This window comes from Loxodonta africana, chromosome 9, assembly GCF_030014295.1.
Source record: "Loxodonta africana isolate mLoxAfr1 chromosome 9, mLoxAfr1.hap2, whole genome shotgun sequence".
NCBI classification, from domain to species: Eukaryota; Metazoa; Chordata; class Mammalia; order Proboscidea; family Elephantidae; genus Loxodonta; species Loxodonta africana.
The window spans coordinates 52,685,732-52,829,910 of NC_087350.1; the positions used below are offsets into that span (position 1 = coordinate 52,685,732).

The 144,179-nt window shown below is 38.5% G+C and overlaps 4 protein-coding genes and 1 pseudogene across 4 annotated transcripts; all 5 read right to left on the bottom strand.

Moving 5' to 3' along the window:
* Positions 1-6,740: 6,740 nt before the first annotated feature.
* On the bottom strand, positions 6,741-7,967 carry LOC100661526 (olfactory receptor 1L6-like). Its single transcript, XM_003407459.3, has one exon. The coding sequence runs from the start codon at positions 7,831-7,833 to the stop codon at positions 6,904-6,906; it is 930 nt and encodes a 309-aa protein (XP_003407507.1). The 5' UTR covers positions 7,834-7,967; the 3' UTR covers positions 6,741-6,903.
* Positions 7,968-23,553: 15,586 nt separating this feature from the next.
* On the bottom strand, positions 23,554-25,674 carry LOC100661809 (olfactory receptor 1L6-like). Its single transcript, XM_010587655.3, has one exon. The coding sequence runs from the start codon at positions 24,606-24,608 to the stop codon at positions 23,673-23,675; it is 936 nt and encodes a 311-aa protein (XP_010585957.1). The 5' UTR covers positions 24,609-25,674; the 3' UTR covers positions 23,554-23,672.
* Positions 25,675-50,069: 24,395 nt separating this feature from the next.
* On the bottom strand, positions 50,070-51,267 carry LOC100662092 (olfactory receptor 1L4-like). Its single transcript, XM_010587656.3, has one exon. It carries the CDS (start codon positions 51,250-51,252, stop codon positions 50,317-50,319), a length of 936 nt encoding a protein of 311 aa, XP_010585958.1. The 5' UTR covers positions 51,253-51,267; the 3' UTR covers positions 50,070-50,316.
* Positions 51,268-106,935: 55,668 nt separating this feature from the next.
* Positions 106,936-108,245, bottom strand: LOC100662371 (olfactory receptor 1L4-like; annotated as a pseudogene).
* Positions 108,246-134,855: 26,610 nt separating this feature from the next.
* Positions 134,856-137,026, bottom strand: LOC100662654 (olfactory receptor 1L4). The gene has a single exon (XM_010587657.3). The coding sequence runs from the start codon at positions 136,988-136,990 to the stop codon at positions 136,055-136,057; it is 936 nt and encodes a 311-aa protein (XP_010585959.2). The 5' UTR covers positions 136,991-137,026; the 3' UTR covers positions 134,856-136,054.
* Positions 137,027-144,179: the final 7,153 nt, after the last annotated feature.

Here is a 144,179-nt window from a genome sequence, read left to right on the forward strand (position 1 = left end):
TGCCTGAATATCTTCTTTAGTGAAATGTGTGTTCATATCCTTTGCGCACTTCTTGATTGGGTTGTTTGTCTTTTTGTGGTTGAGTTTTGACAGAATCATGTAGATTTTAGAGATCAGGCGCTGGTCGGAGATGTCATAGCTGAAAATTCTTTCCCAGTCTGTAGGTGGTCTTTTTACTCTTTTGGTGAAGTCTTTAGATGAGCATAGCTGTTTGATTTTTAGGAGCTCCCAGTTATCGGGTTTCTCTTCATCATTTTTGATAATGTTTTGTATTCTGTTTATGCCTTGTATTAGGGCTCCTAGGGTTGTCCCTGTTTTTTCTTCCATGATCTTTATTGTTTTAGTCTTTATGTTTAGGTCTTTGATCCACTTGGAGTTAGTTTTTGTGCATGGTGTGAGGTATGGGGCCTGTTTCATTTTTTTGCAAATGGATATACATTTATGCCAGCACCATTTGTTAAAAAGACTATCTTTTCTCCAATTAACTGACACTGGGCCTTTGTCAAATATCAGCTGCTCATATGTGGATGGATTTATGTCTGGGTTCTCAATTCTGTTCCATTGGTCTATGTGCCTGTTGTTGTACAAGTACCAGGCTGTTTTGACTACTGTGGCTGTATAATAGCTTCTGAAATCAGGTAGAGTGAGGCCTCCTACTTTCTTCTTTTTCAGTAATGATTTGCTTATCTGGGGCTTCTTTCCCTTCCATATGAAATTGGTGATTTGTTTCTCTATCCCCTTAAAATATGACATTGGAATTTGGATCGGAAGTGCGTTATATGTATAGATGGCTTTTGGTAGAACAGACGTTTTTACTATGTTAAGTCTTCCTATCCATGAGCAATGTATGTTTTTCCACTTAAGTATGTCCTTTTGAATTTCTTGTAGTAGAGCTTTGTAGTTTTCTTTGTATACGTCTTTTACATCCTTGGTAAGATTTATTCCTAAGTATTTTATCTTCTTGGGGGCTACTGTGAATGGTATTGATTTGGTTATTTCCTCTTCGGTGTTCTTTTTGTTGATGTAGAGGAATCCAAGTGATTTTTGTATGTTTATTTTATAACCTGAGACTCTGCCAAACTCTTCTATTAGATTCAGTAGTTTTCTGGAGGATTCCTTAGGGTTTTCTGTGTATAAGATTATGTCATCTGCAAATAGTGATAACATTACTTCCTCCTTGCCAATCCGGATACCTTTTATTTCTTTGTCTAGCCTAATTGCCCTGGCTAGGACTTCGAGCACGATGTTGAATAAGAGCGGTGATAAAGGGCATCCATGTCTGGTTCCCGTTCTCAAGGGAAATGCTTTCAGGTTCGCTCCATTTAGAGTGATATTGGCTGTTGGCTTTGCATAGATGCCCTTTATTATGTTGAGGAATTTTCCTTCAATTCCTATTTTGGTGAGAGTTTTTATCATAAATGGGTGTTGGACTTTGTCAAATGCCTTTTCTGCATCAATTGATAAGATCATGTGGTTTTTGTCTTTTGTTTTATTTATGTGATGGATTACATTAATGGTTTTTCTGATATTAAACCAGCCTTGCATACCTGGTATAAATCCCACTTGATCATGGTGAATTATTTTTTTGATGTGTTGTTGGATTCTATTGGCTAGAATTTTGTTGAGGATTTTTCCATCTATGTTCATGAGGGATATAGGTCTATAATTTTCTTATTTTGTAATGTCTTTACCTGGTTTTGGTATCAGGGAGATGGTGGCTTCATAGAATGAGTTGGGTAGTATTCCGTCATTTTCTATGCTTTGAAATACCTTCAGTAGTAGTGTGTTAACTCTTCTCTGAAAGTTTGGTAGAACTCTGCAGTGAAGCCATCTGGGCCAGGGCTTTTTTTTGTTGGGAGTTTTTTGATTACCGTTTCAATCTCTTTTTTTGTTATGGGTCCATTTAGTTGTTCTACTTCTGAATGTGTTAGCTTAGGTAGGTAGTGTTTTTCCAGGAATTCATCCATTTCTTCTAGGTTTGCAAATTTGTTAGAGCACAATTTTTCGTAGTAAGCTGAAATGATTCTTTTAATTTCATTTGGTTCTGTTGTGATGTGGTCCTTCTCGTTTCTTATTCGGGTTATTTGTTTCCTTTCCTGTATTTCTTTAGTCAGTCTAGCTAATGGTTTATCAATTTTGTTAATATTTTCAAAGAACCAGCTTCTGTCTCTGTTAATTCTTTCAATTGTTTTTCTGTTCTCTAATTCATTTAGTTCAGCTCTAATTTTTATTATTTGTTTTCTTCTGGTGCCTGATGGATTCTTCTGTTGCTCACTTTCTATTTGTTCAAGTTGTAGGGACAGTTCTCTGATTTTGGCTTTCTTCTTTTTGTATGTGTGCATTTATCGATATAAATTGGCCTCTGAGCACTGCTTTTGCTGTGTCCCAGAGGCTTTGATAGGAAGTATTTTCATTCTCGTTGCTTTCTATGAATTTCCTTATTCCCTCCTTGATGTCTTCTATAACCCAGTCTTTTTTCAGGAGGGTATTGTTCATTTTCCAAGTATTTGATTTCTTTTCCCTAGTTTTTCTGTTATTGATTTCTAGTTTTATTGCCTTGTGGTCTGAGAAGATGCTTTGTAATATTTCGATGTTTTGGACTCTGCAAAGGTTTGTTTTATGACCTAATATGTGGTCTATTCTAGAGAATGTTCCATGTGCACTAGAAAAAAGGTATACTTTGAAGCAGTTGGGTGGAGAGTTCTGTATAAGTCAATGAGGTCAAGTGGGTTGATTGTTGTAAGTAGGTCTTGCCTGTCTCTATTGAGCTTCTTACTGGATGTCCTGTCCTTCTCCGAAAGTGGTGTGTTGAAGTCTCCTACTATAATTGTGGAGGTGTCTAGCTCACTTTTCAATTCTGTTAAAATTTGATTTATGTATCTTGCAGCCCTGTCATTGGGGGCATAAATATTTAATATGGTTATGTCTTCCTGATCAATTGTCCCTTTTATCATTACATAGTGTCCTTCTTTATCCTTCGTGGTGTATTTAAGTCTAAAGTCTATTTTGTCAGAAATTAATATTGCTACTCCTCTTCTTTTTTGCTTATTGTTTGCTTGATATATTTTTTTCCATCCTTTGAGTTTTAGTTTGTTTGTGTCTCTAAGTCTAAGGTGTGTCTCTTGTAGGCAGCATATAGATGGATCGTGTTTCTTTATCCAGTCTGTGACTCTCTGTCTCTTTATTGGTGCATTTAGTCCATTTACATTCAGGGTAATTATAGATAAATAAGTTTTTAGAGCTGTCATTTTGATGCCTTTTTATGTGTGTTGTTGACAATTTCATTTTTCCACATACTTTTTTGTGCTGAGATGTTTTTCTTAGTAAATTGTGAGATTCTCGTTTTCATAGTGTTTGGCTTTATGTTAGTAGAGTCGTTACGTTTTTCTTGGCTTTTATCTTGAGTTATGGAGTTGTTATACCTTTTTGTGGTTACCTTATTATTTACCCCTATTTTTCTAAGTAAAAACCTAACTTGTTTTGTTCTATATCGCCTTGTATCACTCTCCATATGGCAGTTCAATGCCTCCTGTATTTAGTCCCTCTTTTTGATTATTGTGATCTTTTACCTATTGACTTCCATGATTCCCTGTTATGTGTATTTTTTTTTAATTAATCTTAATTTGTTTGTTTTTGTGATTTCCCTATTTGAGTTGATATCAGGACGTTCTGTTTTGTGACCTTGTGTTGTGCTGATATCTGATATTATTGGTTTTCTGACCAAACAATATCCTTTAGTATTTCTTGTAGCTTTGGTTTGGTTTTTGCAAATTCTCTAAACTTGTGTTTATCTGTAAATATCTTAATTTTGCCTTCATATTTCAGAGAGAGTTTTGCTGGATATATGATACTTGGCTGGCAGTTTTTCTCCTTCAGTGTTCTGTATATTTCGTCCCATTCCCTTCTTGCCTGCATGGTTTCTGCTGAGTAGTCTGAACTTATTCTTATTGATTCTCCCTTGAAGGAAACCTTTCTTTTCTCCCTGGCTGCTTTTAAAAATTTTCTGTTTATCTTTGGTTTTGGCGATTTTGATGATAATATGTCTTGGTGTTTTTCTTTTTGGATCAATCTTAAATGGGGTTCGATGAGCATCTTGGATAGACATCCTTTCGTCTTTCATGATGTCAGGGAAGTTTTCTGTCAGGAGTTCTTCAACTATTTTCTCTGTGTTTTCTGTCCCCCCTCCCTGTTCTGGGACTCCAATCACCCGCAGGTTATCCTTCTTGATAGAGTCCCACATGATTCTTAGGGTTTCTTCATTTTTTTTAATTCTTTTATCTGATTTTTTTTCAGCTATGTTGGTGTTGATTCCCTGGTCCTCCAGATGTCCCAGTCTGCATTCTAATTGCTCGAGTCTGCTCCTCTGACTTCCTATTGCGTTGTCTAATTCTGTAATTTTATTGTTAATCTTTTGGATTTCTACATGCTGTCTCTCTATGGATTCTTGCAACGTATTAATTTTTCCACTGTGTTCTTGAATAATCTTTTTGAGTTCTTCAACAGTTTTATCAGTGTGTTCCTTGGCTTTTTCTGCAGTTTGCCTTATTTCGTTTGTGATGTCTTGAAGCATTCTGTAAATTAGTTTTTTATATTCTGTATCTGATAATTCCAGGATTGTATCTTCATTTGGGAAAGGTTTTGATTCTTTTGTTTGGGGGGTTGGAGAAGCTGTCATGGTCTGCTTCTTTATGTGGTTTGATATGGACTGCTGTCTCCGAGCCATCACTGGGAAACTAGTTTTTCCAGAAAATCCGCTAAAAAAAAATGCAGTCAGATCCCTATCAGAGTTCTCCCTCTGGCTCAGGCAATTCGGATGTTAATGAAGCCGCCTGACTGGTGCGCTGGCTCCAGGCTCTGAAAACATTCGCTGCTTCCCTGTATTTGTTCGTTCTCTGTCTTTAAATCTGTGTTTGTTGTTCAGGGTTCGTAGATTGTTATGTATGTGATCGATTCACTTGTTTTTCCGAGTCTTTGTTGCAAGAGGGATCTGAGGTAGCGTCTACCTAGTCCGCCATCTTGGCCCCGCCTCGGAAATAAATTTTTATGACAGTGTTAATACATATTCCTGTATCTCATTTTCTTTAGAAATGGTCGCTAGTTTTGATAGTGTTTTTCTGTGATAATGAATACCTTCATCAGATTAAAAATATTTTTAAACTTTGAAACAATCTCAAGTTTACAAAAAAATTGTACTTATGATGCAAAGAACTTTTCCTGAACCATTTAAGATTAAGTTAACAGCCTGATATCCTGTCTCCCACAAATACTTTAGTATGTATTTTTTACAAACAAGGACATTCTCCAGAATAACCAGTTTGGGGTCTGACTCCCCTTTCTGGGCTGCCCCTCACATAGATGCCCACCTCAGCTGTATGGGCTCCAACACCTCATGCTGGGTTTCTCTCATACATGGACAGCCTATTTGATCTCTGATTCCCTATACTTGGTTGCTTCTCCACAGTAATGGCTGTTTCACCCCACTTCCGTCTTGACTGTCCACACTGGGCTTCACCCCTGCATGGAAGCTGTCTTTCTTATCCCGCCTGGACTTCAACATCCCATGGCAAACTGTCCACGTGGTAGATATTCTCCTCCCCTTCCTGAAGCTTAGATAGCCTACACCTGGCTGTTCCCATGCATGTATGTTGTCTTCCTCCTGCTCGGGCTATCACTACCTACACCAAACTGACTCTCCACACCTTCCTTGGACTCTGACTCTGTGCATAGGGCTACCCCTTGTGTTATACCCTCTTCTGATAGTCATATAAAGATGTCCTTTGTGCGAACATGTTCTGCATCATCAACGGGCTCTGATACTCTATAATAGGCTGTCACCGCTTATGAACTCCTGAAACCCAGGTGAGTGACCTTATCACCTGACTGACTGGACCGACTCTTCACAAGGACATCCTTCTCACCCTGCCTTGGCATTGGCACCATGCTATCCCCATGTGGAGATGACCACCATACTCTGCTTGAATTTTTACTCCTCATTACAGCCTGCTTCCTGTTATGGACACTCTTCTCCCCCTCTGGGACTCTGACACCTCATGCCAGGTTGCTCCTCCTATGTAGATGCCCTTGTCACCCTTTTCCATCCTGCCACTCCATGCCAGGTTTCCTTTAAATAGGGAGACTTTTCTCACCTTGGTTGAGCCCTGACTTGCTATTAATAATTAAATTGTGTCTCCCCAAAATATATGTTAACTTGGCTAAGCCATGATTCCCAGTATTGTGTGATTGTCGGCCATTTTGTCTTCTAATATGATTTTCCTATGTGTTGTAAATCCTACCTCTGTGATGTTAATTGGGCAGGGTTAGAGGCAGTTGAGTTAATAAGGTAGGACTCAATCTACAAGATTAGGTTTATCTTGAGTCAATCTCTTTTGACATATAAAGGAAAGAATCAAGCAAAGACAGGGGTGACAGGGAGGACTCTTACCACCAAGAATGAAGATCTGAGTATGAAATTAATAACTAATTTGGTGGAAACTTTAAGTCATATGACTAAAGCATAAAACATATAAATTCAGAAACATTTTTTCCATATTTTTATGGTGAAATATTGGTCTACATTGGTAATTTACATAAGATGTGTGGACTAAACATTGCAAAAGAGACTGAGGAAGAGAGAGAAGTTCCAAAATTATTTATAATTTATTAAGATATTTATAACCTTTATTCATTAATTTTTATGAAAAAGTAAGACAAATTATTGTTATAGAAAGCTATTGCCAGTCTTCTCCTTTCTGCTTGATAGACTGTAAGTACTTTTGAGGATAGAACTATGATTTATTTGGCCTTTCTCACAGAATTAAGCATAGTGCCTGCAGACAGTAGGTGCTTACCATATGATTGTATTATCAATGATTAAACTTCTAAAGGTAGCAAAATATGTGTATTTTATTCTGTTATCCTAGTCAGCTTTCTCAAGGCCTGTTTCATGTCCCTGTTCCTAAGACTATAGATAAAAGGATTCAGCATGGGGATCACCACAGTATAGATGACAGTGACCACACGATCCTTTGTCACTGAGTAGGTGGATGAGGGGCGAATGTACACTGAGATGGCAGTTCCATAGTAGAGTGCCACAACTGTGAGGTGGGATCCACAGGTAGAGAAGACCTTGTACCTGCCTCCTCCTGAAGGGACCTTCAAAACAGCACGAGTAATGTAGACATAAGACACAATAATGAAGATAAAGGGACTCATGATCACCAAGGAGCCCTCTGTGAAGGCCAAAAGCTCATTGACAGAGGTGTCAGAGCAGGAGAGCATTAGCAGCGGCTGGACATCACAGAAGAAATGTTGGATGATATTGGAACCACAGAAGGAAAGGCGGGCCATGAGAATTGTGTGGGTTAGTGAGTGGAGGTGGGACACCACCCATGATACCATCACCAACAGGAGACAGCGCCTGGGGCTCATGGCTGTGGTGTAATGTAGAGGGTTACAGATGGCCACATAGCGGTCAACAGCCATAGCAGCCAGAAGGAAGCTGTCAGTGATTGCACAGGCCACAAAGAAATACATCTGGGTGAGGCACTGGGCAAAGGGGACCTTCTTGCTCTTGCTCAGCATGTTTGCCAGCATCCTTGGCACAATGACATTTGTAAAGCAGATATCCATGAAAGACAGGTTGGACAGGAAGAAGTACATGGGGGTGTGGAGGTGAGCATCCCTTCGGATGGCTGCAATGATGACTGAGTTGCCAACCACATTGACCAGGTACATGGCTAGGAAGCTGGAAAAGAGCCATATCTGCTGTATGGGGTCAGTGGTCAGTCCCATGAGGAGGAATTCAGTGATGTGACTCTGGTTTCCCCTTGGCATTGCTGTCCTATAAGTATAAAATATGCAAGAATGTTAGGTGTGTGTCCTGTTTTGTCTCTCTGGTTGTTATAACTTGTATGAATGACTGGTACAGTTGACAAGAGTATGCATTTTGTGTCATGCAGGTCTGACTTTCCATTCCAATTCCATCACTGATTTACACTCTGAGCACGAATGAATCACCTTAACTCTTGAGCTTTGATGTTTCTAATACATAAAGAAATTATGAAGTTTACCTTCTCAGACTATTCTGTTTTGGCCAGGATTTCTCTCTTTCTTGTTTTCCTAGATATGGATGTATAGATATCTTAACGTCTCCCTCAAGAAAACATATATAAAAAGAAAAGAAAACATATATAATTCTAGAGATGGTTTTCTTAGCTCCATCCTCTTTAGGTAAAATTTGTTGAATGGGTTTCAGACTTTGAGTGAGTAACGGCTAGGCTAGGAGTGCCATGGATCTGGAAAGCCTACAATCCCCCAGAATATGGAATTGTGCAGTGTGGGTGTAGAACACCCTTTTGGAACCACGTGGGAAGGGGAAAGTACCACTTTCAGCTAGAGAGAGGCATCTGTCTGCTTTGGTTGAAGCCTTTGTCTCAGGCATCTCCAGGAAGTCCAGGCAGTAGATTAGAGTGCAGTTGAGGGCTGGGATGGTCGCCTGAGCACAAGAACTATATAAAGGTGCTGGTATGCTGGCAAACAACACTAGAGGACGGATTCTGGCTTCATGAACTGGACTTTTGTCCTAGAAATGGGTCCAGTGGAGCAAGATCCAGAGAGAACAAAGCAGAGCCCTAGCCAGGATGGAATTGTGCTTTGCATATCAGTCTGTCAAGGCAGGGACTCAGTTACAATGGACTAAGGTCAGAAATCAATGACCTGTCCTCGAACCCAGGATCAGACCCTGGCTCTTAGAAAGACTTGATGCCAGCCCACTATGTTCCCAGATATAGGCTTCTAATATCCATTGCGCCCAGGATAGGACTTGTTCCAGTGTAGAGGGCAGAGAGTCACCTGCAGATGTCTGTCAAGTGACTCAGATAAAGGGTGAAGAAGAGGTATAAGGAAGGTGACTGAGAAGAAGTCCACATCCAAGAACATCTGAGTACCAATGCAATTTTTTGATATCCAAAGTTACTTTAATGAAATTCTTTGCATTTCGGGGGAGAATCTATACTGTCTATATTTCTGTAAGCACTTTCCTAAGCTGCACCATCATACGTTCCTGAAACATCTGTTTTCTCCCTAATGTGCCTGGAGGTTTGGACCAAAGTGGTTTCTCATACTAGGAAGGACATATGAGACATGATTGCCATGGAAGAGGCTCAGGATGTTAGTTTTGCAAGGGCGGGGACCTGTCTGGCTAGTCAACACTGAATACTCAGTTCACCATTTTATTCTTGTAGCAGGTGCCCAACAAAAATATCAAACAGGAATATTTACCATGTACTAGACACTGTATAATGATATAATCCTCATAATAACTCTGTCACTATACAGATGAGGAAACTAGTTACAAAGTTATTACAGAGATGGTCAGGAATCTGGTTATATAAGTGGTAAATGGGTATGATTCCAGTGCAAGCAGTCTGGTTTCATAGTCCTGCTCTTAATCGTTAAACTATATTGCCTTTCTGCCTGTTAAATATTTGCTAAAGAATAAACCCAGAAAGACAACTTCTACAACATCTTTAAGGATTGGGAGTGTTGCATAGTGACGAGAACAGGATTCTTACAATCGGAATTAGTGGAAAGTTGGTCTTGGGTTCTAGTCCTGCCTTAGTTTAGTTACGTACCAGCTGTTCCTTTTGGAAAGTCTTTTTACCTCTTATTTTTCTGAAGGAAAAAATGGCATGGACATCAAATGATTGAGCATGTCTGAAAAGTGCTTTGTAAGTGAGCAGGTAATATCTAAATACTATTTGTATAAATGATACATAACATAAAAAATACAAGAATATAAAAACAGTAGTGCTTATAATATGTAGTGACTGGTTCAGCTGGTTAAGGCAGGATTACAAATGAGCTCTGGAGAAAATGAGGAAGAGTATATGAAAGTGTGTGTGTGTGTGTGTATCTATGTGAAATAGTTGTGATGGCCTCTGGATAGAGAACAAAGCCTAAGGTGAGGAGGATGGAAGGGCAAATTGGTGCTGAACAAGAGAAGAGGTATTAGATTTTCCTGGGAGGAGCAAGAATGGAACAGAGACCTCCAGTGGATTTCTTGCTTTGTAGTCCAGGGCAGGATTTTTCTTTTTTTTTTTTTTTTAGTCCAGGGCAGGAAACCTATAGTAGGTCTGATAATAGTCATCCTGCTTGAATATTTTAGTGACAGGAAACTCGCTCACTGTCTTCTAAATTGTACCCATGAAACCACAACAAGATATGTCTATGTTTTTGGCATTAAAACCAACAGTCAAGAATTCTAAACCCAGCGTTTCCAATATCCTTTCTTTGCTGATCTCAGTCATAGCAAGTGACTGCAATTTTGCTTCTCTTTTTTTGTGTGGAATTATTGATTTTTTTAAACATCCAATAATCATCTCCTGAGTGCCAGCGGTCATTTTAGGTACAGGGGGAAGAGAGGCGATGAGATACAAAAATACCCTTCAAGTGTTTGAAAACAGTGACCCTGTGCCCCTGAAACTTATTTTTCCCTGTGAACTATGCCCCACCTCCTCTGGCCCTTTCCCAGGACACGGCTTCAAGTCCTCTCCCATCTCTGCTCACCCTCTTCCTCTATTTCCAGCATGGCTGACGTTCTCCGTGTAGCAGACATGTATGCCCATCAAGATTGTAAACTCTTGGGGGACAACCCAAATCCATAGGATTCTGGATTGTTAGAAGTGGAAGGGATCTTAGAAACCATCTAATTCAGAAGTTTCCCAGTTGTGATCCAGAGAACCCCAGGATTTCCTGGAAAAGCCTCAGGAGGACCTTAGATGAAGTATAGTGTAGATAGGGCAACTTAGGAGTCCTAGGACCTTTGTCTTTTCATGGAGAAATTCTGCTTTCATGTTTTATAGATTAAAAAATAGGGTAATTTTGAAGACAAGCTTCCAGTGCTAAAATAAGTTTCAAATCCTAAATCCTAATCTGCACGATCAACTTGCTGAGGGCCAACTGACGCCTAAAGAATGAAGCTGGTCATTTACTATTACACTGTGGCTTAAAGGCAGACCTGGTATGGCAACCAACGTCTTATGAATTTTCTCCTCCCTCTGACTTCTCATGTTTATCCTCTCCCACAGCGTAGGTCCATGAAGTTGGCATGAAGCCATTAAGGCAGACTCTCTTTAGCAGGACTGCTCTGGGGACATTGTAAATGATGTAAGCTGGACTTTTACCTCTCAGCGTCAGAGCAGCTAAACTGTTCCTCCAAAAGAGTCATTCCCTTTGCTTAGAATCTCACCTCTGAATAGCAAATTCTATTGTGAATGGAGAAGAAAAACAAAGGAGCATGGAGGAGTTAGAGGCACTCAACAACAATGTAAAAGAGGGTGGTAAGGTCAGATGACGTGGCTTATAGTCTCAATCGTGAAACTAACTTGCTGTGTATTATTCAGAAACTCATTTTCATTCTCCATAAACTGAGTGTTTTAGAGATCATGATTTCTAAGTTTCTGATTTTCCAGGTTAGAAACACTTTAGATAGTGGATGGTGGAGGATACAAGCTACTTACTCAGGTAAAGGATGGTGACATCCAGGATGGTCTTTGGAGCACCCTTCTCCTTAGTCTTATTTGCCCTGATGTCTAGAGGATGAATGGAAGTCTTGAGGCAGAGAAAGAATGTTCATATTAGGCCAGGAAAAGTAAAGGGCCCCAGATTCTGATGGGAGGTTCTCAGAACCTGCAATCCTGGGTATGTGGGGCCTGTGTGATTGTTGCCTCAGCTTAAAGATGTGGTTGTCAGTTCCTGAAGTGACAACTCTTTTTCCTCCTCCAGAGAGGTGACCCCTCAATGTAGCCCCAGGCACTGAAATCATGAGCCTTTTTTCCATCCCCAACTATATACCACCTGACCCCTTCAAGTTCCATTAGATGATAAGGGATAGGATAGGAACTTGGAAGTAACTGATTGTCCTGCACGTGACCTCTCCCCAAGGAGGTATGCATTCTCCCCAGATACCAACCCCAGGGAGCTCATTAAACACTTTGGCTGGGAGGCAAGTAGTCACCTCTCAGTAGAGACCATGGAAATGCAGGGCATCAGAGAATTATTTTTCTTAGAGCCCCAGATAATTAGTCACTTGATATTATAGTGATTTATAAAGTGATGGAGGCAGATACATAGAGTATGCCTGGGACTTTCATGAGCTGTGGGAGAGAATGTATAGAATCAAGAAAACAGGCCAGCATTCTATGAAGCAAACATAACCCTGATACCCAAAGAAGACAAAGACACGACAAGGAAATAATCCTATATGCCAATATCTCTTATGAGTATAGATGCAAAAATCCTCAACAAAATACTACTTAAAAAAATTCAACAGCACATTAAAAGAGTCATACATTGTGACCAAGTGGGTTTTATTCCAGGAATACAGGGATGGTTTAACATTAGAAAATCAATTAATGTGATAGACCACATGAATAAAACTAAGGAAAATAATCACATGATCATCTCTATGGATGCAGAAAAACCATTTGTTAAAATACAACACCCTTTTTTTAAAAAAAATTTTATTGGGCTTTATGTGAAAGTTTACAAGTCAAGTCAGTCTCTCATACAAAAATTTATATGCACCTTGCTATATACTTCTAATTGCTCTCCCTCTAATGAGACAGCACACTCCCTCCCTCTACCCTCTCTTTTCATATCCATTAGGCCAGCTTCTGACCCCCTCTGCCCTCTCATCTCCCCTCCAGACAGGAGACGCCAACATAGTCTCATGACAACACCCTTTCTTGATGAATACCCTAAAAAAGATTGGAATAGTAGGGAAATTCCTCGGTACGATTCAGGGCATATATGAAACACCAACAGCCAACATTACACTTAATACAGAAAGACAGAAAGACTGAGAGTTTTCCCACTGAAATCGGAAGCAAGACAAGGGCACTTGCTCTCACCACGTCTGTTCAATGTTGTGTTAGAAGTCCTAGCCAGAGCAATAAGAAAAGGAAAAAAAAAAAAGTTACCCAGATTGGAAAATAAGTAAAATTATCTCTATTCATGGATGATATGATCCTATGTATAGAAAATCCCGGAGTCCACAAAAAAAAAAACTGCTAGAGCTAAAGAGGAACTTAACAAGGTTGCAGGGTACAAGTCAACAAACAAAAATCAGTTGTATTTCTATATACCATCAATGAGAAACTTGTAAAGGAAATTGGGGAAACAATTCCATTTATAATACCATCTAAGAGAATAAAATACCTAGGAATAAATCTAACAAGGGGCGTGAAGGACTTATTCAATGAAAACTGTAAAACAATGCTGAAAGATATTAAAGGAGAGTTAAATAAATGGAAAGATGTTCCATGTTCATGGATTGGAAGACTTAATATTGTTAGTATGTCAATACTACCCAAAGAGATCTATAGATTCAAAGCAATCCCAATCAATATTCTAACAGCTCTCTCTACAGAAATAAATAAATAAATAAATATCCTCAGCTTTATATGGAATGGCAAGAGGCCCTGAATAGTTTTAAAGGAAGAACAAAGTAGGGCAACTCATACTTCCTGGTTTTAAAATATACTGTACAGGTACAATAACAAAAACACCCTTGTATTGGTGTAACAATAGACACATAGACCAAAGGAATAGAATTGAAAGTCCGGAAATAAATTCACACATTTATGGTCAACTGATATTTTGAAAATGGTGCTAAGTCCATTCAATGGGGGAAACAAGAGTCCCTTCAATAAATGGTGCTGGAAAAATTGGATTTCCACATGCAGAAAAATGAAACAGGATCCATGCCTCACACTATACACACATAAAAAAAAATTGAAAATGTATTAAGGACTTAAATGTGCAAACTAAAATCATAAAATTCTTAGAAGAACAAGTAGGGACAACAATGTCAGATGTGACTTTCAACAACGGATTATCTAATATAATAACAAAAGCATGAACAGCAAAAGACAGAACAAATAAATAGTACCTCATAAAAATTAAAAAAAAAATTGTTCATCAAGACTTTACCAGAAAGCGAAAAAGAGAATCCACCGATTGGGAGAATGTCTTTGGAAACTATATACCCGACAAGAATCTAATAATCAATATACATATAAAACTTCAACAACTTAGTAACAAAAAGACAAATAACTCAATCATAAAATGGGCAAAGGACATGAATAGACTTTTTAAAAATAATTTTTATTGTGCTTTTTTAGTGAAAGTTTACAAATCAAGTCAGTCTCTCACACAAAAACTCATATACATCTTGCTACACACTCCCAATTACTCTCCCCCTAATGAGACAGCCCGCTCTCTCCCTCCACTCTCTCTTTTCATGTCCATTTTGCCAGCTTCTAACCCCCTCCACCCTCTCATCCCCCTCCAGGCAGGAGATGCCAACATAGTCTCAAGTGTCCACCTGATCCAAGAAGCTCACTCCTCACCAGCATCCCTCTCCAATCCATTGTCCAGTCCAATCCATGTCTGAAGAGTTGGCTTCGGGCATGGTTCATGTCCTGGGCCAACAGAAAGTCTGGGGGCCATGACCACCGGGGTCCTTCTAGTCTCAGTCAGACCATTAAGTCTGGTCTTATGAGAATTTGGGCTCTGCATCCCACTGGTCTCCTGCTCCCTCAGGGGTTCTCTATTGTGTTCCCTGTCAGGGCAGTCATCGGTTGTAGCCAGGCACCATCTAGTTCTTGTGCTCTCAGGATGATGTAGTCTCTAGTTCATGTGGCCCTTTCTGTCCCTTGGGCTCGTAATCGCCTTGTGTTCATGGTGTTGAATAGACTTTTCATCAAGGAAGACATTTAAATGGCCACTAAATACCAGAAAAGATGCTCACTATCATTAGCCATTAGAGAGATGCAGATCAAAACCACATTGATTCACTCCCACTAGGATGGCTAAGATTTAAACAGACACACACACACACACACACACACACACACAGAAAATAACAAATGTTTGTGAGGATGTGGGGAAATTGCTAAACTTATCCATTTTTGGTGGGAATCCAAAATGGTGCAGCCATTGTGGAAGATAGTGTGGTGGTGCCTCAAAAAACTAAAAATAGAACAACCATATTTCCCAGCAATTCCACTGTTAGGTATATACCCACATGACTTGAAAGCAGAGATTCAAAAAGAGACTTGTACATCGTTGTTCATTGGAGCACTATTCCCAATAACCAAAAGGTGGAAACAGCCTAAATGCCCATTATGAGATGAATATATAAACAAAGTGTGTTATATACCTACAATGGAATACTACTCAGCCAGTAGAAGAAATGAAGTCTTGATACATGACACAGTATGGATGGAGCTGGAAGACATTATGCTGCATAAAATAAGCCAGTCATGAAAGGACAAATATTGTATGATCTCACTTAAATAAAAAAAGAAGAAAAAGCAAATGACTATAGACCAAAGTTTATTAGTGGTTACCAGGGGTAGAAGGGAGGGGGACAAGGAGGGTTAACAGTGATGTAAAAATCACATTGAGGAAGGTAGTGTTGCACAGCTGATTATTGTAATTGCTGTCGGTATGCTGTACACCTGTAAAAAGTTGAATTGGCAAAAGTTGTGTGATGGATATGTTTACAATAACAACAGTGAAACAACAACAATGACAACAAAAGAGTAGCTGTACAACCAAACACCCCATGGGATTTGGTTCTTTGGTTTGGAGGTTTAGGATCATGGTTCCATGGAGCATCCCAGTTAATTGGCCTAATAACATGTTTAGTGCTTCTGTTCTACCTCTTAGTTTGTTGTGTGGTGCCTGGGGTCTTAAAAGCTTGTAAGCGGCTATCCAAGGCACAGCAGTTTGTCTCTATTCACCTTCCTCAACAGGGGAAGAAGAGTAGGAATAGGAGAAGGATATGGAATATGTGGCTAATTACCTCCGTGAACAACTGTCTCCTTTGACATGAGACTGGAAGAACTGATGATGCCTGGCTGTCATTACTGAACTTTTTTTTTTTTTGAACATTTTGATCAAAGATTCCATAGAAGACTACCAATCAAAAGGGGGAAAATTAAAAATAAAATTTCAAATTCTCATGGACTCTAGACTTCCTGGAACCATGAAGGGTGGATGAACCCCTGAAACTATTACCCTGAGGTAATATTTAAACCTTGAACCAAATTATCCCCTGAAGTCTTCTTAACATCAAACAATAGTTTAGGGTAACTAGTAAAAAAAATCTGCCTTGAGCACTATGCTCTTTTAAGAACTCTCTGCCTGGCATCAAAATGACAATAGCAACTCGAAAAATTAGATAGGAAGCTTAGGGGGCAGTGAGTTTTTGTTAATAAGAGAGGAACAACTCTGAAGTGGAGGGTAAGAATGGTTGAACAGCTCAAAGAATGTAATCAATGGCACTAAATCATACATGTAGAAACTGTTGAACTGGTATATGTTTTGCTGCTTATATTCTCAAGAACAGCAACTAAATAAATACAATTAAAAAAAAAAAAGGAAAAGAAAATAGGTCAGATCTGGGAGTTGAGATTCTTGAGTTCTAGTCAGCCAGTAAGTACAATAACAATATTGCCTACTACAAGAAGTTACTGAGATCAGATAAAATGTTAGATAGGAACTCATTCCAGAAACAGCTATTATTCTTCGAGCGCTTATGAGCCAGAGACATTATGTGAAGGCAGTGTAGGTTAAGTAGCCTCAAATTTATAGATGTGGTATTTGGGGCTCAGCTATCTTAAGTGACTTCTTTGTTGTTGTTGTTGTTAGGTGCCTTCAGGTCGATTCCGACTCATAGCGACACTATGTACAACAGAACGAAACACTGCCCAGTCCTGCGCCATCCTCACAATCATTGTTATGCTTAAGCCCATTGTTGCAGCCACTGTGTCAAACCATCTCATTGAGGGTCTTCCTCTTTTTCGCTGACCCTCTACCCTTCTTCAGGGACTGATCCCTCCCGACAACATGTCCAAATTACATGAGACGTATCCTCTCCTTCCTTGCTTCTAAGTAGTATTCTGGTTGTACTTCTTTCAAGACAGATTTGTTCATTCTTTTGGCATTCAATATTCTTCTCCAACACCACAATTAGAAGGTGCCAGTTCTTCTTAGGTCTTCCTTAGTCTTCGAGGTGCTTTTTGACACTTCAAAGAGGTCTTTTGCAGCAGATTTGCCCAATGCAATGTGTCTTTTGATTTCTTGACTGCTGCCTCCATGGGTGTTGATTGTGGATCCAAGTAAAATGAAATCCTTGGCAACTTCAATATTTTCCCTGTTTATCATGATGTTGTTTATTGGTACAGGTGTAAGAATTTTTGTTTATTTTATGTTGAGGTGCAATTCATACTGAAGGCTGTCTGTGGTCTTTGATCTTCTTTAGTAAGTGCTTCAAGTCCTCTTCACTTGTTGAATATTACATAAATAAGAATTTGTGGAGCCAGGATTCAAATCCAGGGTTATATTGATCCAAATGTCACATTATTCCATGTCACTGGAAAAGGTCTTTTGTTCACTTTTCATAGCCCTGGTATCACTATGATATTTCTGTCATTTTTCTTCCATGCTACTCTGTAGGCTTTATGAGGCAGGGACCACATTTGTTTTCCTCTGTAACTCCAGCACCTAGCCCAGTATGTGATACTTGGCTGCATGCAAAGAAATTTGTTAAGTCAATAAATGAAAGCACAAAGCACATAACCCTTTTTTATGAACATATATGTGGAGATGTGTTTTTAATGAAACAAAACTATATCAAGTAGAATAAGCTCATATCATTTTGATATCAAAACAGGATGATACAATGCAAAGAGCAACATAAGACACAAGATAAACTAACCATTATATTCAAGGCATGTAAGCACAGCACCTCTAATACAGAAATAATATATTTGCTATTTATTTTTTATTTAATGAGCTTTCCTGCTCTGTTATGTTAAAATCCTTTGGTCTATTTGCATTTGAATGGATCTTTTACCCAAATGTTGACACATTTCTTGATGGAATATAAAAAAAAAATTATTTTTGTAAAATTAACAGTGATCTTACCATGAAAGTCTTCAAGTACTGGGAAACTCACCATGGTGGATATGGATTTTCCAAAATTCCAGTTTTTCTTGAGTGATCAAATTTTATCATTAGCAACAAATCCTGCCAATTATTTTCCTTGAAGTGACAGGCTGACTTTGATAACTTTTGAGAAAATGTTTGCCAAATATCCAAGTCTTTTAGTTTGTTCTTTGAAAAAAAAGACAAACTCAGCTCCCAACTCAAATAATTACACATTTTCTTTGCCTCCAGACAATCATTATACTTTGGTATGCAGCAGAAGTACATTATAGTCTTCACACAAAATATCAAAATGATGTATACTCAAGGGTTGAGATTTAATACAAGTAATACTTTTTGTTTTTTTTTTTATCAAAGACATTCTTAAATGAAACTGGATTTTTTTTCTCAAACTGCAAGTGCATGGCAGTGAAAAAGAAATGACCATTAATACAGTTTAGTGCCACTGTCTTGACTTGTTCTATGGCATCACCAGCTTTACCCGCCGTTGCTTTTATACCATCAGTGCAAATGTCCGCACAGTTTTTCCAAGGTAAAGTGTGAACTTTAAAAAATGTTATTCAATACTTTTGAATATTTTAACATCACTCGTCACTGCTGTTGAGCCTTCACATTAAAACTCTTCACTGATTAGTTGGTGCTGATAATAGCCACATTTACCAATTAATTCATTTGTAAGGCAAAAGTGCAGTTCTGCAGCCTATATATTAACTGTCTTAATGTGTGCCTCTAAATCTTTAATCTAATGAATTACTGTATCAGAAAATGGCAGTGCTATGATTTATTTTCACTAACTTTTCATCCAGCAGGCATTCGGCAATGTCAACTTAAACCCCATTCCTATCAAGGAGATTCCTACTCATGGTGACCACATGTATTCCAGAATACACTGCTCCATACAATTTTCTTGGTTATAATCTTGATGTAAGCAGATCACCAGGCCTTTCTTCCACAGTACTATTTGGTGGGTTCGAACCTTCAAAACTTTAGGTTAGTAGTTGAACACAAACTCTTTGTTCCACCCAGCAACCTCACCAGGCTTTGTTAGTACTGCAGTTATTGTGTGCACCTCTCCAGCCACTGCAATATGATTACTAGCATGTAAAATATTTTAGTGACTTTTTAATTTTCAGTTTGATGAAAAGTGAACCATCACAACTTTATCTACCTTTCATCCGGGAAGCATTTTTTCTATGTGAAGCTTCCCTAGATTGCTCTTGAGGAAAGCTCTTGCTCAGAGGGACCACAGATTAAGTGCCTACTGGTTATGTAAGAATCAGAAACCCTGGTGGTATGGTGGTTAAGAGCTGTGGCTGCTGACCAAAAGGTCACAGTTCTAATCCACCAGGAGCTCCTTGGAAACTCTATGGGGCAGTTGTACTCTTCTTTAGGCTTGCTATGTGTCAGAATCTACTCGAACACAATGGGTTGTGTAAGAATGCTAAGTCATTGATACCCAGATGGGATTTGGGATTGTTCCTTTGTTGGTTTTGAGGAACACAGAGTTGTTTCTCAGTCTCCCTCTTGAAATTATTTCCCCCACTCTCCCGTATTTCTCCCACTTCTCTTTACCTCTTTGGCACACTTAAATGCTCTTACACTGTTTTATTAGGTGCCATGAGGTGGGTGCCATAGGATTTTCTAGGCTGTAATCTTTTTATAAGAGCAGATCACAAGGTTGTTACAGAATCCGGGAAGGTGGGTCCTTGTCAGAAGCGCTCAGAATAGCCAATTATCTGGACTCGGATCTTCGAGGAAGAGAAAGCAATTTTATTGTAATGCGTAGAGCAAGGGGCCAGAAGGAAGTTCTTCAGATCCGGCTCCCTGAGCTATGGGGAAGTAGGACTTATATGTGATTTGGGCACCAAGATGGTGGTTAAGCAGGAGGGAAAATTCTTGAAGGCAGCCAGGAAACAGGAGGTAATGTGCTTCTTTTTGGACCTCTCACTTTGGAATATGGCCTGAGTGATGATTTTCCTACTGATTTATTCCACCTGTTGCTGTGTCCTCTGTTGAGGTCAATTAGCAGTCGCAGCTGGCCCTTCTGCATATGCGGGGTGGGCCAAATCTGACCTGGACTAGTTTAAGAGCTAATGGAAATTTACTGGCATTCGTAGGGTTAGGTTACAAGCTCTTTCTCCCTTGGAGCCACTGGGTAGTTCAAACCACCTTCCTTTCTGTGAGCAGCCGAGTTCTTAACTGTTGCAACACTAGGGTTCCTTCCTTTTATGCTACCTCCCTGTATAAAACTTGGTCATCCATTCCAACCAAGTGTAATGATTTCTAATTTGGCCAGTGACCCCTCTTCCTGGGTCTCATGCCTTAATGGAGATTGAAGACGTTAGTGAATTCTCCAGTGTTGGAGTTTCAGTTAGAGGATTTGAGAAGCTTCAGGGTCTTCCAGGACCTTATAAGTATGGATGAGTTTGCAATCAATGTCTTCCCTAAATCTGGAGATGATAACAGGAAGAAGAACACTAGACCAGGAACCATGTGATTTGTGGCCTGATCTTTGATGTGCTACTAATAGACTCATTGATTTATTATTTCAAACATACACAAAGTAGAGAAAGGGGTATAATTGAATCCTAATGACATATCACCCAGCCTAATAAGTGTTCAAATTTGGCCAATTTCGTCTCATGTATATTTCCCCCACCCCCTGACATTTGTTTATTTGGTGGTGAGTATTTTAAAGCAAATCCCAAACATTACACAATTTTATCCACATACCTGTGGATGCATCTGTAAGAAATAAGGATTTAAAAAAAACACCATTATCATTATCATCTCTAAAGAATTTGACAATAATTCATTAAAATCATCTAATATTTAAGCCCCCCGCCCCCACACTGTGGTGGCTCATGTGTTGATGAGGCTGGAAGCTGTGCCACCAGCATTTCAAAGACCTGTCGGTCTACTTCTAAAAAAATTAGCCAGTGAAAACCTTATAAATTACAGCAGAACATTGTCTGATACAGTGCCGAAAGACGAACCTCTTAGGTTGGAAGGCACTCAACAGATGATGGGGAAGAGCTACCTCCTCAAAGTAGAGTTGAACTTAATGACATGGATGAAGTAAAGCTTTTGGGACTTTTATTTGCTGATGTGGCACAGCTCAAAATGAGAAGAAACAGCTGCAAACATCCATTAAAAATAAAGAAACTGGAATGTAAGAAGTATGAATCTAGGAAAATTGGAAATTGTCAAAAATAAAATGAAATGCATAAACATCAGTATCCTAGGCATTAGTTAGCTGAAATGGACTGGTATTGGCCATTTTGAATTGGACAACCATGGGATCTATTATGCTGAGAACGACAAATTGAAGAGAAACAGCCTTGCATGCATCCTTAAAAGAACATTTCAAAATGTATCCTGAAGTACAACGTGGTTGGTGATAGGATAATATCCATACACATACAAGGAAGACCAGTTAATATGACTGGTATTCAAATTTACACATCAATCACTAAGGCCAAAGATAAAGAAATTGAAGATTTTTACCAACTTCTGCTGTCTGAAATTGATCAAATATACGGTCAAGATGCATTGATAATCACTTGTGATTGGAATGCAAAAGTTAAAAACAAAGAAGAAGGATTGGTAGTCGGAAAATACGGCCTTGGTGATAGAAATGACACTAGAAATTGCACGATAAAATTTTGCAAGACCAATGATTTCTTCATTGCAAATACTTTTTTTCAACAACATAAATGGTGACTATACAGTGGACCTAGCCAGATATAATACACAGGAATCAAACTGACTACATCTGTGGAAGGAGATGTTGGAAATGCTCAATATTATCAGTTGGAACAAGGCCAGGGGCCAACTACAGAAGAGATCATCAATTGATCATATGCAAGTTCAAGTTGAAGTTGAAGAAAATTAGAAAAAGCCCATGAAAACCAAAGTACAACCTTGAGTATATCCCACCTGAATTTGGAGACCAACTCAAGAATAGATTTGCTGCACTGAACACTACTGACTGAAGATCAGAGGAGTTGTGGAATGACGTCAAGGACATCATATATGAAGAAAGCAAGAGGTCGTTAAAAAGATAGGAAAGAAATAGAGGCCAAAATGGATATCAGAAGAGACTCTGAAACTTGCCCTTGAATGTAGAGTAGCTAAAGTGAAAGGAAGAATTGATAAAGTAAATGAGCTGATCCGAAGATTTCAAAGGGCAGCTCAAGAAGACAAAATCAAGTATTATAATGACATGTGTAAAGACCTGGAGTTAGAACACCAAAAGGGAAGAACCCACTCAGCATTTCTCAAGCTGAAAGAACTGAAAAAAAAAAAAAAATCATGCCTCAAGTTGCAATATTTAAGGATTCTATGGGGAAACTATTAAATGATGCTGGAAGAATCAAAAGAAGATGGAAGGAATACACAACGTCAGTGTACCAAAAAGAATTGGTCGACATTCAACTATTTCAGGAGGTAGCATATGATCAAGAACTGATACTACTGAAGGAAGGATTCTAAGTTGCATTGAAAGCAATGGTGAAAAACAAGGCTCCAAGATTTGACAGAATGCCAATCGAGATGTTTCAACAACACACATGTTTGGACTGTGCTTTCTGGCCCCCCTGTAGTCGGGTGGGGTCATGAGATTTGTTGTGTACAATAAGTTGTGGGCACAAGTGGTGTGGGGCACTCTGAACCAGAATTGTCAGTATAAAATCTCCAAGAGTCTTCCTCAACTTCTGACATAGTTATTAGTAATGTTTAGTATGGGGGCTACTCAGTAAATTTAGGCCCCTGAATGTCTAAAATAAGCAACACACTTATGCTTTTTGGTGAAGAACAAGCAATGAGAAGTAAACCTTTGGTGTTAAGATCCTAAGATTCTGAGGCTGGTTGTTTCCACAGCATCATCTAGCTCATCTTGACTGATACATTGCTCTTTCCAAGATATAAAGGGCAGGTCAGTGAGTGCACTGGTCATCTGGAGAAAGGATGAATTAAGGGAGAGGGGAAAAGGAGACAGGTACTAAGATTTGCACACTAGCATCACACTGTGGTGGGAAAGTAGAAGGGAGGGCAGGTCAGCTTTGGAGATTCTTTAATCTTGCCAGCCTTATTCTCCCTGTTATCAAATTGTTCAGAAGACTGTAGCCTCACAAGGCTTTTCAAAGTACCTCAAATATTTTCCAACATTCAATGCCTCTACCTCCTCAGGTGGTTTCTGCTATTTGAAATATTCTGCCCACTTCGTCATTTCTTGTCCCTCGTCTCTGAAAATTTAGCCTATCTTTCAGGATGATGATCTTAGGTATCTTGCTCCAAGAAGTTTTTCCCAGTTCTCTAAATGCCACACAGTTTATTCTGCTTTAGTACTGGCCAAGGTCGATTTTACGGAAGAGTTATTTGAGGGATAGCCTTATTCTACTACCTGGTGTTAATCGATTATTTTCCTGAAATCTGGATTCCTAGCAGTACCAAGTCTCTGACTGAACATATATTTGGTCAAAGTTACAGATAAAAGCCAAGTGTTCTGACTCCAGGTCAATGTTCTTACTGCTATCCAATACCACTTCTCATGACATCCTTGGATGCTATGTGGATAATAGCTAAAGAGGGAAGGATAACCTGACAGTCTCTTAGGTCATCTCCCAAATTTGACATTCCATCATCTTGTTGTTCTATGAGTGAATTCTGTCCCTTAACTTTCCCAAACCTCTCTTCATATCCTTGTTCCTCAGGCTATAGATGAAAGGGTTCAACATGGGTGTCACCACAGTGTATGTAACTGTGGCTACTCGGTCCTTCACTACTGAGTACATGGACAGGGGCCTAAAATAAACATAGATGATACTCCCATAGAACAGAGCTACTACGGTGAGGTGGGAGCCACAGGTAGAGAAGGCCTTCCACCTCCCGGCTGCGGAGGGTATTCTGAGCACAGTGATGATAATCCGTATGTAGGAGAAGAGGACGCACAAGAAAGGGGTCACGATGACAGCCAGAGTCTCAGTCATGACCACAATCTGGCTGGAGGAGGTGTCAGAGCAAGACAGCTTTAGCACAGGCTGAGTGTCACAAAAAAAGTGCTTAATGACATGAGAGGCACAGAAAGAGAGGCGAGATATGAGCAGCACCCGGAGCAAGGCGTGCAGGTAGGATATGGTGCAAGAACCCAGTAACATAAGAAGACAACGCCGTGGGTTCATGACCACATCATAATGAAAGGGGTTGCAGATGGCCACCAGCCGGTCTATGGCCATTGATGCCAGCAGATAGCTGTCAGTATTCCCAAAGGCCATGAAGAAGTACATCTGGACTAGGCAGCCCAGGTAGGAGATAGTCTTTGTCTCTGATTGTAAGTTCACCAGCATCTTGGGCACAATGACCATTGTGAAGCAGATATCCATGAAGGACAAGTTGCTGAGGAAAAAGTACATAGGTGTGTGGAGCCTGGAGTCAGAACGTATGGCTAGGATGATGAGCATGTTCCCCATCATGGTGACCAGGTACATCGTGAAGAAGATGGCAAAGAGAGGCTTCTGCAGCTGAGGGTTGGAGGAGAGGCCCAGAAGAATGAAGCCTGAAGTACTGCTACTGTAGTTCTTTATCTCCATGTCTCTGGACTTCCAGGATGGTGTTTAGCGGAGCAGTGGGAGGGATGCAAAAGATAATTTGATCAACAAACCTTCTTTCCTAACTTCCAACCTATAAAAAAAACCTACTTCTCTTTGTTAGAGTTTTTAAAAATGCTTACTTCAAGCAACTACGGTGAAATGAATAGGGAATCTAATTCAACAAAGGGAGAGTTAAAAAAAAAATTACAAACTACTTTCTACATTGGAAATAAATGTGTCCCATGTATTCACAGGAACTTCTATGTGCCCTAGTTTGTCTGAGTTCTTCTCAATTCTCTTTTTAAAGAGTCTTTTTAGATTGTGTCTTGACCAACACCTTAGCCTCTTTTTTTTTTATCCCATGAAAAGAGCCTACTGGGTCCTACTTTGAATCGGGATGTTTTCATTCCGTATGTCCCTATGAATTCTCTTCTGCTCATAGCTGGGGGTGGTATAGGGACCTACAAAATAAGATGGTACAAAATGAGCATGAGATCTAATGAATATTCCTTGATGCCTGGGACAGATTACCCAATAAGCAAAGTAAGCACATGGTTAGGGCATCGACAAAGCAGGGGCACCAGTTGTCTGAAGCAAAGACCCATAGATGCCAAGCAGACAGGACACAAGGAAAAGGGAGTGCCACAGTGGAAGAGAATTGGCAGAGCACTAAATGAACTTGGTATCATTTTATAAATTTATGATAACAATTATATTTTCCTTTTTATTTTGGACTAATCGGGTATAACTTCACATTCAGGTCTCTCCTATACACTGCATAAAAATGCACTATAATCACGTGACTTGTATCTGGTGCTGAGCAAAGCATCTTCAGATTGAGCATGCCCTAGTATTTGTATCATGCTGTTTTTGATTGCTCTGACCCCTGTTGGATATCAGCAGTAGTTCAATGAACTGCGAACAGTCAGTATCATCAAAGCATGGAAAATGAGTGTGCAAGTTTTTAAGTATTATTTCAAGATGAACTACACTCATGGAGATCTGGGAGTGGCCCACCAACAAACATCACACGACAAATTAATGAAATTATTTCCGACTGCCTTGTCAGTACCATTTCTTTTTACTACCTAAGATCTGAAGAACAGAGTTACATGCTTCAAATCAATTTTTTTAACCTACTAATTTTAATTGCTAATTAACAGATATACAGGTCTTGCTTTGTGGAATAACTTTTAACATTAACACCCAAATTCGGATGTAAATTTTATTTTATAAATTTTACTTATTTAATAAATTTTGTTTTCAATTATTCAAATTTATTTGGTATGGTAGGACCAAATTTAAAAAGTGACATAATTTTATATCCAAGTAAAATGACACAAAAATAACTAAGTGGAGCACAAAAATGAAAGCTCACAGAAGATAATGAGAAAAGGATTTGTGAATTCCTGAAGACAATTCCAAAATTAACTTCTTTTTAAAAATGTGATAAATCAGAAGAGACTTCTTCCTTTGAATGCTGCAGTTTAATGGATGCAAATCGTTGTACTTGCACTGCTAATGCTGAAATTACTAACAGCAATACAAATAGAATTTGTTCCAAAGTCTGCATCCGTTCCTTGCTTTAGTGAAAAAAATCAATAATGGTGCAGAAGGTGAAACTATTTTATAATCTGGAATTGTCACTTCAGCAGACCCCATAAATAAGAGAAATACAGATCCCGCTATGTGGAATAATTTTTCTTCCAATTGATGTAAATTATTGGATCAAAAGAGGGCCAAGTGATCGTCAACATCACAGTGGACCATTTGAAAACTCATTTTGAAAATTTCCGAATGGTAAACGAACAAGGTTCTGTAGCCAGAATATATTTCTAGGGTGCAAAGCTAATGGTGAAAATTATAAAGGGAGTGGCTACTGTATTCTCTATCCATTGGTCCTGTATATTATTTTGTTTGCAAACTGTACAGTCCTAAATTATTTAATTCTCTATTTGCTATTCGGATTAGTGGCTGGCACAACTCAAATATGATTGATAAACATAAAAATAGTTCAATTCACAGAGATTGTCATATTTAAACCAAAGACATGGCTTTGACTTAGCTCACGAACTGGAAAGCCAAAATAATGAAGAGTATCAGTGTTAAGAAGCTATTTTGCAATTAGTTGTTGCTGTCATTATAACAATCACTGATGTGGACTATCTTTTCAAGGAAAGAATGAAGCTTCTGTGTCCCACAAAATGCAGATTTTTGGGGTTTACTTGAACTTGTTGCTCAAGTTTGATCAGTTTTTAGCAGGTCACATGTCAAAATACGGTAACACAGGAAAGGGAAACCGATCGTACGTGTCTAAAACAATGTGTGAAGAATTAATAAACTTAATAAATAATAAAGTTTGATCAACTCTCTTCAGTGAAATCAGTATAGCTCGATATTTTAGCTTGTCTGTAGTTTCCTCTCTGGATCTTTCTCATACAGATCAGCTAAGTATTGTTTTAAGATATGTTACTTCAACAGATGGAAAACCTGTTGAGCTATTTATCACACTTACTAGCTTAAAAAGCCATTCTGGGAGGAAATTACAGATCAAGTACATCACTGCTTTTGTGAAGTTTGCAAAACCGATTTTTCTAAGTGCAAAGGCCAGTCCTATGACAATGCTGCCAATACATCGGCGCATTATGAAGACATGCAACAAAAAATTTTAGGACATAACGAATATGCCGTTTTTGTACCACGTGCTGCACATTCACTTTTTCCTGTAGGACGTAGTGCAGGAGGTTGTTGTCTACAAGCATTTGATTTTTTTTCATACTGTTCAATTACTCTACACATTTTTTACTACCTATACTCATCAATGGGCAATTCTTAAAACATATTTAGGCAATGTTCGAGTATTAAAATATCTTTCTAATACACTTGGGGAAGCGCATGCTGTAGCCATGTGTGAAATCCTAGAACTGTGCACTTAGATTCTAGATGTCTTACAAAATATTGCTGAAGACCAGAAACAAAAAGGAGATATCAAAATAGAAGGTGAAAACATCACCAACAAAATGCTAACATTAGAGTATGTATTTATGCTGGTTATGTGGAATAACATATTACAGCATTTTCATTGAATGGGTCAAGCTCTCCAATTTTCAGAAGTAAATTTAAAGATGTGCACAGGTCTGTGTCAGTCAGTAACAGAGTGTTTATATAATTTAAGAGAAGATTTTGAAAACACAACAAAACAAATACTGCCAAGTACTTACTACCAAGCAGTTCACGTTGCAGAAGCATTAGAAAGAAACAAGTTAATGACGGGAGTGCTCCAGAGTATTACTGAGTGCCAGAGTCCAATTTCACACAATCAGTACTACACCATCATTGACACACTTGAATCCTGCATGAAAAGAAGGACAAAAGTGTAGGAAGTTCTTCCAAATAGATTTTTCTTCTTAAAAAATGTGGATATTACTGATGAAGATTGCACAAAAGCATCCAAAAAATTAGCGCAGTTAAACCAGATGACTTAGTTACAAACTTTTATGGGAAAGTATGACACTTTCCCTCTTACATGAGAGCTAAGTTAATAGATTCAGGAAAGATAAATTTTACTCATGTTGACATGTATGATTCCATAATAGAAGATAAAATACGATTCGTATTTCCCAATATTAAAACTGCTTCATGCGTATTCCTAACTTTAATGATCACAAACAGCACAACAGAACAGTTTTTTTCATCCCTAAAGAGACTCAAAAACCCTCAGTGTACAACAATGATTTGAAAAAGACTAGACTTATTATCCTTATTACATATGGAACTAGATCTTGTTTGGCAGGTTAATTGTGATGAAATCATTGAAAAATTTGTAAGAGAAAGAAATGTTTTTAATTGTAACATATTATAGATGAAAGAGCTATCTAAAAGTGAAATATACTAATTTGTTTTCTGATCATTAAATTTTCTTTTATGGCACCTTTCCGCTTGCTCATTCATAATTATAGCATTTATTACAAAACAAGCATCAAAATTGAAGGGTGAACCATATAAGGCAAAATTGGTGAAAGTCAATTTTTCGTTGTGGGAGAGCAACAGAATTTTACATTCGTTGTCGAAACGAACTAACTTCACTGACTCATTTTCTTTGTGTAGAATATGAGGAATATTCTTTTTTTTTTTTTTTTAGAAAATGTGTTATATAGTAAAAATCTTAGTACCCTGTATCCACTAAAAATTTTATAATCCAGTTCATCTCATTCTGCTAAAATGGTGTATGCCACTTTTGCGTTCAATTGGTAATATTATAGTTACATTTGAAAAGAAGTTACATCATGGATAGCCAACACACACACACACACACACACATATGTATATATATAACTTACATATTCTGTTCGAATGCCTGAGTAAGCAGAGGAGAGGACACCACAGATTATCAGTGTTTAGGGCCTTCACATGCCTTAGTCTGGCCCTGTTTGGTACTCATAAAATTGAGCCGAGACTTCCAGAATCTTCAGAGCAAAGCTTCCTCAATGTTTACTTAAGCATTTTTGTTTTGCAAACAATGGTGACTTGTGGCTAATATGATCTGGCTACTTTAATTATAAGCTCCTGATCCAGGGATGACACACAGTAGGTATACTACCAGAGATAGCCTGTATTGCTGAGCTTTATTCCTTAAATATATTATTATTTTTCCAGTTAAAAAATACTAGTCTCTCATTCTAAGCATTCAAATATTACAAAAATACGTAACTTAGAATGTAAGAGTTCCATTTCCCCAGTATCATGAAAAAGACAAGGCAAGGATGACCCATTACCATTATTAAGCTATGTTGTTCAGATGGCGATCTTAGCTTGTGAAATAAGGCAAAACTAAAAATATAGGAAGCTTGAATATTAGAAGAGACAAAAGTATCATTACTTTAGGTGGCATGCTTTTCTACTTAGAAAATCTGATAGAATCATCTGAAAAACCATTAAAACCTAAGCAGATTTTATCAAGGTTGGTAGATACAAGATAAATATATAAATATAAACACCTTTTTTGTATTAGGAAAATGTAATGGGAAAAAAAATTCAGTTGATAAAAAAAAATGGCCAAGAAAATCTAAAAAGTACATAGGAATAAATTTATCTGGTGAATCTATGACAGAACACAAAGAAAGATATGAATAAATGAAGATCCTACACTCCTTAAAAGGAAGACTCAATGTTTAAAACACCAATCCTTCTCAAGCTAATAAGAAAATTCAATGCAACTCAAATAAAAACCTCAATGGACTTTTTAATGGAACTTGAGAAGGTCCTTCTAAAATTTATCTAGAGTAGTTAATGTCTAAGGATAGACAAGATAATTTTCAAAAAATTAGAATCATGAAATGGAACTTTTTCAAACTCCAGTTAAAGCATAAAATAATGAAAAACAATATGATACTAGACACAGAGAGACAAAAAATCAATTAAAAGTTCATTTCATAGCACAGGAGAAAGGATGGATTATTCAAAGATATTTATGGCAATTGACTGAACATTTGGTGAAAATAAACCTAGGTATTTATCTAACCTCATAGATAAAGATAAAATCCATATGGATTAGTAATCTAAAAGTAAAATATAAAACAAAACAAGACAAAAAATATAAAATAAGTACCAGCCAAAAATAAAGGAGAATATTCTTTTTTTTGTGTGACGAGTGGGAATGCCATTCCAACAAGAAAAGTAGAAGACAGAACGACAAAATATTCTTCTCAAAAATGTAAAAATCACACCAAAAGGAATCATAAGGAAAGCTAAAATAGAAACTCTAGACTCAAATAAAATATCTCAATACATTTACCAAAGAAAACATACGGCAAAATGTTCAACATTACTGGTAATCAAAAAAAAAAAACCGAACCTAATTAGATACAATTTTCACCCATCAGATTGGCATTAATTTTTTTTTTTTTTATAATGTACAAAGAGAAATAGACCCTCACAGACAGTAAATCCATTGTAGACTTTTTGGTAATCTCCATCAGAAATGAAAATCTGCCATGATTTTATTCAATGAGTCTACTTCTAGAAAACTGTTCTATAGAAGTAACCATATATATGTAACACAAAGATATATGTACAGATATTTTACTGTAGCATTGTTTACAATACCAAACCAAACTAACCAAAGAAACCAAAAAAACACATCGGGAAACAAACTAAATATGCACAAAGAGATGAATTATTAAACAATTTATAGTGCATTTTTCAGTCCCTGGAGAAGGACATCATACTTGGTAACGTAGAGGGTCAGTGAAAAAGAGAAAGACCCTCTACACCGTGGCAGCAACATTGGGCTCAAACAGAGCAACGATTATGAGGATGGCGCAGTACCAAGCAGTGTTTCGTTCTGTTGTACATAGGGTTGCTATGAGTCAGAATAGAATCGAAAAGCACCTAACAACAGCAGTGCATTTTTATAACAATATCATGCAGTCTTTAAATGTTGGCTAATATTAGCCAACATTTACTGAGCACTCAGTATATGTCACACACTGAGCTAAGGGCTTTGCATGTCTTCTGTCAGTTAATTCTCTCCAAATCCTGAGAGATAGGCATTATTATTATCCCCATTTTACAAATGAAAAAAATAGATATTAGCAAAGTTAAGTAATTTACCAGATCCCACAGTAGAAATTTTAGTAGTATGACTTTAGATCAGGAGCTATTCATTGCTAAGCTATACTATCATTGTTCCTCTATTGTCTGATAGCCTGTTAAGTGACGGAACAAATTACAGAATAGTGTATGTAGCATGATCTCATTTTTGTAAAGAAAAAATATACACTTTATACTTTGTGTTTTTATGTGGCGCATGTGCAGTTGCCTTCAGAAGTGAGGTTGGAGGGATGCAGTAATGAGTAACTTCCATATTTAATTTATATTGTTCGCATGTAGAAAATAATGGACGTGTGTTATCTTGTATTCATTTTATAATTAGGAAGGTGAAAGTTCCCTGTAATTCCACTTCCCCTAGAGTTAGAGTTGTGTTTATATTTTCAAGTTGTTATTATTACTATTTTTTGGTCTGTACGAAGATCTATATACACAGTGAAACCTGTGAGAGCTGGGACTTGGCAGAACTGCCTTGTTTTTCCAGGTCTCGAAGGGTGCAGTCTTAGCGCTTTTCTACAGCTTGTTTTAGTGGAAAATATTTGAAATTTCTTTCTCTGTCAGGTTTCTGCCTTACACAGGTTCCAGTTTTCTCAGGTTTTCTTGTACTATATACAGAATTGGGGTCCTACTGTCCATAATGCATTTCCACCCCCATAGTCAGTGTTGTCAATAGTTGCTGTTGAGTCCATTCTGACACACGATGACCCTGTGTGTGCAGAGTAAAACTGCTCCATAGGAGTTTTAAGGCTGTCATCTTTCAGAAACAGATCATCAGGCCTATCTTCCGAGGAACCTCTGGCTGAGTTTGAACTGTCAACCATTCAACTGGTAGTTGAGTGCTTATCCCTTTGCACCACCCAGGGACTCTACAGGCAGGGTTACAATGGGAATTTTTGTATATATTGTTTGCAATTACAGGAGAATTTCAATGGTATAGTACAGATTCCAAAATATGGAATGCCGAGTTGGAGTTTGTTGTTGAAATGTATGAACATTTAAATTTTTAATTGATATTGCCAATCTGAAATGACTATTCTTCATCCAAACTCTGGGAAATGTGTTCGCTTGACTCTCCGGACTCTGTTCCCATTTCCTTCACTGTGTCTTTCAGCCTCACTCCTGGGACGTGATTTTCCCTGGTGGTAAAGGACTACCCGATCCTCTTTGGGTTGAACCTTGGATTCTACAGATGCAAGTGATGTTTCTCCAGGTCGGTAGCTTAACCCCTTCCATTTAGCTGGACCTGATAACATTGGGTATTTTCTCATGCCTTGGGCAAGTCATTTCACCTCCGTATACTTATCTATAGGATGGAAGTGCTATTTTCTGCCCTGCCTACCCACTCAGTTGTTTGGAGACTCAAATGAAAGTTGAGTGAAAGGTGTTTGGTGAAGTCCTCTACAGGTAGTTAGTGTTAATAAGCTAGAGAAATGACATCTTAATGATGGGGCTTGTCATCCTTTAGTGTTAAAGGAGGACCACGAGGGACTAGGATCTTCTCCAAAACTTTGAAATCACACTATTATACTTTAAGGTATTTACTCCCTTCCTTAATAGACTGGAAATATAGACTATTTCTATACTTTTCAGCTTTTTCCATTGGAATTTTCTACTTTGTGGACATTTGTCATCTCAGGTTGGTTTTCTTTTCTTTTCCCTACCACTTGTGCACGGATCTTCTCCCACCACAAATTTGGGAGAAATTAGGGAGTACAAATTTGGAGCACAGAATGTGTTTTCTAAATTGGATAGAAATGCGTAGTAGGTAAGACACTCTTGGAAAGGTATGCATCGTCTATGCACCTGCTCTCTTGCATGAGCAAGTACTAACAAGAAAATGACTAAATTGGAAAAAAAAGTCAGCTAATGTTTTTTGGACAGGTTCTGTGTTTAACATTTGCTGCATTTAATCCTTGCAACCACATTAGGGTGTAAATAGCATTATTATTCCCCTTGTGTAGATAACGATACTGAAGCTCATAGAGTAACACTGATGGCAGGTGGTGGATCTAAGACTTGAGCTCAGGTACATCAGACTCCAAATTGCATGCTTTAAATTACTGTATCATATCACTTCCAAAAGTCATACACATGCAGTAGAGATCTAAGCTGGTATGTCCTGTGCAAGCAGAATTCCTCATACTGCCAAGTGCTTTGAGCCTCTGTGCTAACCCACTCCTTTCCTTGCCTCTTTTGCTTCCACACATTGGGATTCTTTTGATTTTCTTCCTTTATATTGCTATTTCCGCTTCCCATCTCCACAAAGCCGTATGCTTTCCTCTCTTCCTTGCCTTCAAAGAGGAAAGATTGTAGGGCATTTTGGACCTCAGTTCTGTCAAATCCTGAGCATACAACACCTCTCAGCTTTCACAGCACTAGTATCTGAACTTAGGATCTTTCCTGATACCATTGTTAGGGAACCTATCTTCACCCTACCTCCCCTCTTCCACTGCCAGTGGCAAGACAAACATGTCACCAGCATTGGGCACATAGTGCCCTTGAGAAGATATGTCCTGATTAGGAATCTTTTCAGGCTTGTCCTTCTTTTTCCAGCTCTTTGAAATCTCTCCTTTCTGCCTAGCTCTTACTCTGATATCAGATTAGAGCTTTACCTCATGTCTGTTGGCCCCAGAGAAGGAGGACCCTCTGCCTAATTTCTCACTTCCTACTCAGTGAAGGTTAAATGTTCTTATGGGCATCTTTAGGTCCTCAGACTCCTGACTGAACCCAATCTATCCAACTCCAGGTTGTTCTCAACCAACGTTTGTCTTACTTCTTGTTTCTGCCTTTTTTCTCCTTTGACTCACTGATTTTCAGGATGCCTGACTCTGCCTCTCTCCCTTTTAATAATTCAATAAATTAGGCTACGTCCTAGTTTGTTGCATAATGCCTGAGATCTTAAAAGCTTGCAAGCAGCCATCCAAAGCATGACAATTGGTCTCTATTTGCCTACAGCAAATGAGGAAGAAGGAGAGTCAGGACTAGGAGGAGGAGGTGGAACGTATGGCTAATTGCCCCCATGAACAACTGCCTCCTTTGCCATGAGACCAGAAGTGGATGGTGCCTGACTACCATTACCGAACAGTTTGATCAAAGATTCTATAGAAGAAATCTTGGTTAAAAGAGGGAAGAAGCAAAACAGAATTTCAAATTCTTATGCACTAGAGTCTTTTTAGAGCAATGGAGACTGGATGAACCCCGGAAACTCTTGCTCTGAGATAATCTTTAAACCTTAAACCAAAGATACCCCTTGAAATCTTCTTAAAACCAAAAAATGGTCTAGCTTAACTAGTAAAAAACGTCTGTCTTGAGCATTATGCTCTTTTAAGAACTATATGGAATCAAAGTGACAACAGTAACTTGAAAGATTAGATAGGAACCTTAGGGGGCAGTGAGTTTGTGTTAATGTGGGGAGGAACAACTCAGAAAAGAAGGGTGAGAATGGTTGCACAGCTCAAAGAATGGAATCAATGTCTCTGAATGGTACATGTAGAAATGGTTGAATAAGTTTATGTTTTGCTGTGTATATTTACAACAACAAAACAAACAAAAAGAATAGTAAAAAAACATAATTCAGTGAATTAGATTTTCAAGTTGTCGGTTCCTCCTGATGTCTCCCTTACCTGTGACCAACCAGCATTTGTAGGTGCAGCATTTGACAGAGAAAGTACAGACCATGCATTCTGGATTGGAAGAAAGGGTGCTTTCTTGTGTTCACTTGTTCCCTTGCTGACTTGGTTTCCTGGAGGGGATCATTCTGTGGACCTCAGTTGCAGGATGTAGGCTGTGCCCTTTAAAGGTAGGGGCCAGTGTCCAGAACAGTGCCTTGTGCAGTAGATGCTTCAAAAGTGTTTCATAGACAATCAAAAGAAGAGAGAGGGAAAAATGGGAGAGATGAAGTTTTCTGAATTTTGAGATGGAGAAAAGGAAAAGATAGAATCAGGAAAAGGAAGGAAGATTAATGAAGATGTTGCCCCCAGAGTCCTTGTTCCCAAAGACTCCTCAACCTGCCTACCCGTGACCTTGATAAAGGAGATTCAGGGTCCTGAAAGGGTTTGGAGGTCTGCCAGGGAGTTAAAATCAGGCTTTCATCTTCTGAGGAAGGAGGTCAGCTGGAGGTATGGACACAGCCTCAGAAATGTGCTGGTTCCTATCTACCTCCAGTGGGAATTGGTGAAAGGAAGGGAGACCCAGGAGTCTTGCACTCCTACATGGTAGAGCTCTGGGGAGATTGGTCTCATGGTCTTCCCAGGAGGGCACAACATTATTGATGTTGTCACTGAGTCTGTGTCCAGGAGCCTGTGGAGACCTGGGCTTCAAAGGTGTAAACTGTTACACCCAGGAAGGGGATTAGAGCCATCTAATGACAGGAGTGGAGGTGTGTTCACATACATGTATGTGCTCTATATGTGTGTGCTCTGTGTGCATCTGTATGTAGGCTTATGTGGGCCTGCCTGGTGGGAAAGGGAATGGCCTCTGACATCCCTGCAGGTGTATATCTGTGTGTGTGACTGTGTCTAGGTGCAGGTGTGATATCACGGTGAAGGGGTTAAGGTACAGCTTCTGAAGCCAGCCCGACTGGTTTTAGATGCTGAGTCTACATCTTCCAAGCTGTGTGAACCTGTGCGATATTTTACCTTTCTAAGGTTTACTCTTTTTTTCCTGTTTGTATTATTGTACTTTAGATGAAGGTTTACAGAACAAACTAGTTTCTTATTAAATAATTAATACACATATTATTTTGTGACATTGACTACCAGCCCTATGACATGTCAACATCCTCCCTTTTCCACTTGGGTTCCCTATTATCAGCATTCTTGTCCCCTCCTGCCTTCTCTTCCTTGCCCCGGGGCTGGTGTGCCCCTTTAGTCTTGTTTTATGGGCCTATCTTAACCTTTGGCTTAAGGGTGAACCTCAGGAGTGACATCATGACTGAGCTGAAAGGGTGTGTGGGGACCATACTCTTGAGGTTTCTCCAGTCTCTGACATGCCAGTAAGTCTGGTCCTTTTTTGTGAGTTAGAATTTTGTTCTAAAATTTTCTTTGTCCTGGACCCTCTGTCCCAGACCCTCTATTGTGACCCCTGTCAGATCAGTCAGTCGTGGAAGCCAGACACCATCTAGTTGTGCTGGACTCAGTCTGGTGGAGGCTGCAGTAGTTGTGGTCCATAGTCCTTTGAACTAATCTTTCCCTTGTTGTCTTTGGTTTTCTTCATTCGACCTTGCTCCAGATAGGTTGAGACTATTGGAGTATCTTAGATGGCTGCTCAGAAGCTTTTAAGACCCTAGACGCTACTCACCGAAGTAGAATGTAGGAAATTTTCTTTGTAAATTATGTTATGCCAATTGAGTTAGATGTTCCCCCAAACCATGGTCTCCATAGCCCTCAGCCCAGTAATTTGGTCCATCAAGGAGTTTAAATTTGTCTATGGAGCTTCTATGGCCTTGCCTTCGTCAAGTTGTGCTGGGTTCCCCAGTATTGTGTACTGTCTTACCCTTCACCAGAGTTATCGCTTATCTATTGCCTATTTAGTGTTTTTCCATCCCCACGCCTCCCGTCCCTCATAACCATTAAAGATTGTTTCTTTTTGTGTGCAAACCTTTTCATGAATTTTTATAGCAGTGATCTCATACAGCATTTGTCCTTTTGTGATTGACTCATTTCACTCAGCATAATGCCCTCCAGATTCATCCATGTTATGAGATGCTTTGCAGATTCATCATTGTTCTTTATCGTTGTGTAATACTCCATTGTGTGTATGTACCACAGTTTGTTTACCCATTCATCTGTTGATAGGCATCTACGTTGTTTCCATGGTGCTATTGTGAACAATGCTGCAATGATCATGGGTGTGCGTATGTCTATATGTGTGACACTTCATATTTCTCTAGGGTATATTCCTAGGAGTGGGATTGCTGGATCATATGGTATTTCTACTCTAGCTCTCTAAGGAAGTGCCTATCGTTTTTCAAAGTGGTTGTACTACTTTGCATTCCCACCAGCAGTGCGCAAGAGTTCCAGTCTCCCCACAGGCTCTCTAACGTCTGTTATTTTTTGTGTTTTTGATTCTTGCCAGTAACACCGGGGTGACATGCTATCTCATTGTGGTTTTGAGTTGCATTTCTCTAATGGCTAGTGATCACAAGTATTTCTTCATGTGTGTTTGCTGCTTGAACGTCTTTGGTGAGGTGTCTGTTCATTTCCTTTGCTGATTTTTAAATTGGATTATTTGTCTTTTTGTTTTAGAAATGTTGGATTTTCCTGTAGATTAGAGATTAGACCTTTGTCGAATTTGTAATAGCCAAAATTTTTTCCCCAATCTGTAGGTTCTTTTGAAACCCTGGTGGCATAGTGGTTAAGTGCTATGGCTGCTAACCAAGAGGTCAACAGTTCAAATCCGCCAGGCACTCCTTGGAAACCGTATGGGGCAGTTCTACTCTGTCCTATAGGGTCTCTATGAGTCGAAATCAACTCGACGGCAACAGGTTTTTTAGGGGTTATTAGTGTCCCCACTCCCTGCACTTCTGGCATTGAGAACTTGGCCTTGATAATTAATTTAGGACGATCTTGCTGGACTCCCAAATCCTTCTTGTTTTACCTGGGTCAGAATCACCTGGGATGCTTATGTCAGATGCATATTCCACTCACACCTCCAAAATTTCAGAATCAGTAGGTCTGGGGTGAGGGTGAGGGCTAGACTTTCGGGCATTATGAACAAGCATCCTAGGTGATTTTGATGCAGGTAGTCTGCAGGCCACACTTAGAGAATCTCGGACCTAAGTCGTCTTTTAAAAAGCCAGACAACTCGAGATTGCCAAGAGGGAAATATTATCCTTCCCTTTGGAAAGTCTGTGCCAGCTGGGAAGTCTTCAGAGGAACACAACTGCTGTAAGAAAGGTGACTCTGGAAAAGACAAATACCAAAAGCCTAACATGAACACTGGGAAGAAGTTTCCATGATTCTTACTGTCTTTGAGATATATTTGAGATGTCATATTTCTTTCTTCCCTCTTAATTTTATAAAAATTACTAGCAACCAGTTTTGTGTTTTCTCCTTTAGCCCAGAATCCTCAAGGGGCTACAGCCTGAGTCCCTAACAGCTCCCTGAGTCCCCCCAGCCCCCGCCTCCTGTAGGTCCCTCTGCAACGGCATTCAGGACTGCTATTTTTTTTTTGTCTCTTCCTCTCTCCCCCTCCTCCCTACACCACACACAACACTAAGAATTCCTTCAGGGCGGAGGATATCTGATTTCTCCCAAACACCAAGCACAGGGCATGGCCCAGGGGGGACAGTTAGGAAATGTTTGTTGGAATTAGGAAATGAGCTAAGGGAGGAAGAGCTGGGTGGGCTGGAGATGCTTCCAGGAGAACAGAGAATCATTTGGAGTAACAAGATGGTAACAGAAACCTGAGGCCTTTGAGGGTAGAGGGAGAGCTACATGGGAAACAAGAATAAGCATAATTTCATGACCACCAAACCATGGGTAGGAGTACATGGAAGAAGTACAGCCTGAACGATTCTTAGAAGCAAGGATGGCGAGACTTCATCTCACACACTTTGGACATGTTATCAGCAGGGATCAGCTCCTAGAAGAGGACATCATGCTTGGTAGAGGGTCAGCAAAAAAGAGGAAGATCTTAAACGAGGCTGCAGCAATGGGCTCAAACACAGCAATGATTGTGGATGGTGCAGAACCGTGCAGTGTTTCATTCTGTTGTACACAGGGTCGCTGTGAGTCAGAACCGACATGACAGCATCTAACAACAACAACCATGGGACAGGCACCCCTTGTCTCTTTCCAAAGCCCTCTTGAGTAACTATTATTATCCCCTGTTCATAGATGAAACTGTCAAGGCAGTATTAAGAATCTGAGTTCTGAGCTCCTAGTTCCTGGGTTTAAGTCTTGACTATACTACTTACTAGCTGATTGACCTTGGGTAAGTTGCTTAACTATAAAATAAGAGTAATGATATCTCTCTGGGGTTGTTGTAAGAATTGTTTAAGAAAACACACATGAAGTGCTTAGAACAATGGTCTGGCACATAGTAAGTCTCAATACATTTTGGTTACACGTAGGGGAAACAAAGTCATCATCAGGGATAAATGAGAAAATTGGGGTTTGAGCATCAAATATGTGCTCTTAACCACTTAGCTCCAACTCCCTCAGTTACCCCAATGCACAGCATCTTGTCCCTGGTGGACACCCACTGCCTTCCTCTTTTCCTCAGCCAGCTTTTCTCTGACCCTTAATTAACGTAATACGAAAGTTAAGTGTACATATGTTAAATTTATCAAATAACATTTTGTTTTGCTACTCATTATCTAAAGTGTGTGAATTTAGCACTTTCTAGTTCTCTTTACCAAAAACAAATGCTCTAATATTACTTGTACGTGGTGCTAGATATCACCCTTCAGCCCCAAATCAGGGGTCTATGGACCAGCTTCCTTTAAAAAAACTTTTAATTCCTTCTCTTCTCCTGCCTCCCTGTGGCCAGATCACGTTACAGCCAGCATTTCCACTTGCTTTGGCAGGGCTGCAGAAACCCTGGTGACCTAGTGGTTAAGTGCTAAGGCTGCTAACCAAAAGGTAGGCAGTTGGAATCCGCCAGGCGCTCCTTGGAAACTCTATGGGGCAGTTCTACTCTGTCCTATAGGGTCGCTATGAGTCGGAATCGACTTGACAGCAGTGGGTTTGTTTTTTTTTTTTTGGTAGGTTCTTTTGTTACTCTTCTGGTGAAGCCTTTTGATGAGCATAAGTGTTTAATTTTTAGAAGATCCCAGTTTTCTAGCTTAATTTCTGGTGTTTGTGTGTTGTTAGTTTATGGTTTGTATCCTGTTAATGCCATGTGTTAGGGCCTCTAGTGTTGATCCTATTTTTTCTTCTCTGAACTTTATAGTTTTTGGTTTTATATTTAGGTCTTTGATCCATTTTGAATTAGTTTTGTGTACGGTGTGAGGTATGGGTCTTGTTTCATTTTTTTGCATATGGATATCCAGTTTTGCCAGCACCATTTGTTAAAAAGACTGTCTTTTCCCCATTTAATGAACTTTGGGCCCTTGTCAAAGATCAGGCGACCCTAGCTGGATGAATTTACATCTGGATTCTCAGTTATGTTCCATTGGTCAATGTATCTGTTATTGTTCCAGTACCAGGCTCTTTTGACTACCGTAGGTGTATAATAGGTTCTGGGGTCAAGTATTGTGAGTCCTCCTACTTTATTCTTTTTCTTCAATAGTACTTTACTTATCTGGGTCCTTGTCCCTTTTCATATAAAGTTAATGATTAGTTTTCCCATCTCTTTAAAGAATGCTGTTGGTATTTGGATTGGGATTGCATTGTATTTGTAGATTGGTGTGGGTAAAATTGACATTTTTACAATGTTGAGTCTACTGATTCATGAGCATGGTAAGTTTTTCCATTTATGTAGGTTTCTTTTAGCAGTGTTTTGTAGATTTTTTTGTATGGGTCTTTTACATCGTTGGTTAGATTTATTCCCGAGTATTTTATTTTTTTTGGGGGCTATTATAAATAGTATTGTTTTCCTGATTTCCTTTTCATCATTCTTTATTGGTGTATAGGCATTCAATTGATTTTTATGTTGATCTTGTATCCTGCTAGTTTGCTGAGCCTTTCTGTTAGTAGCCTTCTCATGGAGTCTTTTGGTTTTCTATATATAGTACCATATCATCTGCAAATACAGACAGTTTAACTTCTTCCTTACCAATTTGGATGTCCTTTATTTTTTTTTTCTTGCCTTATTGCTCTACCTAGAACTCCCAGCACAATGTTAAATAGGAGTGGTGATAAAGGGCATCCTTATCTTGCTCCTGCTCTCAAGGGAAATATTTTCACTCTCTCTCCAGTAAGAATAATGTTGGGTGTTGGTTTTGCAGAAATGCCCTTTATTATATTGAAGAGTTTCCCTTCTATACCTATTTTACTGAGAGTTTTTATCAGGAATGGGCATTGGACTTTGTCAAATGGCTTTTTCTGTGTCTTTTGAGATGATAATGTGATTCTTTTCTTTCCTTTTATTTATGTGGTGGATTACAGTGACTGATTTTCTAATGTTGAACCATCCTTGCATACCTGGTATGAATCCTACTTGGTTGTGGTGTGTTGTTTTTTTGATATGATGCTGAATTCTACTGGCTAGAATTTTGTTCAGAATTTTTGCATCTATATTCATGAGAGATATTGGTCTGTAATTTTCTTTTTTGTTGTGTCTTTGCCTGGTTTTGGTATCAGGGTTATGCTGGCTTCATGGAATGAATTTGAATGTATTGCTTCCTTTTCTATTTTCTGAAATATTTTGAGTGGTACTGGTGTAAGCTCTTCTCTGAATGTTTTGTAGAATTTTCCAGTGAAGCCATCTGGGCCAGGGCTTTTTTGTTGTTGGGAGTTTTATTATTTTTTTTAATGTACCTTTTTAATCTCTTCTTTTGTTATGGGTTTGTTCAGATTTTCAACATCATTTTGCATTAGTTTGGGTAGGTAGTGTGTTTCTAGAAAGTTGTCCATTTCTTCTAGAGTTTCAAATTTGTTGGAGTATAGTTTTTCATAATATTCTACTATGATCCTTTTTTATTTCAGTTGAGTCTGTTGTAATGTCACCCATTTCATTTCTTATTTGGGTTTTTTGCATCGTCTCCTGGTTTTCTTTTGGCCAGTGGTTTGTTGATTTTGTTAATCCTTTCAAAGAATCAGCTTTTGGTTTTGTTGATTCTTTCTGTTGCTTTTCTATTCCCTCTTTTGTTTCTGCTCTGATCTTTATTATTTCCTTTCTTCTGGTGGCTGTGGGCTTTTTTTGCTGTTCTCTTTCTATTTGTTCTAGTTGTATAGCTAATGCTTTGAATTTGTTCCTTTCTTCTTTTTGGATGTGTGCATCTATTGCTATAAATTGACCTCTGAGGACTGCCTGTGCTGTGTCCCAAAGGTTTTGATATGATGTGTTTTCATTCTCACCTGATTCTAGAAATTTTTTGATTCCATCTCTGATTTCTTCTATTACCTAGTGGTTTTCAAGCAGGGTGTTATTCAATTTCCATGTAATTGATTTTTTTTCCTTGCTCTTCTTTGTGTTAATTTTTACTTTGATGGGATTGTGGTAAGAGAAGATACTTTGCATTTTCTCAACGTTTTGGATTTTTTTGAGTGTTTATCTGTGACGTAAGATATTCTCTGTGACATAAAATATTATGGCGAACATTTCATGTGCGTTGGCAAAGAATGTGTACTTTGCAGCTGTTGGATGTAGTGCTCTGTATATACCTCGGAGGTCAAGATGGCTGATTGTGCTTTTTAGCTCTTCTGTATCTTTGTTGAGCTTCTTTCTAGATGTTCAGTCCTTTACCAAGAGTGGTGTGTTGAAGTCTGCTGCTATTATTGTGAAACTGTCAATTTCTCTTTTCGGTGCTGTTAGAATTTGTTTTATATACTTTGGAGTCCTGTCATTGGGTGCATAGATGTTTATTCTAGTTATGTCTTCATGATGGATCATCCTTTAATCATTATATAGTGCTCTTCTTTGCCTTTTATGGTGGATTTTGTTTTAAAGTCTGTTTTTTCTGAGGTTAGTATTGCTGTTCCTGCTCCTTTTTGGTAGCTGCTTGCTTGATATGTTTTTTCCATCCTTTGATTTTTAGTAAATTTACATCTTTGTTTTTAAGGTGGGTCTCTTGTAGACAGAGTTTTTTTTTCTTTTTATCCATTCTGTCACTCTCTGTCTCTTGATGGGTGCATTAGGCCATTTACATTCAATGTCATTATTGATAGGTGTGAGTTTATTGCTGTCATTTTGTAGTGCTTTTTTTTGTTGTGCTGACACTTTCTTTGTTCCTCATACTCTTCTGTGCTGAATTACTTTTGTTTATGGATTTTTTTTTTCATCTCTTTTGTTTTTTTCCCCGAGGCTTTATGTTTTTCTTCTTCATTTTTATGAGTAGATTTGTTAACTTTCTTTTGGTTACCTTGGTGTTTACCCTTATCTTCCTAGGTTTGAACCAGTGTATTATTCCTTTGTATCACCTTGCCTTCCTCTCCATTAGAAAGTTCTATACCTACACAATTTGTTCCCTCTTTTGTTGATCTGACGTTGTTGTCATTTACGGATTAACCCCCCTGGTTCCCTGTTGTAATTCTTTTGGTTTTGGATAGTCCTTGAGAGTTCATTTCCTAGATTGGTGTCTGGCTGATATGAGCTTGTGTCCTAGATTCAGGCTGTGGTCTGATATTGCTTGTTCTCAAAATGAAGGACTTCCTTTAATAATTCTTGTAAGTTTGGTTTGGTTTCTACATACTCCCTTAATTTCTATTTATCTGGAAATGTCCCAATCTCACAACAATATCTGAATGAGAGTTTTGCAGGATATACTATTCTTGGTTGGCAATTTTTTTCTTTCAAGTTTTTGTATGTTTCATTCCATTCCCTTCTTGTCTGCAGGGTTTCTGCTGAATAATGAGAGCTTAGTCTTATTGTTTCTCCTCTGTATGTGTCTTTTCGTTTTTCTCAAGCTGTTCTCAGGATTCTTTCTTTGTCTTTGGTTTTAGTGAGTGTGATTATGATATGCCTTGGTGTCTTTCTTTTGAAGTCTGTCCTTTATGGGATTCAGTGAGCTTCTTGGGTGGTCAGCTTTTCATCTTTCATAATATTAGGGAAATTTTCTGTCAGCAGTTCTTCAGTGATCCTATGTTTTCCGTTTTCTCACCCTGTTCTGGAACTCCAATCACTTGCAAGTTTTTCTTTTGATTGTATCTCACATAATTCTCAGGGTTTCTTCATTTTTCTTCAAATAAATTTGTACCCAAGTGTTTGTCTTCAATTTCACTCATCCTGTCTTCCATTGTTTCAAACCTGCTCCTCAGCCCTTCTATGACACTGTCCATTTCTATAATCTTGTTGTTTATCTTTTGGGTTTCTAATTATTGTTTTTGCATGATTTCTGGTTTTGAATTTATTTTGACTTCTTTTTCTCTGTCTTTGAGACATTTAGTAGTTATTTTCTTTGTTTCTTGTTTGTAGATTTGTTTGTTTCATCCTGCTTTTTTTGTTTTATTTGGTTATGTCTAAGCAGGCAGGTTGTGCATTCTTTGTTGTTTATTCATCTGTGGACATAATACTTTTCACCTCCGTGTCCAATGGGTAGGGCTAGTTGCTCAGCTGTGGTGCAGCAGGGCAGGTGCAGCTGAAGGGTAGGGGCTGGACTGGGTTGTTTCTGGTACATACTAGGGGTGACAGGGCAGGCCAGGAATCACTGCAGGGCAGGTTCTGGTAGGCCACACCTGTGCTGCTTGGAAGTGTGATGTTCAGCACACAGTGAAGATAGGCAGAAAAGAGGGGGGAGGCTGTGATGTATGGAGCTAAGATGGGTATGGAAAAGAAGAGAGAAACAGGAGCCAAAAACAAACAAACAAAAAAGGCACACACACACACACACACATACACACACACGCAAGTGTGCTAAGGGATCTTTTCATTGGATTGGAGAGATAAGAAACCGAGACATGTAGAAAAGAAAAAGAAAAGCAAAAAAAAAAGTAAAGAAAACAAACCTCCAGGGCTCCCACTTGTGTGAATGCAAAGACTAGGGAAGTGGATCCCATGCCATGCAGCACAGTCTGGGTAGAAGGCCCTCCCAACTGAGAAAAACAAAACAAAATGAACAAAACAAAACAACAGCAAATAAGAAAATGGCCCCAGGGATCCCACCGACATGGCTGTGCAGAGTGAGGAAGTGGCTCCCAAGCCAGACTGTACAACCCAGCTAGAAGGGGCTCCCAAACCACGAAAAGAAAAAGAAAACAAACAAAACAAATAACCAAAGCCCTGGGGATCCCAGCTGAGTGGTGTTTCACAGCCTTTCAAGAAGAAGCAAGCTGGCATACGGAGCCAGGTGTTTGAGAGAAAGGAGGGGGAGTTGGTGAGAGGCAGGGAGAAAACCAAAAGAAGCCAAAAAAAGTAACAGCAGCAACAAACAAATGGCACTGATGGAGCTGGCCATTGTGAGCAGGTGAATCCAAGATGCATGAGGCTAGGCCCGGTGCTTCCTGGCCAAGAGTCTGTGGCTGGTGGGAAGCTGTGGGGACCCAGAGAGAGGAAGAAGGGCGGGGGTTGGCAAAGAGTATACAGCTGGTTACTAGGTGCTCTGTCTCCTGCTAGGAGCTCCATGAAGCTACTTTTCTACACCCGTCTGCTGATCTCCGACAGGAGTCCAAGATGGTGAATCTGTACTGTGTTAGCTGACTGGGGGACCTCGGCATCTCTCCTCACTGTTTCCTGTCGGTTTCTTATTCCATTTGGTTGATTTCTTTATATCTTCCTTTGATGCTTAAGGTTCCAGGATTGATGGTTATGTTTGTTTCACTTAGTTTTCTGTGTCTTTGCTGTGGCGTGATGGCTTGGCACTTCTGTCTATAGCACCATTTTGCCCAAATTTCTTGACATAGACAAGTGAGCTCTTCCAGCTCTGCATCCATTTGTTGAAACATCTGAATTGGTGTTCTGTCAATTCCTGGAGCCTTGATTTTTGCCAGTGCCTTCAGTGCAGCTTGGACTGCTTTCTTCAGTATCATCAGTTCCTGATCATATGCTACCTCCTGAAACTGTTGAACGTTGACCAATTCTTTTTGGTATAGTGACTCTGTGTATTCCTTCCACCTGCTTTTGATGTTTCCTGAGTTGTTTAATATTTTCACCATAGAATTCTTCAATATTGTAACTCAAGACTTGGATTTTTTCTTCAGTACTTTCAGCTTAAGAAATGCCGAGCATGGCACCCTTTGAAATCTTTTGTTCAGCTCTTTGACTTTATCATCTCCTCCTTTTGTTTTAGCTACTTGACGTTTAAGAGCAAGTTTCAGTCTCCCCTGACATCCATTTTGGTCTTTTCTTTCTTTCCTGTCTTTGTAATGACTTCTTGCTTTCTTCATGTATGATGTCCTTGATGTCATTCCACAGCTCCTCTGGTCTTCAGTTGTTAGTGTTCAATATGTCAAATCTGTTCTTGAGATGATCTCTAAATTCAGGTGGAATATACTCAAGGTCATACTTTGGCTGTCATTGACTTGTTCTAATTTTCTTCAGTTTCAACTTGAACTTGGATAGGAGTAATTGATGGTCTGTTCCTTAGTTGGTCCTGGGCCTTGTTCTGACTGATGATATTGAGCTTTTCTATTATCTCTTTCCACAGAGGGGTAGTTGATTTGATTCCTGTGTATTCAATCTGGCTAGGTCCATGTATATAGTCACTGTTTATGTTGGTGAAAAAAGGTATTTGCAATGAAGAAGTCACTGGTCTTGAAAAATTCTATCATGAGATCTCCAGCATGATTTCTATCACCAAGACTACTTTTTCCAACTACCGATCCTTCTTTTTTTCCAGGTTAGGCATTCCAATCAGTAGTCATTATCAGTGCATCCTGATTGCATGTTTGATCAATTTCAGACTGCAGAATTTGGTAAAAATCTTAATTTCTTCCTCTTTGGCCTTACTGGTTGGTGCATAAATTTGATTTATAGTCATATTAACTGGTCTTCCTTGTAGTCGTATGGATATTATCCTATCACTGACAGTGTTGTACTTCAGGATAGATCTTGAAATGTTCTTTTTGATGATGAATGCAATGCCATTCCTCTTCAAGTTGTCATTCCTGGCATAGTAGACCACATAATTGCCCAATTCAATACTAAATTACTAGACCCTGTAATTAACAAATTTATTTATTTAATATCTGTCTGGACATTCATCACATTATTTATTGTACTTGATTAAGTGTGAGAAATCTATGGCACATAAATAGAAAAAGGAAGGGTACGAATATTCTAGGCCAGTACCCTGAAAACCAAATTATTGGTTGGAAATAGTGGTGAATGCCATGTGTGCCCATACCAACATGAAGGTTACTACAAATTAGGTTTGTTTCTTGGCTTGGAGGAGATAGTGACAACAAAGGCAGGGACCTTGATGTTGGATCTTAGGTGTCCCTGTGTTCCATTAGACCACTATACACCTTTTGGTATATATTAAGGCCAAAAGACTTAGATTCAACTTCGGGTCCTGCCACTAACAAGATTGCAACCCAGAAAGCCTGGTAGTTGTGAGAAAATGATGAAATAATTGAGACAAAATAAATCTAGAGAAAGTATAAGTCTTGCAGTACTGTTGATATTGACAGTACATAATCCTTGAAGCACTGATGAAGCAACTGATGTATTTGTGTCTCAATCAAATTGTGTAATAGTCATTAGTGGTGTTCACACAGTATTTCTGGCTCTCGAGATTTTATGCACATGTTTGGATGGTGCTTCCTGGCTTCCTTGTGATTGGGTGGGGTCATGAGATTAGTTGTGAACAATAAGTTGTGGGCACAAGTGGTGTGGGGCACTCTGAACCAGAATATTTGTTGTCAGTATAAAATCTTCAAGAGTCTTCCTCAGCTTCTGACAAAGTTATGAGTAACGTTTCGATTGGTGGCTGCTCTATCAGCTTGGGACTCTGAATGTCTAAAATGAGCAGCACCCTTACACCATTACACACGTATACCTTTTTCTGTTATGAACATACAATGAGAAGTAAAACTTTGGTTTTAAGATCCTAAGATTTTGAGGTTGTTTGTTTCCGCAGCATTATCTAGCTCATCTTAGCTGATACATTGCTCTTTCCAGGATATAAAGGGCAGGTCAGTGAGTGGACTGGCTGTCTGGAGAAAGGAAGAATTAAGGGTCAGGGAAAAGGAGACAGGTACTGAGAATGCACACTGTCATCACATTGTGGTGGGGAAGTGGCAGGAAGGGCAAGTCTGCTTTGTAGATGCTTTCATCTTGCCAGCCTTGTTCTTCCTGTTAACAAATTGTTCAGAAGACTCTAGCCTCACTGGGCTTTTCAAATTCCTTAAATATTCCAACATTTATTACCTCTACCTGCTTAGGTGTTTACCACTATTTGAAATGTTCGGCCCCATTTCTTCATTCCTTGTACCTTTATCTCTCAAAATTTAGTCTATCCTTCAGAATGATGTTCTTAGGTATCTTGCTCCAAGGAGTTTTTCCTAGTTCTCTAAAACCAAGCAATTTATTCTTCTGTAGTACTAGCCATTGTTGTTGTGGTTGTCAGGTGCCATCGAGTCAGTTCCGACTCATAGTGACCCTATGCACAACAGAACGAAACACTGCCTGGTCCTGCGCCATCCTTACAATCGTTGTTATGCTTGAGCTCATTGTGGCAGCCACTGTGTCAATCCACCTTGTTGAGGGTCTTCCTCTTTTCCACTGATGCTGTACTCTGCCAAAGATGATGTCCTTCTCCAGGGACTGATCCCTCCTGACAACATGTCCAAAGTATGTAAGACACAGTCTCACCCTCCTTGCCTCTAAGGAGCATTCTGGCTGCACTTCTTCCAAGACAGATTTGTTTGTTCTTTTGGCAGTCCATGGTATAGTCAATATTCTTCACCAACACCACAATTCAAAAGCGTCAACTCTTCTTCAGTCTTTTTTATTCATTGTTCAGCTTTCAAATGCATATGATGTGATTGAAAATACCATGGCTTGGGTTAGGCGCACCTTAGTCTTCAGGGTGACATCTTTGCTCTTCGACACTTTGAATAGGTCCTTTGCAGCAGATTTACCCAATGCAATGTGTCTTTTGATTTCCTGACTGCTGCTTCCATGGCTGTTGATTGTGGATCCAAGTAAAATGAAATCCTTGACAACTTCAATCTCTTCTCCGTTTATCATGATGTTGCTTATTGGTCCAGTTGTGGATTTTTGTTTTCTTTATGTTGAGGTGTAATCCATACTGCAGGCTGTGGTCTTTGATCTTCATTAGTAAGTGCTTCAGGTCCTCTTGACTTTCAGCAAGCACAGTTGTGTCATCTGCATAATGCAGGTTGTTAATGAGTCTTCCTCCAATCCTGATGCCCCATTCTTCTTCATATAGTCCAGCTTCTCGGATTATTTGTTCAGCATACAGATTAAATAGGTATGGTGAAAGAATACAACCCTGACACACACCTTTCCTGACTTTAAACCAATTAGTATCCCCTTGTTCTGTCTGGACAACTGCCTCTTGATCTATGTAAAGGTTCCTCATGAGCACAATTAAGTGTTCTGGAATTCCCATTCTTCACAGTGTTATCCATAGTTTCTTATGATCCACACAGTCAAATGCCTTTGCATAGTCACAGGTAAACATCCTTCTGGTATTCTCTGCTTTCAGTCAGGATCCATCTGACATCAGCAATGATAACCCTGGTTCCATGTTCTCTTCTGAAACTGGCCTGAATTTCTGGCGGTTCCCTGTCGATATACTGCTGCAGCCGTTTTTGAATGATCTTCAGCAAAATTTTGCTTGCGTGTGATATTAATGATATTGTTCTATAATTTCCACATTTGGTTGGATCACCTTTCTTGGGAATAGGCATAAATATGGATCTTTTCCAGTCAGCTGGCCAGGAAGCTGTCTTTCACATTTCTTGGCATAGACGAGTGAGCACCTCCAGCACTGCATCTGTTTGTTGAAACATCTCAGTTGATATTCCATTAATTCCTGGAGCCTTGTTTTTTTGCCAATGCCTTCAGAGCAGCTTGGACTTCTTCCTTCAGTACCGTCGGTTCTTGATCATATACCACCTCTTGAAATGGTTGAATATCGACTAATTCTTTTTAGTATAATGACTCTGTATTCCTTCCATCTTCTTTTGATGCTTTCTGCATTGTTTAATATTTTCCCCATGGAATCCTTCACTATTACAACTTGAGGCTTCTCTAAAACCAAGCAATTTATTCTTCTTTAGTACTAGCCATAGTCAGTTTTATAGAAGAGTTACTTGAGGGATAGCCTTATTTTACCAGATGGTATCAATCAATTGTTTTGCTGAAATCTGGATTCCTAGCAGTACCAAGTCTGGGACTAAACATATATTTTATCAAGGTCATGGATAGAAACTAAGTGTTCTGTCTCCCAAGCCAATACTCTTACTGCTATCCAACGCCACTTGTCATAACATTTTTGGATGCCATGTGGAAAATGGCTAAGGGGGAAGGATAACCTGACAATCTCTTATGTCATCTCCGAATTTTGACTTTTCATCATTTTATTTTTCTATGAGTGAATTCTGTCCCTTAACTTCCCCATACCTCTCTTCATATCCTTGTTTCTCAGACTGTAGATGAAAGGGTTCAACATGGGTGTCACCACGGTGTACATAACCGTGACTACTCGGTCCTTTACTGCTGAGTACATGGACAGGGGCCTAAAATAAACATAGATGACACTCCCATAAAACAGGGCTACTACAGTGAGGTGAGAGCCACAGGTAGAGAAGGCCTTCCACTTCCCGGCTGTGGAGGGGATTCTGAGCACAGTGATGATAATCTGCATGTAGGAGAGGAGGATGCACAGGAAAGGGGTCGCAACAACAGCCAGGGTCTCAGTCATGACCACAATCTGGCTGGAGGAGGTGTCAGTGCATGACAGCTTTAGCACAGGCTGGATATCACAAAAAAAGTGCTGAATGACGTGGGAGGCACAGAAAGATAAGTGGGACAGAAAGAGTACCCAGAACAAGGAGTGCAGGTGGGATATGGTGCAAGAACCCAGTAACATGAGAACACAACGCTGTGGGTTCATGACCACATCATAATGGAAGGGGTTGCTGATGGCCACCAGTCGGTCTATGGCCATTGATGCCAGCAGATAGCTGTCAGTATTCCCAAAGGCCATGAAGAAGTACATCTGGACCAGGCAGCCCACATAGGAGATAGTCTTTGTCTCTGATTGTAAGTTCACCAGCATCTTGGGCACAATGACCATTGTGAAGCAGATATCCATGAAGGACAGGTTGCTGAGGAAAAAGTACATAGGTGTTTGGAGCCTGGAGTCAGAATGTATGGCTAGAATGATGAGCACATTCCCCACCGTGGTGACCAGGTACATGGTGAGGAAGATGGCAAAGAGAGGCTTCTCCAGCTGAGGGTTGGAGGAGAGGCCCAGAAAGATGAAACCTGAAGTGCTGCTGCTGTAGTTCTTTATCTCCATGTCTCTGGGCTTCCAGGATGGTGTTTAGAGGAGCAGTGGGAGGGACACAAAAGACAATGTGATCAATTCAGCTTTTATCCTAACTTCCAATCTATAAAAAAACCTCACTTCTATTTGTTAGGAATTTTAAGAATGCTTACTTCAAGAAACTACAGAGAATCAAATAGGGAATCTAATTCAACAAAGAAGAGTTAACAATGCAAATTACTTCGGAAATTAGAAACTAAACGTTTCTCCGTGTATTCCTAGGGACTCTATGTGCCCTAATTTGTCTCAGTTCTTCTCCATTCTCTTTCTAAAGATTGTTTTTAGGTTGCGTCTTGTTCAACTCCTTAGCCTCTTTTTTTGTCCCATGGGAACAGGCTTCTTGGTCCTACTTTGAATCAGGATGTTTTCATTCCCTATGTCCCTATGAATCCTCTCCAGTTCATAGTTGGGGAGGGGTGTAGAGGAGGGATGGGACAAAATGAGCATCAGAACTAATGAATATTCCTTGATACCTGGGACAGATTACACAATAAACAAGGTAAGCTTGTGCTTAGGGCATCAATAAAGCAGGGGCACCAGTTGTCCAAAGCAAAGACCTATAGATTCCAAGCAGACAGGACACAAGGAAAAGTGAGCACTGCAGTGGATGGAAAATGTCAGGGCACTAAATGAAATTGTTACCATTTTATAAATTTTATATACAATAGCAATTATATTTTCCTTTTCATTTCGGACTGATCAGGTGTAACCTCACATTCAGTTCTCTCTAATCAACCACATAAGAATGCGCCAGCAGCACTATAATCATGTGACTCCTGGTGTATGTGGTGCTGTGCTAAGCGTCTTCAAATTGAACATACCTTTGTATTTATGTCACATTCTTTGCTATCACTCTCACCCCCATCGGATATCAGCAGTATTTCAATGAACTGTGAAGATGCAGCATCATCAAAGCACAGAAAGTGAGTACACGAGTTTTAAGTATTATTTCAATACAAAACCACTTGTGGAGATCTGGAAAGGGCCCACCAACAAATATCATATGAGAAATTAGTGAAATTATTTCCTACTGCTTTGTAAGTATTATTTCTTTTGACTATCCCAGATCCAAAGAACGAAATTACATGTTCCAAATTAATTTTTTTAATCTCCTAATTTTAATTACTAATTAACAGAAGTACAGATCCTGCTCTGTGGAATAATTTTTAACTTTAACATCTGAATTCAAATGTAAATTTTATTTTATAAATTTTTCTTGTAATAAATTCTATTTATTTTCAATTGTTCAAATTTATTTGCCACCTTAGAACCAAATTTAAAAAGTGACATAATTTTATATCCAAATAAAATGACATGAAAACAATGAAGTGGAGCACAAAAATGAAAGCTCACAAGAGATAACAAGGATTCGTGAATCCCTAAAGATAATTCCAAAATTAACTTCTTTTTAAAATGTCATGGTTCAGAAGAGACTTGTTCCATTAAACACTTCAGTTTAATGGGTGCAAATCATTGCACTAGTACTGCTAGTGCTGAAATTACTAATAACAATACAAATATAACAGAATTTGTTCAAAAGTCTGCATCCATTCCTTGTTGTAGTAACAAAAATTAATAATGGTGTAGAAACTATTTTATAATCTGAAATTTTCACTTTGGCAGACCCCATAAATAACAGAAATATAGATCCTGCTATGTGGAATAAATTTTCTTCTAATGATGGAAATTACTGGATCAAAAGAGGGCCAAGAGATTGTTAACATCACAGTGAGCCATTTGAAAATTCATGTCGAAAATTTCCAAAGGGTAAACAAACAAGGTTCTATAGCTAGACTATATATCTAGGGTGCAAAGCTAATGGTGAGAATTATAGAGGGAGTAGCTACTGTATATTATCAATTGGTTCTGTGTATTATTTTGTTTGCAACTCTACAGTCCTAAATCATTTAATTCTCTGTTTGCCATTCAGATGTAGTGGCTGGCACAACTCAAATATGACTGATAAACATGAAAACAGTTCATTTCACAGAGATTGTATGTTGTCATATTTAAACTGAAGACATGGTTATGGCTTAGCTCATGAACTGGAAACACAAATTGATGAACGTCGGTATTGGAAAGCTATTTTGCAATGCATTATTGCTGTCCTTATTGCTGAAAGTAGGCAATCTTTTTGAGGGAGAAATGAAGTCTTTGTGTTCCCACAAAATGCAAATTTTGGGGGTTTACCTGAATTGGTTTTCAGTTTGATCCATTTTTAGCAGGTCACATCTCAAAACATGGTAACACAGGAAAGGGCAAACCATCGTATATGTCTAACAATGTGTGAAAGATTAATAAACTTAATAAGTGATAAAGTTTGATCAGCTATTTTCAGAGAATAAGTGTAGCTCCATATTTCAGTTTGTCTATAGATCCCTCTCCTGATCTTTCTCATATAGATCAGCTAAGTATTGTTTTAAGATATGTAACTCAGACAGATGGAAAATCTGTCAATTAGTTTATCACATTTAGTAGCTTAAAAATTATCCAGTGAAGAAATTGCAGATCGAGTACTTCACTATTTATGTAAAGTTTGCAAAATTGATTTTTCTAAGTGTAGAGGCAAGTCCTTTGACAATTCTGTCAATATGTCAGGGTGTTATGAAGACATGTAACAGAAAATTTTAGAATATAATGAATATGCCATTTTTGTACCATGTGCTGCACATTCATTTTTCTTGTAGGACATAGTGCAGTAGATTGTTGTCTGGAAGAGTACATTTTTTTCTACCACCCAGTTACTCTACACACTTTTTTGCCCCCTCTACCCACTGATAGTCAATTGTTAAAACATATTTAAGCAATGATCAAGTATTAAAATGTCATTCTAATACACGTTGGGAAGCTCATACTGTAGCAACAAGTCCAATCTTGGAATTGTGCACTCAGATTCTAGATGCCTTAGAAAATATTGCTGAACACAAGACAAAAAGGAGATAGCGAAAGAGAAAACATCAGCAATGAAGTGCAAACACTAGAGGATGTATTTATATTGATTATGTGGAATAATATATTGCAGCATATTCATCAGATGAGTCAAGGTCTCCAAGATTTGGAAGTAAATTTAAAGACATGCACAGATCTTTACCAGTCAGTAACAGGGTATTCACACAATTTAAGAGAAGATTTTTAAAACACCACAAAACAAATGCTGCCAAATACAGATTATCAAGCAGTTCTGGTTTCAGAAGCATTAGAAAAAAACAAATATGTGATGGAGGTGCTACAGAAGTATCATTGACTGCCAGAGATGAATTTTGTATAAAAAAAAAAATTTTTTTTTTTTTATATACTAGACAATCATTGACACATACGAATCTTGCATGAAAAGAATGTCAACAGTGTAGGAAGTTCTTTCAAATAGATTTTTTTCTTAAATAATGTGAATATTACTGATGAAGAATGCATGAAGGCATCCAAAAATTAGTGCAGATTTATCCTGATTTAAATACAAACCTTCACAGAGAAGTGTAACATTTTCACCCTTACATGAGAACTAAGTTAATAGATTCAGGAAAGACAAATTTTACTTATGTTGGCATGTATGATTCCATAATAGAAGATAAAATACAATTAATATTTCCCAATGTTAAAACTACTTCATGCATATTCCTAACTTTAATGATCACAAACAGCATGACAGAATGCTCATTTTCATCCCTAAAGAGACTCAAAAACCCTTAGTGTGCAGCAATGATTCAAGAAAAACTCAACTTATTCTTATTTATCCTATTACATATGGAAATAGATCTTGTCTGGTAGCTAAATTGTGATAAAATAATTGAAGAATTTGTAAGAGAAAGAATAGAAAGAAATGCTTTTTAATTATAACATGTTAGATATGAAAGATCTAAAAATATAGTAATTTGTTTAAATATTAGTTTTCTGATCATTAAATTTTCTTCTATGGCATCTTTTCATTTGTTCATTTCTAATTATAGCATTTATTACAAAACAAGAATCAGAATTGAAGTGTGAGACATTTAAAGCAAAATTGGTGAAAGTTTTTCGTTGTAGGAGAGAAACAGAATTTTACATTGATTATTGAAACAAACTAAGTTCACTGACTCATTTTCTATGTGTAGAATATGTAGAATATTTTTTTTTTTGTAGAAAATGTGGTATAGAGTAAAAATCTTAGTACCCTGCATCCACTATAAATTTTATAATTGAGGTCATCTCATTCTGCTAAAATGGCATATGCCAGCTTTGTGTTCAATTGCTAATAGTATAGTCACATTTAAAAAGAAGCTACATCCTAGATAGCTAGGACACACACACACATGTATATATGTATGTATGTTATTTGCATATTCTATTCAAATGCGTGAGTCAGCAGAGGAAGGGACACCACAGATTATCAGTGTTTAGGGCCCTCACATACCTTAATCCAGCCCTGCTTGGCACCCATAAAATTTAGCTGAGACTTCCAGAATATTCATAGGAAAGACTCAATGTTTATTTAAGCATTTTTGTTTTGCAAACAGTGATAACCTTCAGCTAACATAATTTGGCTACTTTAATTATAAGGTTCTGATCCAAGGATGACACACAATAGGAATATTACCAGGGATAGCCTGTATTGCTGAGCTTTATTGTTTAAATATGTTATTTTTTTCCAGTTAAAAAATGATGAGGTTCTCATTCTAAACTTCAAATATTACAAAAATATGTAACTTAGAATATAAGAGTTCCATTTCCCCAATATCATGAAAAAGACAAGGCAAGGATGACTCGTTATCACTATTAAGCTACATTGTTCAGATGGAGATCTTAGGCAGTGAAATAAGGAAAAACTAAAAGTATAGGAGGCTTGGTGGGTATAGGAGGCTTAAATATTAGAAGAGACAAAATTATCGTTATTTTAGGAGGCATGTTTTTCTACTTAGAAAATCTAAGAGAATCATCTGAAAAACCATTAAAACCTAAGCAGATTTCATCAAGGTGGATAGATACAATGTAAATATATAAATATAAACGCCTTTCCTGTATTAAGCAAATGTAACCAGGAAAAAAAAAGATTCAGTTACCGAATGGCAAGGAAATCTAAAAAGTACATAGGGATGAATTTATCTGATGGATCTATGACAGAGCACAAAGGAAGATATGAATAAATGAAGATCCTATACTTCTAAGGAAACCCTGGTGGTGTAGTACTTAAGTGCTACAACTGCTAACAAAGAGGCTGGCAGTTCAAATCCACCAGGTGCTCCCTGGAGACTCTATGGGGAGTTCTACTCTGCCCTATAGGGTCTCTAGAGTTGGGATTGACTTGATAGCAATGGGTTTTTTTTTTTTTTGGTATATTCGTAAAAAGGAAGACTCAATGTTTAAAAACTTCAATCCTTCTCGAACGAATAAGAAAAGTCGATGCAACTCGAATAAAAACCCCAATGGAATTTTCAATAGAACTTTAGAAGGTCATTCTAAAATTCATCTAGAGGAGTTAATGCCTAAGAATAGAGAAGATAATTTTCAAAAAATTGGAATAATGAAAGGGAACTTTTTCAACCTCTAATCAAAACACATAACAAAAAACAATATGATACTTGCACACAAAGAGAAAAACAAAACAATGAGCCAATGCAGAGAATCTTATATTTCTGTATTTATACATGTATAAAGATCTTGATTTATCTATGTAGAAATTTAATATATAATAAAGGTTCATTTCATAGCAGAGAGGAAGAGATGGATTATTCAACAATATTTATGGCAATTGGCTGAACATTTGGTGAAAATAAACCTAGATATCTAACCTCATATATAGAAATAAAATCCATGTGGATGAATAATCTAAAAGTAAAAATACAAAACAAAACAAAAAACTATAAAATAAGAACTAGCCAAAAATAAAGGAACATATATTTTTTTTTGGTTTTAGGGTGGGAATGTCATTTCAACAAGAAATGAAATGTAGAAGAAAGAGTGACAAAATACTTTTTTCAAAAATTTAAAATTACACCGAAAGGAACCAAAAGTAAAGCTAAAATATAAACTACTGACTCAAATAAAATATCTCAATATATTTACTGAAGGAAACATATGGCAGAGTGTTCAAACATCGGTAATAAATAAAAACAAACAAAAAAACTAATTAGTCACAACACTGAATACAATTCTCACCTGTCAGATAGGCACTAATTTTGTTTTGATAACATACAAAAAGAAATAGACCCTCACATAAACTGGTAGTGAGAGGGTAAATCAGTATAGGCTTTTTGGTAATCTCTATCAGAATTAAAAATCTGCATATCTTTATTCAATAATTCTACTTCTGGAAATACATTCTGTAGAAATAGCCATATATGATAAACAAAGATATACATACAGATATTTTACTGTAGCATTGTTTAAAATATCAAACCAAACCAACCAATCAAACGAAAACAACCCATTGGGAAACAATCTATTCACAGAGATGAATTACTAAACAATTTATAGCACATTTTTCATTCCCTGGAGAAGGACATCATGCTTGGTGAGGTAGACGGTTAGTGAAAATGAGGAAGACCCCCAACAAGATGGATTAACGCAGTGGCCACAACAATGGGCTCCAACAGAGCAAATATTGTGAGGATGGCGCATGACCAGGCAGTGTTTCGATCTGTTGTACATAAGGTCACTATGAATCGGAATGAAATCGATGACACCTAATAACAGTGCATTTTTATAAATCAATATCATGCAGTTTTTAAAGAAATAAGATGGCTAATGTTAGCCAACCCTTATTGAGCGCTCGGTATGCTGAGGGCTTTGCATGCCTTTTATCAGTTTATTCTCTCCAAATCCTGAGAGACAGGCATTATTGTTATCCTTATTTTAAAAATGAAAAAACTAATTGGAACTTAGGAAAGTTAAGTAATATACCAGATCCCACAGTATAAATTTTATTAGTATGACTGCAGATCAGGAGCTATTCATTGCTAAGCTATACTATCATTGTTCCTCTATTGTCTGATAGTGTGTTAAGTGACAGAGCAAATTACAGAATAGTGCATATAACATGATCTCATTTTTGTAAAGAAAAAAGTATATACTTTATACATTGTGTTTGTGTGTGGCGTGTGTTTATGTGTGTACGGTTGCCTTCAGAAGTGAAATTGGAGGGATGGAGTGAAGAGTAACTTTCATATTTAACTTTATATTGTTTGCATTTACAAAATAATGAACATGTGTTCCTTTGTATTAATTTTATAATTAGAAAGGTGAAAGTTCCCTGTAATTTCACTTCCCAGAGGACTAGAGTTGTGTTTATATTTTAAAGTTGTGATTTTTTTTTTTCTTCTGTATAGAGATCTGTATAAAGTGAAACCTGTGAGAGCTGGAACTCAGCAGGACTGCCTTATTTTTCCAGGTCTTGAAAATTTTCTGCCTTGGACGGGGTGTAGTCTTACCACTTTTCTATCACTCACTTTAGTGGAAAATATTTGAAATTTCCTTTTCTGGCAGATTTCTGCCTTACACAGATTCCAGCTTTTTACAGGTTTTAATGGGGTCATACTATCCATAATGCATTTTTCACCCACAGTCAGTGTTGTTACTTGCTGTTGAGTCGATTCTGATTCATGGTGACCCTGTGTGTGCAGGGTAAAACTGCTCCATAGGGGTTTCAGGGCTGTCATCTTTTGGAAACAGGTCATCAGGTCTATCTTCCGAGGAGCCTCTGGGTGGGTTCGAACTGTCAACCATTCTAATAACAGTCAAGTGCTTAACTGTTTGTACCACCCAAAGACTCCACAGTGTGACAGTGGAAATTTTTGTATATACTGTTTGCACTTACAAGAGAATTTCTGTGGTATAGAATAGATTCTGAAATATGGAATGCTGAATTGGAGTTTATGAGCATTTAAGTTTTTGCCTGATATTGCCAACCTGAGACAACTACTCTTCATGCCACTTCTGGGAAATGGGTATACTTGACTCTCTGAACTCTGTTCCCATTTCCTTCACTGTGTTTTTCAGCCTCATGCCTGGGACATTACTTTCCCTGGTAGTAAAGGGCTAACTGATCCCTTTTTTGTTGATCCTTGTATATCCCAGATCTATGTGATGTTTCCACAGGTCAGTAGCTTAACCCCTTCCCATTTAGCTGGACCTGATAACATTGTGTATTTCCTCATGCCTTGGGCAATTAATTTCACCTCAGTACACCCACATGTAAGACAGAGGTGCCATTTTCTGCCCTGCCTACCTGCTCAGTTGTTTGGAGATTCAAATGAAAGTTGAGTGAAAAGTGTTTGGCAAAACCCTGTACAGGTAGTTAGTGTTATTGCCCGCACAATAAGCTAGAGAAATGACATTTTAATGATGGGGCTTGTCATCTGTTAGTGTTTGGGGAGGGCCGGGAGGGACTGGGAGCCTTTCCAAAAAAAAGCCATTTAGATCACACTATTATACCTTAAGATTTTTACTTAAGATATTTTCTCCCTTCCTTAGTAGACTAGAAATACAGACTATTTCTATACTTTTCAACTTTTTCAGTTGGGACTTTCCACTTTGTGGGCATTCGTCATCTCAAGTTGGTTTTCCTTTCTTTTCTCTACCCCAAGCCCCCATGAAATTAGGAGTACAAACTTGGAGCACAGAATGCATTTCCTACATTGGATAGAAATATACCACAGGCAGCATATGGTGGAAAGCTCTCCATCATCCATGCACCTGCCATCGTGTATGAGCAAGGAAAGTCAGGAAAGTAAGTAAATTGAAAAAAAAAAGTTAGCTAACATTTTGGTCAGGTTCTGTGCTTAGCATTTGTCTCATTTAATCCTCACCACCACACTAGGATGTAAATAACATTATTAATCCCCTTTTATAGATAAGGAGACTGACGTTCAAAGAGTAACACAGCTGTTAAGTGGTGGATCTAAGTCTCAAGCCCAGGTAATCTGACTCAAAATTGCGTGTTTTAAATTACTGTATCATATCTCTTCCCAAAATCAAACACATGTGGTAGAGAGCTAAGCTGCTATATCCCCTGCAAGCAGAATTCCTTGTACTGCCAAGCGCCTTGAGCCTCCTTGTTAACACACTCCTTCTCTTGCCTCTTTTGCTTTCACACATTGGGATCTTTTTGATTTCCTTCCTTTCTACGCCTATTTCTGCTTCCCATCTCCACAAAGCCATAGGCTTTCTTCTCTTCCTTGCCTTCAAAGAGGAAAAGTTGTAGGGTACTTTGGACCTCAGCTCTGTCAAATCCTGAGCATACAACAGCTCTCAGCTTTCACAGCACAAGTATCTGATCTTAGGATCTTTCCTGATACCATTGTTAGGCAACCCATCTTCCCCCTACCTCCACACTTCCCACTGCTGTCAGAAAGACAAATATCTCATCAAGGTTGTGCACATAGTGCCTGTGAGGAGATATGTCCTGCTTAGGAATCTTTTCTGACTGGTCCTTCTCTTTCCAGCTGTCTGAAATCTCTCCTTTCTGCCTAGATCTTACTAAGATCAGATTAAAGTTTTACCTCATGTCTCTTGGCTCCAGAGGAGGAATCTCTCCCTAATTTCTCATTTCTTACTCAGTGTGGGTTGAATGTTCTTCTGGGAACTTTAGGTCCACAGACCTGTGAATGGAGCCAACCTATCCAACTCTAGGCTGTTCTCAGCCGACTTCTGCTTTATTTCTTTTTTCTCTCTTTCTTTTTCTGGGAAATACTGATTTTCAGGATGCTTGACTCTGTCTCTCTCCCTTTTAAAAATTCAATAATTTAGGCTACCTCCTAGTTTATTACATAGTGCCTGAGAATTTAAAGGCTTGCAAGCAGCCATCCAAGGCACAGCAATTTGTCTCTTTTTGCCTAGAGCAAATGAAGCAGAAGGAGAGTCAGGACTAGGAGGAGAAGATGGAATGTGGGGCTAGTTGCTCCCATGAACAACTGCGTCCTTTGCCACGAGACCGGAAGTGGCTGGTGCCTGGCTACCATTACTGAACATTTTCATCATAGATTCTATAGAAGAATATTGATCAAAAAGGGGAAGATGCGAAACAGAATTTTGAATTCTTACGGACTCCAGATTTTTTAGAGCCATGAAGACTGGATGAATCCCTGAAACTATTGCTCTGAGATAGTCTTTAAACCTTAAAACAAAAATATCCCCTGAAGTCTTATTAAAACCAAAAAATAGTTTAGCTTAAATAGTAAAAAATATCTGCCTCAAACATTATACTCTTTGAGAACTATCTATATGGGATCAAAATGACAACAGAAACTTGAAAGATTAGATAGGAACCTTAGGGGGCAGTGAGTTTATGTTAATGACGGGAGGAATAACTTAGAAATGAGGGTGAGAATGTTGTACAGCTCAAAGAACGCAAGCAATGTCACTGAATTGTACATGTAAAAATGGTTGAATTGGTGTATACTTTGCTGTGTATATTCACAACAACAAACCAAACAGACAAAATGAAGAGTAAAAAAAAGTAATTCAGTGAATTAGATTTTCATGTTGTTGGTTCCTCCTGGTGTCTTCCTTACCCGTGACCAACCTACATCCATAAGTGCAGCTGTTAACACAGAGTGTACAGAGTATGTGTGCATCCTGGATCATAGAAGGGGTGCTTTCTTTTTTACTTGTTCCCCCGCTGACCTAGTTTCTTGGAGGGGATCATTCTGTGGACCTCAGGTTGTAGGATGTAGACTGTGCCTTTTAAGGGCAAGGGCCAGTGCCCAGAACAGTGCCTTGTGGGGCAGGAGGAGCTTCAAAAATATTTCATAGAAATCAAAGGAAGAGGGGGGAAAAATAGAAGGGGACAGATGTTTCCTGAATGTTGAGATGGAGAAGAGGAAAAGACAGAGTCATGAAAAGGAAGGAATATCACATGCAGATGTTGCCCTCAAAGTCCTCATTCCCAAATGCTCCTCAATCTGCCTACCTGTGGCCTTGACAAAGGAGATTCAGGGTCCTGTATGGGCTTACAGGTCTGCCAGGGAGTTAAAATCAGGCTTTCAACTTCTAAGGAATGAGGCCAACTTGAAGTGTGGACACAGTCTTAGAAATGTGCTGGTTCCTATCTACCTCTAATGGAATTGGTGATTCCCAGGGGAGAATCAGGGAAACCCAGGAGCCTCGTACTTTCTACGTGACAGGGCCCTGGGGAGATGGACCTTGTATTCTTCCCAGGCGGGGATAACATTATTGTTGCCCTCACTCAGCTCTGTACCCAGGAGCTAGTGGGGCCCTGGGCTCCAAAGGTGTAAACTCTTATGCTCAGGAAGGGAATTAGAGCCATATAATGATAGGAGTGGAGGTGTGTTCATGCACATGTGTGTGCTGTATATGCATGCGTGTGCTCTGTGTGCATGTCTGTGCGTAGGCTTATGTGGACCTGACTGGTAGGAAAGGGATGGCCCCTGACATCCCTGCAGGTCTGTGTCTGTGTGTGTGACTGTGTCTAGGTGCACTTGTGATATCATGGTGAAGCGGTCAAGGTACAGGTTCTGAAGCCAGACCTACTAGATTTAGATGCTGAAAATCTACATTTTACAAGCTGTATGAAAATGTGCAATATTTTACCTTTCTAAGCCTCACTTTTTACTTCTGTAAAAAGAGATTGAAAGTGATGGTTTATTCAAGGTAAGGTAATTGGTAAGTCAGTATCTGAACCATGGCAGCCAGGGTATGGTGTAGGGATTAAGAGGCAAGGTTTGGAGACACATCATTGACATTCGTATCCCAGCTCAACCACTGGAGTGTGACCTCGATCAAGTTGCTTATCCTCTTAAGGAATGGTCTTGAGGTTGGTGGGACAATCGTTCAAGTTGTGGAAATTTGGGTTGGTTACAAAGTCAGGGAATGGGGATGAAGTAGTGGAAACAGACATTGGGTAAAGAGTTTGGACTTTGGAGTCAGTACCAGAGATCAAATTCCTGTCTTATCACTTGCCAACTGGGTGATTTTGGGCAAATTACTAGACATCCCTGTGCCCCAGTTTCCCCATTTATAAAAGAAATAATAGTAATATTGACATCATTATTTTATTAAATACAATTTTAGTTTTGCAGTTGTTAAATTGCATGGCACCAAGGTTAGCTTCGTGAGCATGTGACCTGTGCTCTGAAGAGTCTCATGTGTGGTTTAATGCTCTGCTGCCACCATCTTAAAATTCTTAATAACTTTGAACAAAGGGCCTTGCATTGTCATTTTTTTTTTTTTTTTTACTGTGGTTAATATATATAACAAACATTTGTCATTTAAACATTCTTCACATGTACAACTCAGTGACATTAATCGTGTTCATTATGTGGTGAAACCATCACCATAAATTATGTAGATATTCCTGCCTGGCACATAGTTATCACTCAGCAAGTATTAGTGATAATGATGGTGATGCAAATGTCTGATGCTCATTCAATACCCACCCTCTTGCCTATTTCTATTCCCCACCCTACCCATTGAATTACTTGATTGAGCTCTTCTATATCTTGAGAGCTCGGTGTATGGAGATAAGCACTGTAAGTTACCAGGATAGGAGCTGTTTCCTGAATTCTAGGCTAGTGCATCCATCTCTAAGCCAAACCCATTGCTGTTGAGTCAATTCCAGCTCATAGTGATCCCATGTGTTACAGAGTAGAACTTTTCTTTAGGGTTTTCTTGGCTGTAATCTGTATGGAAGCAGTACGTCAGACTTTTCTTCCATGGTGCAACTGGGTGGTTTCAAACCACAAACCTTTAGGGTAGTAGTTCAGTGCAACCATTGCACCACTCAGAGACCTAGTCCCTAAGAATGTGTCATGGATGCCTCAAACTGACACACTCCAAATGGAATGTACTTTGTGAAACTACCACTTTCTATTTCGAAAATTTCCAGTTCTCACATATCACTTCTTTTAGTAGACTTTTCTGTACTCCTTATATAAAATTAAGAAGCCCTAGTAGCTTGATGTTTAAGAGCTCAGCTACTATCCCAAAGGCTGGCAATTTGAACCCACCCTGCTGCTTCACAGGAGAAAGACCAGGCAATCTGTTTCCCTAACAATTGCAGACTAGAAAACCCAATGGGGCAGTTCTACTCTGTAACATGGGGTCACTATGAATCGACTTAATGGCACCCAACACACACTCACACACATAGACAGGTTGGAGGGGGAGAAGTACATGGGGATGTGGAGGCGGGCATTCCCTCAGATGGTTGTAATGATGACTGAGTTGCCAACCACGTTGACCAGGTACATGGCCAGGAAGCTGGTAAACAGCCACATCTGCTGTTTGGGGTCAGTGATCAGTTCCTTGAGGAGGAATTCAGCGATGTGACTCTGGTTTACCCTTAGCATTGCCGTCCTATACATAGAAAATATACAAGAATGTTAGGTGTGTGTCCTGTTTTGGAGTCTCTTGTTATAATTTGTATGAATGACTGGTATAGTTGACAAAAGTAAGGATTTTGTGTTGTGCACATCTGACTTCTCATTCTGGCTCCATCACTGATTTACAGTGTGAGCATGAATGAGTCACCTTATCTCTTGAGCGTTGATATTCCTAATGCATAAAGAAATTATAAAATTCACCTTCTCACACTATTCTGTTTTGGCCAGGATTTCTGTCTTTCTTGGTTTCCTAGATGTGGATAATAACTTATCCCTTAAGAAAATATACATAAAAAGAAAAAAATAATAATTCTAGAGATGGTTTTCTTAGCTTCATTCTCTTTAGGTAAAATTTGTTGAATGGGTTTCAGACTTTGAGTAATGGTTAAATTAGAAGTGCCATGGATCTGGAAAGCCTACAATCCCCCAAAACATGGAATTTTGCATTGTTGGTATAGAACATCCTTCTCGAACCACATGGGAAGGGGGAAGAACCACCTTAAGGCAAAGAGAGGCATCTGTCTGCTTTGGTTGAATCTTTTGTTTCAGGCATCTCCAGAAAGTCCCACCAGAATTAACAGATGCATGTCCTGACAGTAGATTAGAGCCCAGTCTGGTGCCTGGATGGTTGTCTGAGCTTAAGAACCAAATAATGATGCAGGTATGCTAGCAAATAACACTGAGAGGACTGGTTCTGGTTGCATGAATTGGACTTTTGTCTTAGAAATGGGTCCAGTGAAGCAAGATCCAAAGAGAACAAAGCAAGGCCCTAGCCAGGATGGAACTGTGCTTTCCATGTCAGTCTATCAAGGCAGGGACTCAGTTACAATGGATTAAGATCAGAAATCAATGACCTGTGCCTGAACCCAGGATCAGATCTTGGCCATTAGAGTGACCTGATGCCAGCCCACTATGTTCCCAGATATAGGCTTCTAACACCATGTTGCCCGGGGACGGGATTAGTTCCAGAATAGAGAGCAGGGAGTCACCTGTAGATGTCTGTCAAGTGACTCAGATAAAGGGTGAAGAAGAGGTATAAGGAAGGTGACTGAGAAGTCCACATCCAAGGACATCTGAGTCCCAGTGCAATTTTTTGATATTCAAAGTTACTTTAATGAAATTCTTTGCATTTCTGTGGAGAATCTATACTGTCTGTATCTCTCTAAGCAACTTTCCTAAGATGCAGCAGCAAAGGTTCCTGAAGCATTTCTTTTCTCCCCATAGTGCCTTGAGCTTTGGACCAAAGTGGTTTGTCATACTAGGGAGGATGTATGAGGCATGATTCCCATAGAAGAGGCTCAGGATGTTAGTTTTGCCAGGGCGGGGACCTGTCTGGCTAGTCAACACTGAATACTCAGTTCACCATTTTATTCTTGTAGCAGGTGCCCCACAAAAATATCAAACAGGAGCATTCACCATGTACTAAAAAAAAAAAAGACTGTAAAATGATATAATCCTCATAATAACTCTGTCACTATACAGATGAGGAAACTAGTTACAAAGTTATTACAGAGATGGTCAGGAATCTGTCTATACCACTGGTAAATGGCTATGATTCCAGTGCAAGCAGTTTGGTTTCATAGTCCTGCTCTTAACCATTAAACTATATTGCCTTTCTGCCTGTTAAATATTTGCTAAAGAATAAACCCAGAAAGACAACTTTTACAACATCTATAAGGACTGGGGATGTTGCATAGTGATGAGAAAACAATACTTAGGATCAGGAGATTAGTGGAAAGTTGGTTTTGAGTTCTAGTCCTGGCTTAGTTTAGTTACTTACCAGCTGTTCCTTTTGGAAAGTCTTTTTACCTCTTTTATTTTTCTGAAGGAAAAAATGTCATGGACATCAAATGATTGAACATGTCTGAAAAGTGCTTTGTAAGTGAACAGGTAGTATCTAAATACTATTCATATAAATGGTACATAATATAAACAATATAATAATATAAAAACAATGGTGCTCATAATATGTATGTAGTACCTGGTTCAGCTGGTTGAGGCAGGATTACAAATGAGCTCTTGAGAAAATGAGGAAAAGTGTATGAAAGTGTGTGTGTGTGTGTGTATCTATGTGAAATAGTTGTGATGGCCTCTGGATAGAGAACAAAGCCTAAGGTGGAGAGGATGGAAGGGCAAAATGGTGCAGAAAAAGAGAAGAGGTATTAGATTTTCCTGGGAGGAGCAAGAATGGAACAGAGACCTCCAGTGGATTTCTTGCTTTGTAGTCCAGGGCAGGAAACCTATAGTAGGCCTGATAGTAGTCAGCCCACTTGAATATTTTAGTGACAGGAAACTCACTCACTGCCTTCTAATTTGTGCCCATGGAACCACAACAAGATACGTATACGTTTTTGGCATTAAAACCAACAGTCAAGAATTCTAAACCCAGCGTTTCCAATATCCTTTCTTTGCTGATCTCAGTCATAGCAAGTGACTTCAATTTTGCTTCTCTTTTTTTTGTGTGGAATTATTGATTTTTTTAAACATTCAACAATCATCTCCTGAGTGCCAGCGGTCATTCTAGGTACAGGGCGAAGAGAGGCGATGAGATACAAAAATACCCTCCAAGTGTTTGAAGACAGCGACCCTGTGCCCCTGAAACTTATTTTTCCCTGTGAACTATGCCCCACCTTCTCTGGCCCTTTCCCAGGACACAGCTTCAAGTCCTCTCCCATCTCTGCTCACCCTCTTCCTCTATTTCCAGCATGACTGACGTTCTCCATGTAGCAGACATGTATGCCCATCAAGATTGTAAACTCTTGGGGGACAACCCAAATCCATAGGATTCTGGATTGTTAGAAGTGGAAGGGATCTTAGAAACCATCTAATTCAGAAGTTTCCCAGTTGTGATCCAGAGAACCCCAGGATTTCCTGGAAAAGCCTCAGGAGGACCTTAGATGAAGCATAGTGTAGATAGGGCAACTTAGGAGTCCTAGGACCTTTGTCTTTTCATGGAGAAATTCTGCTTTCATGTTTTATAGATAAAAAAAAATAGGATAATTTTGAAGACAAGCTTCCAGTGTTAAAATAAGTTTCAAATCCTAAATTCTAATCTAATCCTAAAATCTAATTTGCCGAGTGCCAATGTAGGCCTAAAGAATGAAGTTGGTCATTTAATATCACACTGTGAATTAATGACAGAACTGGTATAACAATCCAGGTCATATGAATTTTTTCCTCCCTCTGACTTCTCATGTTCAGCCTTTCCCACAGCCTAGGTCCCATGCTGCTCTGAAGTTGGCACGAAGCCATTAAGGTAGACCCTCTTTAGCATTACTGCTCTGGGGACACTCTAAAGTCAGGTTGGGCTGATATAAGCTGGACTTTTACCCATCAGCATTAGCACAGCTAAATTGTTCCTCCCAAAGAGTCATTCCCTTTGCTTAGAGTCTCACCTCTGAATAGTATATCCTATTGTGAATGGAGAAGGAAAACAAAGGAGTGTGGAGGAGTTAGAGGCACTCAAACAATGACAAAAAAGAGTTAAGGTGGTAAGGTCAGAAGATGTGGATTATAGTCTCAACTGACACTAACTGGCTGTGTATTATTGGGAAACTCATTTTGGTTCTCCATAAACTGAGTGTATTAGAGAGGATGATTTCTAAGTTTCTGACATTCCAGGTTAGAAACACTTTAGTTTGGGTATGTTTGAGGATACCAGCTGCTTACTCAGGTAAAAGATGGTGACCTCTAAGGTTGTCTTTGGAGGACCCAGTGTCAGGACCTGCAATGCTGGGTACATGGGACATGTGTGATTGGTGCCTCAGCCTAGAGATGGGGTTGTCAGTACTTGAGGTGATCACTTTTCTTCCTTTTCCAGAGAGGTGACCCCTCAATGTAGACCCAGGCACTGGAATCATAAGCCTTTCTACCAACCCCAACTATACACCATCTGAGCCTCCAGATTCCTTTAGATGATAAGGGATAGGGTGGGAAATTGGAAGTAACTGACTGGCCTGCATGTGACCTCTCCCAAGGAGGTATGCAGTCTCCCCAGGCACCAACCCCGAGGAGATCATTAAACACTATGGCTGGGAGGCAAGTAGACACCTCTCAGTAGAGACCATGGAAGTGCAGGGTACCAGAGCAATATTTTTCTTAGAGCCCCAGAAAATTATTCACTGATATTATAGTGATTTATAAAGTGATGGAGACAGATACATAGAGTATGCCTCAGACTTTTCATGAGCTGTGGGAGAGAATGTATAGAATCAAGAAAACCGGCCAGCATTCTGTGAAGCAGACATAACCCTGATACCCAAACCAGACAAAGACACCACAAGAAAATAATCCTATAGGCCAGTATCTCTTATGTGTATAGGTGCAAAAATCCTCAGCAAAATACTAGTTTAAAAAATCCAACAGCATATTAAAAGAGTCATACATTGTGACCAAGTGGGTTTTATTCCAGGAATACAGGGATGGTTCAACATTAGGTTATCAATTAACATAATAGACCACATGAAATAAAACTAAAGAAAATAATCACGTGATCTCTATGGATACAGAAAAAGCATTTGTTAAAATACAACACAGTTTCTTGATGGAAACCCTAAAGAAGATTGGCATAATAGGGAAATTCCTCAGTATGATTCAGGGCATATATAAACACCAACAGTCAACAATATACTTAATACTGAAAGACTGAGAGCTTTCCCATTGAAATTGTGAACAAGGCAAGGGCACCTGCTCTCACCACTTGTATTCAATATTATATTAGAGGCCCTAGCCAGAGCAATAAGACAAGCAGAAAAAAAATAAATAAAAGTTCCTGGATGATATGATCCTATGTGTAGAAAATCCCAAACAGTCCACAAGAAAACTTCTATAGCTAAAGAGGAATTTAGCAAGGTTGCAGCATACAAGTCAACAAACAAAAATCAGCTGAATTTCGATACACCGTCAAGGAGAAATCTGGAAAGGAAATCAGGGAAACAATTCCATTTAAAATATCATTTAAGAGAATAAAATACCTTGGAATAAATCTAATGGGGGATGTGAAGGGCTTATTCAATGAAAACTATAAAATGATACTGAAAGATATTAAAGAAGAGTTAAATAAGTGTAAAGATATTCCATGTTCATGGATTGGAAGACTTAATATTGTTAATATGTCAGTACTACCCAGAGACATCTATAGATTCAACGCAATCCCAATCAATATTCCAACAGCTCTCTCTATGGACAAAAAAAAAAAAAAAAAAAGATCCTCAACTTTATATGGAATGGCAAGAGGCCCTGAACAGTTTTAAAAGAAGAACAAAGTAGGACAACTCATAGTTCCTGATTTTAAAACATACTATACAGCTACTATAATCAAAACAGCCTGGTACTGCTGTAACAATACACATGTAAACCAATGGAACAGAATTGAAAGTCCAGAAATAAACTCCCACATTTATGGTTAACTGATATTTTGAAAAGGGTGCTAAGTCCATTCGATGGGGAAAGAATAGTCTCTTCAATAAATGATGCTGGAAATATTGGATTTCCACATGCAGAAAAGTGAAACAGGGTCCATGTCTCACATTATACACACACACGAAAAATTCAAAATGTATTAAGGACTTAAATGTGCAAGCTAACATCATAAAATTCTTAGAAGAACAAGTGGGGGCAACACTGTCAGACGTAGATTTCGACAGTGGATTATCTAGTGTAAAAACAAAAGCACAAACAGCAAAAGACAAAATAAATAAGTAAGACCTCATAAAAATTAAAAAAATTTTGTTCATCAAGACTTTACCAGGAAGTGAAAAGAGAATCTACCGACTGGAAGACTATCTTTGGAAGGTATAAATCCAACAAGAATCTAATAACCAAAATATATATAAAACTTCAACAACTTATTAACAAAAAGACAACTCAGTCATAAAATGGGCATAAGACTGGAATAGACTTTTCATCAAGGAAGACATTTAAATGGCCACTAAATACCAGAAAAGATGCTCACCATCATTAGCCATCAGAGAGATGCAGATCAAAACCACTTTGAGATGCTATTTCACTCCCACCAGGATGGCTAAGATTTACGAAAAACAAAACACACACACACACACACACATACACAGAATATAACAAATGTTTGGGAGGATGTTGGGAAATTGGTAGCCTTATCCATTTCTGTTGGGAATGAAAAATGGTACATCCATGGTGGAAGATAGTGTGGCAGTGCTTAAAAAAACTAAAAAGAGAACTACCATATGTCCCAGCAATTCCACTCCTAGGTATATACCCAAAAGCCTTGAAAGCAGAGATTCTAAAAAGTTGAATTGGCAAAAACTGTGTGATAGATATGTTTGCAACAACAACAGCAAAAACAACAAATGAGTAGCTGCTGAGGTTGTTTATGTACAACCAAACACCTCATGGGATTTGGTTCTTTGGTTTGGAGGTTTAGGACCATGGTTTCATGGAGCATCCCAGTTAACTGGCCTAATAACATGTTCAGTGCTTCTGTTCTGCCTCCTAGCTTGTTGTGTAGTGCCTGGGGTCTTAAAAGCTTGTAAGTGGCTATCCAAGGCACAGCAGATGGTCTCTATTCACCTTCCTCAACAGAGCAAGAAGAAGAGTTAAGAACAGGAGGAAGGTATGGAATACGTGGCTAATTACCTCCATGAATAACTGTCTCCTTTGCTTTGAGACCAGAAGAACTGGATGGTGCCCAGCTGTCATTACTGAACTTTTTTTTTTTTAAATCATTGAACAATAAAAATTACAAAAAAAAAATATTGAACATTTTGATCCAAGTTTCCATAGAAGAATCCTGATCAAAAAGGGGAAAATGCAAAGCAGAATTTCAAATTTTCATGAGCTCTAGACTTTCTGGAGCCATGGAAGGTAGATGAACCCCTGGAAATATTGCCTTGAGATAATATTTAAACCTTAAACCAAAAATATCCCCTGAAGTCTTCTTAAAACCAAACAGTAGCTTAGGGTAACTAGTAAAAAATCTGCCTTGAGCACTATGCTCTTTTTTTTTTTTTTAAATAATTTTTATTGTGCTTTAAGTGAAAGTTTACAAATCAAGTCAGTCTGTCACATATAAGCTTATATACACCTTACTACATACTCCCATTTACTCTACCCCTAATGAGTCAACCCTTCCAGTCTCTCCTTTCGTGACTGTTTTGTCAGTGTCTAACCCTCTCTACCCTCCCATCTCCCCTCCAGACAGGAGATGGCAACACATTCTCAAGTGTCCACCTGATACAAGTAGCTCACGCTTCATCAGCATCTCTCTCCAACCCATTGTCCAGTCCCTTCCATGTCTGATGAGTTGCCTTTGGGAATGGTTCCTGTCCTGGGCCAACAGAAGGTTTGGGGACCATGACCACTGGGGTTCTTCTAGTCTTAGTCAGACCATTAACTCTGGTCTTTTTATGAGAATTCGGGGTCTGCATCCAACTGTTCTCCTACTCCCTCAGGGGTTCTCTGTTGTGCTCCCTGTCAGGGCAGTCATCGGTTGTGGCCAGGCACCATCTAGTTCTTCTGGTCTCAGGATGATGTAAATCTCTAGTTGATGTGGCCCTTTCTGTCTCTTGGGCTCATAGTTATCGTTTGACCTTGGTGTTCTTCATTCTCCTTTGATCCAGGTGGGTTGAAACCAATTGATGCACCTTAGATGGCCGCTTGTTAGCATTTAAGACCCCAGACGCCACACTTCAAAGTGGGATGCAGAATGTTTTCTTAATAGAATTTATTTTGTCAATTGACTTAGAAGTCCCCTTAAGCCATAGTCCCCAAACTCCCGCTCTTGCTCCGCTGACCTTCGAAGCATTCAGTTTATTCCGGAAAATTCTTTGCTTTTGGTCCAGTCCAATTGAGCCAACCATCCATGTATTGAGTATTGTCCTTCCCTTCACCTAAAGTAGTTCTTATCTCCTAATTAATCAGTAAATGACCCTCTCCCACCCGCCCTCCCTCCCCCCTCTCGTAACCACAAAAGAATGTGTTCTTCTCAGTTTATACTATTTCTCAAGATCTTATAATAGTGGTCTTATACAATATTTGTCCTTTTGCATCTAATTTCACTCAGTGTAATGCCTTCCAGGTTCCTCCATGTTATGAAATGTTTCACAGAATCGTCACTGTTCTTTATCGATGCGTAGTATTCCATTGTGTGAATATACCATAATTGATTTATCCATTCATCCATTGATGGACACCTTGGTTGCTTCCAGCTTTTTGCTATTGTAAACAGTGCAGCAATAAACATGGATGTGCATATATCTGTTCGTGTAAAGGCTCTTATTTCTCTAGGGTGTATTCCGAAAAGTGGGATTTCTGGGTGTATGGTAGTTCTATTTCTAACTTTTTAAGAAAATGCCAGATAGATTTCCAAAGAGGTTGTACCATTTTACATTCCCACCAGCAGCGTATAAGAGTTCCAATCTCTCTGCAGCCTCTCCAACATTTATTATTTCGTGTTTTTTGGATTAATGCCAGCCTTGTTGGAGTGAGATGGAATCTCATGGTAGTTTTAATGGCTAATGATCGAGAGCATTTTCTCATGTGTCTGTTAGCTGCCTGAATATCTTCTTTAGTGAAGTGCGTGTTCATATCCTTTGCCCACTTCTTGACTGGGTTGTTTGTCTTTTTGTGGTTGAGTTTTAACAGAATCATATAGATTTTAGAGATCAGGCGCTGGTCGGAGATGTCATAGCTGAAAATTCTTTCCCAATCTGTAGGTGGTCTTTTTACTCCTTTGGTGAAGTCTTTAGATGAGCATAGGTGTTTGATTTTTAGGAGCTCCCAGTTATCTGGTTTCTCTTCATCATTTTTGGTAATGTTTTGTATTCTGTTTATGCCTTGTATTAGGGCTCCTAACGTTGTCCCTATTTTTTCTTCCATGATCTTTATCGTTTTAGTCTTTATGTTTAGGTCTTTGATCCACTTGGAGTTAGTTTTTGTGCATGGTGTGAGGTATGGGTCCTGTTTCATTTTTTTGCAAATGGATATCCAGTTATGCCAGCACCATTTGTTAAAAAGACTATCATTTCCCCAATTAACTGGCACTGGGCCTTTGTCAAATATCAGCTGCTCATACGTGGGTGGATTTATGTCTGGTTTCTCAATTCTGTTCCATTGGTCTATGTACTTGTTGTTGTACCAGTACCAGGCTGTTTTGACTACTGTGGCTGTATAATATGTTCTGAAATCAGGTAGAGTGAGGCCTCCCACTTTCTTCTTCTTTTTCAGTAAAGCTTTACTTATCGGGGGCTTCTTTCTCTTCCATATGAAGTTGGTGATTTGTTTCGCCATCAATTTAAAAAATGTCATTGGAATTTGGATCGGAAGTGCATTGTATGTATAGATGGCTTTTGGTAGAATAGGCATTTTTACTATGTTAAGTCTTCCTATCCATGAGCAAGGTATGTTTTTCCACTTATGTATGTCCCTTTTAGTTTCTTGCACTAGTACTTTGTAGTTTTCTTTGTATAGGTCTTTTACATCTTTGGTAAGATTTATTCCTAAGTATTTTATCTTCTTGGGGACTACAGTGAATGGTATTTATTTGGTGATTTCCTCTTCGATGTTCTCTTTGTTGATATGGAGGAATCCAAGTGATTTTTGTATGTTTATCTTATAAACCTGAGACTCTGCCAAACTCTTCTATTAGTTTCAGTAGTTTTCTGGAGGATTCCTTAGGGTTTTCTGTGTATAAGATCATGTCATCTGCAAATAGAGATTATTTTACTTCCTCCTTGTGAATCCGGATGCCCTTTATTTCTTTATTTAGCCTAATTTCTCTGGCTAGGACCTCTAGCACAATGCTGAATAAGAGCTGTGATAAAGGGCCTCCTTGTCTGGTTCCCGTTCTCAAGGGAAATGCTTTCAGGCTCTCTCCATTTAGAATGATGTTGGCTGTTGGCTTTGTATAAAAATGCCCTTTATTATGTTGAGGAATTTTCCTTCAATTCTTATTTTGCTGAGAGGTTTTATCATGAATGGGTATTGGACCTTGTCAAATGCCTTTTCTGCATCAATTGATAAGATCATGTGGTTTTTGTCTTTTGTGTTATTTATATGGTGGATTACATTAATGTTTTTTCTAATATTAAGCCAACCTTGCATACCTGGTATAAATCCCACTTGGTCGTGGTGGATTATTTTTTTGATATGTTGTTGAGTTCTATTGGCTAGAATTTTGTTGAGGATTTTTGCATCTATGTTCATGAAGGATATAGGTCTGTAATTTTCTTTTTTTGTGGTGTCTTTACCTGGTTTTGGTATCAGGGATATGGTGGCTTCATAGAATGAGTTAGGTAGTATTCCGTCATTTTCCATGCTTTGAAATACCTTTAGTAGTAGTGGTGTTAACTCTTCTCTGAAAGTTTGGTAGAACTCTGCAGTGCAGCTGTCCGGGCCAGGGCTTTTTTTTTTGTTGGGAGTTTTTTTTGATTACCTTTTCAATCTCTTTTTTTGTTTTGGGTCTATTTAGTTGTTCTACTTCTGATTGTGTTAGTTTCGGTAGGTAGTGTTTTTGTAGGAATTCATGCATTTCTTCTAGGTTTGGAAATTTGTTAGAGTACAATTTTTCGTAATAATCTGATATAAAAAAATACTCTGATATGATTCTTTTAATTTCAGTTGGGTCTGTTGTGATATGGCCCATCTCGTTTCTTATTTGGGTTATTTGTTTCCTTTCCTGTATTTCTTTAGTCAGTCTGGCCAATGGTTTATCAATTTTGTTATTTTTTTTAAAGAACCAGCTTTTGACTTTGTTAATTCTTTCAATGTTTTTCTGTTCTCTAGTTCATTTAGTTCAGCTCTAATTTTTATTATTTGTTTTCTTCTGATGCCTGATGGATTCTTTTGTTGCTCGCTTTCTATTTGTTCAAGTTGTAGGGACAGTTCTCTGATTTTGGCTCTTTCTTCTTTATGTATGTGTGCATTTATCGATATAAATTGACCTCTGAGCACTGCTTTTGCTGTGTCCCAGAGGTTTTGATAGGAAGTGTTTTCATTCTCGTTGCATTCTATGAATTTCTTTATTCCCTCCTTAATGTCTTCTATAACCTAGTCTTTTTTGAGCAGGGTATTGTTCAGTTTCCAAGTATTTGATTTCTTTTCCCTCATTTTTCTGTTATTGGTTTCCACTTTTATGGCCTTGTGGTCTGAGGAGATGCTTTGTAATATTTCGATGTTTTAGATTCTGCAATGTTTTGCTTTATGACCTAATATGTGGTCTATTCTAGAGAATGTTTCATGTGCACTAGAAAAAAAAGTATACTTTGCAGCAATTGGGTGGAGTGTTCTGTATAAGTCTATGAGGTTGGTTGATTGCAGCAATTAGGTTTTCCATGTCACTATTGAGTTTCTTACTGGCAGCCCTATCCTTCTCCAAAAGTGGTGTGTTGAAGTCTCCTACTATAATTGTGGAGGTGTCTATCTGACTTTTCAGTTCTGTTAAAGTTTGTTTTATGTATCTTGCAGCCCTGTCATTGGGTGCATAAATATTGAATATGGTTATATCTTCCTGGTCAATTGTCCCTTTTATCATTATGTAGTGTCCTTCTTTATCCTCTGTGGTGGATTTAACTTTAAAGTCTATTTTGTCAGAAATTAATATTGCTACTCCTGTTCTTTTTTTGCTTATTTTTTGCTTGATGTATTTTTTTCCATCCTTTGAGTTTCAGTTTGTTTGTGTCTCTGAGTCTAAGGTGTGTCTCTTGTGGGCAGCATATAGACGGATCATGTTTCTTTATCTAGTCTGAGACTCTCTGTCTCTTTATTGGTGCATTTAGTCCATTTACATTCAGCGTAATTACAGATAAGTATGTGTTTAGTCCTATCATTTTGATGCCTTTTTGTGTGTATTGTTGACAATTTCATTTTTCCACTTACTTTTTTGTGCTGAGCCTTTTTCTTTGTAAATTGTGTGTTCCTCATTTTCATAGTAGTTGAATTTATGTTCGCTGAGTCGTTATGTTTTTCTTGGTTTTTATTTTGAGTTATGGAGTTGTTACACCTCTTTGTGGTTACCTTAATATTTACCCCTATTTTTCTAAGTAAAAACCTAACTTGTATTGTCCTATATCGCTTTGTTTCCCTCTCCATATGGCAGTTCTATGCCTCCTGTATTTAGTCCCTCTTTTTGATTATTGTGATGTTTTACATGTTGACTTCCAAGATTCCCTGTTTTGAGCATTTTTTTCTTTTTAAAATTAATCTTAATTTGTTTTGGGGATTTCCTTATTTGAGTTGATATCAGGATGTTCTGTTTTGTGACCTTGTGTTGTGCTGGTATCTGATATTGATTTTCTGACCAATTTTCTTTAGTATTTCTTGTAGCTTTGGTTTGGTTTTTGAAAATTCTCTAAGCTTGTGTTTATCTGTAAATGTTTTAATTTCATGTTCATATTTGAGAGAGAGTTTTGCTGGATATATGATCCTTGGCTGGCAGTTTTTCTCCTTCAGTGCTCTATATATGTCATCCCATTGCCTTCTTAACTGCATGGTTTCTGATGAGTAGTTTGAACTCATTCTTAATGATTCTCCTTTGTAGGAGACCTTTCTTTTACCCCTGGCTGGTTTTAAAATTTTCTCTTTATTTTTGGTTTTGGCAAGTTTGATGATAATATGTCACGGTAATTTTCTTTTTGGATTGATCTTAAATGGGGTTCGATGAGCATCTTGGATAGATATTCTTTCGTTTTTCATGATGTCAGGGAAGTTTTCTGCCAACAGATCTTCAACTATTCTCTCTGTATTTTCTGTTATCCCTCCCTGTCTAGAACTCCAATCACACGCAAGTTATTCTTCTTGATAGAGTCCTACATGATTCTTATGGTTTCTTCATTTTTTTTTAATTCTTTTATCTGATTTTTCTTCAACTATATTGGTGTCAATTGCCTTATCCTCCAGCTCCCCCACTGTGCATTTCAATTGTTCAAGTCTGCTCCTCTGACTTCCTATTGAGTTGTCTAATTCTGTAATTTTACTGTTAATCTTTTGGATTTCTGAATGCTGTCTCTCTATGGATTCTTGCAGGTTATTAATTTTTCCACTATGTTCTTGAACAATATTTTTGTGTTCTTCAACTTCTTTATCAGTGTGTTCCTTGGCTTTTTCTGCAGATTGCCTTATTTCATTTCTGAGGTCATCCCTGATGTCTTGAAGCATTCTGTAAATGAGTTTTTTGTATTCTGCATCTGGCAATTCCATGATTGTATCTTCTTTTGGGAAAGATTTTGATTCTTTAATTCAGGGAGTTGTAGAAGCAATCATGGTTTGCTTCTTTATGTGGTTTGATATCGACTGCTGTCTCTGAGCCATCTATAAGATATTATAATGTTTCATTTTATATTTGCTCACTGAGTCTTATCTTGTTTTGTTTTCTTTCAATATACGTAGATGGGCTATTAGATTTCACTGTCTTGATTGTTGTAGCCTTTGAATCACTTATGTCCTGTTACCGGGTGGTTTGGGCTGTTACCAAATATATAAGCCTGAGAGTCCATTTACTTTTCTTAAGTAGAATCTGATTTTGGGTCACCAAGTGTGTGGTGTAGACTGTCACCTATTAACTTAGAGGAGTAGTGGTGATAGTTGTGTGCACCAGATTCTAGTAGCAGCAGGGGGCCACACTCCGGGGGGGGGGCAGGATGCTGACAGGCTTCCCCCAAGTGCCAGTGAGGTAGGTGTGTCTCTATTCCTAAAGCACTTTGGTGGGTGGGCTCTGCAGCTGTACCTTAGTTACCCAGTGCATGTACCTGTACAGATTGGTAGGTGTCACTATCCTCAGACCTGTATGGCAGGAGGCTAGGTGGTTTGGATGGAGCTTCAGCCCTCAGTTCCCCGTTGTGGGTCAGTGAGGGCTCTGTTTAATAGGTAGAGATATCAGACGTGGGAAATTTGTCTTTGCAGTAATCCGCTAAAACAATTACAGTCAGATCACTATCCGAATTGCTGTTGCATTATAATAGCCACCTTGTTCCCTCTAAGGATGAAAGCCCAAGACTGTGGATCTCATATGCTTGGCTGGAGTTGGTTTTGTATTTGTAGTCCAATTTCGGGAAGTCAGGGGAATATTTTTGGTCCCTGGGTTTTTTGTAGCTGCTTTTTTTCCTCTCAGGCCAGGAGGATGGGTTAGGAAAAGACAAAAACAAAAAAAACAAAAACAAATAAAACCGCAGGGCACTTTACTCTCTTGCCCAGGAAATTCCAATGTTAATGAAGCCGCCTGGGAAGGGAGGGGAGGGATAAGATAGATAGGAGAGAGTAGCACCCAGGAATATAGACAAAGTTACTTATCTTGCTTGGTGATGACTGTTTTATCTGAGATTCCTGAGGGGTGTGTAGCCTGTGTGTGTTGGCTGGGTCAAGATTGCCCCCGAAGGTCAGGCCCACTTCCTGTGCTTGTGCTGTCTCAGAAGCTGTGGTCAGTTCCTCCGTTCCCAGTCCAAAGCCCAGCACTAAGGCTTCCCGGCTGGGAGAGCACACTCCAGGCTCCAAAACCAGTTGCTGCCTCCCGGTGACTTCTCCTCCTGTCAGCCGCGTTACTGTGCTGCCCGCGTGCACTGGCTGGGCTTCCCCCAATGTCACTTCTGGTGGCTAGCGGTGCGTCCCGTGTTTGCGCTGTCTCAGGATGCCGTGCCCAGCTCCCCTGCGCCCAGTCCAAAGCCCAGCGCCAAGGTTTTCTGACTGGGACGCTGGCTCTAGCCTCCAAAAACAGTTGCTGCTTCCCCGTGGTTGCTCATTCTCTCCTTAACCCCGTCAGTGTGCAGCCTGCTTGTGCTGGCTGAGTCTATGTCACTCAGGTCAACTCTTTAGATCTGTTTTTGATGGTCAAGGTTCGTAGATTGCCATGTATGTTATCGATTCACTTGTTTTTCCAAGTCTTTGTTGCAAGAGGGATCCGAGGTAGCTTCTACCTAGTCAGCCATCTTGGCCCCACCTCCTTTTTCTATGCTCTTTTAAGAACCATCTACATAGCATCAAATTGAAAACAGCAACTCGAAAAATTAGATAGGAAGCTTAGGGGGCAGTGAGTTTATGTTAACGAGGAAGGAACAACTCAGAAGGGGAGGGTAAGAATCATTGCACAACTCAAAGAACATAATCAATGCCACTAAATTGTACATGTAGAAGCTGTTGAATTGGTGTATGTTTTGCTATGTTTATTCTCAACAACAACAACTAAATAAATAAAATTAAAAAAAAGAAAAAATAGGTCAGATCTGGGAGTTGTGATTGTTGAGTTCTAATCAGCCAGTAAGTCTGACAATAATATTGCCTACTACAAGAAGACACTGAGATCAGATAAAATATTAGATAGGAACTCATTCCAGAAATAACGATTATTCTTTGAGTGCTTATGAGCCTGAGACATTATGTGAAGGCAGTGTAAGTGAAGTAGCCTCAAATTTATAGGTGTGGTATTTGGGGCTAAGCTATCTTAAGTGACTTTGTTCCTGTTGTTGTTAAGTGCCATCGAATCAATTCTGACTCATAGCGACCCTATGTACAGCAGAACGAAACACTGCTCAGTCCTGTGCCATCCTCACAATCATTGTTATGTTTAAGCCCATTTTTGCAGCCACTGTGTCAATCCACTTCTTTGAGGGTCTTCCTCTTTTCCACTCACCCTGTACCTTGCCAAGCATGATGTCCTTCTCCAGGGACCGATCCTTCCTTGCAACATGTCCAAAGTAGGTGAGATGTAGTTTTGCCCTCCCTGCTTCTAAGGACCATTTTTGTTTTTCTTTGAAGACAGATTTGTTTGTTCTATTGGCAGTCCATGGTATATTCAATATTCTTCTCCAACACCACAATTTAAAAAAAAAATTTTTATTGTGCTTTAAGTGAAAGTTCACAAATCAAGTCAGTCTCTCACACAAAAACCCATATATACCTTGTTACACACTCCCAATTTCTCTCCCCCTAATGAGACAGTCTGCTCCTTCCCTCCACTGTCTCTTTTCGTGTCCATTTAGTCAGCTTCTAACCCCCTCTACCCTCTCATCTCCCCTCCAGGGAGGAGATGCCAACATAGTCTCATGTGTCCACCTGATCCAAGAAGCTCAGTCCTCACCAGCATCCCTCTCCAACCCAATGTGCAGTCCAATCCCTGTCCAAAGAATTGGCTTTGGGAACGGTTCCTGTCCTGGGACAACAGGAGGTCTGGGGGCCATGACCACCGGGGTCCTTCTAGTCTCAGTTAGACCATTAAGTCTGGTCTTTTTATGAGAGTTTGGGGTCTGCATCCCACTGCTTTCCTGCTCCTTCAGGGGTTCTCTGTTGCCAACACCACAATTTTAAGGCCTCAATTCTTCTTCACTGACTCATTCACTGCCGTCGAGTCAATTCCGACACATAGCGACCCTATAGGACAGAGTAGAACTGCCCCATAGAGTTTCCAAGGAGCACCTGGCAGATTGGAACTGCCGACCTTTTGGTTAGCAGCCGTAGCACTTAACCACTACACCACCAGGGTTTCCTTACTAAAAGGTTTCCTGACTAAAAGGTTGGCAGTTCTAATCTACCAGGGGCTCCTTGGAAACTCTATGGGGAAGTTCTACCCTGTCCTATAGACTTGCTGTGAGTCAGAATCGACTTGACGGCAATGGGTTGTGTAAGAATGCTGAGTCATTGATACCCAGATGGAATTTGGGATTGTTCCTTTGTTGGTTTTGAGGAATACAGGGTTGTTTCTCAGTCTCTCTGTCGAAATTATTTCCTCAGGTCTCCCATATTTCTCCCCACTTCTTCTTACCTCTTTGGCATTCTTACAGGTTCTTATGATGTTTTCTTGGATGGCATCGAGTAGGTGCCATAGGATTACAAGAGCAGATCACAAGGTTGTTACTGAACCCAGGAAGGTGGGTCCTTGTCCAGCGCACTCATACTTGCCAATTATGTGAACACTGATCTTTGAGAAAGAGAAAGTAACTTTATCACAATGTGTACAGCAAGGAGCTGGAAGGAAGCTCTTCAGATTGGGATCTCTGAGCTATGGGGAAGTAGGGCTTATATGTGATTTGCGCATCAAGATGGTGGCTGAGCAGGCATACTGCAGAGGGAAAATTCTAGAATGCACCCAGGAGACAGGAGGTGATGTGGTTCTTGTCAGACATCTCACTTCAGAATAGGGTTTGAGTGATGAATTTTCCTTCTGATTCGTTCCACCTGTTGCTGTGTCCTCTGTTGAGGTCAATTAGCAGTCACAGCTGGCCCATCTGTGCATGCAGGGTGGGCCAAATCTGGACTGGGCTAGTTTAAGGACTAATGGAAATTTACTGGCATTCGTAGGGTCAGGTTACAAGGTCTATCTCCCAGACAGCCTCTGGGTGGGTTCAAAGCACCTACCTTTTGGTTAGCAGCCGAGTGCTTAACTGTTGCAACACTAGGGTTCCTTCCTTTTATACTACCTCCCTGTATAAAACTTGGTCATCCATTCCAACCAGGTGTAATGACCTCTTCCCAGGTCTCATGCCTTAATGGAGATTGAAGAGACCAGTGAATTCTCTAGTTTTGGAGTTTCAGTTAGAGGATTTGAGAAACATCAGGGTCTTCCAGGACCTTATGAGTATGGATGAGTTTGCAATCAATTTCTTCCCAAAATCTGGGGATGAAAACAAGAGAAGAACACTAGACCAGGAGCCTTGAGACTTGTGCTGTGGCCTTAGACATGCTGTTAACAGACTCAGTGATTTATTGTTTCAAATACACACAAAGTAGAGAAAAGAGTATAAGTGAACCCTAATGACATATCATCCAGCATAATAAGTGTTAAAATTTTGCCAATCTTGTCTCATGTATATGCCCCCCATCCCCTGATACTTGTTTACTTGCTGCTGAGTATTTTAAAGCAAATAGACATTACACAATTTTATCCACGTACCTGTAGATGCATTTGTAAGAAATAAGGATACTAAAAAATCCCACGATATCAAATTATCATCTCTAAAGAATTTGACAGTAATTCATTAACATCATCTAATATTTCAGCCCCCCCACGCATATCTGTCAGTTTGTCATACTGTGGTAATTCTGTGTTGCTGTGAGGCTGGAAGCTGTGCCGCTGGTATTTCAAATACCAGCAGGGTCACCTTTTGTGGACAGGTTTCAGCAGAGCTTCCAGACTAAGAAAGACTAGGAAGAAGGACCTGTAGGTCTACTTCTGAAAAAATTAGCTTGTGAAAACCTTATGAATAACAGTGGAACGTTGTCTGATACAGTGCCGGAGGATGAGCCCCTTAGGTTGGAAGGCACTCAACAGATGACTAGGAAAGAGCTGCCTCCTCAAAGTAGCGTCAGACTTAATGACATGGATGGAGTCAAGCTTTTGGGACCCTCATTTGCTGATGTGGCATGGCTCAAAAAGAGAAGAAACAGCTGCCAACATCCATTAATAATAGGAACATGGAATGTATGAAGAATAAAACTAGGAAAATTGGAAATCGTCAAAAATAAAATAAAATCCATAAACATTGATATCCTAGACATTAGTGAGCTGAAATGGACTGGTATTGGCCATTTTGAACTGGAAAATCATGGGCTCTACTATGCAGTGAATGACAAATTGAAGAGGAATGGCATTGCATTCATCCTTAAAAGAACATTTCAAAATGTATCCTGAAGTACAATGTGGGCGGTGATAAGATAATATCCATAGACCTAGAAAGAAGACCAGTTAATATGACTGTTATTCAAATTTACACACAAACAACTGAGGCCAAAGATGAAGATTTTGACCAACTTCTGCTGTCTGAAATTGATAAAACAGGTGTTCAAGATGCATTGATAATTACTGGTGATTGGAATGTAAAAGTTAGAAACAAAGAAGGACTAGTAGTTGGAAAAAGTGGCCTTGGTGATAGAAATGACACTGGAGATTGCATGATAGAATTTTTCAAGACCAATGATTTCTTCATTGCAAATACCTTTTTTCAACTACATAAATGGGCTATCTCCTAGTTCATTGCATAGTGCCTGAGATCTTAAAAGCTTGTTAGCAACCATCCAAAGCACTGCAAATGGTCTCTATTCACCTAGAGCAAATGAGGAAGAAGGAGAGTCAGGAATAGGAGTAGGTGGTGGAACGTGTGGCTAATTGCCTCCGTGAACAACTACCTCCTTTGCCATGAGACCAGAACTGGATGATGCCTTGCTACCATTACTTAATATTTTGATGAAAGAGTCTTTAGAAGAAATCTTGATCAAAAGGGGAAGATGTAAAACAGAATTTCAAATTCTTATGGACTCCAGACTTTAATTTAGAGCCATAGTGTCTAGATGAACCTCTGAAACTATTGCTCTGAGATAATCTTTAAACCTTAAAAGAAAGGTATCCCTTGAAATCTTCTTAAAAGCAAAAAATGGTCTAGCATAACTAGTAAAAACAACCTGTCTTGAGCATTATGCTCTTTTAAGAATTATATGGGATCAAAGTGACAACAGTAACTTGAAAAAATAGATAGGAACCTTAGGGGGCAGTGAGTTTGTGTTAATGTGGGGAGGAACAACTCAGAAAAGAAGGGCGAGAGTGGTTGCACAGCTCAAAGAATGGAATCAATGTCTCTGAATTATACATGTAGAAACAGTTGAATTGGTTTATGTTTTGTGGTGTGTATTTACAACAACAAAAGAAACAAAAAGAATAGTAAAAAAACATAATTCAATTAATTAGATTTTCAACTTGTCTCCCTTACCTTGACCAACCAGCATTCATAAGAGCAGCTTTTAACAGAGAAAGTGCAGACCATGCATCCTGGATCATAAGTAAGGGCACTTTCTTGTTCACTTCTTCCCCTGCTGACCTAGTTTCCTGGAGAGGATCATTCTGTGGGCCTCGGTTGCAGTATGTAGACTGCCCTTTAAGGGCAGGGACCAGTGCACAGAACAGTACCTTGTGGGGCAGTAGGTGCTTCAAAAATGTTTCATAGAGGATCAAAAGAAGAGAGGGGGAAAATAGAATGAGAGACGATGTTTTCTGAATTTTGAGATGGACAAAAGGAAAAGATAGAATCAGGAAAAGGAAGGAAGGTTAATGAAGATGTTGCCCCCAGAGTCCTTGTTCCCAAAGACTCCTCAACCTGCCTACCCGTGACCTTGATAAAGGAGATTCAGGGTCCTGAAAGGGCTGGGAGGTCTGCCAGGGAGTTAAAATCAGGCTTTCATCTTCTGAGGAAGGAGGTCAGCTGGAGGTATGGACACAGTCTTAGAAATGTACTGGTTCCTATCTACCTCCAGTGGGAATTGGTGATAGGAAGGGAGACCCAGGGGCCTTGTATTCTCTACATGAGAGAGCCCTGGGGTGATTGACCTCATGGTCTTCCCAGGAGGGCACAACATTATTGATGTTGTCACTGAGTCTGTGTCCAGGAGCCTGTGGAGACCTGGGCTCCAAAGGTGTAAACTGTTACACCCAGGAAGGGGATTAGAGCCATCTTTTTTAATGACAGGAGTGGAGGTGTGTTCACACACAGGTAAGTGCTCTATATGCATGCGTGTGCTCTGTGTGCATGTCTCTACGTAGGCTTATGTGGGCCTGCCTGGCAGGAAAGGGGATGGCCTCTGACATCTCTGCAGGTCTATATCTGTGTGTGTGACTGTGTCTAGGTACAGGTGTGATATCATGGTGAAGGTGTTAACGTACAGCTTCTGAAGCCAGCCCGACTGGTTTTAGATGCTGAGTCTACATCTTCCAAGCTGTGTGAACCTGTGCAATATTTTACCTTTCTAAGGTTCACTCTTTTTTTCCTGTTTGTATGAAGGTTTACAGAACAAACTAGTTTCTCATTAAACAATTAGTACATGTATTGTTTTGTGACATCGGTTACCAACCCTACGACATGTCAACACTCTCCTCTCTCCACCTTGGATTCTCTATTAGCTTTCTTGTCCCCTCCTGCCTTCTCTTCCTTGCCCCTGGGCTGGCGTGACCTTTAGTCTTGTTTTGTTTTATGGGCCTATCTAATCTTTGGCCAAATGGTAAACCTCAGGAGTGCAATCATTACTGAACTAAACGGGTGTCCGGGGGCCATACTCTTGAGGTTTATGAAGTCTATCTTAGGCCAGTAAGTCTGGTCTTTTTTTGTGAGTTGGAATTTTGTTCTAAATTTTTCTCCAGCACTGTCCAGGACCCTCTATTGTGATCTCTGTCAGAGCAGTCAGTCGTGGAAACCGGACATCATCTAGTTGTGCTGGACTCAGTCTGGTAGAGGCTGTGGTAGTTGTGGTCCATTAGTCCTTTGAACTAATCTTTCCCTTGTGCCTTTGGTTTTCTTCATTCTCCCTTGCTCCAGATGGGTTGAGACCAGTGGAGTATCTTAGATGGCTCCTCAGAAGCTTTAAGACCCTAGACACTACTCACCAAAGTAGAATGTAGGAAATTTTCTTCGTAAACTATGTTATGCCAGTTGAGCTAGATATTTCGCAAGGCCATGGTCCCCACAACCCTCAGCCCAGTAACTTGGCCCATCAGGGAGTTTCGATTTGTTTATGGAGCTTCTATGACCTCTCCTTGGACAAGCTGTGCTGGATTCCCCAGTACTGTGTACTATCTTACCGTTCACCAAAGTTACCACTTATCTATTGTCTATTTAGTGTTTTCCATCCCTACCTCTCCCCTCCCTCGTAACCATTAAAGATAGTTTCTTTTTGTGTGTAAACCTTTTCATGTGTTTTTATAGTAGTGGTTTCATACAGTATTTGTCCATTTGTGATTGACTTATTTTGCTCAGCATAATATCCTCCAGATTCATCCATGTTATGAGACATTATCACAATAATTGTTGTTCTTTATCATTGCATAATACTCCACAGTTTGTTTATCCATTCATCTGTTAATGGGCATCAGGGTTGTTTCCATTTTTTTGCTATTGTGAACAATGCTGCAGTCAACATGGGTGTGCATATGTCTGTTCGTGTGACAGCTCTTATTTCCCTAGGTTATATTCCTAGGAATGGGACTGCTGGATTGTACGGTATTTCTATTTCTAGCTTTCTAAGGAATCGTCATATTGTTTTCCAGAATGGTTGTACTATTTTGCCTTCCCACCAGCAGTGCACAAGAGTTCCAGTCTCCTCACAGCCTCTCTAACATCTGTTATTTTCTGTCTTTTTGATTGCTGCCAGTAACACTGGGATGAGATGGTATCTTGTTGTGGTTTTGAATTGCATGCCTCTAATGGCCGGTGATCACAAGCATTTCCTCATGTGTCTGTTAGCCCCTTGAACATCTTTGGTGAGGTGTCTGTTCATTTCCTTTGCCCATTTTTTGATTGAATTATTTGTCTTTTTGTTGTAGAAGTGCTGGATTTTCATGTAGATTTTAGAGTTTAGACGTTTGTCAGATTCGTAATAGCCAGAATTTTTTTCCCAGCCTATAGGTTTTCTTGTTACTCATTTGGTGAATTCTTTTGATGAGCATAAGTGTTTAATTTTTAGACCAGTTATCTAGCTTATCTTCTGGATTTGGTGTGCTGTTAGTTATGGTTGGTATCCTGTCAATGCCATGTATTAGGGCCTCTAGCGTTGTTCCTATTTTTTCTTCTATGAACTTTATAGTTTTTGGTTTTATATTTAGGTCTTTGATCCATTTTGAATTATTTTTTGTGTATGATGTGAGGTATGTGTCATTTTTTTGCAGGTGGACATTCAGTTTTGCCGGCACCATTTGTTAAAAAGAATGTCTTTGCCCCATTTGGTGGACTTTGGGCCCTTGACAAAGATCAGGTGACTGTAGGTGGATGCATTTACATCTGGGTCCTCAGTTCTGTTCCATTGGTCAATATATCTGTCGTTGTACCAGTACCAGGCTGGTTTGACTATTGTAGCTTTATAGTAGGTTCTGAGGCCGGGTAGTGTAAGTCCTCCTACTTTATTCCTTTTCTTCAATAGTGCTTTACTTATCTGGGGCCTCTTTACTTTCCATGTAAAGTTAATGATTAGTTTTTCTATCTCTTTAAAGAATGCTGTTGGAATGTGGAATGGGATTGCATTGTATTTGTAGATTTATGTGGGTAGAATTGACATTTTCACCATGTTGAGTCTACCTATTCATGAGCATGGTATGTTTTTCCATTTATGTAGGTTTGTTGTTTTCTTGCAGCAGTGTTTTGTAGTTTTCTTTGTATAGGTCTTTTACATCCCTGGTTTGATTTATTCCTAAGTATTTAATTTTTTTTAAGGGCTATTATAAATGGTATTTTTTCCTGGTTTCCTTTTCATCATTCTTTATTGGTGTATAGGAATCCGGCTGATTTTTGTATATTTATCTTGTATTTTGCTAGTCTGCTGAATCTTTGTATTAGTTCCAGTAGTTTTCTCTTGGAGTCTTTTGTGTTTTTTAGGTATAGTATCATATCAACCCCAAACAGGGAGTTTAACTTCTTTACCAATTTGGATGCCCTTTATTTCTTTTCCTTGCCTTATTGCTCTAGCTAGAATATTCCGGCAGAATGTTAAATAGGAGTGGTGATAAAGGGCATTCTTGTCTTGTTTCTGTTCTCAAGGGGAATGTTTTCAGTCTTTCTCCAATAAGAATGATATTGGCTGTTTGTTTTGCATAGATGTACTTTATTTTGTTCAGGAGTTTCCTTTCTATACCTATTTTATTGAGAGCTTTTATCAGGAATGGGGTTTGGACTTTGTCAAATGCCTTTTCTCTGTAGATTGAGATGATCATGTGATTCTTTTCTTTCCTTTTATTTATGTGGTGGATTACGTTGATTGATTTCCTAATGTTGAACCATCCTTCCATACCTGGTATGAACCCAACTTGGCTGTGCTGTATTTTTTTTTTTTTTTTTGATATGATGCTGATTTCTATTGTCTAGAATTGTGTTAAGAATTTTTGCATCTATATTCACGAGAGATATTGATCTGTAATTTTCTTTTTTGTCTTGTCTTTGCCTCGTTTTGGTATCAGGGTTATGCTGGCTTCATGGCATGAATTTGGAAGTATCGCATCCTTTTCCACATTCTGAAATATTTTGAGTAGTACTGGTGTAATCTCTTCTCTGACTGTTTTGTAGAATTTTCCAGTGACGCCACCTGGGCCAGGGCTTTTTTGTTGTTGGGAGTGTTTTTTTTTTTTTTTTTTAATTTTTAAAAATTATCTTTTCAATCTCTTCCCTTGTTATGCATCTGTTCAGGTTTTCAACATCATTTTGTGTTAGTTTGGGTAGGTAGTGTGTTTCTAGAAAATTGTCCATTTTGTCTAGATTTTCAAATTTGTTGGAGTATAGTTTTTCATAATACTTCGCTATGGTCCTTTTTATTTCACTTGAGTCTGTTGTAATGTCACCCATTTCATTTCTTATTTGTTTTTTTTTTGCACCATCTCCTGTTTTTCTTTTGTCAGTGTAGCCAGTGGTTTGTTGACTTTGTTAATCCTTTTAAAGAATCTTTTGGTTTTATTGATTCTTTCTATTGCTTTTTTATTCTCTCTTTTGTTTCTGCTCTGACCTTTGTTATTTCCTTTCTTCTGGTGGTTGTGGGCTTTTTTTGCTGTTCTCTTTCTTTTTGTTGGAGTGGTATAGCTGATGCTTTGAATTTGTCTCTTCTTTTTTGATGTATGCATCTGTTGCTATAAATTGACTTCTGAGGACTGCCTTTGCTGGATCCCGAAGGTTTTTGGTATGATATGTTTTCATTCTCATTTGATTCCAGGAATTTTTTGATTCCATCTCTGATTTCTTCTATTATCCAGTGGTTTTTAAGCAGGGTGTTACTCAGTTTCCCTGTAATTGATTTTTTTCCTTGCTCTTCTTGTTAATTTCTACCTTGATGGCATTGTGGTCAGAGAAGATACTTCACATTATCTCAACGTTTTGGATTTTGTTGCGTGTTTCTCTGTGAACTACAATGTGCTCTATTCTGGAGAATGTTCCATGTGCATTGGAAAAGAATGTGTACTTTGCAGCTGTTGGGTGGAGTGTTCTATACATGCCTTTGTGGTCAAGATGGCTGATTATGCTCTTTAGCTCTTCTGTATCTTTGCTGAGTTTCTTTCTAGATGTTTTGTCCTTTACCGAGAGTGGTGTGTTGAAGTCTGCGAGTATTATTGTGAAACTGTCCATTTCTCTTTTCAGTGCTGTTAGAATTTGTTTTATGTATTTTGGGGCCCTGTCATTGGGTGAATAGATGTTTATTCTGGTTATGTCTTCATGATGGATAGTCACTTTAATCATTCTATAGTGCTCTTTTTGTCTTTTATGATGGATTTTGTTTCAAAGTCTACTTTATATCTAAGGTTAATATTGTCACTCCTGCTCTTTTTTGGTAGCTGTTTGATATGTTTTTTCCATCCTTTGATTTTTAAATAAATTCACAACTTTGTTTCTAAGGTTTGTCACTTGTAGACAGCATATTGATGGATCCTTTTTTTTTTTTTTTTTAATCCGTTCTTTCACTCTCTGTCTCTTCATTGGTGCATTTAAGCCATTTACATTCAGTGTAATTATTGATAGGTGTGAGTTTATTGCTGTCATTTTATAGTGCTTGTATTTTTTTTGTGGTGCTGACACTTTCTTTGTTCCTCTTACTCTCCTGTGCTGAATCCCTTTTGTTTGTGGATTTTTTTTCATTTCTTTTGTTTGTGTAGATTTTGTTTTTCCTGAGACTTTGTTTTTCTTCTTAGTTTTTATGAGTAGGTTTGTTAACTTTCTTTGTGGTTACCTTGAAATTTACCCTTATCTTCCTAGGTTTGAACCAGCCTATTATTCCTTCATATCACCTTGCCTTCTTCTTCATTAGAAAGTTCTATATCCACACTGTTTATTCCCTATTTTATTGTTCTGACCTTGTTGTTTACACATTCACCTCTCTGGTTTCCTGTTGTAATTCTTTTAGTTTTGAATAATCCTTGAGAGTTCATTTCCTAGGTTGGTGTCTGACTGGTATGATCTTACATCCTAGTTTCAGGCCGTGGCCTGATATTGTTTGTTCTCAAATGGAAGAACTCCCTTTAATAATTCTTGTAAATTTCATTTGGTTTTTACATATTCCATTAATTTCTGTTTATCCAGAAATGTCCTAATTTCACCATCATATTTGAACGAGACTTTTGCAGCTTACATTATTCATGGTTGGCAATTTTTTTCTTACAAGGTTTTATATGTGTCATTCCATTGCCTTCTTGCCCGCGTGGTTTCTGGCGAATAATCAGAACTTAGTCTTATTGTTTCTCCTCTGTATGTGACTTTTTGTTTTTCTTGAGCTGCTTTCAGGATTCTTTGTCTTTGGTTTTAGCAAGAGTGATTATGATATGCCTTGGTGATTTTCTTTTGGAGTCTCTCCTATATGGCATTCACTGAACTTCTTGGATGGTCAGTTTTCATCTTTCATACTATTAGGGAAATTTTCTGTCAGCAATTCTTCGATGATCCTTTCTGTGTTTTCCATTTTCTCCCCCTGCTCTGGAACTCCAATCACTTGCCAAGTTTTACTTTTGGGTGTATGCCACATAATTCTCAGGGTTTCTTAATTCTTTTTTCTGATTTTTCTTCAAACAAAGCTGTATCCCAGTGTTTGTCTTCAATTTCGCTTATCCTGTCTTCCATTGTTTCAAACCTGCTTCTCAGCCTTCTATGACACTGTGCATTTCTGAAATCTTGCTGTTTATCTTTTGGGTTTCTAATTCTTATTTTTGTATGATTTCTGGTTGTGAATTTATTTTGGCATTTTGTTCCTGTATTATTTTTTTGAATTCTTCCATTTTTCTTCTGTATTTTCCATGAATTTGCCTGCCTTTTCCATGAATTTGTCTTATTTCTTCTCATTTTTCTCTGCTTTTTGCTTCAACTGTTGGATAGCTCTGAATATTAGAGATTTGAATTCCTTTCGGGTAGTTCTAGCACCATTTCTTCAGGTGTTTTATTTCGGATGCCAATTGGAACCATCCTGTCCTTTTTTTTAAATATATGTTTAGATATTATCTGGTGTCTTTGCAACATTCAGTAGTTATTTTCTTCATTTATTGATTGTAGATTTGTTTTGTCCATCCTGCCTTTTTGTTTTATTTGGTTATGTCTGAGCAGGAAGGCTGTGTGCTCTTTGTTTGTCTGTGACATGATACTTTTCACCTTCTTGTCCAATGGGTAGGGTCAGTCGCTCAGCTGTGGTGCAGCACGACAGGTGCAACTGAAGGGGAGGGGCTGGAATGAGTTGTTTCTGGCATGTACTAGGGGCAACAGGGCAGGCCAGGAATCGGTGTAGGGCAGGTTCCAGTAGGCTCTGCCTGTGCTGTTCATGGGTGTGATGTTCAGAACATGGTGAAGGTAGGCAGGAAGGAGGGGGGAGGTTGTGATATGTGGAGCTAAGATGGGTATGGGAAAAAAGAGAGACAGAAGAGAGAAACAGGAGTTAAAAACAAACAAACAAACAAAGAGGAAACACACAGACACACACAAAAAGGGTGCTGAGGCAAGTCTTCATCAGATTGGCGAGATAAGAAATGGAGAAATGGAGAAAAACAAAAAGAAAAAAAAAGGAAGAAAAGTAAGCATATCTCCAAGGATCCCACTTGTGTGGATGCAAAGACCAGGGAAGTGGCTCCCAGGCCGTGTAGTACAGCCTGACTAGAAGGCGCTCCCAAGACAAAAAAAGAAAAGGAAAACAAACAAAAGAAAACCATAACAAAAAAGGAAATGCCCCCCAGAGATCCCACCAGCACAGCCATGCAGACCGAGGAAGTGGCTCCCAAGCTGGGCAGTACAACTCAGCTAAAAGGGGCTCCCAAACAGCAAAAAGAGAAAGAAAACAAACAAACAAATAAAACATAACAAAAACTGGCTCCAGGAATCCCAGCAGCATGGCGGTGCAGTCCAGGGAAGTAGTTCCCCAATTGAGCAATGTTTCATTGCCTTTCAAGAAGAAGTAAAGCTGGCACACAGAGCCAGGTGTTCAAGAGAAAGGAGGGGGAGGTGGTGAGAGGCACGGAGGAAACCAAAAGTAGCCAGAAAAAGCAACATCAGCAGCAAACAAATTGCACTGATGGACTGGCCAAAGTGGGCTGGGCGAATCCTCCTGGGGCTAGGACCAGTGCCTCCTGGACAAGAGACTTGCCGGCAGGAAGCGCTGGAGGCCCAGGGAGGGGAAAAATGGTGGGGGGTGGCAAGTGTGTATTGCTGGTTACCAGGTTCTCTGTCTCCTGCTAGGAGCTCTGTGAAGCTGCTTTCCTGTGCTCCCTGTCTGTTGATCTCTGACAGGAGTCCAAGATGGCTAATTTGTGCTGTGTTAATTGATAGGGGAACTCTGCATGTACCTCTCCTTGCTGTCTGTTTTCTGTCAGTTTCTTATCCCATTTGGTGCTTGGCCGAGTTCCTTATCTCTTCCTTTGATTCTCAGAGTTCCAGGTTTGATGGTTATGTTTGTTGATGAAGAAGATGAAGACTGGTTAGGCTAATTATAAAGCTATAAAGAGTGGTGTTAATTCCTACTATGTTATTGGAGGTTAGTCAGGTAAGGGGAATAAGTATAGTTGTTGGTAAGATAATTTTTAGCACTGGAGTTTTTTGGGTCTTTGCCGTGGAGCGACAGCATTGGTGCTCCTGTCTGTAGTGCCATGTTGCCCAAATTTTTTGACATGGATAAGTGAGCACTTCCAGCTCTGCATCCATTTGTTGAAACATCTCACTTGGTATTCTGTCAATTCCTGGAGGCTTGTTTTTCACCAATGCCTGCAGTGCAGCTTGCACTGCTTTCTTCAGTACCATCGGTTCCTGAGCATATGCTACCTCCTGAAATGGTTGAATGTTGACCAATTCTTTTTGGTATAGTGACTCTGTGTATTACTTTCATCTTCTTTTGATGCTTCCTGAGTAGTTTAATATTTTCCCCATAGAATTCTTCAATATTGTAACTCAAGGTTTGAATTTTTTCTTCAGTACTTGCAGCTTGGGAAATGCCGAGCATGTTCTTCCCTTTTGGTTTTCTATCTCCAGCTCTTTGCACATGTCATTATAATACTTTACTTTGTCTTCTCAATCCACCCTTTAAAATCTTCTGTTCAGCTCTTTGACTTCATCATTTCTTCCTTTTGTTTTAGCTACTCAATATTTAAGAGCAAGTTTCAGAGTCTCTTCTGACATGCATTTTAGTCTTTTCTTTCTTTCCTGTCTTTTTTTGACTTCTTGCTTTCTTCATGTATGATGTCCTTAATGTCATTCCACAACTCGTCTGGTCTTCAGTCATTAGTGTTCAATGTGTCAAATCTGTTCTTGAGATGATCTCTAAATTCAGGTGGAAATTACTCAGGGTCATACTTTAGCTGTTGTGGACTGGTTCTAATTTACTTCAGCTTCAGCTTGACCTCACATAGGAGCAACTGATGGTCTGTTCTGCAGTTGGCTCCAGGCCTTGTTCTGACTGATGTTGTTGAGCTTTTCTATTGTCTTTTTCCACAGATTTAGTCTATTTGGTTCCTGTGTATTCCATCTGGTGAGGTACACATGTATAGTCACCGTTTATGTTGGTGAAAAAAGGTATTTGCAATGAAGAAGTCATTGGTCTTGAAAAACTCTATCTTGAGATCTCCAGGATCATTGCTGTCACCAAGGCTATATTTTCCAGCTACCAATCCTTCTTTTTCCAAGTTTGGCATTCCAATCACCAGTAATTATCAATGCTTCCTGATTGCATGTTTGATCAATTTCAGGCTGCAGAATTTGGTAAAAATCTTAATTTCTTTCTCTTTGTCTTTAGTGGTTAGTGTGTATATTTGAATTATCATCTTATTAACTGGTCTTCCTTGTAGGTGTATGGTTATTATCCTATCACTGACAGTGTTGTACTTCAGTATAAATCTTGAAATGTTCTTTTCAGTGATAAATACAATGCCATTCTTCTTAAAAGTTGTCATTCCAGACATAGTAGACCACATTATTGTCCAATTCAAAATGACCAGTACCAGCCTAGGATATCAATATTTATGCATTCCATTTTATTTTTGATTATTTCCAATTTTCCTAGATCCATACTTCGTACTTTCCATGTTCTGAATATTAATGGATGTTTGCAACTGATTTTTCTCAGTTTGATTCATTCCATATCAGTAAATGAAGGTCTCAAAGGCTTGACTGCATCCACATTATTAACATTGACTCTACTTTGAGGAGGCAGGTCCTCCCCAGTCATATTTTAAGTGCCTTCCAACCTGAGGGGCTCATCTTCCGGTATTATATCAGACAATGCTCTGCTGCTGTTCTTAAGGTTTTTACTAGTTAATTCTTTTCAGAAATTGGCTGCCAGGTCCTTCTTCCTAGTCTGTTGTAGTCTGGAAGCTCAACTGAAACCTGTCCCCCATGGGTGACCCTGCTGGTATTTCAATACCGATGGCATAGCTTCCAGCATCACAGCAACATGCAAGCTCCCACAGCACAACAAATTGACAGATGTGTGGGGTTTTTGTGTGCTAGACGGTGATGAATTAATCCCACAAAAATTCAGGCGCCTTTCACCTCAGTGAAATTTCTGGCAGTCCTGTGGTGTGGGGCCTGCTGAGATATTCCTTGTAGAGTGAAGGAAAACTTTTTACATCTGGCTCCTCCCACAACTGAAAATGAGGCACAAAGCCTAGTTGGCCTCTTTGGATTTTGGAGGTAGCATAGTCCTCATTTGGGTATGCTACCCTGGCCTATTTATCAAGTGACTCGAAAAGCTGTTAGTTTTGTTTGGGGCCCAGAAAAAGAGAAGGCTCTGCAACAGGTTCAGTCTGATGCGCAAGCTGCTCTGCCATTTGGACTGTATGATCTGGCTGATCGAATGGTGCTTGGAGTATCCATGGCAGATAGAGATGCTGTTTGGAGTCTTTAGCAGGCCCCTATTGGTGAATTACAGCTCAGACCCTTAGGATTTTGTAACAAAGCCCTGTCATCCTCTGCAGATAACAAGTCTCCTTGTGAGAAACAGCTTTTGGTTTGTTACAGGGCCTTAGTAGAAACTGAACTGAATTCACTGATCTTACCATGTTCCCCATCATCCTGAAGCAGCTGGCTTGATAGAATGATGGAATGGCCTCTTAAAGATACAATTATGGTGCCAACTAGGTGGCAATTCCTTGCAGGGCTGAGGGAATATTCTTCAGGAGGTTGTATGTGCTCTAAACCAGTACCCAATATATGGTGCTGCATTTCCCATAGCCAGGATTCATGGATCCAGTGATCAAGGGGTGGAAATTGGAGTGTCACCACTCACTATTACCACTAGTGACCCACTTGCAAGATTTTTGCTTCCTGTCCCCATGACCTTATACTCTGCAGGTCTGGAGGTCTTCGTTCCAAAGGAAGGAATGGTCCCACCTGGAGACACATCATTGATTCCATTGAACTAGAAGCTAATAATGCCACCTGATCACTTTGGGCTCCTTATGCCTCTGGATCTTCAGGCAAGGAAGGGAGTTACCACTCTGGCTGGTGTGACTGATCTTGATTACCAAGAGGAAATCAGACTGATATTACGTAATGGAGGTAAAGACGGGTATGTCTGGAATGCAGGAGATCCCTTAGGCATCTCTTAGTAATACCACTCCCTGTGATTAAAGTCAAAGGAAAAGTACAGCATCCCAATTCTGACATGACTACTAATGACCCAGACCCGAAGGTCTGGGTTACACCACCAGGCAAAGAACCACGATCAGCTGATGTACTTGCTGAGGGCAAAGGGAATACAGAACGGGTGGTAGAAGAAGTTAATTCTAAATACCAGTTACGGCCACGAGACCAGTTGCAGAAATGAGGACTGTAATTGTTATGAGTATTTTTGCTTTGTATGTGTACATCAGTAAGATGGATTGACACAGTGGCTACGACAATGGGCTCAAGAATAGCAATGACTGTGAGGATGGCGCAGTGTTTCGTCCTGTCCTACGTAAGTTTGCTATGAGCTGAAAGTATGTTGATGGCACCAAACAACAACAATGTTTACACCTTATTCAAATTTCCTAATTGTCTTAAAAACAATTATTTTCAGGTGGTTTTTTTCAAATCAGAATTCAACTAATGTCCACATTTTATATTTTGTTATATTTTTTAATTTATGGCATCCCCATCCCTTCTTGATTATTGTCTATTGGTACCTATTATAAACAATATTGAAAGTAGATGGTAATCTTCCTCTGTTCTTCTGTGTCTCTCTAAATATGTTTTTTTTATTGTTGTACCCTAATACCTAATTTGAAATATTATTCCTCCATTCTCAGCTAATAAGTATAAGGCAATCAATAAACTTATTCTAATGTTCATATACTCTTCTCATTGTCCTCATGTTTTCTTCATTATTGTATGTATCTACACCATCAGAACATTTATCTGTCACATTCTATGCTCTCTCCCTTATAACCATCAGTTAGTCTTAGTTCTACAGACAAATATATATTTAAGATAGATCACAAGTTTTTAAGTTGATGACTCTCCAGTCATTTTGGCTGTCTGAAGCTTGTTCTATAGTAGGTTCCTCAGGAGTTTTTGAATAATGAAACAAAAACCCATTGCCATTGAGGGGGTTCTGACTCATAGTGACCTGAGAGGACAGAGTAGATCTAACTGTCCCATAGGGTTTCCAAGGAACAGCTGGTGGATTTGAACTGCCAACCTTTTGGTTAGCAGCTGAGCTCTTAACCGGTTCAACATCAGGGCTTCTGAATAGTGAAAGTGGCCTTTATATTTCAAAGTCATCTTGGCTAGCTATAAAATCCTTGGCTTACATATATCTTGAGTACCTTGATGAGTTATTTTGTTTTCATGAAGTGTTTAAATATAGAGCCCTGTACTTCATGAGATATCTGTTTCAGTTTCTCTTAACCACTTTAATATATACCTTCTTCTTCTTCTTTTTATCCTGATCAACTTGAGATCTATTTACAGTAGTTTTTCTTTTTTCCCTTGTGTATGGGACTTTGTTCTTGAAGAGATTATTAAATGCTTAGATCCTTTATTTGATTAGACTCACCTTCAAAAGGATTTACTTTTTTCTTACCAATACTTAGTAGCAACTTCCCAGGTTATTTTATGGGATTTCTTGTTGAATATCAAAACTCTTACTAAAGTCCCTAGATACTTCTTTCCCATTACAGCTCACTCCTTCTGAAGGGTGACTGAATAACTTGCAGAAATTGGTCTCATATTCTGATACCCTGATAAAAAAAGACACACGGAATTCTAGCTCCGACCGAGAAGTTAAGAGTGACCTGAGGCCAGGCTGAGGACTCTTTTCTTCCAGTGTGCTATCTCATGGTCACTTTAGTTTGAGCTTTTGGGAATATCTATAGGGTCTTGATTTCTTAGTCCCTGGAGAAAGACATCATGCTTGGTAGAGAGTGAAAAAGAGGAAGGCCCTCATCAAGATGGAATGACATAGTGGCTGCAACAATGGGGCCAAATATAGCAACAATTGTGAGGATGGCACAGGACCAGGCAGCATTTAATTTCGTTGTGCATAGGCACCTAACAACAAAAACAATAACGATGCTTGGTTGAGAAAAAGAACTCTGGGCTTATGGCAGAAATGAGGTACATGATGGCAGAAATAAAAAACAGGTTTCTTGGGACCATAGGATTTAATTAGCTTTATAAATTACTAGAAGCTGTAATTAACAAATTTATTTATTTAATGTCTGCCTGGACAATTATCACATTGTTTATTGTACTTGATTAAGCATGAGAAAGCTATGGCACATAAATAGAAAAAGTGGAAAGAGTGTAAACGTTCTAGGCCAGTGCCCTGAATACCAAATTATTGGTTGGAGATAGCAGTGAATGCCATGTGTGCTCATACCAACATGAAGGTTACTAAAATTAGCCTTGTTTCTTGGCTTGGAGGAGATAGTGACAACAAAGGCAGGGACCTTGACGTTGGATCTTAGGTGTCGCTGTGTTCCATTAGACCATTATACACCTTTTGATATGTATTTAAGTCCAAAAGACTTAGATTCAACTTCAGGTCCTGCCACTAACAAGACTGCAACCCAGAAAGGCTGTTAGTTGTGAGAACCTGATGAAATAATTGAGACAAAATGAATCCAGAGAAGTATAAGCCTTACAATACTATTGATATTGAGAGTACATAATCCTTGAAGGATTGATGAAGCAACTAATTTATACTCATGTATTTGTGTCTCATTTGAGTTGTGTAATAGTTATTAGTGCTATTCACAAAAATATTTTTGGGTCTCAACCTTATATGCCCATGTTTGGATTGTGCTTCCTGGCTCCCTTGTGGTTGTGTGGGGTCACGGGATTAGTTATTAGTAAATTGTGGGCACAAGTAGTGTAGGGCACTCCTAACGAGAATGTAAAATTTTCAAGAGTCTTCCTCTGCTTCTGATAAAGTTATGAGTAATGTTTAGAATGGTGGCTGCTCTATCAGCTTGGGCCTCTGAATGTCTAAACCGAGTAGCACCTTTATACTTTTCTGTTATGAACATACAATGAGAAGTAAAACTTTAGTTTTAAGATCCTAAGATTTTGAGGTTGTTTGTTTCCATGGCATAGCCTAGCTCATCTTGACCTATACATTGCTCTTTCCAGGATATAAAGGGCATGTCAGTGAGTGTCCTAGCCATCTGGAGAAAGGAAGAATTAAGGGGCAAAGGAGACAGGTACTGAGAATGCACTCTGTCATCACATTGTGATGGGGAAGTGGCAGGGAGGGCATCTGCTGTGTAGATGCTTTAATCTTTTCAGCCTTGTTCTCCCTGTTATCAAATTGTTCAGAAGACTTGAGCCTCAAAGAACTTTTCCCAGTTCCTCAAATAAATCTCAGCATTTATTGCTTCTACCTGTGTAAGTGGTTTCCACTCTTTCAAATATTCTGCCGATTTCTTCGTTCCTCGTAACTTTATCTCTCAAAATTTAGTCTATCATTCAGAATGTTCTTAGGTATCTTGCTCCAAGAAGTTTTTCCTAGTTCTCCAAAACCAAGGAATTTATTCTTCTTTAGTACTGGCCATAGTCAGTTTTATAGAACAGTTATTTGAGGGATAGCCTTATTTTCCTATATGGTGCCGATTGATTGTTTTCCTGAAATCTGGATTCCTAGCAGTACCAAGTCTGGGACTGAACATATATTTTGTCAAGGTCATGGATAGAAACTAAGTGTTCTGACTCCAACGCCAATGCTCTTGCTGCTATCCAACACCACCTGTCATGACATCTTTGGATGCTATGTGGAAAATAGCTAAGAGGGAAGGATAACCTGACAGTCTCTTAGGTCATCTCCCAATTTTTTTTTTTATTGTGCTTTAAGTGGAAGTTTACAAATCAAGTCAGTCTCTCATACAAAACTTTATATACACCTTGCTATATATTCCTAACTGCTCTCCCCCTAATGAGACAGCACACTCCTTCCCTCCACTGTCTCTTTTCTTGTCCATTTGGCCAGCTTCTGACCCCTCTGCCCTCTCATCTCCCCTCCAGACAAGACTTGCCAACATAGTCTCATGTGTCTACTTGATCCAAGAAGCTCATTCTTCACCAGTATCATTTTCTATCCCATTGTCGAGTCCAATCCCTGTCTGAAGAGTTGGCTTTGGGAATGGTTTCTGTCTTGGGCTAACAGAAGGTCAGGGGACCATGACCTCTGGGGTCCTTCTAGTCTCAGTCAGACCATTAAGTCTGGTCTTTTTTATGACAATTTGAGGTCTGCATCCCACTGCTCTCCTGCTCCCTCAGGGGTCCTCTGTTGTGTTGCCTGTCAGGGCCATCATCGGTTGTTGCTGGGCACCATCTAGTTCTTCTGGTCTCAGGCTGATGTAGTCTCTGCCTTATGTGGCCCTTTCTGCCTCTTGGACTCGTAATTACGTTGTGTCTTTGGTGTTCTTCATTCTCCTTTGCTCCAGGTCGGTAGAGACAAATTGGTGCATCTTAGATGGCCACTTGCTAGCATTTAAGACCCCAGACGCCACTCTCCGAAGTGGGATGCAGAATGTTTTCTTAACAGATTTTATTATGCCAATTGACTTAGATGTCCCTCAAAACCATGGTCCCCAAACCCCCACCCCTGCAACACTGGCCTTCGAAGCATTTAGTTTATTTAGGAATCTTCTTTGCTTTTGGTTTAGTCCAGATGTGCTGATCTCTCCTGTACCCTGTGTTCTCCTTCCCTTCACCTAAAATAGTTCTTATCTACTATCTAATTAGTGGATACACCTTTCTCTCCCTCCCTCACTCCCCCGTCTTGTAACCATCAAAGAATATTTTCTTCTCTGTTTAAACTATTTTTCGAGTTCTTATAATAGTGGTCTTATACAATATTTGTCCTTTTGCAACTGACTAATTTCACTCAGCATAATACCTTCCAGGTTCCACCATGTTATGAAATGTTTCACAGATTCCTCACTGCTCTTTATCAATGTGTAGTATTCCATTGTGTGAATATACCATAATTTATTTATCCATTCATCCGTTGATGGGCACCTTGGTTGCTTCCATCTTTTTGCTATTGTAAACAGTGCTGCAGTGAACATGGGTGTGCATATATCTGTTCATGTAAAGGCTCTTATTTTTCTAGGATATATTCCAAGGAGTGGGATTGCTGGGTAGTTCTATTTCTAGCTTTTTAAGGAAGCACCAAATCAATTTCCAAAGTGGTTGTAACATTTTACATTCCTACCAGCAGTGTATAAGTGTTCCAGTCTCTCCATAATGTCTCCCACAGTTATTATTTTGTGTTTTTTGGATTAATGCCAGCCTTGTTGGAGTGAGATGGAATCTCATTGTAGCTTTGATTTACATTTCTCTAATGGCTAATGATCGTGAGCATTTCCTCATGTATCTGTTAGCTACCTGAATGTCTTAAGTGAAGTGCCTGTTTATTTCATTTGCCTATTTTTTAATTGGGTTATTTGTCTTTTTGTAGTTGAGTTTTTGCAGTATCCTGTAGATTTTAGAGATCAGGCACTAATGGGAATGTCATAGCTAAAAACTTTTTCCCAGTCTGTAGGTAATCTTTTTACTCTTTTGGCGAAGTCTTTGGATGAGCATAGGTGTTTGATTTTTAGGAGCTCCCAGTTATCTAGTTTCTCTCCTGCATTGTTAGTAATGTTTTGTATACTGTTTATGCCATGTATTAGGGCTCCTAATGTTGTCCCTTTTTTTTCCACCATGATCTTTATTGTTTAGATTTTATATTTAGGTCTTTGACCCATTTTGAGTTCCTTTTTTGTGCATGGTGTGAGGTATGGGTCTTGTTTCACTTTTTTGCAGATGGATATCCAGTTATGCCAGCACCATTTGTTAAAAAGACTGTCTTTTCCCATTTAACTGACTTTGGGCCTTTGTCAAATATCAACTGCTCATAGGTGGATGCATTTATGTTCGGATTCTCAGTTCTATTCCATTGGTCTATGTATCTGTTATTATACCAGTACCAGGCTCTTTTGACTACTGTGAGGGTATAATAGGTTGTAAAATCAGGTAGAGTGAGGCCTACTACTTTGTTCTTCTTTTCAGTAATGCTTTACTTATCTGGGGCCTCTTCCCCTTCCATATGAAACTGGTGATTTGTTTCTCCATCCCATTAAAACATGCCATTGGAATTTGGATCAGGCTTGCCTTGTATCTATAGATTGCTTTTGGTAGAATAGAGATTTTTACAATGTTGAGTCTTCCTATCCATGAGCAAGGTATGTTTTTCCACTTCTGTAGGTCTCTTTTGGTTTCTTGCAGTAGTGTCTTGTAGTTTTCTTTGTACAAGCCTTCTACATCTCTGGTAAGATTTATTCCTAAGTATTTTATCTTCTTGGGGGCTACGGTAAATGATATTGATTTGGTGATTTCCTCTTCGAAGTTTTTTTGTTGGTGTGGAGGAATCCAACTGATTTTTGTCTGTTTATCTTGTATCCTGATACTCTACTGAACTCTTCTATTAGTTTCAGTAGTTTTCCTGAGGAGCCTTTAGGGTTTTCTGTGTGTAAGATCATGTCATCTGCAAATAGAGATAATTTTACTTCTTCCTTGCCAATCTGGATACCCTTTATTTTTTCATCCAGCCTAATTGCTCAGGGTAGGACCTCCAGCAAAATGTTGAATAAAAGTGGAGATACAAGGCATCCTTGTCTGATTCCTGATCTCAAGGGAAATACTTTCAGACTCTCTCTATTTAGGATGATGTTGGCTGTTGGTTTTGTATAAATGCCCTTTATTATGTTGAGAAATTTTCCTTCTATTCCTATTTTGCTGAGAGTTTTTGTCATGAATGGGTGTTAAACTTTGTCAAATGCCTTTTCTGCATCAATTGATAAAATCGTGTGGTTCTTGTCTTTTGTTTTATTTATATGATGGATTACATTGATTATTTTTCTAATGTTGAACCATCCTTGTATACTGGTGTGAATCCCACTTGGTCATGGTGAATTATTTTTTTGATATGTTGTTGAATTTTATTGGCTAGAATTTTGTTGAGGATTTTTGCCCCTAAGTTCATGAGGGATATAGGTCTGTAATTTTCTTTTTTTATGGTGTCTTTTTTTTTTTTTTTTGGCCTGGTTTTGGTATCAGGAATATGTTGGCTTCATAGAATGAGTTTGGGAGTGTTCTGTACTTTTCTATGCTCTGAAATACCTTTAGTAGTAGTGGTGTTAACTCTTCTCTGAAAGTTTGGTAGAATTCTGGAGTGAAGCCATCCAAGCCAGGGCTTTTTTTTTTTGTTGGGAGTTTTTTGATTACCTTTTTAGTCTCTTGTTATGGGTTTATTTAGTTGTTCTACCTCTTTTTGTTTCAGTTTAGGTAGGTAGTGTGTTTCTAGAAATTCATCCATTTCTTCTAGGTTTTCAAATTTGTTAGAGTACAATTTTTCATAGTAATCTCATTTGATTCTTTTAATTTCAGTTGGGTCTGTTGTAATATCGCCCATCTCATTCCTTATTTGGGTTATTTGCTCCCTCTCCTGTTTTTGTTTTGTCAGTTTGGCTAATGGTTTATCAATTTTGTTATTTTTTTTCAAAGAACCAGCTTTTGGTCTTGTTAACTCTTTCAATTGTTTTTCTGTTTTCTATTTCATTTAATTCTGCCCTAATTTTTATTGTTTGCTTTCTTCTGGTGCCTGAGGGTTTCTTTCATTGCTCTCTTTCTATTTGTTCAAGTTATAGGGATAATTCTTTGATTATGGCCCTTTTTTCTTTTTGTGTGTGTGAATTTATGGATATCAATGGACTGCTGAGCACTGCTTTTGCTGTATCCCTAAGGTTCTGATTCTATAAATTCTACAAATTTCTTTATTCCATCCTTAATGTCTTCTATAGCCCAGTCTTTTTTGAGCAGGGTGTTGTTCAGTTTCCAAGTGTTTGATTTCTTTTCCCTGCTTTTTCTGTTATTGATTTCTACTTTTACAGCCTTATGGTCAAAGAAGGTGCTTTGTAATTTTTCAATGTTTTGGATTCTGCTAAGACTTGCTTTATGACCTAATATGTGGTCTATTCTAGAGAATGTTCCATGTGCACTAGAAAAGAAAGTATACTTGACTGCTGTTGGTTGGAGTGTTCTGTATATGTCTATAAGGTCAAGTTCGTTGATTGTGGCATTTAAATCTTCCATGTTTTTCTTGAGCTTCTTTCTGGATGTCCTGTCCTTCACCAAAAGTGGTGTGTTGAAGTCTCCTACTATAATTGTGGAGCTATCTCACTTTTCAATGCTGATAGAGTTTATCTATCTTGCAGCCCTTTCATTGGGTGTATAAATATTTAATATGGTTATATCCTCCTGATATATTGCCCCTTTAATCATTATGTAGTGTCCTTCCTTATCTGTTGTGGTTCATTTAACCTTAAAGTCTATTTTGTCAGAAATTAATATTGGCACTCCTGCTCTTTTTTGATTGTTGTTTGCTTGATACATTTTTTTCCATCCTTTAAGTTTTAGTTTGTTTGTGTCTCTAAGTCTAAGGTGTGTCTCTTGTAGGCAGCATATAGACGGATCTTGTTTTTTAATCCATTCTGCCACTCTCTGTCTCTTTATTGGTGCTTTTAGTCCATTTACATTCAGGGTAATTATGGATAGGTATGAATTTAGTGCTCTCATTTTGATGACTTTTTTTGTGTGTTGTTGACAGCTTCTTTTTCCCACTTAATATTTTCTGCTAAGTAGCTTATCTTCATATATTGTCTTTTCTTCTTATTTGTTGTAATTGATTTGGTTTCTCCTGAGTCTCTATTTTTTCCTTGTGTTTTATTTTGATGAGTAGGATTGTTAAGCTCCTTTGTGGTTTCCTTAATATTTACCCCTATTTTTCTAAGTTGAAACCAAACTTTCATTTATATCACCTTGTCTTCCTCTCCATATGATAGATCTATGACTACATTTCTTAGTCCCTCTTTATTGTTTTACTGTTGTTCTTTTACATAATAACATCTGTGTTTCCCTGTTTTGAGTGTTTTTTATCTTGATTTATTTTTGTGATTTCCCTATCTGGGTTGACATCTGATTGCTGTGCCCAGTGTTCTAGTCTTGGGTTGATACTTGATATTATTGATTTTCTAACCAAAGAACTCCCTTTAGTATTTCTTGTAGTTTTGGTTTGGTTTTTACAAATTTTCTAAACTTCTGTTTATCTGGAAATGTCATCATTTCACCTTTATATTTGAGAGACAGTTTTGCTAGATATATGGTTCATGGTTGGCAATTTTTTTCCTTCAATTTTTTGTATAAGTCGTCCCATTGCCTTCTTGCCTGCATGGTTTCTGTCGAGTAGTCCGAGCTTATTCTTATTGACTCTCTTTTGTATTTTTTTTAGCTCTTAAAATTCTCTGTCTTTGGTTTTGGCAAGTTTGATTATAATGTGTCTTGGTAACTTTCTTTTAAAGTCTGTTTTATGTGGAATTCGATGAGTGTCTTCGATGGATAGCTCCTCATCTTTCATGATATCAGGAAAGTTTTCTGACAACAAATCTTCAACAATTTTATCTGTATTTTCTGTTATCCCTTCCTGTTCTGGTACTTAATTCACTCATAGGTTATTTCTCTTGATAGAGTCCCATATGATTCTTAAGGTTTCTTTATTTTAAAAAATTCTTTTATCTGATTTTTCTTCAAATATATTGGTGCCAAGTATTTTATCTACAAGTTCACAAATTCTGCCTTCCACTTGCTCAGTTTTGGTCCTCCGACTTTCTATTGAGTTGTCTAATTCTGTAATTTTATTGTTTATCTTCTGTATTGATTCACCCAGCTTATTAAATTTTTCATTATGTTCCTGAATAACCTTCTTAATTTCTCCAACTGCTTTATCTGTTTGGTCCTTGGCTTGTTCTGCATATTGCCTGATTTCCTTCCTGATGCCTTGAAGGGTTCTGTATATTAATGTTTTGTGTACTACATCTGGTAATTCTAGGACTGCACTTTCATCTAGAAGATCCCTTGATTATTTGTTTTGAGAGCTTGTTGAAGCAATTATGGTTCTTTTGGCTGGTCTTTATGTTATTTGATATTGACTGTTGTCTCCATGCCATCTATAGGTTATTATATTAGTTTATTTTATCTTTGCTTACTGCATCTTAGCTTCTTGCTTTGTTTTGTTTTGATATGCCCAAATGGGTTGCTTGAGTGAGCTAACTTGCTTACTTTCACCTTTGAAGCTCTGATGTCCTTTCACCAGATGGCTAGAGTTGTTACCAAGTGTATCAGTCTAGGAGTCCATTCATTTTTCTTCTATGGATTCAGCTCAGGTGTCCATGTAGTTGGTCATCAAGTGTGTGGTACAGGCTCTGTCCTACAGTCTTAGAGGAGCAAGGGTGGTTGTACAGGTACCGGTACCTGGTTGCAGCAGGTGGTTATGCTCTGAACAAGGCAGGGGCTGAGAATCATCCTCTAAGTGTTTCTGAGGAAAGCACGTCCATCTTCCCTAGAGCAACAGTGCAAGTGGGTGTGTTCTGAACAGGGGCCATGGGCACCCAATGTTTTTGGTTGTAACAAATGGGAGGTACCAGTTATCCTTGGGCCACTGTCATGAGTGGCTGGGTGACTTAAGTGGAGCCACCGTTCCTTAGGCCCCTGAAGTGGGTAGGTAAGGACCCTGTTTAATAGGCAATGCAGTGTCAAACATCAAACATGCATCTGTCCATCGCACAGCTGAAACAGTTGTAGTCTGCCAACAAGGGCCTATTCTCCTGAAATAGGCCCACACAGGTCCATGCAGGGGGGAAAGGCACTCAAAGTCCATGGACCATTTATGCATGGACAAGAGCTGCTTCTGTCCTGACCTCCACAGTTTAGTGGAGCTTGCAAATTATCTTTTCCCCCAGTTGTGAATTTATTCCTCCTCCAAGGCAGAGAGGATGGCTCTAGGTGCTCAGCAGGGCCTATCTGAGACCCAGGGAAATCAATAACCACTGAAGCTGGCTTGGGGACTCAGGGCGAGGTAAAATATACACAAGTACTTAGTTTTTGCCTAGAGTGCTGTTCTTCTCTGTTTCTGGAGGTGTGAGTAGGCTGTGGGGCTGGTTGCTTCTCCCTGAGGAAACTGCAGCCAAATGCTAGTATCAGCCTGCTGCAGCTGCTCCTGGGAATGGTGCCTAAGGGTTCCCGGAGTCAGGTCCGATAATTCCTCTCTGCTTCTGAACTGCCTCTTACTTCCCCTGTCACTCGGTCCATTTTCTAACTTTGTGTTTGATGTTCAGGACTCCTAGCTTGTCATAAATGTAATCACTTCACTTGTTTTTTCGAGGCTTTGTTGTAAGAGGGTTCGCAGGAAGCGTCTGTGTATTCCGTCATCTTGGTCCCACCTCCTCATCTCCCAATTTTGACATTCCATCATTTTGTTCTTCTATAAGTGAATTCTCTCCCTTAACTTCCTCAGACCCCGCTTCATATCCTTGTTTCTCAGACTGTAGATGAAAGGGTTCAACATGGGTGTCACCACAGTGTACATAACTGTGGCTACTCGGTCCTTCACTACTGAGTACATGGACAGAGGCCTAAAATAAACATAGATGACACTCCCATAGAACAGAGCTACTACAGTGAGGTGGGAGCCACAGGTAGAGAAGGCCTTCCACTTTCTGGCTGTGGAGGGAATTCTGAGCACAGCGGTGATAATCCATGTGTAGGAGAAAAGGATGCACAAGAAAGGTGTCACAATGACAGCTAGGGTCTCGGTCATGACCACAATCTGGCTAGAGAAGGTGTCAGAGCAGGACAGCTTTAGCACAGGTTGGGTGTCACAAAAAAAGTGCTTAATGACATGGGAGGTACAGAAAGACAGACGAGACATGAGCAGCGCCCAGAGCAAGGAGTACAGATGAGATATGGTGCAAGAACCCAGTAACATGAGAAGACAACGCTGTGGGTTCATGACCACATCATAATGGAAGGGGTTGCAGATGGCCACCAGTCGGTCTATGGCCATGGATGCCAGCAGGTAGCTGTCAGTATTCCCAAAGGCCATTAAAAATTATATCTGGACCAGGCAGCCCACGTAGGAGATAGTCTTTGTCTGTGATAGTAAGTTCACCAGCATCTTGGGCACAATGACCGTTGTGAAGCAGATATCCATGAAGGACAAATTTCTGAGGAAAACGTACATTGGGTTATGGAGCCTGGAGTCAGAATGTATGGCTAGGATGATGAACACATTCCCCACCATGGTGACCAGGTACATGATGAGGAAGATGGCAAAGAGAGGCTTCTGCAGCTGAGGGTTGGAGGAGAGGCCCAGAAGGATGAAGCCTGAAGTGCTGCTGCTGTAGTTCTTTATCTCCATGTCTCTGGACTTCCAGGATGGTGTTTAGAGGAGCAATGGGAGGGATGAAAGTGATAATTTGATCAATATAACTTCTTTCCTATCTTCCAACCTATAAAAAAGCCTACTTCTATTTGTTAAAATTTTTAAGAATACTAACTTCAATTAACTACAGAGAATCAAATAGGGAATCCAATTCAATAAATGGAGAGTTAGAAAAAAATTGTAAACTACTTCCTAAATTGGAAACTAATTTGTCTTAGTTCTTCTCGATTCTCTTTTTAAAGATTGCTTTTAAGTTGTGTCTTGACTAACTCCTTAGCCTCTTTTTTGTCCCATGGGAAGAGGCTGCTGGGTCCTATTTTGAACCAGGATGTTTTCCTTCCATATGTACATAAAAATCCTCTTCTAATCATAGTTGGGGAGGGGTATAGAGTAGGGGTAGTATGAAATGAGCATCAGAACTAATGAATATTCCTTGATGCCTGGGACAGATTACACAGTAAACAAGGTACGCTTGTGCTAGGCCATCAAGAAAGCAGGGGAACCAGTTGTCCAAAGCAAAGACGTATAGATTCCAAGCAGACAGGACACAAGGAAAAGCAAGCACTGCAGTGGAAGAAAACTGGCAGGGCAGTAAATAAAACTGATACCTTTTTATAAATTTTATATATAATAACAATTATATTTTCCTTTTCATTTCAGACTGATCACGTGTAACCTCACATTCAGTGCCAAGAGCACTATAATCATGTGACTTGTGATGTATATGGTGCAAAGCGTCTTCAAATTGAACATACCCTTTTATTTGTATCATGTTCTTTGCAATTGCTCTCTCACCCATTGCATATCAGCAGTATTCCAATGAACTCTGAAGACATAGCATCAAAAGAGGGAAAGTGAGTGCGGAAGTTTTAAGCATTATTTCAACACAAAACTACTCGTGGAGATCTGCAATGGGCCTACCAACAAACATCATATGACAAATGAATGAAATTATTTCCAACTGATTCATAAGTACTATTTGACTATCTCAGACCTGAAGAAAAAAATTACATGTTCCAAATAAAAATTTTTTATGTACTTTTTATTTACTAGTAGCAGAAGTATAGATCCTACTCTGTAGAATAATTTTTAACATTAACTGCCGAATCTGTATTCAAATTTATTTGCTGCCTTAGAACTAAATTTAAAAAGTAACATAATTTTATATCCAAATAAAATGACAGAGAAACAACTAAGTGGTGCACAAAAATGAAAGCTCACAGGAGGTAACAAGAAAAGGACTTGTGAATCCCTAAAAACAATTCCAAAATTAACTTCTTTTTTTTAAAAAGTCATGGATCAGAAGAGATCTGTTGCATTAAACACTTAGTTTAATGGGTGCAAATCATTGTACCAGTACTGCTAGTGCTGAAATTACTAATAGCAATACAAATATAACTGAGTTTGTTTCAAAATCTGCAACCATTCCTTGTCGTAGTAAAAAAAATTAGTAATGGTGTAGAAAGTGAAACTATTTTATAATCTGAAATTGTCACTTCAGCAGACCCCATAAATAAGAGAAATGCAGATCCTGCTATGTGGAATAATTTTTCTTCTAATGATGTAAATTGTTGGATCAAAAGAGGGCCAGGTGATTGTCAACATCACAGTGGACCACGTGAAAATTCATGTGAAAAATTTCTGAATGATAAACAAGGTTCTGTAACCAGAATATATTTCTAGGGTGGTAAGCTAATGGTGAAAATTATACAGGGAATGGTTACGGTATTCTCCATCATTTGATTCTGTATATTGTTTTGTTTGCAAACTGTACAGTCCTAAATCATTTAATTCTCAATTTGATAGGGATGGATGTAGTGATCAGCACAACTCATATATGATTGATAAACACAAAAACAGTTCACTTTACAGAGACTGTATGTGGTCATATTTAAACTGAAGACATGATTTTGGCTTAGCTCATGAACTGGAAATGCAAATTAATGAATGTCAGCATTGGAAAGCCATTTTGCAAGGCATTGTTGCTGTCATTATAACAATTGCTGAACATGGGCAATCTTTTGAGGAAGAAATGATGTGCTTGTGTCCCCATAGAATACAAATTTTTTTGTGTTGACTTCAATTTGTTGCTCAGTTTGATCCATTTTTAGCAGGTCATATCTCAAAAATAGGAAACCCTGGTGGCATAGTGGTTAAATGCTATGGCTGCTAACCAAAGTGTTGGCAGTTTGAATTCACCAGGCACTCCTTGGAAACTCCAAGGGACAGTTCTGCTCTGTCTAAAAGGTCACTGTGATTTGGAATCGACTCAACAGCACTGGGTTTGGTTTTGTTTTTTTATCTCAAAATATGGTCACACAGGAAAGGGCAACCCATTGTATATGTCTAAAACAATGTTTGAAGGATTGATAAACTTAATAAGTGATAAAGTTTGATCAACTACTTTGTGAAATAATTATAGCTCCATATTTCAGTTTGTCTGTAGATTCCTCTCCTGGTTTTTCTCATACATATCAGCTAAGTATTGTTTTAAGATATGTGATTCCAACAGATGGAAAATCTGTTGAGCAATTTATCACATTTACTACCTTAAAAAGTCATTCCAGCGAAGAAATTGCAGGTCAAGTACTTCACTTTTAATGTGAAGTTTGCAAAATTGATTTTTTAAGTGTAGAGGCCAGTGATATGACAATGCTGTCAATATGTCAGGGTGTTATAAAGACATGCAACAGAAAATTTTAGAACATAACGAATATTCCATTTTTGTACCATGTGCTGTACATTCATTTTTTGTTGTAGGACGTAGTGTGGTAGATTGTTTTCTAGAAGCAGTATATTGTTTCCTACTGTCTAGTTCCTCTATACATTTTTTGCCACCTCTACTCACTGATGGGCAATTCTTAAAGCATATTTAGGCAATGATCAAGTATTTAAATGTCATTCTGATACATGTTGGGAAGCACATGCTGTATCAACAAGTCAAATCTTAGATTCATACACTCAGGTTCTAGATGCCTTAGAAAACATTGCTGAAGACAAGACACAAAACGGAGATACCAAACATGAAAACATCACCAACGAAATGCAGACACTGGAATGCGTATTTATGTTGATTATGTGAAATAATATATTGTAGCATATTCATCAGATGAGTCAAGACCTCCAAGATTCAGAAGAAAATTTAAAGACATGCAGATCTTTACCGGTCAGTAACAGGGTATTTACATAATTTAAGAGAAGATTTTAAAAACACAAACAAAACAAATACTTCAAAATACTGATTATCAAGCAGTTCAGGTTTCAGAAACATTGGAAAGAAACAAATATATGATGGAGGTGCTCCAGAAGTATCATTGACTGCCAGGCATGAATTTTGCATAACCATATACTACACAATCATTGACACATATGAATCTTGCATGAAAAGAAGGAGAAAAGTGTAGGAAGTTCTTTCAAACAGATTTTTCTTCTTAAACAATGTGGGTATTACTGATGATGAATGCATGAAGGCATCCAAAAAATTAGTGCAGATTGATCCTGATTTAAATACAAACCTTTACAGAGAAGTGCAACATTCTCACTCTTAATAAGAACTAAGTTAATAGATCCAGGAAAGACAAGTTTTTACTTATGTTGGCATCTATGATTCCATAATAGAAGTTAAAATACAATACGTGTTTCCCAATGTTAAACTGCTTCATGCATATTTCTAACTTTAATAATCACAAACAGCACACAACAGAATGCTCATTTTCATCTCTAAAGAGACTCAAAAACAATGATTCAAGAAAGACTCGGTATTTTATTACCTTATTACTTAAGGAAATAGATCTTATTTGGCAGCTTAATTGTGATGAAATAATTGAAGAATTTGTAAGAGAAAGAAATGTTTTTTAATTATAACATGTTAGATATGATTTATCTAAAAATAAACTACAGCAATTTGTTTTAATTCTAGTTTTCTGATCAATAAATTTTCTTTTATGGCATCTTTTCATTTGTTCATTTATAATTATAGCATTTATTACAAAACAAGCATCAAAATTGAGGTGTGAGTCGTTTAAAGCAAAATTGGTGAAAGTCAATTTTTCGTTGTTGGGGAGAAAAAGAATTTTACTTTGATTATGGAAACAAGCTAAGCTCTCTGACTCATTTTCTATGTGCAGAATATGTGGAATGTTCTTTTTGTAGAAAATGTGGTATACAGAAAAAATCTTAGTAACCCGCATCCACTAAAAATTTTTGAATCCAGTTCATCTCATTCCGCTAAAATGGCATATGCCACCCTTATGTTCAGTGGCAAATATTATAGACATCTTTAAAGAGGAGTTACCTTGTGGGTAGCTAAAACACATAATACAGACATATATATGTACGTATAGATGTTACTTGCATATTCCATTCGGATGTGTGAATAAGCATAGGAAGGAACACCACAGATTATATGTGTTTAGGGCCCTCACATGCCTTAATCCGGCCCTGCTTGGTACACAAAAAATTTAGCTAAGACTTCCAGAATCTTCATAGGAAAAACTCCTCAATGTTTCTTTAAGCATTTTTGTTTTGCAAACAATGGTGACTTTTGGCTAACATCATCTGGCTACTTTAAGTATAAGGTCCTGGTCCAAGGATGGCACACAATAGAAATACTAGCAGGGATAGCCTGTATTTCTAAGCTTTGATCTTTAAATACGTTATTTTTTTTCCAGTCAAAAAATGATGAGGTTCTCATTCTAAACATTCAAATATTACAAAAATATGTAACTTAGAACGTAAGAGTTCCATTTCCCCAGTATCATGAAAAAGACAAGGCAAGGATGACCCATTACCACTATTAAGCTACATTGATCAGATGGAGATCTTAAGCAGTGAAATAAGGCAAAACTAAAAATATAGGGGGCTTAAACATTAGAAGAGACAAAATTATCATTATTTTAGGTGACATGCTTTTCTATGTAGAAAATCTAAGAATCATCTGAAAAACCTTTAAAACCTAAGCAGATTTTATCAAGGTGGCTAGATAACAAGACAAATATATAAATATAAATGCCTTTTCTGTATTAGGAAAAATGTAATGGGAAAAAAAGAGTCAGTTCCCAATGCAGGGAAATCTAAATACTACATAGGAATAAATTTATCTGATGGATCTATGACAGAGCAGAAAGGAAGATATGAGTAAATGAAGGTCCTATATCTCTAACAAAGGAAGACTCAATGTTTAAAAACTCCAATCTTTCCCACACTAATAAAAATTCAATGCAACTCAAATAAAAACCCCAATGGAATTTTTAATGGAACTTTAGAAGGCATTCTAAAATTCACCTCTGGAGGAGTTAATGTATAAGAATAGACAGGACAATTTTCAAAAATTAGTATAATGAAAGGGAACTTTTTCAACCTCTGATCAATGCATCTAATGATGAAAAACAATATGATACTGGCACACAGAGAGAAAAACAAATCAATGAACCAATATAAAGAATCCTATATTTCTATATTTATACATGTATAAAGATCTTGATTTATCTATACAGGAATTTAATATATAATAAAGGTTCATTTCTTAGCAGAGGAGAAGAGATGTATTATTCAATAATATTCATGGCAACTGGCTGAACATTTGGTGAAAATAAACCTGGATATCCATCTAACCTCATATATAGATATAAAATCCATAAGGACAAATAATTTATAAGTAAAAATACAAAACAGACAAAAAAACTATAAAATAAGTACTAGCCAAAAATAAAGGAACATACTTTTTTTGTTTTCAGCGTGGGAATGCCATTTCAACCAGATATGAAATATAGAATAAAGGATGGTAAAATTCTCTTTTCAAAAACATGAAAATCACATATATAAAAGGAACCATAAAAAATATATAAACTACAGACTGAAATAAAATATCTCAATACATTTACTGAAGAAGACATATGACAAAGCGTTCAATCTTACTGGTAATCAAAACAAACCAACAAAAAAACTAATTAGACACTGGTCTCTGAATTTTTTTTTTCTCTGAATACAATTTTCACCCATCAGATAGGCACTGATCTTGTTGTGATAATGTACAAAGAGAAACAGACCCTCACATACACTAGTAGTGTGGGGGAAATCAGTTAGGCTTTTTGGTAACCTCTGTCAGAATTAAAAATCTGCATATCTTTATTCAATGATTCTACTTCTAGAAATATATTCTATAGAAATAGCCATATATGATAACACAAAGATATATGTACAGATATTTTACTGTAGCATTGTTTATAATACCAAACCAAACCAAACCAATCAAATAAAAACAACCCATGGGGAAACAATCTAAATATTCACAGAGATGAATTATTAAACAATTTATAGAGCATTTTTCATTCCCTGGAGAAGGACATCATGCTTGGTAAGGTAGAGGGTCAGTGAAAAAGAAGACCCTCGAGGAGATGGATTGACGCAGTGGCTGCAACACTGGGCTCGAACAGAGCAAAGATTGTGAGGATGGCGCAGGATCAGGCAGTGTTTCGGTCTGTTGTACATAGGGTCACTATGAGTCAGAATGCAATCGACAACACCTTACGACAACAGTACATTTTTATAAATTAATATCGTGCAGTCTTTAAAGAAATAAGGTGGCTAATGTTAGCCAACCTTTATTGAGCACTCAGTATATGCCTCACACTGAGCTGAAGGCTTTGTATGCTTTCTGTCAGTTTATTCTTTCCATACCCTGAGAGATAGGCATTATTATTATCCTCATTTTACAAATGAAAAAAACAGAGCTTAGCAAAGTCAAGTAATTTACCAGATCCCACAGTAGAAATTTTAGCAGTAAAACTGCAGATCAGGAGCTATTCATTGCTAAGCTATACTACCATTGTTCCTCTATTGTCTGATAGCCTGTTAAGTGACAGAGCAAATTACAGAACAGTGTATATAGCATAAGCTCATTTTTGTAAAGAAAAAACCGTGTGCTTTATATATTGTGTTTGTGCGTGGTGTGTGTATTTGTGTGCGTGGTTACCTTCAGAAGTGAGATTGGAAGGATAGGGTGAGGAGTAACTTCCATATTTAACTTTATATTGTTTGAATTTAAGAAAATAACAAACGTGTTCCTTTGTATTAATTTTATAATTAGAAAGGTCAAAGTTCCCTTCCCAGAGGACTAGAGTTGTGTTTATATTTTAAAGTTGTGATTTTTTTTTTTCTGTACAGAGATCTATATAGAGTGAAACCTGTGAGAGCTGGAACTTGACAGGGCTGCCTTATTTTTCCAGGTCTTGAAAGTTTTCTGCCTTGGACAGGGTGCAGTCTTACCACTTTTCTGTCACTCACTTTAGTGGAAAATATTTGAAATTTCCTTCTCTGGCAGGTTGCTGCCTCACACAGGTTCCAGCTTTCACAGGTTTTATTGTACTATACATGGGAATGCAGCCATGCTATCCAAAATGCATTTTTCCCCCACAAGAGGTGTTGTTAGTTGCTGCTGAGTTGATTCTGACTCATGATGACCCTGTGTGTGCAGGGTAAAACTGCTCCATAAGGGTTTCAAGGCTGTCGTCTTTTGGAAACAGATCATCAGGTCTATCTTCCAAGGAGCCTCTGGGTGGATTCGAACTGTCAACCATTCTACTAGCAGCTAAGTGCTTAACTGTTTGCACCATCCAAGGACTCCACAGTGTGACAGTGGAAATTTTTGTATATATTGTTTGCACTTACAAGAGAATTTCTGTAGTATAGAATAGATGCTGAGATATGGAATGCTAAGTTGGAGTTTATGAGCATTTCAATTTTTAACTGATATTGCCACTTCTGGGAAATGTGTTCACTTGACTCTCCAAAGTCTGTTCTCATGTCCTTCACTGTGCTTTTCAGCCTCACTCCTGGGATATTGTTTTCCCTGGTTATAAAGGGCTAACTGATCCCCTTTTGGTTGAAACTTGGATTTCCCAGATCTATGTGATGTTTCCCCTGGTCAGTAGCTTAACCCCTTCCATTTAGCTGGACCTGATAACATTATTTCCTCATGCCTTGGGCAAGTCATTTCACCTCAGTATACCCATATGTAAGATGGAGGTGCCATTTTCTGCCCTGTCTACCAGCTCAGTTGTTTGGAGGCTCAAATGAAAGTTGAGTGAAAGGTGCTTGACAAAGCCCTCTACAGGTAGTTAGTGTTATTGCCCACACAATAAGCTAGAGAAATGACATTTTAATGACGGGGCTTGTCATCTGTTAGTGTTTAAGGAGGACCAGGAGGGACTGGGAGCCTTTCCAAGCCTTTTAAATCACACTATTTTACCTTAAGGTATTAAAAAAAAAAAAACTTACTTAAGATATTTACTCCCTTCCTTAACAGACTGGAAGTACAAACTATTTCTATACTTTTCAACTTTCTCAGTTGGGATTTTCCCTGTTGTGCACATTTGTCATCTCAGGTTGGTTTTCTTTTCTTTTCCCTACCCCAAGCCCCCAAGAAATTAGGAGTACATACTTGGAACACAGAATGTATTTCCTACATTGGATAGAAATATACCATAGGCAGCCTATGGTAGAAAGCTCTCCATCATCCATGCACCTGCTGTCCTGTATGAGCAAGGAAAGTCAGGAAAGTGACTAAATTGGAAAAAAAAAAGTTAGCTAACATTTTGGACAGGTTCTGTGCTTAGCATTTGTCTCATTTAATCCTCACCACCACACTAGGATGTAAACAGCATCATCACTCCCCTTTTGTTGATAAGGAGACTGACCTTTAAAGAGTAACACAACTGTTAAATGGTGGATCTAAGACTGAAGCCCAGGTAATCTGACTCCAAATTGCATGTTTTAAATTACTGTGTCATATCTCTTCCCAAAATCATACACATGTAGTAGAGAACTAAACTGCTATGCCCTCGGCAAGCAGAATTCCTCACACTGCCAAGTGCCTTGAGCCTCCTTGTCAACTCACTCCTTCTCTTGCCTCCTTTTCTTTCACACACTGGGATCTTTTTGATTTCCTTCCTTTCTACGCCTATTTCTGCTTCCCATCTCCACAACGCCATAAGCTTTCCTCTCTCCCTTGCCTTCAAAAATGAAATGTTGTAGGGCACTTTGGACCTCAGCTCTGTCGAATCCTGAGCGTACAACAGCTCTCAGCTTTCACAGTATAGAGCGTCTGATCTTAGGATCTTTCCTGATACCATTGTTAGGCAACCCATCTTCCCCCTACCTTCCCACTTCCCATTGCTGTGAGAAAGACAAATATATCATCAGTCTTGGGCACATAGTGCCTGTGAGGAGATATGTCCTGTTTAGGGATCTTTCCTGGCTGGTCCTTCTCTTTCCAGCTCTCTGAAATCTCTCCTTTCTGCCTAGATCTTACTAAGATCAGATTAAAGATTTACCTCATGTCTCTTGGCTCCAGAGGAGGAACCTCTCCCTAATTTCTCATTTCCTACTCATGGTGGATTGGATGTTCTTCTGGGCAACTTTAGGCCCTCAGACCTGCGACTGGAGTCAATCTATCCAACTCTAGGCTGTTCTCAGCCAACTTCTGCTTTATTTCTTTTTTCTCTCTTTCTTTTTCTGGGACTTACTGATTTTCAGGATGCCTGACTCTGCCTCTCTCCCTTTTAATAATTCAATAATTTAGGCTACCTCCTAGTTCATTACATAGTGCCTGAGAACTTAAAAGCTTGCTAGCAGCCACCCAAGGCACAGCAATTGGTCTCTTTTTGCCTAGAGCAAATGAGGCAGAAAGAGAGTCAGGACTAGGAGAAGATGGAATGTGTGGCTAATTGCCCCCATGAACAACTGCCTCCTTTGCCATGAGACCAGAAGTGGATGGCGCCTGGCTACCATTACTGAACATTTTGATCAAAGATTCTATAGAAGAATATTGATCAAAAGAGGGAAGACGCAAAACAGAATTTCAAATTTTTATGGACTCCTGACTTTTTAGAGCCATGAAATTAGGAAGGACCCATGAAAGTATTGCTCTGAGATAATCTTTAAACCTTAAACCAAAAATATCCCCTGAAGTCTTAAAACTAAAAAACAGTCTAGCTTAACTGGTAAAAAATATCTGTCTTGAGCATTATGCTCTTTGAAGATCTATATTGGATCAAAATGACAACAGCGACTTCAAAAATTAGATAGGATACTTAGGGGGCAGTGAGTTTATGTTAATGTGGGGAGGAACAACCAGAAATGAGGGTGAGAATGCTGCACAGCTCAAAGAATGTAAGTAATGCCGCTGAAATGTACATGTAGAAATGGTTGAATTAGTATATGTTTTGCTGTGTATATTTACAACAACAAAACAAACAAAAAGAATGGTAAAAAAAATCTAATTCAATGAATTAGATTTTGAAGTTGTCAGTTCATCCGGGTTTCTGGCTTACCTGTGACCAACCAACAGTCTTAAGTGCAGCTGTTAACACAGAGTGTACAGAGTATGCATCCTGGAGTGTAGAAGGGGTTCTTTCTTGTTTCCTTGTTCCCCTGCTGATCTATTTCCTGGAAGGGATCATCCTGTGGGCCTCAGGTTGCAGGATGTAGACTGTGCCCTTTATAGGCAGGGGCCAGTGCCCAGAACAGTGCCTTGTGGGGCAGTAGGTGCTTCAAAAATGTTTCACAGAGATCAAAGGAAGAGAGACAGAAAAACGAAGGAGAGATGATATTTCCAGAATTTTGAGATGGAGGGAAAAGATAGAATCAGGAAAAGGAAGGAAGATTACATGTAGATGTTGCCCTCAGAGTCCTTATTCCCAAAGGTTGCTCAACCCGCCTACCTTTGGCCTTGACAAAGGAGATTCAGGGTCCTGAATGGGCTTGGTGGCCTGCCAGGGAGTTAAAATCACACTTTCAGCTTCTGAGGAACGAGGCCAGCTTGAAGTGCAGACACAGTCTTAGAAATGTGCTGGTTCCTATCTACCTCCAGTGGGAATTTGTGATTCCAGAGGAGAATTGGAGAGACTCAAGGGACTTATACTTTCTAAATGACAGAGCCCTGGGGTATTGGCCTTGTATTCTTCCCAGAAGGGGACAACATTATTGTTGCCTTCACTGAGTTTTGTATCAAGGAGCCTGTGTGACCTCGTCTCCAAAGGTAATCTCTTACACCCAGGAAGGATTCAGAGCCGTATAATGACAGCATCAGTATCCTCTTGCTCTGTCTGAACAACTGCCTCTTGATCTATGTATAGGTTCCTCATGAGCACAATTAACTGTTCTGAAATTCCCATTCTTCCCAGTGTTATCATAATTTGTTATGATGCACACAGTTGGATGCCTTTGCGTAGTCAATAAAACACAGGTACACATCCTTCTGGTATTTTCTGCTTTCAGCCAGGATCCATCTGACATCAGCAATGATATCCCTGGTTCCACGTCCTCTTCTGAAACCGGCCTGAATTTCTGGCAGTTCCCTGTCAATATGCTGCTGCAACCGTTTTTGAATAATCTTCAGCAAAATTTTGCTTGCCTGTGATATTAATGATATTGTTCTATAATTTCCACATTTGGTTGGATCACCTTTCTTGGAAATAGGCATAAATATGGATCTCTTCCTACCAGTTGGCCAGGAAGCTGTCTTCCATATTTCTTGGCATAGACGAGTGAGCACCTCCATCACTGCATCTGTTTGTTGAAACATCTCATTTGATATTCCATCGACTGCTGGAGCCTTGTTTTTTGCCAATGCCTTCAGAGCAGCTTGGACTTCTTCCTTCAGTACCATCAGTTCCTGATCATATGCCACCTCTTGAAATGGTTGAATATCGACTAATTCTTTTTGGTATAACGACTCTGCATATTCCTTCCATCTTCTTTTTTTTTTTAAATTTTTATTAAGCTTCAAGTGAACATTTACCATTCCAATCAGTCTGTCACATGTAGGTTTACATACATCTTACTCCCTTCTCCCACTTGCTCTCCCCCTATTGAGTCAGCCCTTACAGTCTCTCGTTTCGTGCCAATTTTACCTTCTTCCCTCTCTCTCTATCTTCCCATCCCCCCTCCAGTCAAGAGTTGCCAACACACTCTCCCGTGTCCACCTGATTTAATTAGCTCACTCTTCATCAGTATCTCTCTCCCCCTCACTGACCAGTCCTTTTCATGCCTGATGATTTGTCTTCGGGGATGGTTCCTGTCCTGTGCCATCAGAAGTTCTGGGGAGCATTGTCTCTGGGATTCCTCTAGTCGCAATCATACCATTAGGTGTGGTCTTTTAATGAGAATTTAGGGTCTGCATCCCATTGGTCTCCTGCTCCCTCAGGAGTTGTCTGTTGTGTTCCCTGACAGGGCAGACATCGATTGTGGCCGGGCACCAACTAGTTCTTCTGGTCTCAGGATATTGTAGGTCTCTGGTTCAAGTGGCCCTTTCTGTCTCTTGGGTTCTTAGTTGTCGTGTGACCTTGGTGTTCTTCCTTTGCCTTTGCTCCCAGTGGGTTGAGACCAATTAATGTATTTTAGATGGCTGCTTGTTGGCATTTAGGACCCCAGGTGCCACAATTCAAAGTGGGATGCAGAGTGTTTTCATAATAGAATTGTTTTGCCCATTGATTTAGAAGTCCCCTCAAACCAAGTTCCCCAGACCCCAGCCCCTGCTTCGCTATCCTTTGAAGCTTTCATTTTATCTCGGAAACCTCTTTACTTTTAATCCAGTCCAATTAGGCTGACCTTCCTTGTTTTGAGTGTTGTCTTTCCCTTCACCCAAAGCAGTTCCCATCTACAGATTGATCAATAAAAAGCCCTCTCCCTCCCTCCCTCCCTCCCTCCCCCCTTTGTAACCACAAAAGTATGTGTTCTTTTCCGTTTTTTCTATTTCTCAAGATCTTATAATAGTGGTCTTATACAATATTTGTCCTTTTGCAACTGACTCATTTCGCTCAGCATAATGCCTTCCAGATTCCTCCATGTTATGAAATGTTTCAGAGATTCGTCACTGTTCTTTATCGATGCGTAGTATTCCATTGTGTGAATATACCACAATTTATTTACCCATTCGTCCTTTGATGGACATCTTGGTTGCTTCCAGCTTTTTGCTATTGTAAACAGAGCTGCAATAAACATGGGTGTGCATATATCTGTTTGTGTGAAGGGTCTTGTATTTTTAGGGTATATTCCGAGGAGTGGGATTTCTGGGTTGTATGGTAGTTCTATTTCTAACTGTTTAAGATAACGCCAGATGGATTTCCAAAGTGGTTGTACCATTTTACAATCCCACCAGCAGTGTATGAGAGTTCCAGTCTCTCCGCAGCCTCTCCAACATTTATTATTTTGTGTTTTTTGAATTAATGCCAGTCTAGTTGGTGTCAGATGGAATCTCATCGTAGTTTTAATTTGCATTTCTCTAATGACTAATGATCGAGAGCATTTTCTCATGTATCTGTTGGCTGCCTGAATATCTTCCTTAGTGAAATGTGTGTTCATATCCTTTGCCCACTTCTTGATTGGGTTGTTTGTCTTTTTGTGGTTGAATTTTGACAGAATCATGTAGATTTTAGAGATCAGGCGCTGGTCTGAGATGTCATAGCTGAATATTCTTTCCCAGTCTGTAGGTGGTCTTTTTACTCTTTTGGTGAAGTCTTTAGATGAGCATAGGTGTTTGATTTTTAGGAGCTCCCAGTTATCTGGTTTCTCTTCATCGTTTTTGGTAATGTTTTGTATTCTGTTTATGCCCTGTATTAGGGCTCCTAGGGTAGATCCTATTTTTTCTTCCATGATTTTTATCGTTTTAGTCTTTATGTTTAGGTCTTTGATCCACTTGGAGTTAGTTTTTGTGCATGGTGTGAGGTATGGGTCCTGTTTCATTCTTTTGCAAATGGATATCCAGGTATGCCTGCACCATTTGTTAAAAAGACTATTATTTCCCCAATTGACTGACACTGGTCCTTTGTCAAATATCAGCTGCTCATAAATGGATGGATTTATATCTGGATTCTCAATTCTGTTCCATTGGTCTATGTGCCTGTTGTTGTACCAGTACCAGGCTGTTTTGACTACTGAAGCTATATAATAGGTTCTGAAATCAGGTAGGGTGAGGCCTCCCACTTTCTTCTTCTTTTTCAGTAATGTTTTGCTTATCCGGGGGTTCTTTCCTTTCCATATGAAATTAGTGATTTGTTTCTCTATTCCCTTAAAGTATGACATTGGTATTTGGATTGGAAGTGCGTTGTATGTATAAATGGCTTTTGGTAGAATAGACGTTTTTACTATGTTAAGTCTTCCTATCCATGAGCAGGGTATGTTTTTCCATTTAAGTCTGTCCTTTTGAATTTCTTGTAGCAGAGTTTTATAGTTTTCTTTGTATAGGTCTTTTACATCCTTGGTAAGATTTATTCCTAAGTATTTTATCTTCTTGGGGGCTACTGTGAATGGTATTGATTTGGTTATTTCCTCTTCGGTGTTCTTTTTGTTGATGTAGAGGAATCCAAGTGATTTTTGTATGTTTATTTTATATCCTGAGACTCTTCCAAACTCTTCTATTAGTTTCAGTAGTTTTCTGGAGGATTTCTTAGGGTTTTCCATGTATACGATCATGTCATCTGCAAATAGTGATAGCTTTACTTCCTCCTTACCAATCTGGATACCCTTTATTTCTTTGTCTAGCCTAATTGCCCTGGCTAGGACTTCAAGTACGATGTTGAATAAGAGCGGTGATAAAGGGCATCCTTGTCTGGTTCCCATTCTCAAGGGAAATGCTTTCAGGTTCTCTTCATTTAGAGTGATACTGGCCGTTGGCTTTGCATATATGCCCTTTATTATGTTGAGGAATTTTCCTTCAATTCCTATTTTGGTGAGAGTTTTTATCATAAATGGGTGTTGGACTTTGTCAAATGCCTTTTCTGCATCAATTGATAAGATCATGTGGTTTTTGTCTTTTGTTTTATTTATGTGATGGATTACATTAATGGTTTTTCTGATATTAAACCAGCCTTGCATACCTGGTATAAATCCCACTTGATCAGGGTGAATTATTTTTTTCATGTGTTGTTGGATTCTATTGGCTAGAATTTTATTAAGGATTTTTGCATCTATGTTCATGAGGGATATAGGTCTAAAATTTTCTTTTTTTGTAATGTCTTTACCTGGTTTTGGTATCAGGGAGATGGTAGCTTCATAGAATGAGTTGGGTAGTATTCCGTCTTTTTCTATACTTTGAAATACCTTCAATAGTAATGGTGTTAAGTCTTCTCTGAAAGTTTGGTAGAACTCTGCAGTGAAGCCATCTGGGCCAGGACTTTTTTTTGTTGGGAGTTTTTTGATTACCGTTTCAATCTCTTTTTTTGTTATGGGTCTATTTAGTTGTTCTACTTCTGAATGTGTTAGTTTAGGTAAGTAGTATTGTTCCAAGAATTTATCCATTTCTTCTAGGTTTTCAAATTTGTTAGAGTACAATTTTATGTAGTAATCTGATATGATTCTTTTGATTTCATTTGGTTCTGTTGTGATGTGGTCCTTCTCGTTTCTTATTCGGGTTATTTGTTTCCTTTCCTGTTTTTCTTTAGTCAGTCTAGCCAATGGTTTATCAATTTTGTTAATTTTTTCAAAGAACCAGCTTTTGGCTTTGTTAATTCTTTCAATTGTTTTTCTGTTCTCTAATTCATTTAGTTCAGCTCTAATTTTTATTATTTGTTTTCTTCGGGTGCCTGATGGATTCTTTTGTTGTTCACTTTCTATTTGCTCAAGTTGTCGGGACAGTTCTCTGATTTTGGCTGTTTCTTCTTTTTGTATGTGTGCATTTATCGATATAAATTGGCCTCTGAGCACTGCTTTTGCTCTGTCCCAGAGGTTTTGATAGGAAGTATTTTCATTCTCATTGCTTTCTAAGAATTTCCTTATTCCCTCCTTGATGTCTTCTATAACCCAGTCTTTTTTCAGGAGAGTATTGTTCATTTTCCAAGTATTTGATTTCTTTTCCCTAGTTTTTCTGTTATTGATTTCTAGCTTCATTGCCTTGTGGTCTGAGAAGATGCTTTGTAATATTTCGATGTTTTGGATTCTGGAAAGATTTGTTTTATGCCCTAATATGTGGTCTATTCTAGAGAATGTTCCATGTGCGCTAGAAAAAAAAGTATATATTGCAGCAGTTGGGTGGAGAGTTCTGTATAAGTCAATGAGGTCAAGTTGGTTGATTGTTGTAAGTAGGTCTTGCCTGTCTCTATTGAGCTTCTTACTGGATGTCCTGTCCTTCTCCGAAAGTGGTGTGTTGAAGTCTCCTACTATATATGTGGAGGTGTCTATCTCACTTTTCAATTCTGTCCTTCCATCTTCTTTTGATGCTTCCTGCGTCATTTAATATTTTCCCCATAGAATCCTTCACTATTGCAACTCGAGACTTGAATTTTTTCTTCAGTTCTTTCAGCTTGAGAAACACTGAGCATGTTCTTCTCTTTTGGTTTTCCATCTGCAACTCTTTGCACATGTTATTATAATACTTTACTTTGCCTTCTCGAGCCACCCTTTGAAATCTTCTGTTCGCTTCTTTTACTTCATCAATTCTTCCTTTTGCTTTAGCTGCTTGACATTGGAGATCAAGTTTCAGAGTCTCCTCTGACATCTGTCTTGGTCTTTTCTTTCTTTTCAATGACCTCTTGCTTTCTTCATGTATGATGCCCTTGATGTCATTCCACAACTTGTCTTATCTTCGGTCACTAGCACCTCAACATAAAGAAAACAAAATCATCACAACTGGACTAATGAGCAACATCAAGATAAATGGAGAAAAGATTGAAGTCGTCAAGGATTTCATTCTACTTGGATCCACAATCAACAGCCATGGAAGCAGCAGTCAAGAAATCAAAAGATGCATTGCATAGGGTAAATCTGCTGGAAAGGACCTCTTTAAAGTGTTGCAGAGCAAAGACATCACCTTGAAGACTAAGGTCCGCCTGACCCAAGCCATTGTATATTCAATAGCATCATATGCATGTGAAAGCTGGACAATGAATAAGGAAGATCGAAGCAGAATTGATGCCTTTGATTTGTGGTGTTGGAGAAGATTATTGAATATACCATGGACTGCCAAAAGAACAAACAAATCTGTCTTAGAAGAAGTACAACCAGGATTCTCCTTAGAAGCAAGGATGGTGAGACTGCATCTTACATACTTTGGACATGTCGTCAGGAGGGATCAGTCCCTGGAGAAGGACATCATGCTCGGCAAAGTACAGGGTCAGCAGAAAAGAGGAAGACCCTCAAAGAGGTGGATTGACACAGTGGCTGCAACAATGAGCTCAAGCATAACAACGATTGTAAGGATGGCTCAGGACCGGGCAATGTTTCATTCTGTTGTGCATAAGGTTGCTATGAGTCGGAACTGACTTGACAGCAGCTAACAACAACAACAATGATAGGATTGGATGTGTGTTCATGCACATGTGTATGTTGTATATGCATGTGTGTGCTTTATGTGCATGCCTGTATGTAGGCTTATATGGGCCTGCCTAGTAGGGAAGGGATGGCCCCTGACTTTCCTGCAGGTCTATGTGTGTGTGACTGTCTAGGTGCAGGTGTGATATCATGGTGATGGGGTTAAAGTACACCTTCTGAAGCCAGACTGACTAGATTTAGGTGCTGAAAATCTACATCGTACAAGCTGCATGAACCTGTGCAACACTTTACCTTTCTAAGCATTACTTTCTACTTCTGTAAATAGAGATTAAATGTAATAGTTTACGTGAAGAAAGTGATAAGTCAGTGTCTGAATCCTGGCAGCCGGGGAATGGTGTAGAAATTAAAGGGGCAAAGTTTTGAGATGCATTATTGAAGTTCGTATCCCAGTTCAAACACTTTAGTGTGACCTTGACCAAGTTACTTATTCTCTTAAGGAATGGTCTTGAGGTTGATGGGAGAATTGTTGAAGTCGTGGAGATTTGGGTTGGTTAGAGGGTCTGGGCATGGGGATGAAGTGGTGGAAATAGATATTGGGTAGAGAGTTTGGCCTTTGGAGTCAGTATCAGAGTTCAAATTCTTGCCTTATCACTTGCCACCTGGGTGATTTTGAGCAAATTACTAGACATCTCTGTGCTTCAGTTTCCCCATTTATAAAACAGAGCTAATAGTAATCTTGACTTCATTATTTTATTAAATACAATCTGACTTTTGTAGTTGTTAGATTGCCTGGCACCAAGGCTAACTTCATGAGCATGTGACCTGTGCACTGAAGAGTCTCATGTGTGGTTTAATGCTCTGCTGCCACCATCTTGAAATTTTTAACAATTTTGAATAAAGGGCCTTGCATTTTCATTTTTTTTTTTTTACTGTGGATAGTATATATATATATATATATATATATATATATATATATAAAACAGAACATTTGTCATTTCAACATTCTCTGCATGTACAACTCAGTGACACTAATTGTGTTCATTATATGGTGCAACCACCACCATAAATTATGTAGATATTCCTGCCTGGCACATAGTTATCACTCAGCAAATGTTAGTGATAATGATGATGATACAAATGTCTAATGCACATTCAATACCCACCCACTTGCCTATTCCTAGTCCCTACTTACACAATTTTTGTCCTTTTGAACCTGACTAATTTCACTCAGCGTAATGCCTTCCAGGTTCCTCCACGTTATGAAATGTTTCACAGATTCCTCACTGTTCTTTATCGATGAGTAGTATTCCATTCCGTGAATATACCATAATTGATTTATCCATTCATCCATTGATGGTCACCTTGGTTCCTTCCATCTTTTTGCTATTGTAAACAGTGCTGCAATAAACATGGGTGTGCATATATCTGTTCGTGTAAAGGCTCTTATTTCTCTAAGGTATATTCCAGGGGGTGGGATTGAGGAATTATTAATTTTTAAATGCAAAATTAATGAACTAAAAAACAAAGCTTTTTTGTTAGAATTAATAAGACCTAACACTGTTCTTTGAAAAGATCAATAGACAAATCTTTGGTAAACATGAATACACAAAAAAAGGAGAATAATGAAATAAATAGCATTAAGAATACAAAGGAGGTATAAATTATAGATACTAAGAATATATTTTTTAAGAATATTAAAATATTGGAATGAAAACTATGTACAACTTCTCCCAGTAAATATGAAGATTTAGATGATATTGATGAATTTCTAGTAAAACATAATGATTAAGATTTACAAAACAAATAGAGAAAACCTGGATAGCCCAATTAGGTATAGAGGAAATTTGAATGTTTACCATAAATTACTGTAGATAAAGACACCATACATATTCTTACCAGTGATTTCCAACTAACATCAAGAAACTGATAATTCTAGTATTACATAAATTATTCCAAGTCATAGGGAAAAAAAGGAAAAGCTTTGTAACTCATTCTATACGATGCCAAACAAGACAAGTAAAAACACTAAGAAAGAAAACTATAGGACAGCTTCACTTAGGAAAACATATGCAAATTCTCTCTATAATATTGTTGTTTTTAGGTGCCTTCGAACTGGTTCCGACTCATAGTGACTGTAAGTACAACAGAAGGAAACTCCACCTGATCCTGCACCATCTTCACAATCGTTGCTGTTTGAGGGCACTGTTACAGGCATTGACAATCCACCTCATTGAGGGTCTTCCTCTTTTTCACTGACCCTTTGTTTCACTCTGTTGTACATAGGATCACCATGAGTTGGGAAGTGACTCAGTGGCACAACTACCTTACCAAGCATGGTATTCCTTCTCCAGGGACTGGTCGCTCCTGATAACGTGTCCATATACTTGAGATACAGTTTCTCCATTCTCATTTCCAGGGAGCACTCTGGGTGTGCTTCTTCCAAGACACAATTTTTTGTTCTTCCCGCAGCCTATGGTATAGTCAAAATTCTTTGCAAACACAGTAATTCGAAGACATCAATTCTTCTTTGGTCTTCCTTATTCATTGTAGAGCTTTTGCATGCACATGAGGTGAATGAAAATACCTTAGCTTGGGTCACGCACACCTTAGTTGCCAAAGTGACCTCTTGCTGTTTAACACTTTAAAGAGGTCTTTTGCAGCATATGTGCCCAATGCAATGCATTGTTTGATTTCTTGACTGCCACTTCCATGGGTGTTGATTGTGGATACAAGTAAAATGAAACCCTTGACAACTTCAATCTTTTCTCCGATGTTGCTTATTGGTCAAGGCGCGAGGATTTTTGTTTCCTTTATGTTGAGGTATAATCCATACTGAAATCTGTAGCCTTTGATCTTCACCACAAAGTACTTCAAAACCTCTTCACTTTCAGATACCAAGGTTGTGTCATCTGCATAGCTCAGGCTGTTAATCAGTCTTCCTCTAGACCTGATGCCCCGCTCTTCTTCATTTAGTCCAGCTTTTCAGATTGTTTGCCCAGCATACAGATTGAACAAATGTGGTGAAAGGATACAACCCTGACACACACCTTTCCTGATTTTAATCCATGCAGTATCTCCTTGGATCCCTTGGGGAGCAGTGGTTAAACTTTGGGCTGCTAACAAAAGGTTGGCAGTTCGACTCCACCAGTCGCTTCTTGTAATTCCTATTGGGCTCTTCTACTCAGTCTTATAGGGTGGCTACGAGTCGGAATCAACTCCATGGCAGTGGGTTTAGTGTTTCAGTATCTCCTTGTTCTATTAGTATCCCCTTGTTCTATTCAAGGAAACCCTGGTGATGTAGTGGTTAAGTGCTACAGCTGCTAACAGAAGGGTAGGCAGTTCGAATCCACCAGGCACTCCTTGGAAACTCTATGAGACAGCTCTACTCTGTCCTATAGGGTCGCTATGAGTTGGAATTGGCTCGACAGCACTGGGTGGTTTTTTGTTCTATTCAAATGACGGGTTCTTGGTCTGTGTACAGGTTCCACTAGAGTATGATTAACTGTTGTGGAATTCCCATTCTTCCCAATGATATCCACAATTCGTTATGATCCACACAGCCAAATGCCTGTGCATAGTCAATAAAACACAGGAAACATCTTTCCGGTATTCTCTGCTTTCAGCCAACATCCATCTGATATCAGCAATGACACCCCTCATTCTACATCCTATTCTGAATCCAGCTTAAATTTTTGGCAGTTCCCTGTTGATGTACTGCTGCAACCAATTTTGAATGATCTTCAGTAAAATTATACTTGCGTGTGATATTAATGACATTTTTCAATAATTTCCACATTCTGTTGGAGCCCCCTTTGTCCTAGTCATCTAGTGCTGCTATAGCAGAAACAGCACAAGTGGATGGCTTTAACAAAGATAAATATATTCTCCCAAAGTCTGGGAGGCTAGAAGTCCAAATTCAGGGAACAGCGCAAGGGGAAGGCTTTCTCTCTCTGTTGGCATTGTAGAAAGTGTTTGTCATCAATCTTTCTCTGGCCTAGTAGCTTTTCTGGGAAGGGACCATGAGTCCAAAGGATGTGCTCTGCTCCTGGCACTACTTTCTTGGTGGAGTGGGATCTCTCTCCTCTCTGCTCGATTCTCTGTTTATCTTAAAAAAAATCGACTCAAGATACAACATAGTCTTGTAGATTGAGTCCTGCCTGATAAACATAACTGTCTCTAATCCTGTTTCATTAGCATCACAGAGGTAGAATTTATAACACATTGGAAAATGATATCAGATGACAAAATAGTGGACAATCATACAGTACTGGGAATCATGGCCTAGACAAGCTGACACACATATTTGGGGAACACAATTAAATCCATAACACTTTTCTTTGGAATGGGCACAAATATGCATCTCTTCCAGTTGGTTGGCCAGGCAGCTGTCTTCCAAATTTCTTGGCTAGATGAGTGAGCGCTTCCAGCATTTTATCCATTTGTTGAAACATCTCAATTGGTATTCCGTCAATTCCTGGAGCCTTGTTTTTCACTAATGCCTTCAGTGCAGCTTGGACTTCTTCTCTCAGTTCCATTGGTTCTTGATCATATACTACCTCCTGAAATGATTGAACATCCACCACTTCTTTTTGGTACAGTGACTCCGTATATTCCTTCCATATATTTTTAAAATTTTTATTGTGTTTTAACTGAAAGTTTACAAATCAATTCACTCTCTTATACAAATATTTATATACACTTTGCTATATACTCCTAATTACTCTTCCCCTAATGAGACAGCACACTCCTTCTTACCACTCTCTCTTTTCATGTCTATTTGGCCAGCTTCTGACTCCCTCTGCCCTCTCATCTTCCCTGCAGACAGGAGATGTCAACATAATCTTATGTGTCTACTTGATCCAAGAAGCTCATTCTTCACCAGTATCATTTTCTACCCAATTGTCCAGTCCAATCCCTGTCTGAAGAGTTGGGAATGGTTTCTGTCTTGGGCTAATGGAAGTTCTGGGACCATGAGCACCGGAGTCCTTCTAGTCTCAGTCAGACCATTAAGTCTGGTCTTTTTATGAGAATTTGAGGTCTGCATCCCACTGCTCTCCTGCTCCCTCAGGGTTTCTCTGCTGTGCTCCCTTTCAGAGCAGTCATCGGTTATAACTGGGCACCATCTAGTTCTTCTTGGTCTCAGGCTGATGCAGTGTATGGTGTATGTGGCCCTTTCTGTCTCTTGGGCTCATAATTACCTTGTGTCTTCGGAGTTCTTCATTCTCCTTTGCTCCAGGTTGGTTGAGATCAATTGATGCATCTTAGATGGGCTCTTGCTAGTGTTTAAGACTCCAGACGCCACTCCCCAAAGTGCGGTACAGAATGTTTTCTTAATAGATTTTATTTTGCCCATTGACTTTGATGTTCCCTGAAACTATGGTCCCCAAACCCCCGGCCCTACTATGCTGGCCTTCAAAGCGTTCAGATTATTCAGGAAACTTCTTTGCTTTTGGTTTAGTCCAGTTGTGCTGACCGCTCCTGTACTGTGTGTTGTGTTTCCCTTCACCTAAACTAGTTCTTACCTACTGTCTAATTTGTGAAAACCTCTCTCCCTCCCTCCCTCTCCGCTCTCATAACCATCTATGAATATTTTCTTCTCTGTTTAAACCATTTTTCAAGTTCTTATAATAGTGGTCTCATACCATATGTGTCTTTTTGCAACTAATTTCACTCAGCATAATGCCTTCCAGATTCCTCCATGTTATGAAATGTTTCATGGATTCATCATTGTTCTTTATTGATGTGTAGTATTCCATTGTGTGAATATACCATAATTTATTTATGTGTTCATCTGTTGATGGGCACCTTGTTTGCTCCCATCTTTTTGCTATTGTAAACAGTGCTACAGTGAACATGGGTGTGCATGTTTGTTTATGTAAAGCTCTTATTTCTCTAGGATATATTCCAAGGAGTGGGATTGCTGGATTGTATGGTAGTTCTATTTCTAGCTTTTTAAGGAAGAGCCAAATCAATTTCCAAAGTGGTTGTACCATTTTACATTCCCACCAGCAGTATATAAGTGTTCCAATCACTCCACAACCTCTCTAGCATTTATTATTTTGTGTTTTTTGGATTAATGCCAGCCTTGTTGGAGCAAGATGGAATCTCACTGTAGTTTTGATTTGCATTTCTTTAATGGCTGATGATCGTGAGCATTTCCTCATGTATCTGTTAGCTACTTGAATGTCTTCTTTAGTGAAGTGCCTGTTCATATCTTTTGTCCATTTCTTAATTGGGTTTTCTTTTTGTAGTTGAGATTTACAGTATCGTTTAGATTTTACAGATCAGGCACTGATTGTAAATGTCATAGCTAAAAACTTTTTCCCAGTCTGTATGTAATCTCTTTACTCTTTTGGTGAAGCCTTTGGATGAGCATAGGTGTTTGATTTTTAGGAGCTCACAGTTATCTAGTTTTTCTTCTGCATTTTTAGTAGTGTTTTGTGTACTGTTTATGCCATGTATTAGGGCTCCTGACATTGTCCCTATTTTTTCTTCCATGATCTTTATCGTTTTAGATTTTATATTTAGGTCTTTGATCCATTTTGAGTTCCTTTTTTGTGCATGGTGTGAGGTATGGGTCTTGTTCCTTTTTTTTTGTTGATGGATATGCAGTCATGCCAGCACCATTTGTTAAACAGACTGTCTTTTCCCCATTTAACTGACTTTGAGCCTTTGTGAAATATCAACTGGTCATATACGGATGGATTTATGTCTGGATTCTCAATTCTATTCCATTGGTCTATATATCTGTTGTTGTACCAGTATCAAGCTGTTTTGACTACTGTGGTGGTATAATATGTTCTAAAATCAGGTAGAGTGGGGCCTCCCACTTTGTTCTTCTTTTTCAGTAATGCTTTACTTATCTGGGACCTCTTTCCCTTGCATATGAAGTTGGTGATTTGCTTCTCCATCTCATTAAAAAATGTTGTTGGAATTTGAGTCAGAATTGCTTCATTTCTATAGATGGCTTTCGGTAGAATAGACGTTTTCACAATGTTAAGCCTTCCTATCCATGAGCAAGGTATGTTTTTCCACTTATGTAGGTCTCTTTTGCTTTCTTGCAGTAGTAAGTTGTAGTTTTCTTTGTATAGGTCTTTTACATCTCTGGTAAGATTTATTCCTAAGTATTTTATCTTCTCGGGGGCTACTGTAAATGGTATTGATTTGGTGATTTCCTTTTTGAAGTTCTTTTTGTTGGTGTAGAGGAATCCAACTGATTTTAGTATGTTTATCCTGTATCCTGATACTCTGCTGAACTCTTCTATTAGTTTCAATAGTTTTCTTGAGGATTCTTTAGGGTTTTGTGTATAAGATCATGTCATGTGCAAATAGAGATACTTTTACTTCTTCCTTACCAATCTGGATGCACTTTATTTCTTTATCTATCCTAATTGCTCTGGCTAGGACCTCCAGCACAATGTTGAATAAGAATGGTGATAAAGGGCATCCTTGTTTGGTTCCCGATCTCAAGGGAATGCTTTCAGACTCTCTCCATTTAGGATGATGCTGGCTGTTGGTGTTGTATAAATGCCCTTAATTACATTGAGGAATTTTCCTTCTATTCCTATTTTGCTGAGAGTTTTTATTATGAATGTGTGTTGAACTTTGTCAAATGCCTTTTCTGCATTGATTGATAAAATCATCTGGCTCTTGTCTTTTGTTTTATGTATATGATGGATTATTTTAATTATTTTTCTAATGTTGAACCATCCCTGCATACCTGGTATGAATCCCACTTGATCATGGTGAATTATTTTTTTTGATATGCTGTTTAATTCTGTTGGGTAGCTTTTTGTTGAGGATTTTTGTATCTAAGTTCATGAAGGATATAGGTCTGTAATTTTTTTTTTTTGTGGTGTCTTTGCCTGGTTTTGGTATCAGGGATATGGTGGCTTCATAGAATGAGTTTGGAAGTATTCAGTCCTTTCCTATGCTCTGAAATACCTTTTGCAGTAGTGGTATTAACTCTTCTCTGAAAGTTTGGTAGAACTCTGCGGTGAAGCCATCTGACCCAGGGTTTTTTTTGTTGTTGTTGTTGTTGGGAGTTTTTTTGATTACCTTTTCAATGTCTTCTTTAGTTATGGGTCTATTTAGTTGTTCTACCTCTGTTTGTGTTAGTTTAGGTAGGTAGTGTGTTTCTAGGAATTCATTCATTTCTTCTAGGTTTTCAAATTTGTTAGAGTACAATTTTTCGTAGTAATCTGACATGATTCTTTTAATTTCAGTTGGGTCTGTTGTAATATCGCCCATCTCGTTTCTTATTAGGGTTATTTGCTTCCTCTTTTGTTTTTCTTTTGTCAGTTTCACCAATGGTTTATCAATTTTGTTAATTTTTTCAAAGAACCAGCTTTTGGTCTTGTTAACTCTCAATTTTTTTCTGTTTTGTATTCCATTGAATTCTGCTCTAATTTTTATTATTTGCTTTCTTTTGATGCCTGAGGGTTTCTTTTGTTGCTTTCTTTCTATTTGTTCAGGTTGTAGGGATAATTCTTTGAATTTGGCCTTTTCTTCTTTTTGGATGCATACATTTATTGATGTAAATTGACTCTGAGCACTGCTTTTGCTGTGTCCCAAAGGTTCTTATAGGAAGTGTTTCCATTCTTATTGGATTCTATGAATTCCTTTATTCCTTCCTTAAAGTCTTCTATAACCCAGTCTTTTTTGAGCAGGGTATTGTTCAGTTTCCAACTGTTTGATTTCTTTTTCTGTTATTGACTTCTACTTTTATGGCCTTATGGTCAGCGAAGGCACTTTGTAATATTTCAATGTTTTGGATTCTGCTAAGGCTTGCTTTATGACCTAACATGTGGTCTATTCTAGAGAATGTTCCACGCGCACTAGAAAAGAAAGTATACTTGACTGCTGCTGGGTGGAGTGTTCTGTATATGTCTATAAGGTCACGTTGGTTGCTTGTGGCATTTAGATCTTCCTCGTCTTTTTTGAGCTTCTTTCTGGATGTCTTGTCCTTCACCAAAAGTGGTGTGTTGAAGTCTCCTAGTATAATTGTGGAGCTGTCAGTCTCACTTTTCAGTGCTGTTAGGGTTTGTGTTAGGAAACCCTGGTTGCATAGTGGTTGAGAGCTACAGCTGCTAACCAATAGGTCAGCAGTTTCAATCCACCACGCAATCCTTGGAAACCCTATGAGGCAGTTCTACTCTGTCCTATAGGGTCGCTATCAGTCAGAATCAACTCAACGGCAACGGAGTTGTTTTTTTTGGTTTTATGGGGAAACCATTAAATGACGTAGGAAGAATCAAAAGAAGATGGAAGGAAAATGCAGAGTCACTACACCAAAAAGAATTGGTCAACATTCAGTCATTTCAGTAGGTAGCATATGATCAAGAACAAGAACTGATGGTATTGACGGAAGGATTCTAAGCTACATTGAAAGCAATGGCAAAAAACAAGACTCCATGAATTGACAGAATACCAATTGAGATGTTTCAACAATGCACATATTTGGACTGTGCTTCCTGGCTCCCTTGTGGTTGGGTGGGGTAATCAGATTAGGTGTGAACAATAAGTTGTGGGCACAAGTGGTGTGGGGCACTCTGAACCAGAAGTGTCAGTATAAAATCTTCAAGGGTCTTCCTCACCTTCTGACAGAGTTATTAGCAATGTTTAGTATAGGGGCCGCTCCATAAGTTTAGGTCCTGAATGTCTAAAATGAGCAGCACACTTACACTTTTTGGTGAAGAACAAGCAATGAAAAGTAAACCTTTGGTGTTAAGATCCTAAGATTTTGAGGCTGGTTGTTTCCACATCATCCTCTAGCTCACCTTGACAGATGTATTGCTCCTTCCAGGATATAAAGGGCAGGTCAGTGAGTGCACTGGTCATCTGGAGAAAGGATGAATTAAGGGAGAGGGGAGAAGGAGACAGGTACTGAGAATGCACTCTGTAATCACTCTGTGATGGGGAAGTGGCAGGGAGGGCAAGTCAGCTTTGTAAATTATTTAATCTTGCCAGCCTTATTCTCCCCGTTATCAAATTGTTCAGAAGACTGTAGCCTCACAGGTCTTTTCAAAGTAGCTCAAATATATTCCAACATTCGATGCCTCTACCTCCTCAGGTGGTTTCTGCTATTTGAAATATTCTGCCCACTTCGTCATTTCTTGTCCCTTGTCTCTGAAAATTTAGTCTGTCTTTCAGGATGATGATCTTAGGTATCTTGCTCCAAGAAGTTTTTCCCAGTTCTCTAAATCCCACACAGTTTATTCTTCTTTAGTACTGGCCACAGACGATTTTACAGAAAAGTTATTTGAGGGATAGCTGTATTCTACTACCTGGTGTTAATCAATTATTTTCCTGAAATCTGATTCCTAGCAGTACCAAGTCTCTGACTGAACATATATTTGGTCAAAGTTATAGATAAAAGCCAAGTGTTCTGACTCCAGGCCAATGTTTCTACTGCTATCCAATACCACTTCTCATGACATCCTTGGATGCTATGTGGATAATAGCTAAAGAGGGAAGGATAACCTGACAGTCTCTTAGGTCATCTCCCAAATTTGACATTCCATCATCTTGTTGTTCTATGAGTGAATTCTGTCCCTTAACTTTCCCAAACCTCTCTTCATATCCTTGTTCCTCAGGCTATAGATGAAAGGGTTCAACATGGGTGTCACCACAGTGTATGTAACTGTGGCTACTCGGTCCTTCACTACTGAGTACATGGACAGGGGCCTAAAATAAACATAGATGACACTCCCATAGAACAGGGCTACTACAGTGAGGTGGGAGCCACAGGTGGAGAAGGCCTTCCACTTCCTAGTTGCGGAGGGGATTCTGAGCACAGCAATGATAATCCGTATGTAGGAGAAGAGTATGCACAAGAAAGGTGTCACAATGACAGCCAGGGTCTCAGTCATGACCACAATCTGGCTGGAGGAGGTGTCAGAGCAGGACAGCTTTAGTACAGGCTGAGTGTCACAAAAAAAGTGCTTAATGACATGAGAGGCACAGAAAGACAGACGAGACATGAGCAGCACCCGGAGCAAGGAGTGCAGATGAGATATGGTGCAAGAACCCAGTAACATGAGAAGACAACGCTGTGGGCTCATGACCACATCATAACGAAAGGGGTTGCAGATGGCCACCAGTCGGTCTATGGCCATGGATGCCAGCAGATAGCTATCAGTGTTCCCGAAGGCCATAGAGAAGTACATCTGGATCAGGCAGCCCACGTAGGAGATAGTTTTTTCCTCTGATAGTAAATTCACTAGCATCTTGGGCACAATGACTGTTGTGAAGCAGATATCCATGAAGGACAAGTTGCTGAGGAAAAAGTACATAGGAGTATGAAGCCTGGAGTCAGAATGTATGGCTAGAATGATGAGCACATTCCCCACCATGGTGACGAGGTACATGGTGAAGAAGATGGCAAAAAGAGGCTTCTGCAGCTGAGGGTTGGAGGAGAGGCCCAGAAGGATGAAGCCTGAAGTGCTGCTGCTGTAGTTCTTTATCTCCATGTCTCTGGGCTTCCTGGATGTTGTTTAGAGGAGCAGTGGGAGGGATGCATAAGATAATGTGATCAATTCAGCTATTTTCCTAAGTTCCAACCTATAAAAAAAGCCTACTTCTATTTGTTAGAATTTTAAAAAATGCTTACTTCAAGCAACTACAGAAAAACAAATAGAAAATCTAATTCAGCAACGAGAGAGTTAAAAAAGAAAATAAAATCAAGAACTGCTTCCTAAATTGGAAGCTAAATGTTTCCCGTGTATTCATAGAAACTTCTATGTGCCCTAGTTTATCTGAGTTCCTCTCAATTCTCTTAAAAAAAATTTTTTTTTTTAGCTTGTGTCTTGACCAACTCTTTAGCCTCTTATTTTATCCCAGGAAAGAGGCTGCTGGGTCCTACTTTGAATCGGGATGTTTTCATTGCTTATGTCCCTATGAATTCTCATCTGCTCATAGCTGGGGTGGTGTAATGTGGGGATGGTACAAAATGATCATCAGAATTAATGAATATTCCTTGACACGTGGGACAGATTACACAATAAACAAGGTAGGCATGTGCTTAGGGCATGAACAAAGCAGGCGCACCAGTCGTCCAGAGCAAGGACTTTTAGATTCCAAGCAGACAGGAAACAAAGAAAAGTGAGCACTGCAGTGGATGGAAACTGGCAGGGGACTAAATGAAATTGATACCATTTTATAAATTTTGTATACAATAACAATTATATTTTCCTTTTCATTTCAGACTGGTCAGGTGTAACCTCACATTCAATTCTGTCTAGTCGACCACATATGAAGCACCAGGGTCACTGTAATCATGTGACTAGTGATGTATGTGGTGCTATGTAAAGTGTCTTCAAATTGAGCATACCCTTGTATTTGTATCATGATCTCTCCTATTGGCCACGCCCTCATCGGATATCAGCAGTGTTTCAATGAAATGTGAAGACATAGCATCAAAGGAGGGAAAGTGGGTGCACAAGTTTTAAGTATTATTCCAATACAAAACCACTCATGGAGATCTGCAAAGGGCCCACAAACAAACATCATACTGCAAATGAATGAAATTATTTCCAGCTGCTTTGTAAGTACTATTTCTTCTATCTCAGACCTGAACAAAAAAATTACATATTCCAGATTAATTTTATTTTTATCTACTAATTTTAATTACTAACAGCAGAAGTACAGATCCTGGTCTGTGGAATAATTTTTAACATTAACATCCAAATTTGAACATAAATTTCATTTTATAAATTTTTCTATTTTCATTTTTATTTTATTTCATTTATTTTAATTATTCAAATTTATTTGCTACCTTAGAACCAAATTTAAAAAGTGACATAATTTTATATCCAAATAAAATGAAATGGAAACAACTAAGTGGGGCACAAAAATGAAAGCTCACACACGGTAACAAGAAAAGGATTTGTGAATCCCTAAAGACAACTCCAAAATTAACTTCTTTTTTGAAACATCAGGATCAGAAGAGACTTCTTGCATTAAACACTTCAGTTTAATGGGTGCAAGTCATTGTGCTAGCTCTGCTACTGCTGAAATTACTAATAGCAATACAAATATAACAGAATTTGTCCCAAAGTCTGAATCCATTCCTTGTTGTAGTAAAAAAATTAATAATGGTATAAAAAGTGAAGCTATTTTATACTCTGAAATTGTTACTTCAGCAGACCCCATAAGTGACAGAATTATAGATCCTGCTATGTGTAATAATTTTTCTCCTAATGATGTAAATTATTGGATCAAAAGAAGGCCAAGTGATTGCCAACATCACAGTGAATCGTTTGAAAACTCTTGAGCCAGAATATATTTCTAGGATGCAAAAGTAATACTGAAAATTATACAGGGAGTGGTTACTGTATTCTCCATCAGTTGATTCTGTATATCATTTTGTTTGGAAACTGCACAGTCTTAAATCATTTAATTCTTGATTTGCTAGTGATGTATGTAGTGACTTGGACAACTGAAACATGATTGATAAATGTGGAAACAGTTCACCTCACACAGATTGTATGTTGTCATATTTAAACTGAAGACATGGTTTTGGCTTAGCTCATGAACTGGAAACTCAAATTAATGAACATCTGTATTGCAATGTCTTCTTGCAAGGCATTGTTGCTGTCATTATAAGAATTGCTGAACGTGGGCAGTCTTTTTGAGTAAGAAATGAAGTGTTTGTGACCTCACAAAATGCAAATTTTTTTTGGTTGACTTGAATTTGTTCTTAGTTTGATCCCTTTTTAGCAGGTCATATCTCAAAATATGGTAACACAGGAAAGAGCAACCCATCGTACATGTCTAAAACAATGTGTAAAGGATTAATAAACTTAATAAGTGATTAAGTTTGATCAGCTATTTTCAGTGAAATAAGTATAGCTCCATATTTCAGTTTGTCTGTAGATTCCTCTCCTGGCCTTTCTCATACAGGTCAGCTAAGTATTGTTTTAAGATGTGTAACTGCAACAGATGGAAAATCTGTTGAGTGATTTATCACATTTACTAGCTTAAAAAGTCATCCCAGTGAAGAAAGTGTAGCTCAAGTACTTCACTATTTATGTGAAGTTTGCAAAATTGATTTTCCTAAGTGTAGAGGTCAGTGCTATGACAATGCTGTCGATATGTCAGGGTGTTAAAAAGACATGCAACAGAAAATTTTAGAACATAACGAATATGCACATTCACGTTTTCTTGTAGGATGTAGTGCAGTAGATTGTTTTCTGGAAGCAATTTTTTCCTACTGTCCAGCTACTCTGTACATTTTTTGCCACCTCTACTCACCAATGGGCAATTCTTAAACATATCTGGGCAACTATCAAGTGTTTAAATGTCTTCCTAATACACATTGGGAAGCATATGCAGTAGCAATGATTCCAATCTCAGAATGGTACGCTCAGATTCTAGATGCCTTAGAAAATATTGCTGAAGACAAGACACAAAAAGGAGATACCAAAAATGAAAATATCAGCAACAAAATGCAAACACTAGAGAATGTATTTATGTTGATAATGTGGAATAATATATTGTAGCATATTCATCAGATGAGTCAAGATCTCCCAAGATTCAGAAGTAAATTTGAAGACATGCACAGATTTTTACCAGTCAGTAACAGGGTATTTGCATAATTTAAGAGAAGATTTTTAAAACACAAAGAAACAAATACTGCCAAATACTAATTATCAAGCAGTTCAGGTTTTAGAAGCATTAGAAAGAAACAAATATATGATGGAGGTGCTCCAGAAGTATCACCGACTGCTAGAGATCAATTTTGTGTAACCACCTACTACACAATCATTGACACACATGAATCTTACATGAAAAGGACAAAAGTGTAGGAAGTTCTTTCAAATAGATTTTTCTTCTTAAACAATGTGGATATAACTGATGAAGAATGCATGAAGGCATCCAAAAAGTTAGTGCAGATTGATCCTGATGATTAAAAAACAAACCGTTACAGAGAAGCATGACACTTTTACTCTTACACGAGAGCTAAGTTAATAGATTCAGGAAAGAAATTTTACTTATGTTGGCACGAATGATTCCATAATGGGAGATAAAATGCAATTTGTATTTTCCAATGTTAAAACTGCTTCATGCATATTCCTAACTTTAATAATCACAAAATTGCACACAACAGAATGCTCATTTTCATCCCTAAAGAGACTCAAAAACCCTTAGCGTGTAACAATGATTCAAGAAGGACTTGGTTTATAATCCTTATTACTTAAGGAAATAGATCTTGTTTGGCAGCTTAATTGTGATGAAATAATTGAAGAATTTGTAAGAGAAATAATTGAAGAATTTGTAAGAGAAAGAATTGTTTTTTAATTATAACATGTTAGATATGAAAGATCTATCTAAAAATAAAATGTAATAATTTGTTTTAATACTAGTTTCCTGATCATTAAATTATCTTTCATGGCATCCATTCATTTGTTCACTTATAATTATAGCATTTATTACAAAACAAGCATTGAAATTGAAGCATGAGTCATTTAACGCAAAATTGGTGAAAGTCAATTTTTCGTTGTGGGGGAGAAACAGAATTTTACATTGATTATTGAAACAAGCTAAGCTCACTGACTAGTTTTCTATGTGTAGAATATGTGGAATATTTTTTTGTAGAAAATGTGGTTTATATTAAAAATCTTAGTACCCCACATCCACTAAAAATTTTATAATCCAGTTCATCTCATTCCCCTAAAATGGCATATGCCACCTTTATGTTCAATCGCTAATATTATAGTCACATTTAAAAAGAACTTACATCATGGATAGCTAAGACGCACACGCACATGTATATGTATATGTTACTTGCATATTCCATTCGAAAGTGTGAGTAAGCAGAGGAGGGGTCACCACAGATTATCAGTGTTTAGGGCCCTCACATGCCTTAATCCGGCTTGCTTGGTGCCCATAAAATTTAGCCGAGACTTCCAGAATCTTCATAGGAAAGACTCCTCAATGTTTATTTAAATGTTTTTGCTTTGCAAACAATGGTGACTTTTGGCTAACATAATCTGGCTACTTTAATTATAAGGTCCTGGTCCATGGAAGGCACACAATAGGAATACTACCAGGGAGACCCTGTATTGCTGAGCTTTATTCTTTGAGTATGCTATTCTTTTCCAATTAAAAAATGATGAGGCTCTCATCCTCAATATTCAAATATTACAAAAATATGTAACTTAGAATATAAGAGTTCCATTTCCCTAGTATCACAAAAAAGATAAGGCAAGGGTGACCCGTTACCACTATTAAGCTACATTGTTCAGATGGAGATCTAAGCTTGTGAAATGAGGCAAAACTAAAAATAAAGGTGCTTAAACATTAGAAGAGACAAAATTATCATTATTTTAATTGACATGTTTTCTACTTAGAAAAGCTAAGAATCATCTGAAAGACCATTAAAACCTAAGCAGATTTTATCAAGGTGGTTAGATAACAAGATAAATATAGAAATATAGATGCCTTTCCCATGTTAGGAAAATGTAATGGGAAATAAAGATTCAGTTTCCGATGGCAAGGAAATCTAAAAACTACATAGGAATAAATTTATCTGATGGCTCTATGACACAGCAGAAAGGTAGATATGAATAAATGAAGATCCTATACTCCAAAAAAGGAAGACTCAAAGTTTAAAAAATCTTTGATCCTTCCCAGACTAATAAGAAAATTCAATGCAACTCAAACAAAAACCCCAATGATATTTTTAACGGAACTTTAGAAGGTTGTTCTAAAATTCATCTAAGGGTGTTAATGTCTAAGAACAGACAAGATAATTTTCAAAAATTAGAATAATGAAAGGGAACATTTTCAACGTCCAATCAAAGCACGTATTAACCGAAAACAGTATGAAACTGGCACACAGAGAGAAAAACAAATCAATGAACCAATATAGAGAATCCTATATTTCTGTATTTATACATGTATAATATAGGAATTTAATATAAAGGTTCATTTCTTAGCAGAGGAGAAAAGATGGTTTATTCAATAGTATTTATGGCAATTGGCTGAACATCTGGTGAAAATAACCTAGATTTCTATCTAACTTCATATATAGAAATAAAATCCATAAGGATGAATGATCTAAAAGTAAAAATACAAAGCAAACAAAAATTATAAAATAGGTACTAGCCAAAAATAAGGGAACATTTTTTTTTTTTTTGGTTTCAGGGGACGAATGCCATTTCAACAGGAAATGAAATGTAGAAGAAAGAATGACAAAATACTTTTTTTCAAAAATTTGAAAATCACACCAAAGGGAACTATATAAATAAAAAAAAAAAAACTAAAAATATGAACTACAGACTCAAATATCTCAATACACTTACTGAAGCAAACATAAGGCAAATTATTCAATCTTACTGGTAATCAAAACAAACAAGAAAATAATTAGACACTGAATGCTGAATACAATTCTCATCCATCAGATGGGTACTAATTTTGTTTTGATAACATACAAAGAGAAATAGACCCTCACATACACTAGTAGTGTGGGGGAAATCAGTTTAGGTTTTTTGGTAACCTCTGTCAGAATTAAAAATCTGCATATCTTTATTCAATAATTCAACTTCTAGAAATATATTCTATAAAAAAAATTCTATAGAAATAGCCATATATGATAACACAAAGATATATGTACAGATATTTTACTGTAGCATTGTCTATAATACCAAACCAAACCAACTAATCAAACAAACAAAAACAACCCATGGGGAAACAATCTAAATATTCACAGAGATGAATTATTAAACAATTTATAAGGCATTTTTCATTCCCTGGACAGGGACATCATGCTTGGTAAGATAGAGGGTCAGTGAAAGACAGGAAGACCCTTGACGAGATAGATTGACACAGTGGCTGCAACACTGTGCTCAAAGCAAAGATTGTGAGGATGGCGCAGTACCAGGCAGTGTTTCGTTCTGTTGTACACAGTTTGCTATGAGTTGGAATGGAATTGACAACACCTAACAACAGCGCATTTTTATAACTCAATATCATGCAGTCTTCAAAGAAATTAGATGGCTAATGTTAGACAACTTTTAGTGAGCACTCAATATATACCACACACTGAGCTGAGGACTTTCATGCCCTCTATCAGTTTATTCTCTCCAAATCCTGAGAGATAGACGCTATTATTATCCCTGTTTTACAAATGAAAAAAATAATTGGAGCTTTGCAAAGTTAAGTAATTTACCAGATCCCACAGTAGGAATTTTAGCAGTATGACTGCAGATCCAGAGCTATTCATTGCTAAGCTATACTACCATTGTTCCTCTATTGTCTGATAGCCTGTTAAGTGACATAGCAGATTACAGAACAGTGTATATAGCATAAACTCGTTTTTGTAAAGAAAAGAATACTTTATACATAGTGTTTGTGTGTGGCGTGTGTATTTGTGTGTGTGTGGTTACCTTCAGAAGTGAGATTGGAAGGATAGAGCTAGGAGTAACTTCCGTATTTAACTTTATATTGTTTGCATTTAGAAAATAATGAACATATGTTCTTTCGTATTAATTTTGTAATCAGAAAGGTGACAGTTTCCTGTAATTCCACTTCCCAGAGGACTAGAGTTGTGCTTATATTTTAGATTTGTGATGTTATTTTTTGTACAGAGATCTGTACATACGGTGAAACCTGTGAAAGATGGAACTCTACAGGACTGCCTTATTTTTCCGGGTCTTG

Coding starts and splice junctions, on each gene's coding strand:
- LOC100661526 (XM_003407459.3), bottom strand. CDS start 7,833: ATGCCAAGGGGAAACCAGAGTCACATCACTGAATTCCTCCTCATGGGA.
- LOC100661809 (XM_010587655.3), bottom strand. CDS start 24,608: ATGGAGATAAAGAACTACAGTAGCAGTACTTCAGGCTTCATTCTTCTG.
- LOC100662092 (XM_010587656.3), bottom strand. CDS start 51,252: ATGGAGATAAAGAACTACAGCAGCAGCACTTCAGGTTTCATCTTTCTG.
- LOC100662654 (XM_010587657.3), bottom strand. CDS start 136,990: ATGGAGATAAAGAACTACAGCAGCAGCACTTCAGGCTTCATCCTTCTG.